Genomic DNA, 144,179 nt, shown 5'->3' with positions numbered 1-144,179 from the left:
CACCTCACCTCACCTCAGCTCACTTCTTGCTTGCTTTCTGCAATTATTGAACTGGCCCTCATGTAAAAGTACTCTTCTCTAATAAGCGTCACAGCAATGATGACAGCAGGGCAACAAAGGTACAACAAAGTGGTCTAATTACTGCTAATCACTACCTCAGGCATTACCTAACAACTGTCAGCGCGTGCCTTAATTGGCAACAGACAAGGGGCAGTTCCTAATCTTTGGGACTGGTTGGGAGGAAAGTGGCCTATAGGCCAAGCCACAGACAGATGGGCTGTTATGAAAGAAGACAGACTGAGCCATCCCTGAGCTCTCTTTTGCAGCGGTCGCCCTGGCATGGTCCGTCCTGTACAGTGGCTTCCTTTGAGCTGGCCCCGGGCTATGCAGTAGTTAGCCAGCCTGTGGCGACTATGGGATTAGATTAGCTAACCGGGCAGAGTCACTGTCATCTGACTGCCAATGACCAGTTTGACCAAAGGAGAGGAGAGGAGAGGAGTATTGGAGAAAGGAGGTGAGGTCCTGGAGCAGAGGAAAGGAAAGCAAAGCAGAACATATAGACTAGAGGAAAGGAAAACAAAAAAAGAGAAGTGGAAAGACAATATGAATTCTAAAAATATACAGTGTATGGTATGTATACAGGCATGTGATGAATTAAAGGGAAAACCTGAATAAATGAGTAGAGAAACAAATACAGATGCTTCCATACAAGTTTACTGCTTGATACAATTAATCAATTAACATCTTATCATACTGTGTGCTTTATTTGTATAGCACATTTCAACAAGACAATGCATGAACCACTCATTACAAAGGTGAATGCACATTTGAGAGTCTGGTGATGAAACCATTGGCATCAGTCAACAGAAAGGTGGAAAAAAGTGATATGGTCAAAGTGGTGTACACAATAGAAGGTACAGGCCTGAATGCTTGGCACTGACAGTGAGGATGGCTCGGTTAAGTTGGGGGGGGGGGGCATAATTCTAGCATGGTTTGGTTCCACTTCCCTTAGAAGGAAGGTTTACTGCGAATCAATAAAAAGCTATTCTGAGGGATCACCTTTATTAGTCTATCCTGATGGGAGTGGTCTCTTCCAGGACGACAATGTCCGCATCCATAAGGCACAAGGGGTCACTGAATGGTTTGATGAGTAGAAACGGCATGTGAATCATACTAAAGCCTTCACAGACCTCCAACCAATTGAACATCTATCGATTTTAGACCAACATTTTAAAACGGCACTCTCCACCACCATCATCGAAACACCAAATGAGGGAATATATTTTGTTAGAATGGTGTTCCATCCCTCCAGTAGAGTTCTAGAGACAATTTATGCCATGGTGCATTGAAACTGTTCTGGTGCGTTGTGTTACTTGGCCTGGCCCAACACCTTACTAAAACAATTCATGTTGATTTTTAAAATCTTAATCGTAGCTCTGTTCTTGTACCTACAGTATATGTATCCTGTGATTCATGCTTGTTGCTGTGCTGCTACGACACCTGAATTTCCCCACTGGGAGGGATGGATGGAGGGTTAGATAGGTCTCTCTCTCTCTCTCTCTCTCTCTCTCTCTCTCTCTCTCTGAGATGAGCACATATGTACGTACGCATGCACACACACACACACACACACACGCGCGCGCGCGCACCAACATAAAAGTGGACAACATTGTGTTGATCCCCCTCCCCACTCCTCAACAGATGGTCATAATGTTGCGAAGGACAACGGATTATCCCTTATTGTTCTGAATATTTTGATTATCGTCCTGGTGATCATTTGAACATCATATAAGAATGACCTCCTAACCTTTTTTTGAGCTTATGCCCTCACTGCTCCTCTAAGGCTAATATGTTTGGCTCATGGCCCAAAGCCGTATAACAGAGGGAGACGTTCCATAAGCTTCTCATTTCAGAAATTGATGGTCAGATCTGCTGTATTTAGAGAGCATAACAAGAGGCTTGAGAGGGATTTGTAGAAGGTGTTTACAACTGCTGGACCATACTGTTGTATTATTGACAGAGCTGGCAGCGCTTTATTGTCTTATATTTATGTGCATAATCATATATTTTTTGTTTAGTTTTTTTCTTGTATGCTTATGACTATATCTAATACTTCTTTCTCATGTGACTGGTTTTCTCCTTATATCAACTCAATTAAGTGTTTCTCCCGTTAGTTTTTACTTTTCAATTGAAAACATATTACCTAAGCACGTCCCGCCTTATTCATATATATTTATTTATTTGTGTATTCATTTATTTATTTATTTACTTATTTTCAGTGATAATCAACAGAGACAACGATGATGATGATGATGGTGATATTGGTTGTGGCCTGATGCCAAGTATTGATCCGAGGATTGTGCGTTTTTGTCCTGCAGTATGCATGAAGCCTCAGGGACAGTTAAAGACCAGCAGGATTAAGACAATTAGGGGGTTGATTAAATGGGGAGAATTAGGTCAGAGTGACGATGGCCTGAGGAAGGGGGGAGGTAGATGGAGGATGGAAGTGAAGGAGGGAGGAGGGAGCATTTGGGTCAGAGAAACTGATCGCCATAACATTGAAGAACGGCCAAGTACTTGGGAGAGCGAGGGAGGGAGGGAGGGAGAGAGAGAGAGAGAGAGAGAGAGGGAGGGAGGGAGGGAGGGAAAGAAGGTGAGAGGAAGGGAAAAGACTATTGGATTTGTGCTCAAGAGTGAGGTGACATCATACTCTACTTCACCTACTTTCTTCTGTGGGAATGTCTGTACTGCGGATTTCCTTCATTTGTTTAGACCGATGATCTGTTGGGGCGGCCATAGCTGAATGGTTAGTGAGCCCGCCTAGAACTCTGGAAATCCCAGGTACGATTCCAGCTCTCAGCAAGTCACGTTTCCCTGTGCAAGACACTTAACCCCTAACTGCTCCCCCCTTCTTGCTCCTCTGTGGGCAGCACTCAGCTGGGTGAAGCTGAAAACTGTTCCCCAGTGGGTTATAATCAAAATCTCAAGGTACACTTGTAGAGTATTCATTGGGAAAATAGCCGATCTACAAGCACAAAACGTCATATTTTTTTTATAAGCTATACACCTATAATGAACATGCCCAAAACAGGGATGCAAGGTTGAAAGTGGTTCAAATGTATTTCTTTAGGTTATGGAATGCACAACATACATATAGCCTACCGTAGTATAGTAAAAAATCCTAACTTTTTGTATAGTTCAAGGCAAACCTGGACTTGTCTCACGGAACACCAGTGTGCCTTGGCACACCGTTTGGGAACCACTGACAGACCTTTGAATCAGCATTGGTACACAGTTTTTTCTCTTCTTCCTTGTACGTGTAACCACCCTGGATTGTGATCCACGTCTCCCATATGGGAATCCAAACGACTACAGTACCACTCATCCAAAGTCAAATCTTCCCCTTGGCCAAGGGAAATATTAGACTTCTGGGCTACAAGCAGGGCTACTCTGCTACATACAGTGCGGTGAGTGCGCCCATACACACACTCCCGATTCTTGTCCCCAAACCCCCCCCCCCCCCCCCCCACCCTCCGACTGCCTAATTGGCAGACACTTATTGATCCGTTGGATTTGGGGCTGAGCTCCTCTACTCTGTCTACCAGACAGATCTGTGCTTAAGTCTTCTTCTATCTGGTGGCCTTTGGGGTTTTTGAGGGCTTGTGGATTGTGACCGTGTGTATGCGGAAAGGGGGCGGGGACGGTAGTAGCAGACAAACCCACCTGTTGACCCCGAGCACATGGCCGGCAGAAGTTGCTACAGCCTTGCGTTGCTTGCCCTCATCTCCCCCCTCTTATTCTCCACCCCCCTCTCTCTGTCCACCATTTCATACTGTGCGCATGGGGTATTTAATTGTTGAGGCACGCGTGGGTGGCACGCAGTTGAAGCCTGCAGGTTATTAATTGTACGTATGTGTTGTGGAGGGGGGTGTACTGGAGTTGGCTGGCAGTAATTAGGGTTTTAGCCTTGTAGAGGCCAATTAATTTGGAAAGTGTGGGATGAGATAAACATCCCCTGGTAACTGAGGGGTTTAGACAGATTATGTAAGCATTAGGAATCGCAAATTAGCCAACACGCTCTGGCTAACCGCACAGCATCTGTTGGTGTTTACTGTTGCAAACAACAAATCCCACACACTATCTAATTTGCAATGATATATTTATTGCGATGTTTTGCTGTTAGACCTTCATCAGGCAAATAGTTTGTGACAATGAGAAGCCATTTTAAATGAGCGTTGGCTGGAAGCTTGCAATTATTTGCAATCCCCATGTGCAATAAAGGCATGAATACATTATACTGTACACAGAGCTACACAAGTGAGAAAAGTAAAACACTGCCTAGTGACAATCATAAACGTACTCGAGCAAAAACTTGCATTAAATGGGTATCAAATATCCATTCCCAAATATTTTAGGTTATTCATCCTCATGTAGGCATGGGTCATTTCCAGTATAGTCATTTTTCAGCTTTTTACAGATTGTGAAAATACAGATTTCAAATTATTCATAAATTTAAATATGAAAAATATTTGGATGATGTCAATCCTCAAACCAAGACTGAGAAACATTCAAGTAGTCTAGTAAAAAAACAGAAAAAAAAACAATGATGCAATTAAAAGAAAAAACAACATCTAAGGCACTCTGATTATTATAAAATACAAACCTTTATTAAATCATGGATTCACATAAAATTATCAAATTTACCTCTACCCTATCAAAACCTCAAAGCAATAAATGTAGTTACGTAGGTAACTTGTATATAATATATAGGTCCTTATGAATCCAAACTGATCATACAGACCCAAGGGCTAAAAGAAAAGCACATATTTTGCATGTTAAATTTTTGGGTGAACACCAACAATCAACACCAACAATAGTGTAGGATAAGTAAACAACAAAAATAAATGTACTTAGAACCCTCCACTAAATATAATAAACTTAAATGCCAAGATGTTTCTGCATCAATGCATCAATGCATACATATAATGGATATAGTATCACAGTCAACATGTCACATGATTATATGACATAATATGTTTTTTAATATTTTTTTTATATACATTTGATGAGTTTATTTTCATAGATTAGTATAGTTTGACGCATGGAAGTCAGTAAGTAATTATTTAATAACAGATAAAAGGGGTGGGAGTTTATATGTTCTACTTCATCACTCTCCTTTTAAAGAATGAAAACAAGTAGTTAATCATTTATTCCAGGGGTGGGCAACTTTAATGATAGAGAGGGCCACTGAATTTCACCACAGCATACTGTAAACCCCATCACTCAAATAGCCCATTATAGTCACAAATGTAATAATAAAGGGATATAAAAAAGAATTATTCAGTGTATAATTTTTATTTGAATGCATTTAGTAATAACTATAATAATATAAACTTTATTAACTTTAATACAAATACATTGGGCATAAAACATACAATTCAATTCATTACAATTTAGTAATTAAAACGGGTTATGTAAACTGAAATCAATAATACATCAGAATTAGGAGCCAATTTTTGAAGAGTATGAATCCAGTATAGGCCTCACGCTGTTTGAGTAGTTTGTCATGGTCTCCACCGCTCTGTGACCGGGTGACCCGTTCGATACCACAGAAATGAGATGTGTGAGCATCATGGTATCATATTATAGATGATAGATCACATATGTGAATGCACACAGTGATGACACTGTTGGTTGGGAATGTTTTACCTGGTATTATTGCACCTTAGCACACACTTGTAGCTCAGCAGTAGCTGCCCTTGGGAAGAGGGTGCAAGTGTGTCTGTTTTAGTTGACTGGATCTCTTCTTCTAATCAAAATTGGCACAGAACAAGTGTTCCCTTACATTGTTCCCCGTTTTGTTTACAAACATTTATCCTGTAACCTGTATGAGTTCTCTCTTCTGAAACAAAAAACATATCACTTACACCCCATTTAGTTATGATTATTATATGCTTTGAAGAAACTCATTGCTCTATGAACCATATGCATGGTGAACAACCCAATGGTATGGGGGTATTACTGTAAGTATGTGGTTGTTGAAGCCTCTTCTTCTTACATCTACCACTCTCCTTCCTTCCTCTTTTGTGATGGCACGCAAGCAACCCAGAGGTGCGAAGATACAGCATGCACTGTGGTCTGTCACAGTCAGCCCCTCAAAAGTTTTATCATTCTGGTCGGTGAAGTGAGAGAGGGTGGTGAGAAAGTGTGAGTTCTCAGTTCTCACTCTTTCCGCCTCGCATATGATGGGAAGGAAAGCCACATGACAAACAACACGTGAGCTTGCGAATCGGCTATTTTAGGTGTAAAAATAAGTATAAATCAAGGCATTAGTCAGTGGAACTATGGCTAAAGAATGATGTAATATTGTTTCCAAACTTTTTAAGAGCAAGTCAAAATCTCAAGGCACACCCAGTATTCATATCCTAGCAAAATAGCCTCTGTAATATGTGTCATCAGTCTTATCACTCTCTAAACACAGTTTGATTTACTAATGCCAAATAAAACATTTAACCACTTATGCATTGTTAATGAACAAAAATAGCGCTTTTCTTTTGTATTATTATTAATAATACATTTTAATAATACATTTTTTTATTGATTTTTTTTTCTTCAAAATGTCCAAAATAGGTAGGTACGCCAGGTGGTTAAAATATATGTATATATTTGGGGTATAAAATTAGCCTCTGTATTGGGAAAACTTTTGTGCTCAAAGTACTGCTAAAGTAGGCTAAATTAAAAGATAATTCATAACTTGTTGTACAGTTTCATATTTTGTCCAATTTAGAAGGGCTCAGTGGTCTGGTCAATTGTAGGATATAATAATATGAAAATAACTTTACCTGGGCACAAAATAGACTACCCAAATACATTACTGGAGCACTCGAGTAAAAATTGTGTGGTTGTCACAAAATCCCAACGCACACCTGGACTTGGGAAACACTGCCTTACACCATTAAGCAGGCGCACAAACATTCAGAACAGTACACTCTCCACTCTCCAGGATAAAGAATATAATGCCTTTTGGCTGGCAGTAGTTTGACATGCCCTATATCCTAAAACTGAGGAGCATTTCCTGTGAAGGTAAAAGAAGGAGCAACACATAATGCCAATATAGGAACAGATGGAGAATGTCTAAGGCCATTTTTTTGTTTGTTTGTTTATTTGTTTTGTGTACAATGTCCAAAAGAAAGGGAACTGGACAAAACATCTTAGAACGCTGGAACAGTCTGCTTTTGTGGATTGAAAGGGATTATCAAGATTAAGATTATGTTTTTGTGTCTCAAATCTTACCTGGATTATAAGTGTTCATCATACTGACCAGTATATTGCATTTATAAATTAATTGCATATTATTATTTTATTATTTTGTTAATATGTAAATGATTTCCTCCATAAGCTCTGCAACAATACTCATGCGTTATCCATTTCTTTATGTAGCAGCTTTATTAGGCTTGTTCTAGTTGAGTTTTATCATTAACATTCGTAAGCCAAGTTGGGAAGTAAATCCCAATTTTTCCTTTTAAAAAACAACAACTGGCTTTGAAAATAAAGATGATGCAAAAATAACAAACCCCTAAACCTCAGCATTTCAATGATGAAACATAATAATGCAATCATACGTATTTATGGTTCTGCTGGGGGAGTGGAAGGGGTCTAATCTCCACATTTAAAGGGATCTGAGGGGAGCTCTAAGCTGGCCAGACTCGGTAAACAATTTAACGCGCGAAAATCACATCACCATGGTTGCTTCCTACAGGTCATCCACTTCCTGGTAAGATCCGTGGCGGTTGGGGCTGTTGCCAGGGAAGTACGAATGAGGGATTCCCCAACAACCGTAATGGCACAGTAACGATGCATAAACACAGAGATAATCCTCTTTGCCTCTAAAGAACTATCCCTCAGCTGTTTACTGTTTACTGTGGCACAGAGGGGAAAACAAGGCAGAACAAGCAAGGGAATGGTAGTCTAGGAGAGCAAGGAAAGGGGTGGGATGTGTGATTGGAAAACAGAAACTATATACTGTACAATGTGGGGGAAAAAATATTATCTCTACTGAGTCATTATTTGCAAGGAGTGGCTCTAATGAGGGGTAATATTTATAGGTGTGATCCTAAGTTGTTTTATCTCTGAACGAATGGAAAACATACACTGTCTGCATCACTGTCACATGACTCCTGCAGTGTTGTTACAAGTTTCTATATTTGTCTCAAGGTTCAAGGGTTCAAGGTGTTCTATATTGTTACGTAAGAGTACATTTATTTTGTTCTGGTTCCTCAGACATTGTAGCAGTATTATTATTAATGTAAATAATAGGCCTAATAATAATACTTCTACTACTAATAATAATAGTAAACCTTTACAACTGCTGTGCGTAAGGTTATAAATATCTATTATGCAGTTGTTTGTTTTTCATCCCTATTATTAATGATTGTTCATCTTTGTGTTTTGATTTGATCAATTTTTACTGTTGATTTTGTGCTTTAAAAAAAATCTCAAATGGGAACAAAGGATTGGCCTCTAAAGTAACCTGGAACTCTGTGGTTGTTGGCATAGTAATGTGTCTTTGCTGTAAAATTTACTCCAGAGGGAAACATTGTATTACTGTACCTCTTTTATTCAGTTGCTAGTAGTTCTCTGATCACGGTGGAAAGTAATTTCATACAGTATGTGGTGTTAGATATTGATTGCTTATCTCAAGAATCAAGTCCGTATTTAAACAGGAAACATTTATTAGGTTCTCTGGTCTAGTGCACACACTGCACTGGTTCTCTGCATACACATGTGGGATGGTTCATGTTGCTGTACATACTGTAGCTGTGGGTTGGTACAGTAGTTAGTACAAGGCCAGGTTAAGTACTCAGGTGTAAATTAACCGGGAGGCGGAAATAATTAATTGATAGATTTATTGATTTATTAATTCAACATTTTCAACATTCAACGTTTTTTCCTCCAGATATACGCCTTTAGTAAGGGTTCTTATAATGTAATATGTTATCAACAACTTGAGAAGGAAAAAACTAAGATACTGCTCGTGATTTATAGTAACTGTGACTCTAAATGAAAGAGAAATATCCCATTGGAAACTGAAAGTCCCCTGACTTAGCCTGTGAGCACTACTCCTGCTGAGTCACAGGGCAGGTGAGATAGTGCTTCACAGGAAGGATTAGCAGAGTAAATGAACAAGCATTAGGCCAGGTAGGCTGGGTATAGTAATAATATCACATGATAACCGCAGGGCCATATGACGCTTATTCAATTACTCACTAGTTAGTCTTAGTCCCAGAGTCATTTCTGAGAAAATGAGTTATCTATAGATATAACTGAAGATACAGATAAATACAAGTAAGTACACATCCACAAGTCTAATTTCACACTAAGAAGTTATACCTTATCACAGAAAGCGGTTTAAAAACATTTGCAAAACCTTGCAAGATTTAAACAAATATATCCTTTATTTGAGTAAATCGTGTAGTCTAAATGTAAAAAGAAGCATTCTCCATGCCATAATAATTGATTTTCTCTAGCGCTGTGTGTGTGTGTGTGTGTGTGTGTGTGTGTGTGTGTGTGTGTGTGTGTGTGTGTGTGTGTGTGTGTGTGTGTGTGTGTGTGTGTGTGTGTGTGTGTGTGTGTGTGTGTGTGTGTGTGTGTGTGTGTGTGTGTGTGTGTGTGTGTGTGTGTGTGTGTGCGCGCGCTCATTACTATTTTCAATCTGGTGTCATGCATTGCGAGTTTGTAGATTGGCTAGACTCGCTATTGAACGTATGTAGTGTTTTAATTTGGGGAACGGGGAAGTTGTGCACATACGTATGTGTGGGACCTGTGGCTTTGCTAATGCTGTCACCATGCAGCAAGTCTGTGTATATGTGTGGGGACCGGGCACGGGGCACAGTGGGCGTGAGGATACGGTGCAGTCAGGAATAGCTCTTCTTTTGTACAAATGTTTATTAGGGATTGAGGGGGCATCAGAGGTGCTGTTGACTGGGGATAAGTAGAATCCAGACAATGACAGTGGGTTACAAGTTGACGTAGAGGATTAGGGCTGGTGGAAGGGTGTCGGGGTATGAATTGATGGAAGGGCGGGGGTAGATTTATTTGGGTGCTGTAATTGAGTTGGTCGTTAGCAGTGGATAACCAGGATTAGTTACTAATTGCCCTCCTTTGCTTTTTGTGGAGCATACGGCGAGCAGATGTATTACATGCTAAGCCGTCCTATTAGCTCTTTGTTGTTGTCGCTATTGGCCAATTTGAATCAAGAGGAAGCACATAACAAACTTGATTTTAAATGCAGAAGGTTGACTTACTCAATTTATTGTGAGGCGGTCAGTACTGTTTTCAGCTTAAAGCTGTTTTGAACTTTGGTATAATCTTGGGCTACATACAGTATACTTATCGTTTCTTGATTCAGTATACATACATACTGTAAGTAGACTATACTGTATGTCCAAATATTGTAATTTGTATCTGTTGCTTCTGTGCTCCGTGGTCGAGGAACCAGAAATAGTGATTCACTCTCATTGTATCAGTAAACAGGTCTCAGCATCACACTTTTACAAATCTGCTAAACAGATTCTGCCGATATACAAAAGGACGGGTAACACAAGTGAAGATGCCACCGACGCCATTAGGGGAAATAGGCGAGAAACAAAATCAAGTAGGCCTACTAACACTTAATATAATGTCAGAATATGATTTGTTTGTGTTAGTTTATGTGTTATTTTGAGGTCTGTTTCGACATTCAATGAGAGAGAAAGGAATAACATGAATTCATGGAAGCACAGAAGCAACAGATAAAGATGATGGACATACGTATCATATCCATGTTTCAACCATGGTGTTCAGCATGTTCATCAATGGGTGGAGCAGATGGTGTCTTTCTCTGCACAGTGACTGCATAGAGCAGTGGGCCAGTGGTTTTCAAACTTTTTGTGCCCTAAGCACACCAAAGGGCAAGTCAAAATATCAAGACACACCTGTATTGATATCTGTGCAGAACAGACTGCAAAACCTGTTATCACTTTTATTACTCAGTAAAACGTTTTATTCTATTTATTTCCTACAGATTAAAATAAAATGCTGAAATAGCTTTTTTTTGCTAATTGTGTAGAAAATAAATAAATAAAATGAAAACTATTTAAAATGACGATTTTTCTATGACATGCCCAAAATAGGGGTACCAGATTGAAAGTGGTTAAATTATATTTGTTTATAGGCTATGTAGAATTTACATTTGCATTGGGAAATCATTGTGCACATTCATTTATAGATGTTTTAAAATTTGTATACAGTATATTGCAATAATAATATATTGTCACAAACTTACAAAATCGCAAGGCACATATTGTATGTGGTTGTCTCATGGCACACCAGTGTGCCGTTTGAGAACCACTACAGTAGGCTATGTTTAACAAACTGTTGCTTTTCTCTGGTCAAACCGTTAAATGACAACAGGTATTCATAGAGCAGACTGTGACAAAGTAACAGGTATAATCCACATGCTAACTGCCCTGTCTCGGGTCGCATCACTTTGTCAGCTTTTGTCTGGTCTCAGAAAGCTTCTTTATAGCTGACCTCAGTTCTTTTCTCCACTTATCCTTTTCGTGTCGTCTGGTGCCCCCCCTTTCTCTCCTCCCTTGTTTCTTCCCTCCCTCTCGCCCAGGCTGAAGAAGCCCCAATTCCCGTCGCAGAGTGTCCCTCCTTGGAGGAGTGTAAGTGGAGCAGTGTTTATATCCAGGACGACGTGGTGTGTGTCTGTGAGTCAGATCAGGTCTGCCTGCCTGCTTTTCTGGAGTCTTAGCCTCTTGAGCCCTGAGCCGAGGCCCAGACAGTCAAATTACAGAAATTAGCCCAGTCAGGCACGGGACAGTGAAAGAGCCAACAGAATCCAGAATCCTCAATCTACCCATCCCCCCCCCCCCTCCCCTCGCCCCCCCCGCCTTCCACCTCACAGACGCACACACACTCCTTCTGCCCCCCATTTAACCCCCCGTGCCACGCGCAGCAAGTAAGCAGTCTTGCCATATGGCAGGCATTTGACTGTTTCACTGTTAAGATGAGATGGGGGGGGGGGGGGGGGGGGGGGGGTGTATGTTTGAATTGAAAGTATGGTCTTTTAAATACACTTTTATGCCATAATGACTTGGAAACAAAGCAGCAATCTTTTGGGATTCCTCTTTTCTAAATCCTTTGCCTATATGAGATTACATCATAGTTCTGAGAGAACTGACAGAATAGAAATATCCATGTGTAGGATACTGTCTAGTCTAGACTTCTGTGTCTTCCTTCCTAGGCCCCAAAGTCATGAAACCAGGCTGTAGTGTAATGTTTTGGGGTTTGTTTTGGGTTTGTTTTGGGTCATTGTAAATATCATAATTAGGCTACAATGTTACCAAATGGGATCCTTAGACAAAGGATCGGTCTACTCTATACTATATAGACTGATATTCAAAACTTCCCCAGGTGTGCGTGTGTGTGTATGTATGTATGTGTGTGCGTTTGTTTTAGTAAAGGGGAAGCTTATCAGCCCAGTGTCAAAGAATCTCCTTTAGTCTCTCTGCTGGGAATTATATATCCTTACCGTACCTGTGAATCAGATCAGTATAGTTAAGTGTGTGTGTGTGTGTGTGTGTGTGTGTGTGTGTGTGTGTGTGTGTGGGTGTGGGTGTGTTTTATTGATATATGTTTTATTGACTGCTGTGCTGCTGTTGCATATGGCAAAGCATATCTTTGAAAATGCTTTGCTGATATTTCAGATTCTCAATTGCACTGCCTGATGACTCATTGTATATAATAGAGGTGGGGGTGCTTTGGGGGGGGGTCTTGGTCCAAGATGTTCTACATCTTGGGGATATAGGTCAAGGAGATACAGTGGCAGCAGATTGCTCATTAAGTGCCAAATGAAGCAAAAGTCTATCAGTGTGTTTTTCACTGGCAACAGGCCAGCCATCTGCTGTTCCTTTATTCATTCATTAAGACATCTTCTTACCAGCGCTGGCTTTTCCTTTGTGTGTGTGTGTGTGTGTGTGTATGTGTGTGTGTGCTCACGCGCACGTGCTTAAGGAGATACACCGCAACAGCCAGTTTTCGCCCAATGATGTTGTTGTTTAAAGCCAACAGTTGCGAGACAGTAATCTCCATGGGTCACATGGGCAGTGGTGGCTGGTGATTGGACAGCGCTCTGGGCTAAAAACACACAGGCCCAACACTGGCTCAGGAGTTCTGGTGGAAGCAAAGTGGACACAATACCGTAACACACACTATAAGAAGAGAACGCGATTCCTCAAGACATACAAAGATAGAAAAAGAGGGATGAAGGGATGACCTAGCCAAAGAAATGAGGATCCTACAGCTGAATGAATGTTTCAGAGTAAGTAAACTATCGCTTGTAGTGATTAACTTGATGTTTTTGAATGAGAAATGGATCATACTTAGAGAGCTGTCCACTTGGTACCTTGAATAAATTAACTGAATGCTGAAGAGCAGTTATGAATGAACACGGCTTCGTGTATTGGACCGGTAGTCACTGGCTATAAGTGGGCTATAGGAAGTTAGTTGGAATATTTGATTGTTCTTCAAGTCATGGATGAGATTGTTTACTTTGGATTTAGGATTGGATGACGTTGCTTCAGACACTAGGTCCAGTCTATGTTGTGATGTTGTGATAATGATGATTAAGCTGTTCTCTGACAAACTGAAGGTTAACTTATTGTTGAGAAGGAATAAGAAGGCTGTTTCTTATGCGATATTGCAGCAATCCATATTTTGTGTTTTAACCCTTTGGGTCAACTTACCATACATACAATGAATACTGAATGAATTATATTTGAAAGTGACAGATGTTGGAGTGAATGGTGCTGCAAAGTTTGTCTAGCTTTGACTGAAACAAGGTGAATGTGGACCTTGGCTGCTGAATAAATTCATTGCTTCAAATTATTATGCTGCCAAAAAATATATATTTTATTTTACATTAAATATTTTTTTATTGTTTTACTTTGTTATTATGACACTAAATCCCTCTTTTTACTGCCTCTTCCCTCCTACAGATCTTGAGCTTTAACCAACGTACCTAAGACAAGGGACCCGTCCCGACAGAACCAAAGTACTTCCATACCAAAGCGATCCAAACAAAACCAAACCACACCAAGACTGAAGCCACAAAGATACAGTATAGTCAAGATGAAGCTAGAGATGGCGACAGGAGACATGAGCGAGTGGAGAGAGGCGGACTTTGCCCTCAACTGTACGTACATTGTTCCCGACCAAGTGTCCGACCCCAGCTTCAGGCTGCCCAAAGCCATGACCTCCATCCCGCGCAACCTCACCTTTGAATACAGTGCTGACAACGAGGTAAGACTGAACAAACATGCACTAATGCTATTAAGCACGTACAAATGATTTATAACTAAATGGACAATTCTTGTACATAATTATTTTCTTCTCTTAGAAGAATCTCTTGATCTCAGATGAATGCAATCTCAGATTAATGCAAGTAATATATAAATTAATGTACATTTGGTGTTTTGATTGATTGAATACTTGATTGAAGACTGTTAGTCAGAAATGTAAACAGCATGTGGTACATGCAAGTCATTAAGGCTAATAGGATAACACAAAAAAGTCCTGGGGACTTGTTTCCATTGTGGTCCTATGTATTCAATTAATCAACATAGCATTGAAAATGTACACAATTATACATTTCAGAACCTCAGTACTTACATCATATTCTATCGGACCTTATAGAGTATATTGCACCAATACAGTGCTTAGAGTATATAAGCACTGTATTGGTGAATATAGTGCTTATAGAGTATGAAATGAAAATAAAATAATAGATTTGCTGACTAATGAGTGATCCACATGCAGCACAGTGTGGCTGTGAATGAATGTAGGACAGTGGACAAGGACAGCTTGAAGTCAGGGGTCATTACATCAGACATTAAACCAGAATAGACCAGAATTAGACCAGAATAGACCAGAATTAGACCAGAATAGACCAGAATTAGACCAGAATAGACCAGAATAGACCAGAATTAGACCAGAATTAGACCAGAATAGATGACAATCTATTCTGGTCCCGTTGACTCACTGTGCCGCAAAGGCTGCCTCAAGTTAGTACCTGTAAGCCTCTAATGTATGTCCCTGGGTCAATGTTACACAATAATACACAGGACACACATGCATGCAGGAAGTGCACGTACCCACGCTCATGCACACATGTACGCATGCACACACGCACACACGCACAAATATATACCTTACCTATTATACTTGTGAGGACATCTACATTTTGTGAGGACATCAATTTTATCACTGCTATATATGCATATATATATGCTATATAGCATAAAACGCGCACTGGTGCCGCACACCAAAAATAATTGTAAGCCTAAACCACAAAACATCCATTTCTCTTCTGCGGACCAGGAAAAAAAAAATTATATAACTATATATATATATATATATATATATATATATATATATATATATATATATATATATAACTATACTTTTAGGGACATTTGGCCCTCACAAGTATAGTAGTAATACAAATACACACACACACGTGTGTGTGTGTGTGTGTGTGTGTGTGTGTGTGTGTGTGTGTGTGTGCGACTGCATGTGTACTACTGTATGCCAGTAAATCAGCTGGTTGCTTCCGCACTCACAACCCACAGCAGAGTCAAATCCAGACATCTGCCCAGACATGCAGCCTACTACTCAATGTTCCGTAAAATTTGAAGTCATACTTTTGAACTTGTGTCTTGTGTGTCTCACTATGTGATGTGGGTACCATGAGGTAGAGTGGCTGTCTTGGAATCTGAAGGTTCCCGGCTCCATCCCCTGGTCCTCTTGGCTGTGTGCCCTTGTGCAAGACACTTAAACCCTAACTGCTCTCAGTGAGCAGGTTGGTGCCTTGCAGGGTTTCCTCTGCTGTCAATGGGTGATGCACTTTGTAAAGAGCTTTGATTAAAGGCCTTATATAAATGCACCATTTACCATTTTTACTATGAGGAAGCGACCATCTCAAAAGAGAAAGTGACAGAGAGAGAGAGAGAGAGATGGGAAGGACAGTATTGCAGTTCTCTCGTGCTCACTTCTCTAATCATGTTTCTTATCATTAGCATTTTATTCTGTGGTTGACTTCTTCCTCTTTTTCCTCTCTTCACTGCAAACCTCTCTCATCTCGAAATGCTCCCCCACTCTCTCTCTCTTCCTCTCTGCTACATTCACTCGCCTGGGACTGAGAAAGGTGTGAAAACTGTGGTCGTGCGTTCACATCGAGCGTTTCATTTTAAATATCATTCTATCATCGTCCAGCCGACAACACGGCAATAACCTTAAGATACCTCGACCTGTTTCCTTGTTGCAACAGCAGCAATGGTTTTGTGCGTGTGTGCATGGGCCTGTGAGTCATCAATTGTACAATTTAGTTTCACTTTCACCCCAAGTGTGATATTGCTTTTCATGCTGAATAAAGACCACTAAAAGGAGAGCAGCTTGTGTGTGTGTGTGTGTGTGTGTGTGTGTGTGTGTGTGTGTGTGTGTGTGTGTGTGTGTGTGTGTGTGTGTGTGTGTGTGTGTGTGTGTGTGTGTGTGTGTGTGTGTGTGTGTGTGTGTGTGTGTGTGTGTGTGTGTGTGTGTGTGTGTGTGTGCGTGCGTGTGCGTGCACGTGTGTGTGTGCGTTCATATGCATGTACACAGTATAACAAAAAGGAGACAGGGAGAAACAAAAAAAACATAGAGGAAAACGTGTGTGTGCACAAATTAACAAATTTGTATCTCCAAGAGTTTAAGTCTATACCCAGTGATTTTCCCTTCATGGCGTCTTGTGCGCAGGGTGGTTTCTCTTCCTCTTGACGATGTTACGTCTTTCTCCCTCCTCGATTGTTTTGTTTCGGCAGTAGGCTGGGAAGTCCGTTTCTTAAGGAGGTCGTGAGAGACTCTTTGTTCATGCGTGTGTGTGTGTGTGTGTGTGTGTGTGCAGCAGGCCAATGCGTCACTGCCAGTAAGATTGTGAGACGCAGGATTGTACACAGATGATTGACTGTGTGAATTTGTCTGCATATTGGTCCATTCATGCAATTATTTAGTCAGACACACTGTTATATGGTTTCATTTTATGAAACTACCCCTCTGGCAGCATTTACTGTAGTACCCATGTAATGATTATTATAAATGCCGCTAAGACCTTTTATTTCATTTTTGGCCGGAAGCAATGCTATTGCAAAGTTCCTATGAATCCTCAAAGACGCATTCTTGAACAATACACCCACTCAAGCCAGCAATTGCATCATTTGAGTCAATGTGTGGAGGGATTTGAATAGGTTACCCTATAATCCCGTCTTCGCCAGACCCTCTGGCCATGCATTCTCCGTCAACCTGAAGTGTGCCGGGGTGTGGGGGGGAAGGGGTGATGTGGGGGTCCAAGGGGGCAGATGGGGCACGTGGCAGATGGGGCGTCACAGGCAGGCGTTGGTGGCAGTACGTGCGGGGAGAAAGAGGGGAGGGAGTGCATAGGGTGGTGGTGGGTGGTGGTGGTGGGGGGGGGGCATCTAGGTTAAGCCCCCAACGATTAACTTTCGTTTGTGGCGAGCGGGCGACCATCGAGGCGGGAATCATGCCCTCGACCTGGTGTTGAGACCCAGGAGGTCGCCCCAAAAGGGAACGCCATGGTGAGAGGTGGAGGGATGGCAGTATAGGACAGGAGAAGGATGTTGGATGGAGGGAGGGACAGATGGATGGATGGATGGAGGGTGAGCCACAAGTAGGGCACCTTTGTCTTATTTTAAGAAGCGATTGTCTCTTTTTCTCCTTCCTTAACTCTTTCTCTCCCTTACATCCTCCGCTTCCTTCCTTTCTCCAGCCCCCCCCCACCCCCCACCCCTCACCCCCCTGTCGATTTGGCTACAAACGGAGCAGTTAAGCAGCCCAGCAGCAGCAGCAGCACGTCGCTTCGTTAGTCATGCAACGGCGGCAAAGCACAATGTCCCTGTCACACTTACTCCTTGTCCATTACAGCCCAAGCCCCCCCCCCCGCCCCCCTCCTCCTCCTCAACAGGTTCTCTTCTTCTTTGTCACTAACCCCCCATCTCTAACATATACAGTACATTTGTTGGGGAATTACTTTTTTCTGTAAATTATTTTCCCCACTTATTCATTTTACACACTTTATCTTCTAGCACACATAGAAAAAAGGCAGAAAAAAAGGGGGGGGGATAGGTGCAAAAACGTTAACATTTTATGATGCATTTTTTAAAGGTCCCTTGACCTCACTCACTTTGACGGACGGTTTGAATTCTACACCCTCATTTGCTGGAAGACTGTAGGGAGGGACAGGGCTAAGGTGGGTGGGGTGGGCTGAGCTGGGGGGTTGCTGGTTTAAGTTTTGGAAGACAAAGCTCCTTAAGACCCCCACGCTGGACCTGAGACCCACAGACGCTGCTGCGTGTGTGTGTGTGTGTGTGTGTGTGTGTGTGTGTGTGTGTGTGTGTGTGTGTGTGTGTGTGTGTGTGTGTGTGTGTGTGTGTGTGTGTGTGTGTGTGTGTGTGTGTGTGTGTGTGTGTGTGTGTGTGTGTGTGTGTGTGTGTGTGTGTGTGTGTGTGTGTGTGTGTGAGAGAGAGAAAGGGAGTGCCCTAAGCTCATGTCCTGGTGCACCTCAGTGGACTTTCTGCACTAGATTTATGGGAGAGCTGTTCCCAGCAATAGGGATGACTCTGACATAGATACAGCAGTCTGTAGTTTCCCTGTGCTGTCGCCTGTCGGTAACATATAGACCTTTCTTCCCTCTGTCGTGAATCACTCTGTTGCACTTTTCTTGTCATGTTTCTTCATCTGCTTTGCTAATAGGAAGTTCTTCCAGAGGAACTGTACATTCATGTATTGCTCATAGTGTATGTATGCTAGTACAATACGTACTTCCTGATAATCACCTGAACATTTACTGCATTGCCAAAGACTTGACTGGACATACTTACGTGCGTCATCCATCCAAGCTTTATGGTGGCCTCGCCGCATCAGAGGCATATCCGGATGTATGCACAAACTTTACATTTGGAACCATCAACTATGGAAGTGTAGACAGGCTGTCACAAATCAAGTCTCAGCATAGGTTATTATCAAACAGATGTCAACAAGTGCTTGAGGTTATGTCAGGTGACACCACATAACACCACATGCACCTCTCTCTCTTTCTCCCTCTCTCTATCTCTAGTGTTTATGAGGACAGCAGTTCACAGGTCAGTAGAGTAGGTCAGTGAAAGTGTACAGTAATTCCCGTCATTCGTTATCAAGTCATTAGCGTTCAAAGTGGGTCACCTTAGGTCCTTACAGCATATACAGTAGAAAGTCATTCTATTAAAGGCAAGCCCAGCCGTCAACCACATTAATCTGATAAATTCAAACCTTGAATTATTTGTCTATTCAAGTGTCTTATATCTAATTTATGTCCATTGCAAATAGCAGACCTACAAGCTCACAACGCATCACGTAAGCGACGTGTTGTGAGCTTCTAGGTTGGCTATTTTTGTCACACGGCGGTGGCGTGCGACATAGTTTTGGGCTTTAGGGTAGGAAGTGGCTGAAGGCTATCAGACGTGTTGTGGGCCAAAGCCTGTGAATCACCACCATGGGAACCGTCCCACATAACATACTGTACATGTAACATAACCACTTTTAGTTTTCTTTCCTCTGAAAACCAAGTCAGGTTCCTAGATAAGCATTTCCATTATCTTAATAGCACGTGGGTCTTGATAAAGTACTCTCTTAATGATGCTGAAAGCCAAGGAACTAGAGCAATAACAACACAGTCTCTACCGATGTTTAATACCGCTTATGTTAAATAGTCATTAATAATTTAAAATGATGCAGATAATATTATGTTAATAGGTTATTAATTGATGTTTTTGGTCTGTCTTCCAGGTGACAGGCGTGTTCAGCAAAGAGTACATTCCCCAGGGTACTCGCTTCGGCCCCCTGCAAGGGGATGTGTATGCCAAAGACAACGTCCCCAAGCAGGCCAACAGAAAATACTTCTGGAGGGTAAGGGTCACACACACACACACACACACACACGCACACACGCACGCACACACGCACAAAAAGTTTCACATCGGGTCCATACGTTAATAAGGAAACACAAAGACTGAACGCTAAGGGGTTTTGGTCAGAATTTTAGAGGAAGTAATGTAAACACTGAAACAAAATGAAACTATGGAGCCACTCTCGTGCAGTCATCGCAGCAGCCTTACTGGAACTCAACATGCACTGCGAAATCGTACATGTGAATTACCTTTCACTTCAATTTTGCAGTGCGGCTTGCCTTGCGCACACAAAGGAAGATGTGACACAACGCATCCTTTTGTTTCCCATCTTTCACCTCTCTCATCCCATTTTTCTTTCTGTGGAATATTTGGACATTTTTTGAAACATTCTAACAACACAAATCTGGTACGGGACTCCCTGGCACAAAAGATTTTCAGATGGGGTTAGGGACAAATACATATTCATTTGGGGGTCCATGACATGAAAGTATTTGAGAACCACTGGTTTGAATAATAATTTCAAAAAAAAATTAAGCAAGCCCAAATAAGCAACTACACTTTAGAAACAAGACACAAAAACCGCAACCCACAACTACCAATATTTACAAGCCACTTTACAGAAAAACAAGCCCAAAGTCGCTTATAATAAGCAGACATGGCAACACTGCTTGTGTCACCCAGGATTTTTTTTCTTCTAATATGTATTCTTTCTTGTTTTTTTTTTTTTTGCTGAGTTAATTCCCAGAAGGTGTTTCAGTTATCCAGTGGTTTCCTTCCGCTTGTATTTCCTGTAAGAAAAGAGCATAGGGGTGTTCCTGCCCCAGAAAGTGAAACAGTGAAAGTGTGACGTGCCCGTCAACACACTCTTGTCAGACAGGTGTTGTAGGGTGAGCAGGCTACTGTAGAAGCTGTGTCTGTGCGTGTTGCGTGCATTTATTTGGCTGTCTGCCACAGCCACCAATTGCAACATTTCCTATTTTAGCTTGTATTTTCATTTTGAAAAAACATGATGATGACAGGCCCTTCCAGTGCATGTCAGTCATGTTACAACATGTCATGAGAAAAAGAAGCACTCAGAGAGCGAGAGAGAGAGCGTGTGAGAGAGAGAGAGTCATACTTAGGCCCCGCCCCCCACTCGTGCTGATAAAAGTTAAAGCTCACATACAAAAGCAGTAAGTGCAAGTACAGCATATTACACACAAGGACACACAACCTATACTTGCTGTGCGCAGACCATACTGGCAAGAGGCACATAAAATAACATAAAATAACTGAAGAGGATTTGGTGAAGATAACTGTACATGGCAGAGGTGAATTATGATTAGTATTTTTGCATCTTTCTGGTTATCTTTTTCTTTATTTTGTTATTTTTCATTACTTTATTCATTTTTATTTGTATTTATTTAATACCCTTTTTGTGAGTGTCATCTCTGTGAAACGGTTAGTTTAGAAAACAGTCTGCTAAGGGTGTAATATGCTTAAAATATTTTTAAACATTTTCAGTAAAGATGAATATTGACCCTGTATCAAATTATGGATTGAGCAAAACTATGCAATAGCCAGTCATTTTCAATATTAAGGACTGCAACTTTACATTTTCTTACTTGTCCCGCATATTACACACCTACAGTATAAGCTGTTTGGTTTTTTTCCCAAGAGGTTTCATACAACTATATGTCAGAATATGTTTTAATCCTCCTGTCTCCTGTCCCCTGACAGATCTATAGAGGCGGGCAGCTCAACCACTTCATCGATGGCTATGATGTCCACAGGAGCAACTGGATGCGATACGTCAACCCGGCCCGCTCGCTGTCCGAACAGAACCTGGTGGCGTGCCAGAATGGCCGCGACGTCTACTTCTACACCATCCGACCTGTGGAGCCTAAAACAGAGCTGCTGGTCTGGTACAGCACAGAGTTTGCAAGAAGACTTTGCAGCCAGCAAGATGATGTCAGACAGAGTGAGTACTCTGGTAGAGACATTTTATCTATTGGTAGAGCATCATTTCATTATGACTTATCAGTACTTTTAAGGTCAAGTGTTTAGAAGATGTTATAACATGCACTACAACAGACAAACAACTGACTTTTGTTCAGATTTCTGAGTAATTTAAGTACTTTCTGAGACTCAGGTAGTGGTGTTGTTTTGTGGTGGACTACTGTATCTACTGGTTTACACGGAGGACCTAACATTACAGAACCGCCTGAATCACTGTGACAAATAGCAGAAGTACATACAACCAGCACATATGGTGTGTGTTCCATCATTGTTTTGACCTCACTCATGAGGTTTTAAGATATGATAAGATAAACCTTTATTGATCTCCAAATTCAGGTGTCATACTGTAGCAGCAATAGTAGTAAGAGTGAAACACACGATAGGGAGCGATAACAGCAGATAAGTAAAACCACAATAATAAGAAAGAAAACTTAACTAGACATGTGTGCACTGGCTTGGGTCGGAATGAGTTGCATTATGAACATTATATTCAATAAATATAAGTATACATTTAGACTATCATCAGACTTGGTTGGAGGGAAGCAGGGAGGCAGACAGCTGTTTCTGAAGGGAAAGAGAGGCGATAAAGTAGTAATTTATTTATTTATTTTATTGTACTTTCATCGCTACATCTAATAAAAGATATGTGGCAGTGAGGAAGAACAGCACACTGTCTAAACTGGAGGGTGACAGTAACCATTTATAACTGCATTTCTTACCATATAATATAGTAATATAATATAATATAATATAATATAATTTAATATCATTTAATATAATATAATATAATATAATATCATCTAATATTATATTATATAATATAATATATAATATATTTTTTTGCACTAACAAAATATACAAAATATTATGCTATAATTTACACAGAAAGAAATAGATATTGTTTTTGTTATAAGGGGAAAACAATGTGTTGCCACATACGTAGCTCATCAAGCTACTCATCCCCCCCCCACTGTCTTGCACACAAATTCAATCACGTAAGACGACTCTCAAAGGAAAGTACCACAATGGCTGGTCAAAGTACCTTCCTGTGAGTCAGTGAATGTCAGCTGTTATTAGAGTAGCCAGGTTTTTCTGTCATCCTACCGGATGGTCCAGCGCTGCCACAAGGTCGGTGATTCATTGCAGAATGGGTACACGCCTTTTCAACTATGTAAACCTATGTCATGGTGGCCTCTTTGTATTGTTTTGTTACCTGGCTTAGATGCTCTTGCACGTCACCTACAATGGACACTTGCAGCTGGTGACACACTGGTGACTAAGCAAATTGTTTAAATAGAGCATAAATTAGTCATAGAAAGAGAAACCTTTTTTTGTTATGTCACGGTGAGGAGGGGAAAGAGACTTTAAAACACGTACGGTAAAGCAGGTACAGAGAAAACCACTTCAAAAATGAAACTGAAGATATTTGCCACAGGGCTGTTCATACAGACGCCTACAACCCACACATTTTCCCACACAAAATCACTACGATCTCAGCAATGACTTACAGAAACTATATGTTCATACTCTCATCTAAAAACTGAAACTACTATCATTTACCATAAGTGTGTGCACGCGCATGTGTGCGTGTAACTGTATGTGTACTACGTGCGCGAGCGTGTGTGTGTGTGTGTGTGTCACTCATCACACATCACCTCACAGCTCAGAGGAAGTCCAAGATGTTTAATGTAGGGGTAGACAGTATGATGACTGAATGATAATGGGCCTCGCTACAAAGTTAAGGGTTTGCACAATCCAATAATAAAACCAAGTCTTGTTAGCAACTCTGGAAATTTACAGGTTTGCAAGTGCTTACACGTGTGGTTTAAATACCCTATCACAAACTACTATTGTTGACCTGTTTTGTTTTGTTTTCCTCTTTGTTCCTTCAAGAACACGTTAGTGCGGATGAAGACTCTGAGCCGGAAGGCGCCAAACAGCGCCTGCCTCAACAGACCTGGTTCCGGGAGAGGATGAGAGAAGATGTGAAAGCAGAGAGGCACGAGGACGCCGAGGAGAAGATTGATGTGGAGGCGTTGGAGCGAGACACGCCGCCGGATACGCCTGATGACCAGATCGTGGACTTCAGTGCCAAGATGGAAGAGGAGATGGAGGAGAAGGAGGACAGAGAATCGGACAACTACAAAACTGTCCCTTCCTCTCAGCCTGGCCTGTGCTCACCACACCCCTTCCTGCCCGAACACTGCCCTACGATCCCATCCCCGCACCGCAACCTCCCACTCCACCTCCACGGCCTCTATGGCAACAGGGAAGGCCTGGTGTCCTCCTACCCCACCATGTACCCTCAATCCAGACCCGTTCAACCCTCCTACCAGCTCCTACCCCCGTATAGCCCCCACTACCCTCGCCTCCTCTTGCCACAGTACTCCCCTCCCTTCCCCGGAATGTCGCCCTCCTGCGGGTCACTCAGGTACAGCAGCTACCTAGGTACCGATAGGCTCCCGTACCCCCCCATTGGCCAGCCGGGTCTGCTGCCCGTGTCCTTGCCCTACCCTCCACCTTCCCAGGGTGGGCTGAAGGAGCGGACCATCAATATGTCCCCTCCCTGTGGGGCCCCGGCCACCCCTGAGCTCTCCCCCATCCCCAAGACCGACAGCCAGAATCAGACCCCTCATCAGTCTCCCTCAGGCTGCGACGAGGCCATGAACCTTAGCCTGACCATGACCAAAGCCAACGCCGCACAACGCATTGGCCCCGGCTACAAGTCCCTGCCTTATCCCCTGAAGAAGCAGAACGGGAAGATCAAGTACGAGTGTAATGTCTGCCTCAAGACCTTCGGGCAGCTGTCCAACCTGAAGGTAAGGGTTTAGATTCTTTGTTTTGATAAGCGCTTTGTAAATAAAGTTGTTTATTATTATTATTATTTGTATTATTATTATTATCCATGTCTTTACAGAATTTATAATAAATTAATGTTGATTGCAATGACACCGGTAATCAAATGTAATAGCAATGATCGTTGTAATAACATTTCCTCTATCATTACAGTAGCTCTTCTCCTCAGTCATGTGGTGGCTCATCCTGTTTTCCTGTTTGTCGTGCGTAATTATAGGTTCACCTGCGAGTCCACAGCGGTGAGCGGCCTTTCCACTGTAACTTATGCAAGAAGAGCTTCACCCAGTTGGCACACCTCCAGAAACACCACCTGGTCCACACTGGGGAGAAGCCACATGAATGCCAGGTGAGATGAGAATAAGTTGACTGTTGAATTTTTTGCTAAATCTTTTGAAACGTTTTCACATGTTTTGAATTGTTTTTGAAAATGTTTGCTTATAAGGACGCCAGGGTTAATGTGGTTAAACATTATAGAGACATAGTGATATTTTGAAACAACAATAACGATGTAAGAGTTATTACACACATACAGTAACTGCACAAAGGGCTTTCCCTGTGCCTCTCCCCAAGCTGTGATGTATTGTAAAAAGAATCTTTGCACTTTTGTTTTCTTCACTCTCACTATGGGCGTGTTTTATACCTTAATGAAAGTCTTGAAATGCACCATGTACAAGAACCAGTTTGAGGTTAAATGGTGCTGACACTCAAACAGAGAATGGCAGCCCCTCCTGTTTGTTCTGGCAGAAATGACAAAACACCTCCGGATTGGAAGAGCTCAGCCAGAACAGATACTGACACTGTTATCGTAATGACGTCATGACGATCTGATAAGGATGGCACTCCCAATGCTCAAAGTCTCTAAACCAGTGGCTCCCAAACGGCATGCCGAGGCACACTGGCGTGCCGTGAGACAGGTCCACATGTGCCTTGGGATTTCATGACAACCACACATTATTAGTGCATCTATACAAAAAGTTATGAATTATTTCTAATGCACATTGTGCCAGCTCATTTTCCAATATGTCGGTAGCAAATTCTATGCCCTAACACAAAACATTTTAACCACGTTCAACCTGGTGTCATTAGATTGGGCATGTCATTATTGCTGAACAGGATTATGATTATTGTTATGATGTTATTATTAAGTGGTTACATTCATTTCATTTGGCATTAGTAAATAGAAATGCCCATTGACAGAGTGATAAGAGTGATAACACGTGATATAGAGGTGACTTGAGATTTGGACTCGCCCTTTGGTGTACTTTGGGAACAGATAACCACTGTCTAGAATCTAACCTCTCCTCTTCTCTGCCCGCTGTTCACTCAGGTGTGCCACAAGCGCTTCAGCAGCACCAGTAACCTGAAGACCCACCTGCGCCTCCACTCCGGAGAGAAGCCCTATGAGTGCAAGCTGTGCAGCACCAAGTTCACGCAGTACATCCACCTCAAGCTGCACCGCCGCCTCCACAGTGCCCGTGAGCGCGCCTACCGCTGCCAGCCCTGCGGCCAGACGTTCCTCCATCGCTTCTCTCTCCGCGTCCACCAGCGGAGCTGCTGCCCGGCCAATGCCAGCATGCACCTCGACGCGCGTGTGAAAGACACGGTGGAGCAGTTCGACGCCAGCCAGGAGGCCGACGCCCTCCCGGAGGCGGCCTCGCCAGCACAGGTGGAAGCGGCAGCCGAGCGCTGGCTGGCCAGGAGCCTGGAGGGCCGCGAGGGGAAGGAGGACCAGAGGGAGGCCACGTTGCTGCTGAAGGCCCTGGTGGCGGCTATCAACTCTCCGGCGGTGCCTGCCGGTTCACATTGCGGCCCACAGCCGGCACACCAGGAGAGGGCCAGCGTGGTGCATCTCTACAGCAGGCCAACCGTGAAGACGGAAGGACAGTGAGGAGGAAGTGAAAGGACAGGAGAGGGGGAGGGGCCGAGAAAGGAAAGGACATACATGTGAATTGTATACACAGAACATACGTAGCCATGCATGAAAAGAAAGAGAGACTTCGCCAAATAAATCTTTCTGTTTTGTCCAAATGGGACAAAGCAGGGAAGAGAGACAGTAAATATCCAATGAGCACAGCACCAAAAGAAGAGCATTCCAAAGACTGGGCTAGTGTATTGAGTGATTGCACTTCCACCTTTAACTCTACTCATTTCATGAAGAAAGAGAGAGAGGGTGTATTTTTTATTTTTTATAGTCTGTGAAATATCTTATTTTTTTACTCAGGTAGACAAGTGTTGTTTTTTGTGCTTTAACTTATTACGTGTTGTGACACCTTGCGTCGTCTATATTTATGTAACAACTCTGTACTTCTTTTGTTCTGTTTTATTTGTTTTTTCTCTCCCCACGTGTCCAAGGATTTGCTACAGTACAGGAACAAATACAAGGGATTCATTTGTGGATGAGTCTTCACTCATCTAGTGGCCATCTATTGTGTATTGTGCTACTTTGTGTGAGCACACACAAGTGTGTAAATAGGGGTATGAATGGGTGTATCAGAAGCAGTGCAGAATGATACCAATATCCTGAAGATGAGGACACTTTTGATGTTTTAACATTTGTGATGTAAAGAAAAAGGGAAATTTCAAGTATCTTGATTTCATGTAAGCATTTGCCAAAAAGAACACATCAGGAAATGAGGAAAACATGGACCAATTGACTATATGTAGCACGACTTGTTTGATCATTTGTTTACCAGTGTAATGTAACAAAGTTCAGAACGTGACTTTTCCAGAGCTTTATACACCTTTTGCTGCAATTACCCATTAACCTCTATACTAAGGACCTTTTAACTGCCATGAACTAGCTTTTCTTCTCTGCATTGTAATGTACTTGAAACTTGTGACAATATTTCAGTTGTTGTATTCAATGGTTTTGCTGCTGGCAAGCTTCACTGTTCATCCTCCAAACTGCTTTTAATTTAACCATAAGCTTCATCCAGATCTTGATCTAGTCTTTCAATGTACATCATTACTGTTTCACTGCTTCAAGTACTGCTGTACACTTCACACTTGGGTGACAATAGATTAGGTTGCTATAGATTTATTCTGTCCAGCTATAACCACAGGCATCAGTACTTCATATTCCAAGGTTAAAAAAGGGAGATAGACAGGCACATGTTTTTGTTAACCCTAAATTATTATTTTCTTGTTGAGTAGCACTGGAAAAAGCCAGAACTAGACCACTGAGTATTTCTTTCATCATGTTTGTAGTTTCTTATTTGTACAGTATGCTTGTCGATGTAGTTTATTTTTTGATACAGTCTATGAGATGTTGATAATTTATATGTGAGAGACTATTTTGATGATACTTTTATATTTACACTATGTAGCATATTAAAAATATTGTTTCTCTATATTGGAGTTTTTCAATATTTTCTTTGTTTCAATTCCTCTTTTCAAATCAGGTTAAGCAAAGGTGCAGGAGGATTAGAAAATCAAGACATAAAAGTTAACCTATTCCCAGTTAATCAATTTACAATTACAATTTAGGCATGGACAGCAGTTACCCAGGAGGTAAAGCCACTGTCTTAGAAGGTTCCTGGTTCGATCACTGTCCGGAGTGATTTACAAAGTGCAAGATCAGAGTGGCATATACACTAGTTGACAAACGACAGGGTAAATGGTTATGAATAGAGAAAAGAAAACAATTACCGTAGGCTATGTTACAAAAGGCTAGGATAACAGTTACATCACACCTAGCATCTGTCTAAACAACATTCTTAGCATTTGAGATCAAGCAAACAGTATATCTAAATAACATATGTGAACAACAACCAACGTCTGCATAATACAGGTACAATATACTGTAGCTATACTGTACTATCGTCTATCAAAGAATAGGTGACAATAATTTATACAAGGAATGAGGAGTGCTATAATGGGGTGAGGTAGAGTCTGAAGTGGTGAGTCTTCAGAATGTGGTGGAAAATGTGGAGTTAGTCTGCAGACCTAATTGGGGGGAGAAGGTCATTCTGTACGTTGGGAGCCAAGATGGAGAAGGTCTAGAACTGTGGTTCCCAAACTTTTTTGCTCGAAACCCAAAAGGGGAATTTGATGTCTCCCCGGGACCCATCTAGTGAAAATGACCCCAGGCTACAACACTGATGATACGTCCCAGGTGCATCTATGTGATGTTTTCTTTATAGTGTCCGCTACCCACAAATGAGTCCCGACCCGGTGTTTGGGAGACAGTAGTCTAGGACACTTGAGGAAGGGTCAGACAGACATCTTGTGTTAGCTGATGTAAGAATGTGTTAAGTGTGTGCTGTGCCCTTGAGTGCCTTGAAGGTCATCACCAGTGTTTTGAATTGGAGGTAGGCAACAACCTGGAAGCCAGTGAAGGGAACAGGGGGAGACATTAGTTTAGGAAGGATGGAGACCAGGTGTGCCACAGCATTCTGGATCAGTTGAAGGGGATAAGGAGCTGGGCAAACTCCTTGGTGAGGAAGGGTCTGATCCTCTGGATTTTGTAGAATGAAAACACACAGGGTTGAGCTGCCTGTAATGTCAGTATTCCTGACCTTGTATACTACCATTCTGTATGGAGGTATACAGTAAAGGACAAGTGAGTAGATGCCTGGTCAAAAGTATTGTAATCTGGGAATCTGGGAACCCATTTGGTTAAAAAGAAGGAACAAAATATGTAATGTTTACCCTTTGTTTTTGTCTCCTCCCCTTTCTTAGTCCACATCCTCCGGGGTGCTTCTGTGTTTATTCCTACTAACAACAACACTACATGTTTAAGGCAGTGTGCTGACAGATTCTGCTAACAGCAGAATCTGTCTTGAGAGATTAAACATATTGTGGACACAACCACACACACCCACACCCACCCACTGGTGATAACTAAACCCTAGAAAGTCCCTCACTTCAGTGCCTTCTGCAGAGTCCTTTACTTTCTTAGAGAATACAAGAACTGAAACTTCATCTTACTACTTTTTTATTATTTTTTTAAATGGAAGAAAGTAAGAGTAAGAACGTAAGAATTATGTCAGTAATTCTTCCCTTTTTGAGTCCTTAGAGGTTTCTGTTTCTATGAATATTAAGGAAGAGGGAAAAAAACTAAGACGTACAGTAAATGACATCAACATTGAAGCTTTTTTCATACGCACTTCAGGCATTTTCCTGTATTTCTTTTGTCAATGGCACAAACGACTGGGTAAATTCAGTGAATTTACGGGCAATAGCAACACACCTGTGTTAACGATCTGATTCATCTTATGAGCCTCCCCTTCCCTAGAAATTCTGCTTTCACAAAGTTACTGTAAATAATGTCTGTCAGAATGACAGCAAAGCCTTGTTGTCTCTCACTTTCTCTCTCTCTCTCTCTCTCTCTCTCTCTCTCTCTCTCTCAGACACACATGCATGCACGCGCGTGTGCACACACACACACACACACACACACACACACACACACACACACACAGACAGACAGACAGACAGACAGACAGACAGAAGCCCTCTTTCTTTCTCTTTCTGCAGCTATGACTACTCTCCTCTTCTGATGTCTGCTTTGGGGGAGGACCTCCGTGACATTCACCCAGTTACCTCTGACCAGAACAATTACACCTCAAACCAGAGCGAGAGCCGCTGGTTTCTTGGATCTCTTTTAGGTGCTCGTCTCAGTCGTCTGCCACTCTGCAAACAGGAAATCCATTCTCACAGGCTGCCAGCTACATCCGCTCACAAGTGTTAGACATTGTCTAAGATTAGACAACCACAGTAGCAAGTACTTGCAACTATTTATCAAAGTGCTACTCAGGAAACCTTTAAAAAAAATATATATATATATATTATCATTATTGCTGCTATTATTTGTAGTGGTGAGTACTAGAAGTAGCAGTAGGCCTAATAGCAGAATCTGGTTATTGCCTGGTGACATATTTAACAATTTGTGTCATACTGAGTTAGTCTACACACATCAGTGTAGATCAGTTCATTGATATAGAATACAATAGAATAGAAAACAGTTGCACTTGTTAATGTCAAACAGCTATACTGTACAACCACTGTGAAAGAAACACTGCTGGATGGTTGGTTGGTTGGTTTAAGAGGAAGGGGCAGACATCCTGTTTACAGAACACGTAATTCCGGTTTGATTTATCTTGAAACATGACTCGCTCTTTGAAAACCCACCACCGTACTTCCTGTTTGTACTATACCTGGACAGCTTCTGGTACCCAGAATCATGGCAGGAAATCCATTATTGGCTAAACTGGATGGATGACAAAGAGTCAAGACAGAAAGAGAAAACAAGGTTAGGAGTCAGCAGTGGTTTTAAGGGCGTGAAGAGTTACTTAAAAATATATATATATTAGTTTTTATTGTTTTTCATAAGACATAACAGACAGATACATCAACGAAACATAACAATAAGACAAAAAAACACCAGACTATAATGCATGATAAACGTGAGTAATTAACCTATAATAATGAGGTACAGGCAAAAGTTGGACACATTAACAATTGGGCCTGTACAAAGCAGAGCAGTCACACAGCAGAGTCAAGATGACCCGTGATAGGACCCCAGATGTACTTGAATGTTGCTAAACCCTTTTTGTTGCAACGCAGCCTCTCCAGATGTATCAGTGATACAAACTCACTAAGCCATCTAGTGAAACAAGGAACGACGGAAGTCTTCCACTCTGTTGAAATAATTATCTTTGTTCAATATGAAAAAGGTATACTCTGCTATACCAAGCAAAAATGTTTTGCCAGAATAAAACAATCCTTGGGCAAGACCAGAAAGTGTGACCCAACGTGCCCTTGGAGATGTTGCATCTGTCACAAGTATTGGAAACAGTTGGATACATTTGATTCATTTTAACCTTAAGAGTAATGTAATCTGTGCATAACTTTGTACTGGACAAGCTGCAATCTGGCATTGACTGAGCCCGAGTGAATCCTCTTCAAACCCTCGCTCCAGATCTCATCAGACAGACAGACAGGCGTAACACGGTAGAACACACCACTGCTTCTACTGTACATGGACTCTTCATTGGTACTTTCACTCTCACTTCAATTGTAAAACCAGTGTTGAATAGTTGTTTTCAGATACATCACTCTGTAAAGAGTCAAGGAAGTAGGTTTAGTTCTTTGGAAGCCTCCTAATGATGTACTCTAAGTGATACTTTTTTATTTTTTGTTTGTTTCATCATACCAGTAACACTTATTTATCCTATTGTCTGTTTACTAAAGAGCTGGAGGGATTAGTAGACCCCTAAAACTAAATCACGTATAACACCTTTAATATTGGCAACAACATACAGGACAGAATTATTTTTATTAGACAATTTTAAGAAATTGTAAAGTAGAGTAGCCCCGGTACATAGTGTCACATTAAACCTGGCCTCAATATAGTTTTCTTTTGGCCACTGCGGGGCTCTGTACCTAATGGCATCATGGGATGTGTAATATTAAAGACAGAACGGGGATGCCGATGGCCTCACTGACTGGTGGGATTTTAGCAAAAGGAAGATGATATCATTTCTTATGAAATTCACATGCAGGAATCCAGAGGGATACACGCACATCCCAACAAAATTCACAGGTACTGAACTAAAATACGTACATAAGAAGAGGAAGGGAGGTCGGCACACTCTTAGCTCCCAGTAGAAAATGTATTAGATTAGGTCCCTTCGACTCCCTTATCCAAAAAACAATTCTACTGGGAGCTATTATACAGTGTGTGGACTTCCCTTCCTCTTCTTATGTACGTATTTTAGTTCAGTACCTGTGAATTTTGTTGGGATGTGCGTGTATCCCTCTGGATTCCTGCATGTGAACTGAGTGAACTGAGTTTCTCTTGAAATAGTCATTGTTACATGTGTGTTTGTTTGTGTGTGCCCTCTCCGTCTCCCTCCCTCCCATTTCACCCTCCCTCTCTCCGTCTCTCCCTCACACAGCATTCTAGCCTGGCGCTCTCATGTAAAATTCATTAATTCGTTCTAGAATGGAGGAGGGGGTACAGATTGTATATTCTTTAAAGGATTATAAGGACTATATACAACAACAATTATTTGGCTACAAAGTGCTTTTAAAATACAAAGAAGTGGATATTTTAGCCTATGGGAGGCGCTAGAGGAAAGGCCATGGGGTCACCAAAACCAACATGGGTTCATCCTTCATTCTGCCTTATAGACTATGAGATATCTTGTATGTAAAGGTGACATTTGGGCTTGAGGAAAGGTCACTCAATGGTTAGAGTTAATCTTCCAAGGAGCATACTTGTTGTCAATTATTTGTACTTCTTGTTTTATTGGATCTTGTTTATTTGATACACTTATATGTTTTAACTCTTGCTCATTTGATTTTCCTATTTGTCTAAGAAAGTAGGTAGCTGATATATTGCACTTTTACCTTAGCGCTAGTTAGCTTGTTTTAGAAGAGAATGCACTTAAGACTTCTGGTGATTATTAGTTTTCTTGCCTACCTATGTTGAATGCACTTATTGTAAGTCGCTTTGGATAAAAGCGTCTGCTAAATGACTGTAATTTAATGTAATGTAATGAGCATGATTCATGGCAATCTGGTCATTATATTGAGATGTTGTGTGCTGGAAATTAGCTACCCAAAAATGGTCTACAGGTTCAAAGTGTTGGACCGACCGACCGACCGACCGACTTACGACCGACTTACGACCGACCGACATTACCAACATTTATTCTGTTTCCTCCCTCAAGTAATCCTATTCATTCATTAGAGACATTATTGTCTCTGCCAGGCCAGAGACATGTTTTCGCCCCTGTCCGTCCATCCGTGTGTGAACAAATAATCTCCGGCACCGATGGACCGATCGGCACGAAACCTTGCATGCACACTCCCAGAAGGCCAAGGAAGAACCTCTGCCCCAATTTTTTCAAATTAGCCTCATGGTGGCGCTATACTGGCCACGCCCATTTTCGCTGATAAGATCCGCCATTTTGCATTTTCTTCAAAAGACACGCCTGCAGATTTTGACGAATACTCACGCACATCGATACATATTATCTCTGTGGTGGTACCTGATCAAGACTTATCTATCCGATTTTTCAGATTCCATTCCGATTGGCTACGATTGGCTTTCAAAGTTTGCGGAAGGGGTCCCTTTTGCACAAAATGCCACAAATCATGAACGCTGCGTCCGATTGCTGTGAACCTTTGCACGCACACTCCCAGTAGGCCAAGGAGGAACCTCCACTCCTCAAAATTCACATGCAGGAATGCACTGCCAAATTATCAATTTCCTTGGCAGAGTGAACTTGAGTCCAGAGGGAAGCACGCACACAACAAAAATTCACAGGTACTGAACTAAAATACGTACATAAGAAGAGGAAGGGAGGTCCGCACACTGTTGGCTCCCAGTAGAAGAAGTATTAGATTAGGTACCTAATCTAAAAAGAATTCTGCTGGGAGCTATTATACAGTATGCAGACATCCCTTCCGCTTCTTAAGAGTGAACTGAATTTCTCTTGAAATAGTCATTGTAACATGTGTGTTTGTTTGTGTGTGTGTGCCCTCTCATGAACGCTGCGTCCGATTGCTGTGAACCTTTGCACGCACACTCCCAGTAGGCAGAGGAAGAAGCTCCACTCCATTTTTTTAATTGGCCTCATGGTGGTGCTATAACAGTCCACTTCCCGGCCTATAACAAAAACCTTTCTTCAAAACATAATTTTGCTATATTAACTATTACCTACAGATTGTGTCCAATACTCACGCACCCACATAATCGCTGGGGTCATGTGATAAAGATGTATCAGACAGATTTTTCAGATTCCATTCCAATGGGCTATGACTGCCTTCCAAATTTCATGGCCCTGGGTTGGCAACCTGCTTCCTCATGGTACTATAATACCACAAAGGCCTTAAAAACAAGGCTCCAGACATCCCAAAACAAACTGGTAAGGCTAGTTCTTGGCCTCACAACTCATTTAACCCCTGCTCACTTTGCTAGACTCGGATGGCTCAGGGTAGAGGACAGAGTACAGCAACTTGCAATGGGCCTGGTCTCCAAGATACACTACACCACAAAGCCACCCCATGTACCTGTCAAAGTACTTCAAAAACGTCAATCAAGTCCACAATCATAACACCAGAGGGAGCTCCACTAATCACATCCAACCCAGATTTGGCTCTAATAAGGGTTTAAATCCGTTCTCCTGCTATACCACAAAAGAAACGCCCTACCAACAGTCGTATAGGAGTGTGAATCCCTACTCTCCTTCAAAACCACTTTAAAAGAGCACTTACAGGTGGCTGCAATTCGAAACTGGACCCTGTAAAAGTCAAAGCCTAGCCCCCCCCCCACCCCCTCAAACTGTTTACTGTACATATTTTTGATTATTATTGATACATTTTTATATGATGTTTTGCATAGTAGTGTATATTTGTCTGTCATTAATGTTTTGATGAATTGAGTACAAGGACCCCAATGGAAACAAGCCATAGGCTTTCTTGGGTTTAAAATCCTCTTAGCAGACCTTGTACTGAACTGTACTTTCCTGTGCTTTTTTTGCAAACTGTTAATAAAGTATTCAATCAATCAATCAGGCCAAGGAAGAACTGCCAACCCACATCGGCCTCATGGTGGCGCTACAACATCCCTCGCACACACAAACACACCCACAACCCTCTTCCCACACACACACACACACACACACACACACACACACACACACACACACACACACACACACACACACACACACACACACACACACACACACACACACACACACACACACACACACACACACACACTCTCTCTCTCTCTCTCTCTCTCTCTCATCATGGTCAGTATCATGTCAGTATCATGTCAGTATGGTCAGTATCGTGTCAATTGCGTTCCATTTCAAACATTCCACATACAAAAATATTACTTTCCACTTCAAAGATGTATCGTTCCACGTAGAACATGTTGTGTTCATGTTGCGTTCCACTTAAAAAATGTTGTGTTCCACTTCAAAAACTGTTACGTTCTCGTTTGCCGTGGCGACCCCCCAGGCCGAAAACGGGAGGGGCCTGTTTTGCACAAAATGTCACAAATAATGTCCGATTGCCGTAAAGCTTTGAGCACACACTCCCAGTAGGCCAAAGAAGAACCTCCATCCCAAATCGATCAAATTGGCCTCATGGTAGTGCTAACAGACCGCTTCACATTTTTGGCCTATAATTCTTAAACCGTACAGTGTATGTCGTAAAATCAAAATGATCTTGGATTCCTTGGATCATGAGCAACTCATAACACCGGCCAGGTCCATTTACGCCTGACATGATCTTCCGCCATTTTGTTTTCTTCAAAACACAGTTTTTACTACTACTGTCTTCTACAGATTTTTCCAAAACTCACAAATTGGTACAAATTATCTGGGGTCATTTGATCAAGATGTATCACTCAGATTGCATTTCAGTTGGCTAGGACTGCCTTCCAAGTTTGCGGGACCTGGGTAGGCAACCCGGCCTGGCGGAGACCTGCGCTCCAAGGAACGTACGTTTCTAGTTGCACATGAAATCACTATAATGTAGCCAGACTAGCCACGCTATAGCATCTCTGGCAGATTTTCATCATTCATTACTATTTTTATTTTTTCTTTATGACTAGCCGACTATGGTCAAATAAAATGTATGTTTTTGTTTTGTTTTCCTATTTGGGAACTCCTTGCAATAGCTCTGCAATGGACCACTGGTTGAAGATGTCACTATGTTTTGGGAGTGTATGAGTGGGAGTAATGCCTCTTACAGTCTCATTTCAATGTAGTTTCATATTTACTGTTTACCTCAACTGCAGTTGTTACGAGTGTGATCTAGTGTTTGCTTTTCCATAGCTGTCATCCTTAGTCACATAGACAGGCCTAGAAAGGGAGTGGGCCATATAATAATAAACGCAAGGCGTGGTTGATGTAATATCGAAACCCATTTATGGATTATTGTTTATAGACACAACTTGCAGAAAAGAAATGACGCCATTTCAATCTTACATCACCTACAGTATATTATCCAAATAATAGGCCCCCCTAATACCCAAATGCATGTCTTAATTGATCAGAAACACTAATAGCCTATTATATCATTACATACTAATAATATTAATAATAATTATTATTGTTATTAATACAATAAATAAGCAATGTCTGACCACTGTAAGTGTAAGTCATTGCGTCCAATAATTCCTTCACTTTGTTGTTGCAGATACATTTTCAGATAATTTGTTTGTGGTTATCCATAAGAATCTTAAAATCTTTCTCTTGTCCCACATTGTGTTGTATTATTATTTTATAATTTTTTTGTCGACTGTTTGCCTTTGACTGGACGCCAGGGTTCATTGTATCACATGTACAACCACTGCAAGTGTTCCACTGCCTTTATCCGCTGCGCTTTTACCCCCTCTGGTGTCCATTCTGATTATTCACAAGGTTGAATAAGGTCCACCAGATGTCATCCTTGACTCAGATAGTACAGGGAGGAAGGCCTACCTTTGTGTTAACCTCCTGCCAGTGGTGGACAGTAATGAAATACACTTACTTGAGTACTGTACTAAGGACTTTTTTTTTTTTGTATAGTGCTTTACTTGAGTATTTGTATTACTTTTATGACTTTTCACTCCACTACATTCCGAAGACACAATATTGTACTTTTGAGTTAACCACTTAAAACTTATATACAATTGGGGTGTTTGCATTTTGTGTACCTGCTCTTGTATTGAGACATTTAGATTGTGTCAAAGGTCATGTCTCACCTAAGACACAGGTCAGGATCTGACACAAAGTTTGACCTGATGGTCAAGATTCAATTTATCCCCTGAGCAAGCAGGCAGGCTCTACTTAGCTCAATGGTAAACATTTCAGCAGGCAGAAGAGGAAAGTTACATAGTGCAGCTTTAAGCCCCATTTCATAGAGTGAAAATAGCTGATAGCTGAATAGCTTATTTTAACAAAATATATCACTTTACAGCACCTTTTAAATATGATGGAAGTTGTATTATTATTAAAGTGTTTTTATTAGATTTTACATTTATGGTATTGGATTTTGAAATGATAGATGGCCAAGGTTCATTTGCAATGTGTTGATGATGCTCTTCAACAGGGGGGCGTGTCGCTCGTCTGCCACACCTGTGCAGTGTGCACTCTGTGAGTGTGCAGAGAGCAGCTGGCTGCTGTCAAGTCAACTAATCCAGTGTTTTCGCCTCTATTAGGTTTTGCTGACAAGATTTATCAGCTCGTCGGTCCAACAATAGACCTCTCTCAACGTTTTAGTGGTGTGTGAAATAATTTTAATTGGAGCCATGGCGAAAAAGAACAATCCCAGAAAGGCTCTGAAAAACTTGTTCTCCAAGAGCGAGCTTAACTTAAAGGAGTCTGGTGTTGAGATGGATGATAAAAACAGCAACGGAGGAGGAGAGAAGAAGAAGTTCAAATTCTTCAAATTCAAGTTAAAGTCGAAAACCCCCGCCGACCCTGAGAAGCCAGCTGATGACAACCAGAAGGTGGCCAGGTATGCATGCTTGAGTCTAGCCCTGATACATGACTGACAGTCATGGATGATCTTCAAAATAATGTTTGCACTTTCTCCCTTTCTGATCCGTACATCTACATAAACGTTCAGATTTTAAATATAAAGTACTGACCCTATGGCCACGGATGTTAAAATTGTGTACGGCCCCTCAGAAAAGTACCCGTATTCCGTATTCAATAAAAAGCATTTTAATCGGATCGGTGGCCATTTTCCGTTTTCTCCATACGCTTTCAACGACGTGACCCTATCGGAAGGGAGGTGTATTGCACTCTGATACATTACAACTCTATGAGAAAATGGCCACCTATCGGATTAAAATGCTTTTTATTGAACAATAGGGAAGATACAGGTACTTCTGAGGGCCCGTACATAATTTTAACATCCGTGGCGATGGGGTAAGCACTTTATATTTGAAATCTGAACGTTTATGTAGATGTACGGGTCAAAAAGGGAGAAAGTGCAAACCTTATGTTGAAGTTCATCCATGACGGTCATGACAGATTAACGTCTCGGCGTCTTGTGATCCATACTCTGGTCCATAACGCTAAGGAGTGGACCAGAGCTAAGTGCAAGTTGTGCAACCTACACTAGCCTAATGTCTGCAAAATGCACATCTACTGTAGGTCCTTATACGTCATGGCTTTTGTTGCTTGGTTTTTAAATTAGTGTCTTGTTTTTGTTGTAGTCTACTAGTCTTGTTGTCTTCTGTTCTGACCTGAAAATATATGCACTCATGTGTAAGTGTAATATATTGCCCCCCCCCCCCCCCGAAAATATAATTTCTTAAACTCGTGTGAACTTAAGACGTTTAGCCCTGTATAGAGGTTATAGCATGAGAGTGATGTTGGTTACCTTCCTCATTTCATTTTTAATCTCTGACTGGGACCCCACTCTACAAAGTAAAACCTTCAGTGTTCATTTAACTGTGACAAATGGAACCAAATGGACTCATATTGTTGCATTTAGCTGGAGACCAGTCCAGCCCCCCTCCCTCCTCCTCCAAAGACCCCTGTGGGTCCGCAGAACCCATGTTGAGAACCACTGGGTTACAGCATGAGGCTGTGATGTTGTAGGGGTCTTCTCAGTCATACAGGTTTAAAATACAACATCTGAGGACTAGATGCTCATGGGATCCTCAGATCCCATTCCCATGCAGAGACAACACTAGACTAGGCTAACAGTGTGGTTTGAGTAGGCTGTGGCTCCACATTATCTAGATTTAAGTAGTTGATGATGATTAACCACTTCTATATACTTATTTATTTGACCGGGGTCCCCCACGGCCCAAGTTTGCATCTTTTCCCCCTCCATATCAAATCTCGTCGCCACAATTTAGCAGATCTACAAGCTCATAATGCCTCGTGTTGTGACACGTTGTCGTTGTGAGCTTGTAGATCTGCTATTTTCTCCGAATTTTTACCCAAAAGATGGGGACGCCAGGGTTTACATGGTTAAAGGTGCCCTTTTAAGATTCAATGTATAAGCTCAAAATCGTATAAAGAATTGCTGTAACTGGTAGTGGAGGATTGTGGACGTTTTAAGCCAAGATCTACATTACATCAAATATTTTGCCACTTGAATCTTTTAAGCACAGAGGGCTATTTTGAGTGCTACATTATTGTCTAAAAATTGAAATGAAGTGGCTGAATTGAAGACAAACGGAGGAGCAAAGCTCATTCCTAAATGGCAACGTACACAGACATTGCCATGTCCTGAAACATCTTAACCACATGAACCCTAGGCATCCCTAAACTGGTGGTGAACATTTTTCGAAATGTTTGTGTTGTGAGCTTGTAGATCGTCTATTTTCAGTGAGTAGATTTGGTATAGAGTGAAAAAAGTAGCAGACAAAGTGTAGAGCCCTAGGGGACCCCTGTCAACTATGTATAGGGTTCAAGTGGCTAAGACATGTCTCTTAAGTATGCTTACAATCTCTATATAATTTTTAACAGGATCTATCTATCAGGACTTGACTGTATGTGGAGTAATATGTCAAGATATGCAGACTCCTGTGTATACATTTCTAATTAAAAAAACTATGTCACCTGCAGGTGAAGGCAGTTTGACCAGCTGTCAGTGTTATGTAATGTAGGCTAGTTGATGCGATCAGTGTTTAGAAGACGGGTGTGATGATAATGTATCACTATCAACCTCTATTTATCCTTAATGGGTACAGGTAAAACAGGATGAAAACACAGTTGTATCTGCGTTTGTAGTTTATTTTTACCTTTGTATGTGTCATCATGAATATAAATAATGTGTGTGTGGGTGTGGGTGAGTGGTGTGCATGTGTTGGGCGTGTAGCCTCATGTAGTGTTATTAAAGAAAATATCAACATTTTTCCTACTTTTGCCAAAGGGTTCTGTTGCAAAACATCATCTGTGGAGTCTGTGAGAGAATGGCATTTTGTTAAAGACGGCTGTTCATCAACTGTAAATTTGGTTTGTCCTGACCTGTCCTTGTGAATTATCCCAAACTTGTCAGTTAGCCGTTTCTCTTTGAAGGCAGTTCCTGTCTGCTGCCCCTCCAGAGAGCCATGAGACTTGAAGCCATAAAGTTATGAGAGATGGCTTACCATTAGTACCAGAGTGACCAAATAAAAAGGCTGATACTCTTGCCACTACAGCCACAACAAAGTCATTATTACAACCTCTTTGTAAAACATAGTAACACATCGGTGGCCTTTCATAAAGACACTTTGATACAAATAGTTTATTGTCTCCGCCAAGCCGAAGGTTGCAGAGACTATGTTTTGTACCCTGTCCATCCGTGTGTGTGTGTGTGCGCGTGTGTGTGTCCATTTATTTTTATTTTATAATTGACTAAATTGATTAGTATAATTAACCACTTTAACCCTTTTATTATACTCTCTTACTATACTGTACATTGTACAATGGTGGCGTACCACAGTCTCACAACGCTTTGCATAAGCGAGCATGTAGATCGGCTATTTTCACGTAAAAATAATTGTAATGATTCAATGTAATCAAGGCAAAAGTTTGAAATAATCGTGATATTGATTTGAAGACATATCACCCAGCCCTAACTGAAAGTTCAATTTTCGATTTACCAGAATTGCTTGTCGTAACAGGGGCATTTGCTGAGTGCAGCTAGCGATCATTTTATGGCATTTCTGATTCATTGATTGATTGATAGCTTACAGCTTGTTTCCACTGCGGCCCTTAAAGCGCCATTCACACTGAGCACTAATAACTATAACGGTAACTAACTATTTAGTTCACCATTGTATTTTTTATAGTTGGTGTGAACTCAGCCATCCACTTGACTTAGAACGATTTTTAAAACTATATTTGTATAGTTATAGTGATCAGTGTGAATGGCCCTTTAGACTGTAGTCTCAGATGTTTTATTCAGTATTGTTTGCAACACAGAATTATACAAAACAGAGAAAGGGATAAACCTACTCATAGTCTCATACACACTACAACACCACCATGAGGTAGTGAGCTAATAGTCACATGACCGGGCAATCAAATCCTGTGGATCCTGTGGTTACAGACATCATTTGACACCTGTCGTTCGTTGCCTCAGAAAAGAACAAACATTAAAGTTCAACGCACCTCTGTGGTTAGTTAAACAAAGTAGTGGTACATGAACCTGTAGTACTGCAAGCACCTTCTGGCATGCATCTTAACACTAGTTCTACTGTGGGCCAGTTATCCAAATTGACAATAGCAAGAAATGATTACAGTATTTATTTTGCACTATTGCCTACCACTGACATAGGATATTCACAATCTTTCAAATGATCACTATTGGAGTGAAATTGTGTTTAGTTGGCATGGATGATTCTCCTTCCCTCTAAAGAGACGATTCCGCCTGAAATATAACTTAAATCCAGTACCAAGACCACATGTGATTTTGTTTGTAGTAAAATCCTTTTAATCCTTGTCTGGAATTTTATCAGTTAAGGGCTTGCTTTGTTTTCAATGTCTGGGGAAACAAGTCCATTGCTCCACCCAGTCCATTGCTCCATCTGCTTTTTTATACTCCAGGTTAAGGTCAGTGTGTCTGTTTACCTTTCACATGCTGTCAGCAAGAATGTCTTATCTGTCATCACAAGATCTCGCTGTGCTTCCACACAAGTTTAAACACTGTTCTATGCTATCCGCAGTAGTTATCCCTTATTTAACCACTTTAACTCTGGCATCCCAATTTTCGGCATGCCGTGGAGACTGGGGTTTGATTCCTCCACGGTGCCCCTGGCTTGGACGAACACAATTGGCAATGTTTGCAGGGAAGCCAGCAAGGGGAGGCCATTAACGGTTGCTGCGCTAGCAACTTCTGCAAGCTGCCTGTTAAGCAGGGAGTGGAACTGGGGTCGATAGCGTGTTCTTCTGCACGTGTTGTGCCCTCCCGGTGAAACTCCACACTGACAGGTGAAAATAAGTGGCTGATAAGGTCATGTGTATTGGAGAAGACGTGGTTGCCTACACCCTCCCCAGACCAACATTAGGGCTTGTTAGCGACAGGGATTATACTGCACACATGGGGGGAATTTGCATAACAACTAAATTGGGGAGAAAAAAAATACTTGAGCATATTTCTCTGGAATATAGTGCTTGCCAACGTGTCGTCACCACGGGGGGCGTGGCATAGTAGCTGCAGACATACTTGTGGGGGTCAATGTTAAGTCAACCTGTTTGTACCCCACAAAGATGTCCGCGCTACCAAATGACACTTGTTGACGCCCCCTTCAGGATTTTTTGGTACGCACTATATAAAAACAAATTTTTTAGTGCCTTTCTTTGAACCCTTTTGTTTAATTATTTCATTATGGATTACAGAAGAATACAAGACGGTTCATTTGAGGTAAAATGACAACAACAAAAAAAACATCAGTATCTTCTGAATTTTGCATACTAACGCCAGTGAGTGCATTATCATGAGTTCAACACAGGGCCCTGAAAAGAACCTGTTAATCTACAGTACATGCCTGTCCATATCGAAGCGATCAGTCAAATATGCCACACAGCTAATTGTACAACTGTTGTACATGCTGGCAGTATGTTAGAAGTCTCAGAAGTCAACAAGTCGGTGACACGTTAATCCATGTTTGTCTTCATCTCTGGAACAATGTGGCTCACAATGGGTCTTTGTCTGTGTGGGTAGACTGGGTACTATTAGTATGTTTTAACTGTAACTACATGAACAGAGCTTGCTACATAATCCATGCACTCTGACATCAACAGTCAAGAGCCTCAGAGATTGTCCTTGAGAATTCAAAGAGAAAGCACAAAGAATATGACCTGTATCGTCAAACGTTTTGAGGAAAATTATCTCATCATAAAAGTAAACTGATGTGGAGGATGCGTGGCTGGCTGTTAATGGACAAAATAAAATATCACTATTTTTGAGAAAATACCATTGATATTGTAAAGATATCAAATTATGTTGACGAGAATATGGAAAAAATTAAGCTTCAAAACATTTGCAGAAAAAGCTAAAATAGATGATCTGCAAGCTTACAACACGTCGTGATGGAACGCATTGTGAACTTATATATCTGCTATTTTTGCTATTTGGGAATACATTTTTGAAAGTATACTAATACTATATATAGTAAGTGATTAAAACAAGGAAAAGACAACACTTATGCCATATTAAAATCCCAGTCAATATATTGGACCCCAGGAAGAGTATCTGCTACTTTGGTGGCAGCTAATGGGGATCCGAATGAATAAAGTCTCATATCACTATATTATTATAATATTGATATTGCCCAGCCCTAGCTTAGACGGCTGTGTGACGGCCAGATACAGCTAAGGACTGTTGGGCACATAGTAAGTCATACATCTATCTTTAGATATACTAGTCTGTTTTTCATCCTTAGTTGCCAATTTGCTTCCCATTTTCTTTAGGCAAGTGCATACTTGGTCGTTGGTCGGCATAGGGAAAGGAAATATTATTAACCACATTAACCCTAGCTACTAGCATCCCTTTCCTGGGCATGTCATAATTGGTAAGCATTCAGTGAAAAATTTGCAACGTGAGCTTGTAGATGTTTGCTTTGCATGCCCTCGGGAGATTCTTAACCTAACATAACCTGCCTACGCCAACCAAACGGAACCAGTTGCATGTTATAACTATTTGATTGATTGGGGGCCAATCAATGTAGTCATTTAGCATTATGCTCATATCCAGAGTGACTTAAATTAAAGTTTGGAGGGATTTTTTATTGTCTCCGCCAGGCCGAAAGGCATGGCGAGAGTATGTTTTCGCCCCTGTCCGTCCGTCCGTGTGTCCGTGTGTGTCCGTCCGTCATTCTGTCATTTTGTGTACAGCTAATCTCTGGCACCGTTGGCTTGATCGCAGAGAAACTGTGCACACACACTCCCTGGATGCCAGAGCAGAACCTCTGCCCCAAATTTTTCACATGGGCCTGTTATAGCGCCACCAGGAGGCCGCTTTTTGCAAAACACATTTTTGGACAGTACTCCTACAGATTTTGGCCAAAAATCCCCCAAATCGGTACACAGTATCTCTATAGTCATTAAAAGAAACGGCTAATTTCAGATTTTTCATATTCCATCCTGATTGGCAAAAATTGGCTTTCAAAGTTTGCAGGAGTACTCCGTTTCGAACAAAATGCCTCAAATCATGAACACAGCATGCAATTTCCGTAAAATTTTGCTCACACATTCCCATTAGGCCGAGGAAGAAATGCCATTTGAAAATGTTCAAATCAGCCTCATGGTGGCACTGTAACAGGCCGATTCGTGTTTTTACCTATAACTACACCGATCAGTGTAAAACTTTGTATGCACACTCTCTAGAGGCCAAGGAAAAACCTTTGCCCTGCATTTTTAACATTTGCCTTTTATAGCGCCACCAGGAGGCAGACTTATGTGAAACACATTTTTTGATATTAAGCCTTCAGATTTGATCCAAATTTCACGCAAATAGGTACACATGATCTCTATAGTCATGTGATCAAGATCTGTTTGATTTTTCATATTCCATCCTGATTGGCTAACATTGACATGTAATGTTTGCAGGAGTGGCCCGTTTTGAACAAAATGCCGCAAATCATGAACGCAGCGTCCGATTGTGGTGAAACTTTGCATGCACATTTGCACTACGTTGAGGAACCTTTTAACATTGGCATGTTATAGCGCCACCAGCAGGTCAAAATTAGCAAAACACATTTTTAGAACAAAATGCCTCAAATCATGCATGCAGTGTCCGATTGCCGTGCACAGCCTAGGAATAAATGGCATCCTTTTCACATTGGCCTATTATAGCGCCACCAGGAGGCCATAATAACCTACCTGACCTGGCGGAGACTTGTTCTCCGAGGAGCACTTTTTCTAGTTTTATTTTTTTTTGTCAAAAACAGCGCGTCGCATCATTGTGAGCTTGTAGATTGGCTATTTTCACAATTTTTGTGCGATGCTGTTGTACAGTAGGACGAAGTATAAAATAAGGCTGAAAAAATAAGTTGTTAATCACTCTAATCGATTTAGTTGATTATAAAATATCTATTTAGAATGTTTTCACATTGATTCGTTGATAAATACAAAATAAAACAAATTATTAAAAAGATATGTGCTTCTCGATTATTTGATTAATCGAAAAAGTATCGTTAAGAAAATAACCTATTTTTCAGCCCTACACTGGACGTCACTCACCGAAAATAGACAATCTACAAGCTCACAAACGCAGTGTGACTCGTTGTGAGCTTGTAGATTGGCTATTTTTGGTGAGCGACGTGGCATGCAACCCGGGTTGGTATAACTCAGGCTTTAACATTGTCACAAGAAGTCTATTGCTGATGGGGTTTCTTAAATCCACACAAGCGTGTGTGTGTGCGCATGTGTGTGTGTGTGTGTGTGTGTGTGTGTGTGTGGTTCACATGAAAACATCAGCGAGTCATACAGATGCTTGCTCAACCTCTTCTCAGGCCAAGAAGCTGCATATTTGTCTTGTCTTGCGATGAGTGATGGCCTTGATATGGTGTCATTGCACATTCATAATACAGTAGTGTTAATTTAACCCTCTTTTGGTCCATTTTACACTCAAAGCTAAATGAATGCTGAGGAGTTTACTGTGTGTACTTGTATTGTGTGTTATTGTCCGCCTGTATGCATGCACATGGATAAATAAACCTGGCACGGTTTACAATGACAACATAAATCATGTTGTTTCTGGCGGTTTACATTTTATTATAATGATATATCACCCTCTCCCCTAAGGGTACAAACATGCCATTAAATCGTTCTCATCCGGCATGATGAGTCTCTCTGTGTAGTCTCCTCCGAGCTGCATGCAAAATAAAGTAGTAAAGTTCCACTCTGCATGCACATACAGTAGCAGAGAAGATGTCTGAATGGTCTATATATATATATATATATATATATATATAAATATAAATATGAACTTTCTGTGTATCTAAGTTACAGTATAACTTAAAATGAGTTTGTGTGAAGCATGTTCGCAACTTTGATGTTTAGGCACTTAAAGGAGAATTTTGGACTAAAGTTTTCTTACCTTTTCTATGACGTTATGATATCTTAGGATGAATGGTACAGTAGAAAAATCTCATAACTCCACCCCTGAGCCGCCACAGCTTAAAAGGTGCGCGGATAGGCCTTAGGTTAGATCACATATTTTAATAGCTTTTTTTTTTTTTTTTTTTTTAGATCTGACGTTCATAGTGACAGAACACTATGCAACCAAAAAAAATAAAAATAAATAAAACAGAAGTCTCGCTAGACGGGATTGAAATCTCGAGATTTCAATCTCGTCTAGTGAGACTTCTGTTTTTTTTTTTTTTTTGGGACAGTGTTCTGTCACTATGAACGTCAGATCTCACAAATAAAAAAAATGTCATACTTTGTCATACAATGGTGTCACGCAGCAAATGGCAGATCTACAAGCTCATAATGCATTGCACCGAATAGATTTGCTATTTGCGCTACTTTTTAAGTAAAAAAAAAGAATCTATATTAATGGCATGCCCACAATAGGGACGCCAGGCTGGAAGTGTTTAAAGTGAGAGATGCATGTTCAGTCCTACCCATGTTTGCGTGCCATTTAACTCGCAAAGTGAGACAACCTGTTTGTATCGAGCACCTTCGTGCCACTCCTTTGAATAGAATGGCAGGTCATCACTAATGAATGTGTGTATTTACTCTGCACATGACAGCGAAGCAAAGCCACTCATAAAAGTCAACTTATGCTATAAACTTACATGTGAGTTCTATTGTGCTCTTATGACAGTTTTTTCTTTGGTTAAAGATATTTTTGATTATTGGTTGTCCACAGCGAAGGTTGAATCATATAACCTTATTTATTTTCATTTAGCCCTCTAGCTGCAGTTTATTTGTTTCTGATAACATGCACGCTTTATACTTGAAAAGCTTTTTTTTATCAGGTTGTGTCCACTGTCCAGGCTCTTTTATTCAATTAGGTCTTGTGTATAGATGTTTTCTGTCAAGAACAGTAGCATGCTCTATTTATTGTGTTTTCACAAAGGTGCTACAGTATTTGCATTGGGCAAACACAGCACACGATGCATACAGAACTGTTATTCTCAAGAACACAATTGCTGCAATCAAACACTTCTGTTGCCAGCTGCAGTACAGTAACTGTAATGCCTACTTAGTACTTATACTCCTTCGAACGATAGTGTACCACGCTGAAAATAGCAGACCTCCAAGCATAAAACGTGGAGCGTCACAAACACGTTGTGAGCTTGTAGATCTGCTATTTTCGGCACAATACACTAATATACAGTATGATGAAGTATAAATCAGGCTTAAGGTCCTTACACACCGGGGCGATTTTTTTCATGCGAATAATACGTTTGTTGTTTAAACCTTATAAAGTCAATGCAAGCTTCCACACCAGTTTCGCGGAGCGAAAAAAGCGTCTTTTAATTATTCGGAACGAGTCCGAATTTTGCGTATATTCGCATATTCGCCGGTGTGTAACCGCCTTTAAGGATGGTGAAAGTCAGTGATGCAGAATTATATACAGTACTACTGACACTGCATGAGGTCACACAGAAATGTGTTTTTAAGTAGTAAGTGGAAAGAAGTAATTCTTTCCAGATAGTTTGACCAGCTTTATCTATACCCTCCATGATCATGTAACCGTGTCACTGTACAACATACTGTAACAAGGCCTCACTTTTCTTTTCAGGTTAATTCAGTCTTTTGCTGATGAATGTCTCTTTGTGCGTGTGCTTCCACAGTGCTGCAGGGACCAGTGGTGCTGCCAGAGATAGAGCGGCCTGGGATGACGTCCGCAGTCCTGACGGCAACAAGTCAACTCTGTACGCCACTGCCCCTAGGTCAAAGGTCAGTTGAAGCCAGCTAAACATTATTGACCCGTGTCAGTTCACAGGGAGAAGATAAAAAAACGAGGGTTTGTGTAATTTTTCAAACTGAGTGGGCTAGCCCCACACCCCGCTTAACCCTCCCCTTGTTTACTGACTTTATGACTGAAATATTTCACTTGCTGGAAAAGAGACACGTAGACACGTGATAGCGTGGCACAAACCGGCCTTGTTTGGATAAGCAGTGGAACACGTGAAGGGAGATGCTATAGTCAGTCACATATACAATACATAGCTGTGATTTGGTTGCAGGCAAAACCTGAAGCTGAGTGTCTTGGTTAATATGAAACTGGAACTCTGCGTCCAGTTCATCTTACTGTTATTGTTGATATCAGTAATGTAAACCCAAATATATTTAGACCTCCCCCCACCCCATCTCAGCTGCCTTCTAGAAAGTTTTCTCTGCCAAAGGGAGCCATTATTTTCTCATTGTACTCCCACGGTCTGAGTGTAAAGCTGTGTATGCATGGGGGTGAGGGCGTGCCGCGTACACGATGAGACCCTACACTCTCACAGCGCCTGAATGATTTTCACAATCATCAGCAAAAGCACACCTACCGACCCTTGTCGGTTCCCAGGGAGTAGGGCTGTCGCCATGAAAAGATCTTAGTTGACAATTAGTTGATGCTAGAAATATGGCATTTCTGTTCATTTCATCCAGATGTTTTTATACAGATCAATGGAAACAATTCTAATAAGTATGCAAAATAAATGCAATTACCTCTATTAATGGCAATCAGCAGGTGATTGGGTAATAATTGTAACAGGCCTACCAGGGGGATGAATAAAAGAAACACAAGAGTGCACAAAGTCAATTCTCTCCCCTTCCCCAGCATACCATCATGTACTGCACTCTACAGTACGCATTTCTTAGCTCAATGTTGCCTTGCCAGTTTGCTATAATCCCTTTTAGCTACATGCTGTGTGATTATGTACCTTGAAATACCATTATGTATTAAAGGTAGGGTAAGTGATATTCTTTGGTATTTTTAGTTATTTTGTTAAAAAGGTTAAAGTACTATATTCTGATAGTAATCATTGCTACAGAGCGTTTGTTCGGTCACAGGGGTCTCTCCAGCTCTTTAGTAAACGGAGTATAGTACATTTTCAGGTAGGTGACACATTTTAAGCCAATCAGGAGAGAGCACTGAAAATGCATTTTCTGTTTAATAAAGAGCTGGAGAGACATGGGAGACTCCTTTTACTGAACAAACACTCTATATGGTAGCAATGAGTACTATCAGAATATAGAGCTATTTAACACTAACACAAATCACTTACGCTACCTTTAACTATGGCTTCATCAGGATACAGCAAATCATATTTTGTGATAAATTGATAGATTTTATTTATTGACATTTTGTTTGTATTTATTTATTTATTGACTAATTAATGTCAGTTTTAGCCCCTTATAGTGATTTTTTTTCAGACAACCATTTAACCACATGCAACCTAGTATCCCTATTCTGGGGTAGCATTAGTCAAAAATAGCTCTACAAGCTCTACGCTTCCAGAGAATACAAAAAAAAACAGGACACTTTCATCTCTAAATCGGATCATGGATATTCTCTAAGTTAAATGCTGCTGTGCTGCTGTTAGCCCTGTTTATTTTATTGTCTTAACTGGTCTCTGCAGTAATGTGTGGTTCATTTCTTTTTTGTTTATATTTATTGATTGTGCTCTCCGCTCTGTCCACTAATGTGTATTTTGGTGATTTATTATTATATTGCATTGCTTTTATTTGCTTTGAACCTGAATGTTGATTTCTTTAATTGCCTGTCTTCCCTCTCCCTCAAGAGGCCTTTTGCACGGCCATAGTTGTAAATAAGAAACTGTTCTTAAATTGTCTGCCTGGTTAAATGCAAAACAAAAGTAATCTCCTAATCCAGTATTTTCACCCTACTCTGGTATGTTTCCATTGAAGTATCCTCATAAGCATTTGAAATTAGTTTTAACATGTAATGTATTCAACAAGGGCTTCATTCACTAAGCTTGGGCCCGCACATATTTTGTACTTGTGCGCATTTCCGCAACTTTCCACGTTCAGTCAAAGGGGCATCGCATTGTCCTCGTATCCTCATACCTAAACTACTTCTCCAGAAGTGAGTGACACCCACAGCCACAATACTAGAGGGAGTTTGGAGATAGATATGTTGCATAATTCATGAGCAAATAGATTTGATTTGAGCACTCGTAATCAGTGTTGGGCAAGTCACTTCTAAAAAGTAACTAGTTACGTATAGTTACTATTTACTGCTCCAAAAACGTAACTAGTTACTTTACTAGTTACTAAATTATGAAAGGAACTAGCATCTAATATTTCAATGAATTTGATGTAATTTGCATATAGATGTGGGTGGACTTAACTGACCAAACTTTTTTTATTTTAAAAGAAAAAACCTCTCACACTTATGCCAGTTTGCAAGTGCCAATGTCAACCTCACATGTGCCAATGTTGTGCCTAAGCTTGCCTACCCCTTTATTACACACACACACACACACACACACACACACACACACACACACACACACACACACACACACACACAGTTTTAGTGTTGCTCTGTGGCACAGTGAGAGAAAAGAACATTGTAGCAATTGTCATTATGAAATGTAGTGGAACAATTAAACATCTTTCTGCATTGTAGTGGCCCTGCTTTTACTGGTATTTTGCTTATTAGTTCTCTGAAGGCAACAGACTCAACTGCTGCGATGGGAAGCATGTCCTCAACAACATACCTGGCAATCAATCTGTTTAGTTGACTGGGTGACATGTTCTGGAGATTTTTGGCTGTTTAGATGGTGTAGATCCATCTGGGTCACTGTCGGTGGTTGAGACGGTGGGGTCTTTGGCGACTAGTTTTATACAGTAGCCCCATGTACTTTTGTTAGGTACTTCAGGAGATTAGCTTTGCTGTTACTCGATGTGGACAAGGTTTTCTGTCCTGCACACAGTTTACATTTGACCGCAATATTTTTAGCGTCCTTTATCCCCACAAATTCAAAATAATGGTTATATTTCCAAGCTGTAAAGCTGCTGCTGTTGCTGATACTTGCGCGCGCGTGTGTGTGTGTGTGTGGTGGTGAGCGTGTTGCTGTGTGTGTTAGCAAGTGTTTGTGTGTCTGTGTATTTTCCCCATAAGGCAAGACCCGCCCAACTCTGTCTCTGATTGGCTTAGCCTGAAATGTTGCGCTGTTAACTCCTCTCGGTCCACTTTCACTTTTTCGCCTGGATTCGGCTGTAAGTTGGATGACAGGCAGCTCCGCTGGCGGAAACAGTTCAGTTCGCATTTAAATCACAGTAACTATAACAGCGTTACTGAATGGGAAAAGGTAACTAGTTATTAGTTACCGCAAAAATAGTTGCGTTACAGTGACGCGTTACTTTGTAACACGTTAGTCCCAACACTGCTCGTAATATGCAATCCGAACAGTTGTAAATTGGAATTTGCAATCTGTAGTCTGTCATTCACCAATCTGGGAACCCAAAGCCAAATGAGAATGAAAAACAGCGCCCTCTGCTGTTTGTACTATCTCATCTAGGCTCTGGGACAATGGCAACGTGGCACCCGTGCGCAAAGGACACCAGGGTTTTGGTCTGCCTTCAGCTTTCACTTCCGGTGGTTGCCACTATGTTTTCATTCCCACTAACAATATTTCTACACGGAACACTAACACCAAATGTGGAATGCCCTGACAATGCAGGCCTGAAAATCCATCTATCAGGAGACCACAAGGGGAGGTAAACTACATTTTCCCATAGAAAGGAGGTGACATTCACTGCCAACATTTTCCCCTTTTTCTCCTTTGTACTGTATAGTGTATATATAGGACCACAATGGAAACAAGTCCCCAGGACTTTTTTGTGTTATCCTTTTAGCCTAAATGTCTGACTATACCTCGTGCTGTTTACATTTCATTTCTGACTAATCAATCAATCAGTCTGATTCAAACGATGTCAAGCGATCTATTGCTTGCATTTATCTAACCTACAATCCCGATTGTGGCTGAAGAAAGCAACGACCAAAAACCCACCAAAAAACCCGACCAAAAAACCCGCTGTTGCCAGATCGTGCGCGAGCAACAAGCAACCTAACACACAAAGCTGCCCACTGCGCATGCGTCGACGCACTTTCTCTAACCAATTTACACCCACTTCACGCTTACAAAACCTGGACATGGCAACGTCGCTCATCGTTCTGTGATTGACAGCAAAAGCTGGCCAATCAGGTGGCGAGTTCGAGTGAGCCCGAATGGCTCCGAGTGCAGCCGACAAAAGACGAACGCCAGCCATTGTTTTGTGCGAGTCAGGGTGCGAGTGCCTTCATTTCTTACTTTAGCTTATAAAACGCTCTCAAACTTCTTCTCTGAGGCACGGAATTTACTTATAACATATCGTTTGGATAGTATTTAGTTGTTTCACTTCATATGTGTGCTCAATTATTCATGACAGAGCCTATTTAAAAATAAAAAATTCAGAGAACCGGCGACAGAATTTTCGCTGACGGACAGAGAGAGAGAGAGAGAGAGAGAGAGAAGTGGCTGAAGAAAGCAACGACCAAAAAAACCCACCAAAAAACCCGACCAAAAAACCCGCTGTTGCCAGATCGTGCGCGAGCAACAAGCAACCTAACACACAAAGCTGCCCACTGCGCATGCGTCGACGCACTTTCTCTAACCCAATTTACACCCACTTCACGCTTACAAAACCTGGACAATGGCAACGTCGCTCATCGTTCTGTGATTGACAGCAAAAGCTGGCCAATCAGGTGGCGAGTTCGGAGTGAGCCCGAATGGCTCCGAGTGCAGCCGACAAAAGACGAACGCCAGCCATTGTTTTGTGCGAGTCAGGGTGCGAGTGCCTTCATTTCTTACTTTAGCTTATAAACGCCTCTCAAACTTCTTCTCTGAGGCACGGAATTTACTTATAACATATCGTTTGGATAGAATTTAGTTGTTTCACTTCATATGTGTGCTCAATTATTCATGACAGAGCCTATTTAAAAATAAAAATCAGAGAACCGGCGACAGAATTTTCGCAGAGAGAGAGAGAGAGAGAGAGAGAAGAGAGAGAGAGAGGAGAGAGAGAGGAAGAGAGAGAGAGAAGAGAGGAGAGAGAAGAGAGAGAGAGAGAGAGAGAGAGAGAGAGAGAGGAGAGAGAGAGAGAGAGAGAGAGAGAGGAGAGAGAGGAGAGAGAGAGAGAGAATGAGAGAGAGAGAGAGAGAGAGAGAGAGAGAGAGAGAGAGAGAGAGAGAGAGAGAGAGAGAGAGAGAGAGAGAGAGAGAGAGAGAGAGAGAGAGAGAGAAAGGACGGCAGGAGGCGATGCGCTGTTAAAAATTTTTTTGGGGGAAATTTTTCCATCCCACGATTTTTGAACCCCAAAATAAGCGAGCCCTTGCTTATTTTTGCGCGGACGTAATTGTTTGTCATTGTGGTGAATGTTTGTGTGTGCTGCTGATGTTTGTTGTGTGAAGCTTAATGTCAGAGTGTTGTGTTGGAGCGCCTCAGTGCGGCTGCAGAATTCATGTGCAACATCTTGCATGCGTGGCTGTGGCTTCACAGTTTTCCTTCGCAGTGTCTGTAGGTCACGGCCTGGAGACCCGGACCCCTAAGGGGGGGGGGGGGGGGTGAGACCCTCTGGGTTTTTTTTTTTTTTTTTTTATCCCATGATTTTGTACCCCCAAACGACATTTTCTTTGGGGGGGTAGGGGGGGGGGGACTAGAATTCTGCCCGCGTAGCGGGCAGAACTTCTAGTATGATACAAACTCAAACGATATAAGGATATGTTGTTAATCCAAAGGACAGATTATTATAAAGTCTTCTATGTGTGATCTGTTCCATAATCTATTGGATCTCGCCATTCCTGGATTCCAGTGTCATAATGTTACCTCTTTAATAGAGGTAACTTTATTTATTATACGTTTTATTAGCCTATTATTTGGTGGTGGGGTTAAACTTTGTCAACTTCTTATTCTCATTACACATGAGAGCATTACTTAATTAACGTTCAGTTGATCCATCGTACTATCAAGGGATTCGCTTCCAGACAGAACACATGTAGTCAAGGCTGTGTGACTCGCCATGTTGTGAGCTTGCAGATCTGTTTTTTTTTTTTTCCTCGTGGGTCATCATCAGGTGCCTTTTATGGTGTTAAATGGGCCGTGGAACAATGCAAATGATCTACACAGGAGCGCGCTCGTGACTAAAAACAAAAATTTGATAGACCTGTGATCCGCATAAATCACGGCTCTGCACCCACTTTCATGAATGACACGTCAGAATTAAATTTACGACCAGGATATACGCGTTATTTACGACAGGTTAGTGAATGGCTGAGGCCCCAAGTCTCTATAAGAGATGATAGGGTAAATTAAGGACACCTTCTTTAGCATCTGCTATTTTGGTGCCCTTGAGCAATGTACTTTGCAACCCCCACCTCAACCAGTAACTCGGGTTTGAATGTAACTACAGAATACATGAAATGAGTTACTTTACTTAAATATTACTCAAGTAAAAGTGGTAAATGGTGCATCTTTAAAATGTGTATTCCATTCACCCATTCACACACAACCATTCACACTGACGGGAGAGGAAACCATGGCACCAACTTGCTCATGGGGGGGCAGTTAGGGGTTCAGCGTCTTGCTCAAGGACACTTCGATACTAACCCAGTGGGAGCCGTGGACCGAACCAGGAACCTTCCAGAATGTGTAACATCATCATCCTCATCCTCATAATCATCATCTCTCTCTCTCTCGGTCCCTCTCTCAGGGCAGGCCGATGCTTTAGGTCAGGGAATAATTTGATAATATTGTGAATTTTACCAATTTACCAATATAACTTTATACATTATTTTATATCAGTGTAAGTGTCAAGTAGATAGTTATTTTTAATAAATTCTAAGGAAACTAATATTCTCTCAAGTTCTCGACACGTACCCCCTGAACGTATGCTTTGAACTGTGCACGTACATTTGAATGTTATGGTCATCATCTTATAATGATGATAATGGTAATAATAATGATACAAATGCGTATTGTAGAGCCTATCATACTGAAATGGTAATGTGAAAGTTGTAAAAGATGAAAAAGGTAGTGCACACACATCCATGGCCCAGGTGCAAGACAAACAAAGTATCATAAAAAATGAATAGAGTCTGCACACTGGTAATGCTGCAAAAAGCAGCGTTCGTCAACGTTTTGGCCTGTTCAGACTTTTATCAGGACATGTTCAGACCTTCATCAGGACATATAACTATATGTATATGTCCTGATGAAGGTCTGAACAGGCCGAAACGTTGACGAACGTAATAAATACAAAGCGGAGCTTTTTGCACCATTACCAATGTGCAGACTATTCCTTTTTTTATAAAGTAGTAAAAGATACCATTAATGGAGTGGATATGTACGGTATAGGGATGCCCTGAGCCCATAAAGTTTGAGAACCACTGCTTTTAGGTTTTCTTACCCTCAGTTCTTTAAAAGCTACTAGAGGCCTGTCAGAACAAGAATATTGCTTGCAGGAGATTTTAGTTAGGGAGATGATAAGAATATGGCCCTCTGTGACTGTCTGAGTTCGGTGTCATCCCCAACGGTTTTGCATTCCATCGTTGGTCTATACACACCTCTCCCTTAGGCTCCTGCTTGCATAACTAGGACCTTCCTTTATATCCATACCTACACACATGAGCACACATGTATCCGTATGCTATGTGTGATATGCACTCAAACATTCTCTTTTAATTCCTCAAAAACAGGCATCTGTTGTGGCTCAACACAGGATTTAAATCAGTTCACTCTATTGTAGATGATAGATGATGCAGATGGTTATTAACCACTTAAACCCTATATAGTTCGGCATATGGTGAATAGGAAAAATATTTTAGCATAAATATAAAGCTTGTAGATTGCATGTTTTTGCTATTTTTTACCATTTCAAAACCTCTGGAAAATGGTCACCTATACTGTAACATGCCCAAAGTCGGTATGCCATGTTGAATCTTTTCTAACACTAGAGGGTGCCAATTTACAGCAAATCACATGGAAACTTGAGCGCCTCACATTATATGACACCAGTGGAAGCTTGTGCCTTTTGCACCATCCAGGCATTAGAGTACTGAATTCTTGACGTCAAACTTCAAAGCCGCGCCACCTGGGTCATAAAGAATTAATTTTAACATCATGGCTCCTCAGAGGCGACTCAGGGAGCCGTCTAGAAGGTACTCAGTCAGTCTGACTACCTTCTGAGCACCAAATTTCTTGTGCACGCTGCCAGTTAGGCCACATAAGTACCTTGGTCAGTCGCCAATTGAAATAATCAATGTTGTATTTATTAATAACTAAGCCACAGTTTTACTTTATTTTATGTGTAACACCCGAGATTTGAACCCAGAGTTCCCACATGGGGCTGGAGTTAAAGCCAGTGTGTTCATTAATTAACCTATGGACACTTCTTTGAAAATCCTTATACCATCCCATATGAAGGACTGCCCTAAAGTCTTTGCATTGCTGCTATTTTTTTAAGTTTTCCCAATTGTTTCCACCCAGTTGTTAACCCATTCATTAAATGTAGATGTCACCAGACGTATCCGTACCAGAAGGCCAAGATCTCTGATTGTCTAGCTATGCAAGTCTGAGATCCACAACGTTCCCATGTGGATCACATGATTCGATTTTTTAAATCTCTTAATATAAGAACGTTTAAAAAAATAAAACGAGACTAGGCAAGCCTGGTTAAGCCAGACCTGCATAAATGCCAGTGGGGATGTGTTGATGAATCATGATTGATGTACACAACTATGTGTGCACCATTATGTCTAACACAGTGGTATCTGCATGCATTTTAGTTTACAACATCAATCTCTTTGAGTCTGAATAAATAGGAAAGAAAACTTTATGGGTTTCATTCAGGTGTTTCCCCTGTGACTGTTGGGCTTGGCCTGACGGATATTGATAACTGGCTAGATAATGTAAATGTACTTTAAATCTTATGTAAAAAATTGTGAAAATAGCCTACAAGCTCAAATAGTGAAAATTGCCTATAAGCAACAATGATTGTAGTTTAAAAACAAGGAGTAGTTATTTTTGTTGTGTGCCATTTATCTTGAAACGTTAACCTAGTTTGTGAGCATAGTAATAGGATGTAAAGGATTAATAAGATAAAGGTGAAATGATCCCAGGTATTTGTCCCACCAGTAGAGGGAGCCAGTGCATTTCTGCTGGGCATTGGGCTTGTTATGGATTGGATTCATCATGTTATGACAGCTTAATAGCTGTCATTTGTATAGCTGCCATGAAAAACATCATTACCTCTCTACGCTATTTATAAATTACTTTTCGCTAGAGAGAATTCGGAAGTACAGTAAGCTAAAGATGAGTCGGTATACAGTTTGTTTGTCTGTGTGGGTAGACTCGTGCAAGCACACATGAGCATGTACAATGCGTGGTGTGTACTGTTGTACATTGTGTGAAAGTATGCATGTGTTCATAGATAATAATGCCTGTGTATAGGGCGCCTTTGTTTACATTGTTTGCATATCTGTGAAGTTGTAAAGTCAGACGGCGAGGAAGGGTTGGACTTCAGTCAATAATTATCAATCATACACGACTGCTTACATAGTCCATGGCTACCTATCAGTAGTAAACCTTCTGGCTGGACTGAAAATCCAGTGCCCATCAAAATTCCTGTACAATGTTAGACCACAAACCCAACCCTCACCTACAGTGAACTCGGTAATTAACCTCATTGGAGATCTGATACTTATTCTATTATGACACGCCCTGTTCTGGGCGTGTCATAATAGGCAAACATTCGGCTATCTAGCAGATCAGTGTGTCACAATGCGACGCATTTTGAGCTTGAAATGTTGCTGGTACATTTCCACTATTTGACTTATAACAAATATAGGTTTTAAGTGGTTAAGAATAGATGATAGCTACCTGTGATCCAGGATGCTGAATCAATTGGATCAGATTGTAAATTCAAAACCAAAAACAAGTCAAACTGGCTGCTGAACATGAACTAATATGATGCACCAGTGCCTCTCTACTGTACAGTATCTATGTCTGTCCTTGCAGTGTCATGATTCCGTGTGTACGGGTTGGCAGAATGTGGCTTTCCAGAATTCACAGTTTGTATAAGACACAAAACGGAGTTACCCCCGTCCATCCACTGCCACCTCGACTTGAATTCCACCTCCATTGTTGTCTTACCTATTCATACTCTCTTAGCTCTACTAATAAAGGAGGAATTCCTACCTGACACACCCAGATGAAAGTCTCTCATCTGTTCAAACCAGCAGCCTTACGTGCCATTGTCTATTGTCATCACTATTTTTTTTACTATTGTCAAAACACATGCCATTCACCAGAATTCCATCACACTTATCTTTCTTATCGGTTACATGAACAATTTGCTTCATTAGGAAAAGCTGTGTAGCAAATGTTGTATTGTGTGAAACCTCATTCCATGGGCGACGGGCGTACTCTTAACCGTGTCTCCCTCTTACATCATCTCATTTTATCAGATTCAGACAGCATGCTTTTTATCTGTCATCAATGACCTGATTGCTTGTCAAATGCCAGTTGCTGGGCAGAAACAAACATCAATATAGATGAGAATCCGCAAAGGTATTATTTTGTATTGAAATGACCACCCAGGTGATGTTTAGAGCCTGGTAGCTCTTCTCCAGACTCCTCAGAATCTGAGGAAGACTCTTCTACCAGTTACCAGACTTCTCGGAGTCTGAGGTAGAGCTATCAGGCTCAAAATGACATTGTCCAAACTTTTTAAACTGGACATTGTCTCTCTGCTCTATATGTAAAGTGTCTTAAGACGATCTGTTATTTGACACTATAATAGGCCTGTCCCCGACTAAGGATTTCTATAGTTGAATCTGATTGGCCAAATGTTGCTTATAGTCGACTAATACTCGACTAATGCAACACCATTAAAAAAAATGCATGATTCGACTGAGATTGGCTGCCAATCTCTCAGTCGAATCATGCAAAAAATATGTTATGCAACAGAGGAACATTCCATTTGGGCTGTAGGGGTGCTTAGTGTCTGATTTAACATATACTTGCTTGGTTTCTCCCAATAAATCATGATGTATATCCTATTTTTGGCAAACTATTAGTTAATTAATATAACAAATTAGGCCAATCTCTTCGACTAAGAGATTGGCAGTCGACTCAGACTCCCCTCGACTGATTAGTCGACTATTAAAATAATCGAGGTCAGGCCTACACTATAATAGTGATAATTCAGTGATAATTTGTATAACTCCTCTTAATATCAGAAAAAAATAACTTTCAAAGCTGATAATGTTTTATGACAGATTCTTAGTAGTAGTGTTGAACTACAACTACGGTTGTATTGCCCATGAGAAAATGGACTATATTGTGTGTCTTGTTAATTTCTTTGGTTGGTGCTTACTTGAATTCATACTGTAGTCCACCCACTGCTGTATTCTGTGCTACTGGGCAAAAACATTTCACCCACAGCCACATATTTGGGTGGAGTCATTTCTGTTTGTTGAAATAAAAGCAGGGTGTCTCCCTGCTTCTATTCTACTCAGCTGTTTAAGGAAATGCTGACACACAAACACTTGTAGAATTTCCTACCTCACTGCATGTCCACAGTAAATTTGCGGTATAAAAATGCCTCAGATTTGGTTGTGTTGTTTCTCTCTAGTGGAAAGGTACAGTTTGTAGATTATCACACATTGCTTATAATAAGGTGGGGTTTTAGCATTTGTCAGTTTTTCAATGTTTGCATTATGATTAGGAGGAACATAGGATTCCGATTCAATTATTCATCATTCATTTCATGGTGAAATGACCAAAGGTCTGAAAAGTTTTGCATGATGCAATCCGTCTTCATTGTCTGTCTGTCTGTCTGTCACTCTCACTCTCACTCTCAGGGGAAAGGCTTCAGCTACTCAGAGTTGGACCTCAGAAAGCCAAAAACTTTTGGCACCTTCACCTTTGGTCTTAAAAAGAGGAAGAAGAAGACAGAAGATAACTTCTCCAAGAGCACCATTGGCCTTCACAGCCCTGCCACCAGAGAGCAAGACAAGGTTGAGTTTTAACAAGATGGAATTTACAGTTTGATATCATGATATAACATTTTTTGCAATCCTAAAACACTCTTTCTTAAAGTTTTTATTATCATATTTATTCCCAGTATGACTATTTTTAATCTCTGAACTAATAACTGTTTGCTTTATCCACATCTCTAACACGATCACAAGAAGAACCTGATTTCATATTTATAATAATCAATAACTGATCATTGTGATTTATTTCCTTAATTATTCATAATTATATAATTTTACAGGATGCTGTTGATCTCAGTCAATGGGAATTGGATCAAGCGCACGAGGTGTACACTAAATCTCAATCTGAGCTGGACACCATCGACACAATTTTTGACTCTCCATTTGACATCCCATCTCCTCCCCCCTTAGCCAATAATCGCGAACAACCATACATACCTCTGACCAGCCAGTGTGAATCACCTGTCATTCTAAACCACCGGCCAAAATACCAGGAACCCTTAGCTGACAGCTTTGATCCTTTTGATGTGGTTGGAGAAATGGGAAGAGCACCAATTGCTACCATTCCTGAGCTGGAATGGGATGAATCAGTGATACCATTTTCCTCAGAGACTGAGGAGTCCCATGTGGTCCAGCTGCTCCACAATGCCGACTCACCAACACAACAGATGGATGCCGAGCCTGCCGTGGATGTTCCTGCTATAACCGACGCTCTTCCTGTTCCACCTTCAGCAACGCCTGACGTCTCAGAACATGGGCCTGTAGCAACAATCAGTGTCTCAAACCCAACAACAGTACCAAACTCAGATCGCCCGAGTTTAGTCTCTGTAAAGCTGGCTGATGCTGTTGCCCCTGAGCAATCGGAGACCAAACCTGATGCGTCTGATAATGAACCCCCAAATATCACCCTCTCCATTACCCAGCCTCATGCCCTTCAGATAACACACAACACTTCTCCAAGTAATGACCCATGTCTGGTAACCTCTGACTCTGAAACTGACACCATTATTACTGAACCAGTCCCTGATGCTCACATGCACCCCTCTGATCTTAAAACAGAGACTAGCCATCTCCAAAACATCAGTGACAACTCAAATAATCACAAGGAAGCATCTGCTCTTGAAACCACTGTTGGTGTTAACAAAAATGGCACTGTTGTTACCGGTAGTGAAAATGGAGCTTCATATGAGTCCATTTTCAATCAGTCTTTTGCCACTGAGGTATTACATTCTGTTGCAAACCATGACCGTACTGAGAAGATTTGTCATGATCCAACTACTGCTAATTCAGACCATGCCCTTAATGAGGACCTGCAACTTATTCATTCCCATCATCAGGCTAATGCTGTTGCAACAGGAAGTGATCATGAGGGGGTTGAAGATGACTCAGGTCCCACAGAGACTATTAATAGTGATGCCAGTCTGTTAAATGAGACTCCATTACATTCTGCCCTTTCTGGTCACAGGACGGAGACAAGTGAAGCTGCGTGTACCAACATGGATGTCGATAACACCTGTACTGCTGAGGCCTCCAGTATTGATACTGGGTCTAAGGAACAAGAGCTTAATGTTCTCTATGGCTCTCTCTTCCCTCCAGGCTTTACTTTCCACCCGACTCCCTCTGAATCGGACTCAACTTCCCTCCATGCAACTCTGCCTTCCTCTTGTAATTTAGTTTCCAAAGGATTTGGTCAAGACATTGATCAAACTCATAACCTTTCGGTGATGACGCGCTCTCACACAGACAATCCAGACTCATTTAACTTTGTCCAAGGCACTGTTGCCTTAAAATCGGAGGTTCCCTATCCCTACTTTGTCCATCCCAATCCTGTCTATTTGAGCTCCCTAGAGACAAAATCTCACACCGCCCCGCTGAGCAATGATCCTGGCCGTCCCTCTCCAGCATTTGAAACAATGGCTGCTGCAAAGGGTCAAGAGACAGAAGTTGAGGCAATAGAAGGACAGGTGTGTGGCTACGGAGTGCATTGTAACCCAGTACTCCTTAGTGCTGGATCAGACAATAGCTCCGAGACAGAGGAAGGCAGCACCATGACAGAGGAAGGCAGCACCATGACAGAGGAAGGCAGTGCCATGGATGTCTACTACAGTGCTGTGGAGGACAACATTGAGGACAGCAGCGATGAAAACACAGTGGAGGATGAGAGAGTAGATGCATATGTGATGTTCAAGACGGATCATTTGGACACGTCGCTCACGGAGAGCACAGACGAAATGTGTACGACGTTGAATGAAACATGTTTGTACATGGGGTATGAGAATGATTCACAAGAAGAGGCTGGATTGGATGCGATGGTGGTGCAGCCGGAGAAGATGGAAGACATCTCTCAAACCAAGAGGGAAACGCCTGATTTGAGCTCTGAGATGGAAGTGAAGAACAAGAGAGGTGAAATATTGTGCGTGGATGAGCAGTCGGAACGGGAAGATCAAACCGAAAAGCAGGAAAAATACAGTTGTGAAAAGGCCATCTTTATCAAGGAGAATATTGCCACTTCTGTGTTTCCAGAAGACTGTGATGGAAGGAGGCAGGAAGGAGAGGGACAACAGAGAGAGCGACGGATGAAAGAGGAGGAATCAAAAGATGTTGGGGAAGAGGAGAGAAAGGAGGAGTTACCGGCCACACCGGTCCAGCAGGTGAACAACACACGGGTGGAATGCCAGTCGGTCCCGCCCTCCTCTCAGCCACATGGACGGGGGGAGGAGGAGGGTTCAGAGGGAAACCTGAGCATGGACACACAAACTCGCCTGGGAACACAGGCCTACCCCAGCATCCATACAGAGTTCCCAGGGCATGGGATACAGTGTCACCTATACAAAGACCTCAGTACTGGGAACATACACACTCCCTCCCCCGCTGTTAATGCGGAAAAGGAGGACACTCTCACTCACTCTCTCCCACCTTCAGATAGTGAGAAAATAGGCTTGCACACGCTCATAGAGACAGGAGGGCTTGGCACGGCCACTGCAGTGGGAGCGAGGGCAGGGTGCGTTCAAACAATCGGCCACTCTGCCGATAGTGTCACAGCAACGGTCCAAGCCTCAAACATTGAGGAGCACAACAAAAGCATGGGCACCACGGCAGGAAGTCCGATGTCGCCCACAGAGAGAGAAGATGGGGGTCAAGATCGGCCGATATGGTGTGTCGAGCTGCCTCCAGGCCTTGTAGATATTGAACACAACAGAGAGGCCCAGAGCTGTCAGTGGGCGGGCACTATGAGTCAGAGCGGAGACGGAGCGAGCACCGTGTCAGACCAGGTGGCAGACGAACGGGTGGCAGTCGACCTGTCAGTCACAACTGCAGGCACACACCAGCACAACGCTGAGCCTCCTGTCACACGCGTCGAGAGAGACGACCGTCTGCCAGCCTCGCTTCCCAGCCTGTCTCAGAGGTATGCCATGAAGTTTAATTTGATCAAATCCAATCCTAACATAAATTATGCAAAAAAAAATTTTTATGTTGCACATGGTAAAATAATTATGTTAAATCAGACTCAAAATCTGCGTGATAGCATATGACATGATGCAGGTCAACTCTGAGTGAGACTATGGCAATGCAGCTGTGAGAGGAAAAGTATTGCTCCAATTTAGGACTGCTTTTAAATATGGGTTATTAGAGCTGCTTTTGCTGGCCTCCATGGAGCAGTATGGAGCCGTAAGTGTACATTACAGTAGCTGTATACTACTAGCGGCTCTATTGTAGTTGCAAAGAGACATACAACCTAGAGTAGACTTAATGTTCTCGCTGCACACTTATCTGATGAAGCACTCGACTGTGTGAAAACTAAACAGTTTCTGACAGTAATCCTCAGGTCAGCATTGGGTCAGGTTTACCAACAGCACAGCACTGTGTACTCTACCAACCGGGTTGATGAATAAGCCTACATTCTACGACGTAACATCATAAATTATGCACTAGGACAGGTAATTGGTGTGTAACCTGGGGTCACTGCATTAGGTCGATCAGTGCCTGCTTACTGTTGCTCGTTTTCAAATACAAATTGTAGCCTCTCCTTCTCATATGTGTTTGAGAGATCTTTGTACATGCATTATTTGGAAGCGTGGAGTATCTGCTTTTCTAACACACACACTGTTGGGCGTCTTCATTCTATACAGTTACTGCAGAGCACATAATGGATGCTTCCATGGAATCAATGTTTTGTCAGACATGGTGGCGAGAACATGAGAGAAGTTCTCTCTTTTTATTTAGATCCAGGTGAATCCCCCCTCCTCTCATCAAACAGCCTAATGGTGATACAGCACACTAAACTTGTCTGTGCAGTACACCTCAGCTCTTTGACAAGAATTGTCAAATTGGTTTTCACTCCTGTACTGCTGTGTGTGTGTGTGTGTGTGTGTGTGTGTGTGTGTGTGTGTGTGTGTGTGTGTGTGTGTGTGTGTGTGTGTGTGAATCATAACTTTCCTTTGAATACAGTTTAATGTGAATCAACTTAATCTGAATACAATGTAATCCGCATACAATGTAATGGTATTTGGAGTATTGCTGTCTTTTAGCCCGTTTTCGATAGATTTGTATAAGATTTATGTAAATTATTGAGCAACTTACTGTATTAAATAAGGGAAACTGTTAGCTAACTATGTGACACTCATATAATATCAAAATTAGGGTGACCTATTGTTAAACCCCCAAACTGGGACCCTTAAGTACACTGCACTTGCATGCACGCACAAATGTATACGCTTATGCACGTACTGTATACCCTAGGTGTTTTCATCAAAGATGGGGGACAGTTATTTCAGTAGACCTACAGTACAGAGCACACCTTTCAACACTTTATAATATTGAAGAATAGCATTGTTGTAGCTTCAATAAACACATCGCAGAGGGAGCCAATTACAGAGGAAATCGTATAAGAGTTGATGCTGTACACTTTTTTTAATTAAATGTTTTTATCATTTGGGGTTGGGGAGAGTACCACGTCTTATGAACTGAAGTCATAAGACTTAAATCCAACATTATTTAAAAATATATATATCAGAGCTACTTTTGCTGGCCTCTATGGAGCAGCATGGAGCTGTACGTTTATTTTACAGTAGCTGTAAACCATGTCCAGTATTGCAGTTAAGTTACAATCATTTAATACCTACAATAGGAAGACCATATTTTCAAACTGGAACCCTTAAGTATACTCCACTTGCACGCACGCACACACACATGTATGCACTTATGCACGTACCTGTTTTTATAGCCATTTTAATCAAGGTGGTTGACAGTTATTTCAGCGCTTAGCACACCTACATTACCGAGCACACCTTTCAACACTTTATAATGTCGCAGATCAGCCTTATGATGAACACCCAGCCTTATTCAATAAACACATCGGAGAGGCTGTCATTTACAGAGGAAATGATCTAGTTACAAGCAGGAAATTTAAAAGTTGTCATAGGGACATTTTGATAGTAAATGTTGAAAACTGAGATGTTTTAGTGTTTTACAGATAATATTATATTATAATATATATATTTGTTGTGAGTCGGGACACTTGAAAGCTTGTGAATGGCACTACTGGGATGTCTGGTCACCCTAGTCACCCTAGTGAATACTATAACGATGTATAATTTTAGTGTGTATCGCTGTTGAACACTTTTCAATTATTTGTTCAAGTTTTCATGTAATGTATGTAATGTTGCTTTTTTGGATTGTTAGAATTGTTTATCCGGCTTGTTGAGCATCCATATGAATTATGAACACAATTGGCCGTGTTTGGGGGAGGGAAGCCACTTGGGGAGTAGGGATGGGTCAGAATTTAGAATATTGTATATATAAATATTATATATCGTATAAATATATCGTTTTTAGGATAAAAATCTAATATTAAAAAAAGATTACACTGTCCTGTGCTAGTACAACATTTTTTATCTTTTACATTTTTTGGTGTGGTCGAATAATCGTTATTAATAGAATTATGGTAATCGAATTTCATTTTGGTCACTTTTACACATCCCTAGTGGGGAGGGCAATCTTTGTCTCTGAGCTAGCGAACATAATAATTATTATTATTGGCCATTTGATTATTGATCCTAATTATAGCCCATTTTCCACCATGGGCCCACTCAGAAATAGGTAGCAGCAATGCTGGAGAAACTATTACGGGACTAAAAACACATTATGCAATGTCCACCTCTGGCTACACCACAATCAACAGTGTCTTCTGAATCTCTGTGTTGTTGCTGTGTTGCCTAGACCACTAGGTGGCAGCATAGGCTCACGGTCCCTTCACAGAGCGCTTCTGTTTAATGATTTAAACAGGTTTAAGGCAGCTGTTTAATCAAGAGCATTGCACTAATTTATTGTGAATGTGGGTTCTGTGGAGGTTATTACCAGTGATGAGCTGTGGATTTTTGAACTAGGGGGGCTATATTTTCTGACGTCACGTGCACGTGCACGCATGTGCACATAGCCAATCAGCTCAGTGCTAGTTGAAATACTGTATTCAACATGTGATTTTTAATGTAATTATATCTTATTATTTAGTTGCATTGTTAATTTGTTGTTTTTATTTTTGTTTCAATTAATTAATTATTTTATTTTCCTTTTAGTTTTATATAAAAGCCCTTTACATAGATTCACCCACACATAAGTACTTAAAATAATCAGACAACTTGTCTTTGTCTTGTCTCAGAGAACTGGGTCCTCTTAAGCGATCCCCTTCACACTCTGCAGTGCAGAGACTGTTGTCTCTCATTGTGAGAGGAATGTACACATTCAATTCAAGTCCATGGCTTTTCTCGATTAGCCTAATGTTATGCAAAGCAGCCAGGTAGACGCTATTGAGAACGGCTCGCCGCTGACGGTGCGAACCTTGAGAGGCTATTGTTTAAACTTTAAGGTGTTAAAGCCCGCACTGACGGTGCGTGCTCGCGCGTGCATGTGGAGCTCCCAGCCCCCATAGCGCCAGAAGAACTAAGGGGTCACCGACCCCCCATAGCACCCCCTACAGCTCATCCCTGGTTATTACAGGACATGTTATGTATATAAGTGCCAGTGTCCCTTGCTCAATATGCAGTGAAATACTCTTAATCAATAATGTGTAACTCTGAGAGTTTACACATTTTAAAAGTAACCAAATGGACCCTTCTTGGTTATACTTATACAGTATTTGTGCCCAGCAAATCAGTTGACCCTACAGTACCTGTCCCTGTAGAATAAAGTCAATACCTATAATAATCATTTAGTGTGGATTTTAGCCTTTTTTATAGGATGGCCAAAGACCAAGACATCTAAAACAGGGTGTGTTTGTATGTTTGGATGCATGTGCCCTCAAAAGTAAACCAATCACTGCTAATGCACGCATAACAAGACAAATCAGAACCGCTGCGGGACATAAACGAACACAGCATGAATTGGCTGCACAAACAGGAAATGCCTGCAGCAGTGAAAGTCAAACTGAAACTCGTGAAAGTGTGGATCACGGTTATCTATGCATATTTGGGCAAAATCCACCCACCTGCAGCATGTCCATATTTGGGCAATATCCCGACACAACTTTAACAATACCTAGTAGATTGGCACTGCTTTCGTGCAACACTGCTATACGATGAAGTAAAAAATTATCTGAATATGGCATTTTCATTTATGGAGGAAAAAATACATAAAAGATGAAATATGGAGATGCAGTACAAGGTTTCTGCCCGACAGCGACGATTTATGGAATAGCAAAATACCTTTTAACCTTGATTATTATTTATTTTTAGCTTTTTACCCCCTTTTCTCTCTAATTAAGTCGCTAATTAATTCCTCCCCGCACTCATTTGTGTGTTGTCACCAGGGCAAGCCACGAAGGCTATGGCCGTCGTTGCCCCTCAGTTTGGCTTTGTGCCCCTCAAAAAAACGGCAAGCCCTGAGGCCATAGTGGCCTTAATGCCTCAGCTGACTGTACCACTTTCTCCTCCGTTTCTTTCTTGTCAATATGTAGACCCCAGTGTCTCTTTCTTGTTATGTAGACACCAGTGTCTTTTGTTGAGATTCTGAATTTTTAACTCCCCAGAGTCCCCATCTTTAAACCAATCCAGTGACTTTGATTGGTGCAGGGCTGCTGAGCATGGATCAGATTGTAAATGCCATTATTTTATTTATTTCACTGCAGATAGTCCACATATTAAATCTAACCCTTAAAGGTAGGGTAAGTGATTTTCTTTGGTTAAAATAAGTGTTAAATAGCTCTATATTCTGATAGTACTCATTGCTATAGAGTGTTTGTTCAGTAAAAGGAGTCTTGTCTCTCCAGCTCTTTATAAAACAGAAAATGCATTTTCGTTTCAGTTTCAGTTTCATTTCCAATTTTATCCAATCAGGATAGAGAACTCAATCAGGATATAGATTAAACAAGTGAAATTGGAAGTGATGACACTAAGAAATGAGCAGGCAAAATTGGAACTGGAACACTATAAAAATGAAGCTTACATTTTTTTACTTTCTCCTGATTGGCTAAGATTTTGATACCTACCGGAAAATGAAATTTCTGTTTATTAAAGAGCTGGAGAGACGGGGAGACTCCTGTTACTGAACAAACACTCTATAGCAATGATTACTATCAGAATATAGTGCTTTAACCTTTAAACAAAATACTTGTTTTAACCCAAAAATATCACTTACCCTACCTTTAAATTCAATTAATTCTTCCACTGGACTAAAATCTTGTTTTATTTGATGGCCTTCCTGCCCTGGCATTTGGCCTTTGTGCCCTCAAGAAATTGACAACACCAAAGGCCAAGTGGCCTTGCCCCTAAAATGACGAAATTCCAGGCCTGGTTGTCACTGTTGTAGCCAACTGACTCGACTGCCAGTGAGGAGCCCCCACTAGGAGGACATGGAGCCCCCGTCCTACTCCTCCCTCCCAACACTCCCTGCTGACAGGTGCCGCCCCTGCTCGTAGGAGTGCAGTGACAAATAATCACCCTCCCCGCCTGGCATCTCTCCCCTGAACACGGGCCAATCGTGTTCATATATAGACGCTCGACAAAGCCGGATGCACCACGGTGGATTCGAACACCCAGCCTCTGTGGTGGTGGGTAGGCACTTTTACCACTGCGCCACCTGAGCGCCCCCACATCTTGATGGTTGATCATATATTCTGTTCTTCCATTTATCATTGCAACCGATTCCTTGGTAAAGCAATATCGTTAAAGAAATTAATTATCTTTATAAAACGCAAAGGGGTTAAGCCTTATATGCCACCTTAGAGAGACCACCTCAAGTGACAGTTAAGAATTAAGCCTTGATTATGGTTTAATGTCAGTCTGGAAGTTTGGTGCGGCCTGATTAAAATGAATCCCTGTTTAAAGTGAAATGTAAATCCAGGTTTCAATATTTTTTTTGTTAGAAGCTTAAATTGTTGTGCAACATGCTTAACAGGTAAACTGATATTTAAATAGGGTTAGGAGGACTTCATCTTTTTTGGAGCAATCTTGTTTTTTCCATGAGCCAAGAATAACGCAGAACCCAGACTCTTGACAACATAATTGTTTTTGTCTCAGTGGATCTCAATAAAAGAACGTCTTCCACCTACACCTACCACACTGTATCTGTGTGGGGATATCATTTAAAAGACCAGGATTTGGAGAGACCTGATACTACATGTCTTTACCAGTATATATGAGGATATAGCCAGTCTACATTTCCTACCGTCAACTATTTTCATGTCTCTTTAAAATGGCAACAAGCTATCTTTTGGTTTTTCATGACTTACAAGAAAAATCTAATTTCAATTGTGCCGTGCATGAGACAAATCCAGCCCCTCCTTGTACATGTCAGTCATGACATGTTTTGTCATTCATGGAGAGAAAAAAATCGCTTTTGTTCCAACCCCCATTTCTGACATGGTTTTCATGTCAAGTTTGTCACTGAACCTGTCAGCAGCTCTATAGTCAAGCAGTCGGCTTGTGACAGCAGTGGAATGAAAAAACTGTTCAGGATGACGCAAAAATTGTACCTCAAATCACACCTTAACTCCATGTGCGTCCACCATCCATGCAGCAGGGATAACCGGATGCATAATATCACACTAAACCAGTATAGGATACCAGTTCCATACTGTAGGCAGGGCCAGCATAATGCCTACAGAACATTACTCGGATTATTGACTTGCTCCTTAATCAGCATTAGTCCACCATAGAGGTTTCCTGTGTGACAAAGGCTAACAGGGCTTCTGTTTCTTTTATAGGCATTGTCCCATGCTTATAACTTATAACTTATTACGTAATAGAAAAATGTCTACAAATTTGTGCCAGTGTGTTTGAATCCTGTGCTAGTACACCATTGACATTTGCACTTAAAAGCCAGTATTGCATAAAGATGTGTTGAGTGTTCATAGGCTTTATGCACCACCAGGCCTGAAAAGAGTATTTGGGAGTGTATCTGGAGGAGGTGTTAAGCAGCACCTGACCCGATTAGACTCGGGTATTATGTTAAATTAAAGAAACACAGAATATACTAATGCTCAGGCTTGTTCTCATGACTGTACATGTAACTGCGGTGCACCCAGTCATTTATTCAAGTTGTCCATGTGCCAAGTACATACTCCATGTTCGTCAACATCGATATATATCATATATATGATTTGACTATAATTGACAGGTTGTGATATATTTACATAGGTTAAGCACAAGGTACTAAACCGGTTTGTAATATGCCAACATATGTAGCAATGTTTCATTGGCTGCTATCATCTCACATACAGTACTGAAACTAAAGCTAAACTACCTTTTTCTCTCAGTCATCATCTTCTGTCCAATAGAGGATACGATCCATGACTTGTTTTGTCTCTCTTTCACGCGCATGCACACACACACACACACACACACACACACACACACACACACACACACACACACACACACACACACACACACACACACACACACACACAGTAGTGTTCACGCTACTCACCTGGTCTGACCCTGTACTCCTTAGTTTTTCACTTTTGCATGCCATACTCATATCATATTGTATACAGTTCTTTCCTTATCTACTCTATGAAGCATATTTTCTTTTTTTGTCTGAGTCAAAGAGCATACTTGGTAAAAAAAGAAAAGATTCTGTTTCTGATCACTTTCGCAATTCCCTGCGAAGCAGAGTTGAGTCATAGAAATGCTTAAAGTGAACACCCTGCCCATTATTTAATTCAAATCATGCGTTCTTGCATCATCATTGGACTAAATCTAAACATATTTTTGTATAGCTAGCACAGGGTACTGTGAACTTTATAAAGTTGAGCCACCGTTAGTTAACTGTACCCTGCAGAATGGTCCATGTACGTACAGTATATGTCTACAGTTCACTGTTTATAATTGCCAAGATTGCCAAACCACAACAAACTAATTTGATGCTTTAGCATATTTTATAAGTTAATGCATATAACGCTTTTGAATAAGTGATGCATGATGTTGGAGTGAGCTTAGTAGCATCACTGCTCTGAGCAACTTGTTAACTGGACACTAATAAATATCTTAGGCATCCAGCTACAGCTACTGTAACAGGCCCTACATAAAGAAAAAGAGAATACAGTACATATAATACCATAATATACCATCTATTGCACTCATTATAAATGTATTTACTATTCATAATACCTTTTATACAAGATAGCTGTTGGGTGTCATCCAAAGTTATATGTGAGGTACTTGGCAGATAGCATGTGATACAAATTGTGCCGTTGAAAAATATAACTGTGGGAAGTTGAATTCCTTTGTTTGTGCTAAGCTCCCTATATTGCATCTCACTGCCTGCTCCAATGTCTTTGATATGTTGGGTTGGCATCTGTTCAAGAGAGACTGCATGTAGTCAGCTCATTGTGTGTAGCGTCTCTCCAGTTAGAGAGAGCTAGCGAGCAGACCTGTGTTTGTCTTGTATTCTAATTTACATGTTACAGTGATGTCTGGTTCAGTAGGAGCTACAGTAAACAAAGTGAAATCCTCAGTGTAAATGTAACTCTTTGAGTTAAATTTGCGATGCGGATTTTACTGTGGAATATGGGAGGCTTTACTTGTGCGTGCCATCTGGGTGTGGTGCTGAGGTTAAGTCGATGCTGAAAGAATTTAAGGATGAAAAGGCAATCAAAGTTGTCCAAGAACAAGAAACACTGGTCACATGATGCAAGAGTTGAGGTGAGAGGAGGGCCTGTATTTTGGCTATGAAAACACTGGTTGTGTTGAGATAATATCAGATAAGATAAACATTGACACCTTCAGGTGTCACAGCAGCAACAGCAGTGAAAGTGACATGAGAGGTACAGACACGTGTTAGAGTCAAGAACCCAACCAAGAGAAATAAGAATAAAAGTAAATCACTCAACGTCCTGCATATGTCAATTTTGAAAAACTTGGGCCACGCAGGACCTTAAGTGAAGGTCAATTGAACAATTAGAAAAATCATGGCTGAATGGAGTTTATTGACAAAAAGTTGTTCCTAAATTAATATGTCATTACCCAAGCCGTCGTGATTTTATCGGGTGAGTTTATCATAATTTAATAAAATCAGATAGGACTTTTCTGTTTCTTGAATGGGGCTGTCAATGGAGAGAATTGAAACTTAGAGGTTATGGATACCCTCTAGTACCGTAAGTTGCTTGCAGCTAGATGATTATGCACAATCCAGTCAAAGTTCTCCTTGTAGTATTTTAGTTTTGAGGAAGGAATGACACTTGGCCTCAGAATGAAAGAGTTTTACTGTTGGTCTCAAGTGTGGTTTGCTGGCTCAGATGAGCTCACAGCCCTGCCCATCGTTCTCGTTGATCTAGCCACATAGAAATTAACTTCTATGTTATTCCGAGTTGATAAACAAGTTTCTTTTTTCTTTCCCATGAGCCATTTGCATCTACATACAAAGTGAATCATTCTTTGTGGTCACTCTGAAGAGCACAGCGTGGATACTGTTAGCTTCGTTTCCCACCCATACAAATACTGTACTAGTGGCACTATGAAATCTAAGTGTGTTCACCAGAATTAATATTAGTATACAGTATAATATGGATACTGTGGATAACACTTGAATTTGAGGCCGGCTGATATAGAATTTTTCTGTCCGGCCCCATTTTGGAGAGTTCGGGACCACCAATTACTGATGTTTTTAACACATTTGTAAAATTTGTAATCCTATATTATTTGATTATATTATTAATATAAATTGTCTATTTTAGACATATTTGATATAATATGAGATATTTGACAAAATAAACATAACCTTTTGATAAAGATGATCCTATATTATATGCAAATAACATTCATTTCTAGTACCGGTACATGGCATGTTCAAACAGGATAACTATTCAAGTGGTTATTGTCTCCGCCAGGCCGAAAGGCATGGCGAGAGAGTATGAATGAATGAATGAATGAATGAATGAATGAATGAATGAATGACATTTTTATTTTCGTGTCATGCCACCATTTTGGCCCATCCCATATGGGATTATATGACACATTACACAAAAAGAAAACAAGACATTAACAGTCCATTAACAGTCCTTCCTGTTCATATTACGTCCTTCCTTATAACATACCACTTAAATAAAACATGCGTATAGTACTTATATGAACAAAATAAGAACAAAAAAAAGAAAATCCCATTTTACATATAAATGGCCCTCCTCCTCATTGACCAGGCCTTGTCAAGAAATGAAGCAAATGAAAAAATATCATGTTGAAAGAGACATTTCAGTTTCTCTGAATGAGTATGTTTTACCCCCTGTCTGTCCGTCCGTCCGTCCGTTCTTCCGTTCTTCCGTGTGTCCGTCTGTCCACAGCTAATCTCTGGCACCGTTGGCCCGGTCGCTGCGAAACTGTGCACACACACTCCCTGGATGCCAATTCAGAACCTCTGCCCCCAATTTTTCACATGGGCCTGTTATAGCGCCACCAGGAGGCCGATTTGTGCAAAACCAATTTCTTTATATTACTCCTACAGATTTTATCCAAACGTCATGCAAATCGGTATACAGTATCCAACTTCCCACTTTTTCTAGTTATTATTATTATTATTCCCATCCCAATTTCGTAAAAAAAAAAAAGTAACATAATAGTCGATATATCGGCCAAACCCATGTATCGGTCAGGCTCTAATTTGAATCCACAAGGACTCGAATCATGGATTCAAAGACAATGAGCCATCCTTTACTATCACAGTATTCAAATACACAGACAGTGTAGTTACAGTGTTGCCGTGGAGATTTGATCTTATTTAAACATCCCCACATATACTGTAGGCTAGATATCATACACTGTATAACTGCTCTGCTGTGTTTATATTCTTTAACATTGATCCATACATATTCCTTTTTCACCCTTTTTTAATGCTGTGTGTGTGTCACCCTTTTTTAATGCTGTGTGTGTGTGTGTGTGTGTGTGTGTGTGTGTGTGTGCGTGCGCGTGTGTGTGTGTGTGTGTGTGTGTGTGGCACAAAGTTACATTCAACAGCATACTGTAACAAATAATCAGGTGCCCAAGTAGTGTAGTGGAAAGAATCATGGGAACAAAGTTATAGCCAAACAAGAAAAGGTAAGATCCAGGCACTAAAACGACAACAGTAGCAAGAATGGAGGTACAAATATTTTTTTAAAGCCTTTATTGTAAGGTGGCTGCCTTGTTAAAAAGATGCCAACCTGGTTTGACTAGCATACCTGGTCAGGGCATGAATCATCAGGGCATGAATCATCATGCCACCTTACAATAAAGACTTTTAAAATATTAGTAGCAGGAAGGTCCTGCTACTAAAATTGAGCCTGTGAAGACTTGTTGAATACAAATATTCAGATTACTGCATACCCTGATACCGTGCATGATGTCTAATTATAATAACCTTGCATTGTACTGCTTTTTAATTTGTACCGTATTTGTTTTGATGCTTGTGCTGATCAATTTACTATTGAAACTTGGAATATAGCCATGAACCTTTTTTCCTGTACGTATTGTCCTGCCTTGTATACTGTATACTATATTTTTCTCTTACGGGCACCTGCATAACAGAATTTCCCTCTGTGGACCTATAAAGTACCTACCTACTTTTTATTTGACAGAATTGCTGTTACTGTACAGTCACAGAGTGACCCATTTTGAAACGAGGGCAGCCATATGGCACATCGCCTGTAATGAGACGAGCAATCAGTCTCATCCCTCTATGACGAATACTTCTGAAGTTCCATACTGTATGTCCAACAGTGTTATTTGACCCTCTTGACCTTTGACCATCAAATTGCACCATGTCGGATACTTGAGTTCGAGATTTAATACATGAAGTTTCATGGCCTTATGTTGTGATTTGATAAAGATACAGTGTAATGAGTAAAGATATTTTCACAGTCACTTTGCAACTCAACTAAAACAGGTTTCTCAACGGTTCACATTATGATTTTTTAATGGTATTTAAGAACGATCTACAGCAGAGGAGGCAATACTTCAATAGTTCATACAGAGGTTGTGGAAATGATGACAAATTCATACTGCTGTTAAACTTAAATATGATATACATCACTGTCTATTTCCTGGAAGGTATCCATGTTTTTCCAGAGATCAAAAGGAATTTCTGCCAAGTGCCATGTTGCCAACTATGTACAGTAGGCACACCACCTAAGTTTTCACCTGTGTAACTATTATACATAAAAACACGATTAACCTTTAAATGCTAAATGATTCATACATTTGGTATGGATTCACAATTACTGTTTAGCTTATGACTCATATGCAGTCAGTTAAATGTCAGAGACTGCAGTATTACTGTAATCTTTGTAAGAAATGTGTAACCAACAAACTGGTTGAATTGTTTGTGTGAAAAAGTCAGTTAGAATCAAGTCTTTGTTAACGCCTTTTGTGAGAAGTACTGTACTTAAGTGAAGGGTTGGGCAGTGTACAGCAGTATTTAAGAAGTGTTTTTGTAATTTTGAGTTGTGTCAGCAGTTGGTAATGCATGCTGTTTAATACAAAATATACATTCAGAAATGGTATTAGACAGTGTTGCTGCACATCTGTGTGAATGTCTAAGCATTGAATAAGTCCAGTTGACGTTCTTGCTGAGCGATTTGAAGTTGAATACTTGGATAATGGGTTATTATTTTCACTCCACTTCACTGTTTATTTTCACTTTCTGCGCAGAAAGTGAAAAAAAGTTTATAGGCCTTTTAACTCATAAACATTTCCTAGAAATAGCCAGCCACCTGTCAGACAGAACATGTGACAATGTTCTGTTTGAGTAGGGCCTCTGTAAACATTCCTCTGCAGTACACGCAAGGCATATCTGCAGGATGCTCAAGGTTTACCTGTGTCATTTGCATAGTTGGTACATGATCACCACACCTCAAAAGGACTGGTTTAAGTACAGTTCCTAAGGGTCTCTATTTCTCTCTGTGGTATTGCAATATTACAGGTTTTCAAGTTATTGTCTTTTACTGCCAAATGAAAATATGCTCAAAGATTGTAGGCCAAACCCATTGAGAAACTTTAAGAATCAGCCAACATCATTGTCTCTGACCCACACCATGTCCTGAACAGTGAGTGCAAGTTGTTACCATCCAACCAGAGATAGAGGGTTCGACTGTTATGTAGGGTTAGACTGAAGCACTCTTCTCTGCCCCAGTCAATCCTAAAATTAAATATAGAGCATGATCCCAGATCAAATTTACGTTGAAGGGCCTTGAATATTGTCTTATGTGATTGTTATGTTAAATGTATGCATTATTGTTTTGTATCTTAATTATGTTTATTTTTTTGTTCCGTCATGTTATAAATGGTGCTGCTGTGAGCAAGACCAATTTCAGACCAATCTAACTAATTATTATCAATCAATACATCTCTCTTTGTCTCTCTCTCTTTCTTTTTCTAGGTTTCTGACAGCCTCAGCCTCAGCTCTAGAAGTCCCTGTGTCAGGGATCCAGCAGGATAAACCTGACCCAGAATCTGCCAATGAGATGAATTCGGGCTACAGCACCCTGAGCACCGTCTTAACGCTTAAGCCCCCGTCTCCCCCACACGAGGGCAGGGATGAATCCAAGCAGCGCTTCCGCAAAGTGTCCCTGGTCAACAGCGATGCCGATCACTGCCCTGATACGGTGGACCGCTGTAGCACGAGCACCGCTGCAGCCGAGTCCTATGGGACCGATGTGGCCGAGTTCAATGGGGCCGATACGGCCTCGTCGGAACCTGAGTATAAGTGGAGAAACTGCTTTGAAGGGGTTATACAGTATAAACCTGACCCAACACTGGAGTCCTCTCTTTCAGTCTGTCTGGATTCCAGTGTGACAAACACCGCCCCTCGGTCCTCCTCCCCCCTCCCCGAGGCTCCAGTGTACATACGACACCTCACCACCTCCTCCTCCTCCCCCTCCTCCTCCACCCTTTCCCCAGAGACACCCAGTTCCCCCGGCAACAGGCTGAGTGACAGGAGCGACGTTTATCTGAGCTGTGAGAGCTCCGAGGCAGGAGAGGCAGCAAGAGGAGGAGCGGGAGGAGAGAACGAGTGGAGGAGGAGCGTCGGGAGCTGGGAGGCGCCTGCTGCACCTGCAGGTGATAGAGAGGGACAGAGAGAGAGAGAGGCCGTGCCAGAGAAGAAGATAAAGTCTAGCTGGGAGACGCAGCCGCTTTCGCTCTCCGGTTTCTCTCCGTCGCTTCCAACCAGTGGCAACGACACCGACGCCCACAGAGCAGAGGGCAGCAACGACGACGACGCAGTTTTCTCTGGAGTGTTCCAGGCCACGCGCGTGGAGCTGGGCCCCGACACCCCCGCCTCCCCGGACCTAGATTCCTCCTGTCAAAGTGAAATGGACAGCCTTGTGGACACCTTGAGGAGCATGGGACCCCTCCAGAGATCACGGGGTATGCGTGGGGTGCCACCGTCCCTTTTCAGCTCCCTGGCCCCTATCGTCGAGGACACCCCCAGCCATGCCAACCCCAACTCTGTCAAGTCCCCTCCGGCTCCAGGGGCCCCGGCGGAGGCCTCCAACATGGGGTTCAGATGGGCCACTCCGAAGGAGTCACTTAGCCCTATGGAAATGATGAAGCTGAAACAGCAGGTAAGGCATGTGTACACACAGATAATGCAAATGTTTGTTTTATTTGCTTTACTGCAGGGAATGGAATACGTTTACGTAATGTGGAATCTTTTAATTAATAATAATAAAAGTTAAAAACAAAGTATAAAGACATTGTGCACATGGTGTGCAGAGTGCAGACCTTACAAAGTACATGTTTTTAGAATGATATTATAATATAAAATAATGCTAATGATATCTGTGTTTTGCACAATGAGTTGCAGGGGCAGTCTGGGAGCAGAGGCCAGACGCTCCCCCTCAGAGCTTCTACTGCTAACAGCATTGTAATGAGGCAATCCTCGGAGACTGAAGCGCTTCTGAACGGGAGCAGCGGGCTTCAGATGCCCAACACCGGCTCCCGTCTGGACAACAGTGTCCTCTTCTCCAGCTACCGGTCATCATCTGTTGATCAGCCCCTGGAAAATGGCAAGGCAAACTCCCCGGCCCAACGCTCGCTCTTCCGCACCAGCTCGCTACCGGAAACGGGGTCAACCAATGACCGCATAAGCACGGGACCGAGGGAGCTCGGCGGACGACACAGCACTGGAAATGAGCAGATGGCGTCCCCGTCCCGCTACGAGAAGTTCTCCTTCCTCCTGAACTCCTCTTCTCCCATGTCTGGTGGTTCCTTGACGGGGGCTGAAGATCCCAACTCTCGTATGAGCAGACCCTCGCACCTCAATCTGGGCTCACCCAACAACAGCCCTGCACACCACCTCAGTCCCTCCGGCACCATGGAGCACCACAGGCACTTCAGTTCCCCAGACTCCCCCCTCTCTATGTTTGGCCAGACCCAGGGGATTGGTATGGGCTTAGGGCTGGGGATGGGTGTCGGTGCTGGAGCAGTGAGCACACAGGTCCTACAGAGGAGCTTCAGCAACGAGGGGATGCATCCGAATTCGCTCTTCGAGGGGTTTAATCCGACCCCGCTCTTCAACAGTGTCCATGGAGGGTCTCACTTCCAGAACCAAGAGCCTGAACCGGAGAAGGTTGTGGTGCCCAAATACAGAGCCTTCCCTGATGCTTATGTGAGTATAACTGCAGAACCGTTAGAAACTGAGTTTTTTGTTCCCATACAGTATAAGACACTGTGGCTCGGTGTCACAAGGTATTTGAGTAGGCCTCGGGGCAAGCAGGCCTATGAATAATTCATTTTGGATCGGGTCCCATGCAAAGATAGGTGCAAAAGTTCAGGATGTAGCGGATGATGTGGAAATGATGTATTGTAGGTATACATTAAAAAGTTTTAGTATGACTTAAGTTACCAATTAAGAAACTCAATTTTTTGGATTTATTAAGAAATGTCCAGCTTTGACAAAACAAAATCATTGCAGTGAGTGGGATGACTTGAGAGGCTTGAAATGGTATCCTGGTCTACAGTGACAAAACACAATAGATTCCTCTCCATATATCCTTCACAAAGCTGCACACAATGTGCATGTTCTCCTCTTATGTAGCCGGCTCAACACTGACCCATCCCGGGCCCCCCGCCCCCCCGCCCCCCCGCCCCCCCGCCCCCCCATTTTTGGCGCTGTCACAACAACACACATTCTTTTTACACTTTGCATTGGAGAGAAAGATGACGTCACACGTATTGTGTTGTCTCTCTGTGCACGTTTGTGGTCTGTGACGGTATGTTCATGAGTATGTGTGCATATGTTTTTTCATGTATGCATGTCTGCATGTGAGTTGGGACTCAGCCGGATCTGTAAAAAAAAGAGTTTTAGTCAATTTAGTAAATATGATATATAGTACACTACACATACACAGCAGCGCAAGAATTCTTAGACTTGTCTTTTGTTATGCCCAAGTCCGATTATATTTTGATGATATTGTGATATGCCTTTGATCGATGCATATTTAAATCTTATTGACTCGTTTATTGCAGTACAGTTATGGGCCCTACATATCAGCATGGTCATACTCTTGCCCCTGTTTCACTGTAACACTTGGCCTTCCTGTCTCCTATTTTGTAAAATATGTACAGTATGTCTGTCTGTCTGTCTAATCACTGGTCCATCATGTTTGATGCCACATTCCTATGCCTAACTCATAAATCACTCTTGCTTGTGAATCGTACCCATTTTACTGCCAAGTAGTTCTCTGACTCTTATACAGTGTACTGTAGCTGTTCCCCTAACCAGCACTATTGAGGCCTCCTTGTGTACAGTACTAGGTACAGAGCAAATGGTCTCTTTATTTCATTTTAAACTCTGTTGCTCCAGTAAAAACCTGAAGACCTCAGCCCTGACTAAAAAGGTCACCTGTGCCCTTAGGCGGGAGTGAGACAAGCTACAGAGACTGCTTAGCTACATACCAATTTCGAGGGCAAAATGTTTTAATTTGTAAATATTCCCATACTCCCTGAGTTAATGTTAGCAGCATCAGGGTCAGTTAACCCTGTTACTGCCTGTCCTGAACTAACTCCTGAGGTGTGTTGATTGGCAAGATTTCTCATCTCTCCTCATCTCATCTCATCTGCATGAGTCTAGTGTCTGTCTGTGTGAGTGCCCGGAGCTAATCTTGCAAACTGCACATACTGTATGTTTTTCTTTTTGAAATATTGAACTTTAATTTTATAATGGAGTCTTATCAGGCTTATTATCACCTTATTATCTTATTCTTCATCATCATAGCCACAAGTGAGACATTAAGTCTGAGATTCATATTGAGCAACGCCGTTGAGATCCACATGTTTGGAATGATGTATTTGGAAATGTGAATTGTGAACCTGTCTCTCTTCATCATCTGCTAGATAAAGTCTCACACATAAAGCCTACTACCTGCCCCTTAGACCTTGTTCCCTCGTGTCTCCTTAGAGAAGTGTTGGACAGTACTATAGGGCCTAGTATCATATCAATAATAAATAGCTGGCAGGGGTATCTGGTGGCTCAGCCAGGTAGTGCTCACACAATATGCTCTGAGGACCTTGGTTCAAATCCAACCTCAGTGTTGTCTCATGAGTCATGACTCTAATTTCTCTTTGTCGTTGGTGTTCTCTCAACATTGAACTATCTAAAATAATGCATAAAAATGCCACTCAAACCTTTTTTTATTTTGTATATATATTTTTTTTATAATTAACTACCTAGTAATGGCTTTGTTCCATCTTGTTTTAAACATACAGTGGTCCAACATGTTATTAATAATCCCAACACACATAGACCTAGCAGTTTTGGTCCTAAGGTACTGGAAATGTTTCCCCCAGCTTTTCCAGCTTTTGCCACACCATAGCCCTAAGTCAGCTCTCATTAAAGTGTATAATGAGTACCTCGAGGTTCTATTGTAGGTCCTATTATATTTTCTGTTTATATGCTCCCCCCAGGTTATTTTTTTCTGATGATGATGATACAGCTATACCTTACGCTGAAATCCAGTGATAATCACTCAAGTGTGTCCTTGATCGCCTCGAGGAAGGTTGGATGGCGAAAACCTTCCTCAAGCTTAATGAGAGAAGGATGGAGGTTATCATAATTGGTCCTCCTGACTCCACCAAAGGTTTAGCCACCAACCTAGGTCCTGTGTCCTCAAATCTACATACTCATGCAAATAAAGTCGTCGTCTTTGATTCCTAGAAATTTGACAAACAAATCAACTCTGTTGTGAGTGGGAGCTTCATCTACAGTAGCTTAGAACCATTGCTAAGGTCTAAGGATCTGAAGATTGTGTCACGAGATTGTGACATGCCTTCATTTCCTTCCGTTTCCTCTGCAGTTAGTTCAGAATGCAGCTGCTGGGCTTTATTTTGCATCTCATGTGTACTTTTTCTTTACTTAAGTGATTCATTGTACAGCACTTTGGACAACTTGTTCTTTATAAAATGAACATGACCTTGGATGTCAACTGCCTTCTGAGAACCTTTTCATGCCCTAATAGACACCATACAAAATTGACTAATGACTATTCCAGGCTGTCAGTGCAGTTTTCTAATGCTCCCATAAAGACGGTGCAACCACAAGACATGCAGGTGTGCCTTAGGGGAGATGGGTGGAGACGTCATGACATGTAATGAGGCCAGATCTCTATGTACTTTTTGTAAAGCAAGGAACATTAAATGTTCCCTGCATTATCTAGGGATATGATTGAATTCAACACACGCACGCACGCACGCACGCACGCACGCACGCACGCACGCACGCACGCACGCACGCACGCACGCATGCACGCACGCACACACACAGCGAGCACACTGCGAGCACAGAGTGTGCGTATGTACATACATACATACATACATACATACATACTATGTGCATGCGCACAGAATGTGTATGCATGTATAATATTTGCGTACATGTGGGCAAAGGTGTGTCCACTATTGAAACTGGTAAACCACATTTATATTGCTGTGATACAACATGTGTGTGTGCACAGTGTTGTTTGGTCAAGCTTTAACAAACTGCTGCCACATGAGGTATTTGCTGGCATCGGTCGCAGTCTGGCGGATATCCACTGGCCCAGATAGCAACTCCATTCAGGTCACAGCACACAGCTAGTCTTGGGCTCATGTTACTGACTGTGACTCATTGACACTGGTGCACTGTAAAATCCTCTGTGCTAATTTTACTCTGAGAGTGTACAAATGTAAGCGAATGAATGAACCCTTATGGGTCCATTTGCTTACATGTGTACACTCGCTGAGTTAAATGAACACTGCAGATGTTACAGTGTAGGAACCTCAACATCAGTCAGGACCCCTGGAAAGCAAGTGGATATATTATGCTCTATGTCTATGTTGCCTGTGGCCAGAATGTTTCAGTCTGGGTTAGATTTCTTTCAGGAAAAATTGTACAATGAACAATAGGGTTTGTGAGACCAACATCTTTCCTGAGTATTTATGTTGAATTGACCCCAGTCACCTAGTGCTCCACATAAGCATCTTCCAGCTTTAGCTCACAAGAGGTTGCTATCCATACATAAAGTAGATAGATTCTCTGATGTGAACCTGTTTAGAGTGGATTTTGCCACCACCCAATTATGATGTAAGAGCAAAATGGCCGCCGTGTGAATATGGTTAATGTCAAGTCCCCTATAGGAGGTGATGTGACATTTGCAATGATCAGGAATATGTCATCGGAGACTAGCGCTCCAACGTCAGGGCGCCTGTTCAGCAGGAATAACCAGGGAATCCGAACTAAGTCGGATTTGACTCATGTACTACTTACCGTTACTTGCTGTTATAGTAGGTGCTTGTACTCTCAAAATTAAAGCTTATTACACCATTGCACATAATTATGCACATGATTAGAAGGTCAGTTGGATGTCTAAAATACAAAAAATCCATTGTTGTAGCTTTAATATTGGCAGTGAAGTAGATATCTATTGACAGGACCTCTATTCGCCGGTAGAATGATATGAAGCCAGTGGGTCGTGGATCTTCAATATAGAGGTTTATATGTGCAGTTATAGGTTACAAGTAGCATGGCATAAGCAAGCGATGGTCGAATTCTCCAGATTACAACACACATCTTCTGTCAGTAGGCAATAGGTCTCGGCCACCCCGTCTTTTCATCTATTTCTTAATATTAGGCAAGATTAACCATCTTACTAGGCCATGTGGCTATGTTCATTGCAAATACGGTAGTTCATCTGTCTCTTGTGTACGATTAGTCTCTTATGATGGACGTCTCTTGGAACTTCCCAGAAGTTTTTTGTTAGTCTTTCTCAATAATACTTGGAACTCTTTCTCTAAGTATGTAAGCTAAATATCTTTACTCTAACTACTTTTTATTCTGTCTCAGAATGAGTCAACACTTTCTGTGGTTAAATACAGACAACCTCAGACTTACATACATATTGACATGTTTTCTTCAATTAATTTGTTTTATCCACAACAGTAGCTGTAGTAATCATAATATAAATATTTATAGTTACATTGACTGTATGTTAATACGTGTTAAAATGGTGTCGTGTTGAAAAGCTTTGTAACAATAATTAGAGAAAAACTTTATGCAAAGACTTTTTGTAAGTCATACTGTCTGTACACTTGCTTTACACTGCTATATGAAACCAGTGGAACTTTAAATTCAGACTTATATCCCAATGCCAAGGCATCAGAACACTTACCACAGTTTAAGCTTAGACTCAATGCTGTTTGCAGCTGAACTGCTGGCCTCTTATCTCTAAGAGTAAAGTATATTTGACTTTGTTATCACAATAGTCTTAGTTGGGTTGACTTTTATTGCTTTATCCTTCTTCCGCTTTGTCAGCAGAGAGGAAAGAAAAGTTAAAATAGAGGAGTCAGTTTTCAGATATGACATGAGAGAATAGAAGCAGAACATTTTGACAGGATGTTTAGTGTGTGTGTGTGTGTGTGTGTGTGTGTGTGTGTGTGTGTGCGTGTGCGTGCGTGCTCCCTTGTATACTCAATGGGACTTTACATTGCACCTCCTCTTCCCAAACTATTAGGAGGCGGATTAGCGCCTCGGCACACTAAAACCCTCCTGGCAAGCATTAGGAATCTATAAATCACAGCTTGACACTTTTTTTCTCCTCTGTTATTTTCTAAGTTTCTGTTGAGATCCCTGCCCATCCCAGCTATCTGTCTGGTCCTGCAGAGACAGAGAGAGACACGCCCCGCCTTTTGTATTTACCTTCACTTCCCTCCTGCTGTTCGTTTGATATTTGATGAGAACAACATCGACAGGGTGAATCGTGGGCAGGTTGAGGTTGAGGAGGTAATGATAATAACCCATTCAATCCGGGGACGCATCTCTGTCATTTTAGATTTCTTTGGGCTATTCAAAAATAGCAGCGGCACCAAGTGCTGCGCTATGAGCTTAGATAGATAGCGTAGATCTGCTATTTTTTTTTAAATGTGTGCAAATCTTTGAATATATATTTTTCTAAAGCGAACATTTTTAACTCTGTTACAACTTCTGGGGGTCCCTGGAACAACATATTTTGAGATGGGGGTCCGCGGCCAAAACATAATTATTTTTCAAAAAACTGTTAGGATTTAGAAGACATGTGTAGAATCCCCCCAGAGGCAAAGATTTGAGTTACAAATGTTCCCTTCAAACGATTTTCACACATTTTCAAAATTTTTCAAAAATAGCTGATCTACAAGCTCATAGCGCGGCACTCGGTGCGGCGCTATGAGCTTGTATATCTGCTATTTTTGAATAGCCCAAAGAAATCTAAAATGACACAGATGCGTCCCCGGATTGAATGGGATAAGAGAGGATGAAGAAAGAGATTAACTCTTCCTTTTCTCTGCCCCAGTGCCCCAGAGAGTCTCATTTTGGATCTCCCATCTGTCACCAACGTGTCGGTGCATATTTTGAATCAGAGATTTGCTGAGACTGCATGTTCTCTTAACTGCATGCACGAACAGCCTTATGAAGTGGCCAGCTGCAGCCTGCAGGGAGGGAAGGGATGTCAAAAATATGCTTTCATGTGGATTTGCATACAGTATATGTGTGTGAGCCTGCATGAGGTTTCATTGAATTCAACCATTTTCTATCAGAAATGAGGATGGATGGATGGATGGATGGATGGATGGATAGATGGATAGATAGATTGATTTAGTAAAGCAGGGAGTATGGGTGAGTATGGGTATTATTAGTAGTTCCTCAGGGACCAAAAGTGACATCAGAGAGGGGAAAGAAGAAAGAAGAAAAGTCATGAGCATGACAGTGCTTGAAGTAGAGAAATCAAATCAAACGGAGAAAGTGAATTGTGTAGCACATGGCTGAAGGGTAAAAGCTCATTTATACTTTGTGTGTCCCTTGGCAAAAATGTTGTTTTGTTCAAATGACTTTAGGCTAAATGTAAATTTGCCTAAAGACACAGTGAAGAAATCGATCCTCTTCAACAGCTGTTCAACATGTGTATAACACGTGTATACTGTAACATTGTTAGATATGACTAATTATGAAGAGTATCTCCACGTTGTATTTGTGTATTGATTTGCCCCTGGTAAGTTCTCTTTTATGACCCACTGATATAACACACATCCTAGCAACAGTGTTTTTTTCTCAATGTGGTCTTCTCTGCCAGCGTCTAATGGTCTGGATGTTCAGTAATTTAATCCACAGCACTTAAGACATGAACGTTGGATTGCAAAGATTATACTGTATGGAACCGGTTTCTCACAGTTCACTTGTAAGGACATGTGCTTGTTGGTGTTTTGATTTCACCCACAGCTTCTCTAATTATATTTATTTGCCGTTATCTCTGTCTCTGAAACAATACATTGGATTCAAGCTATATTCAGGCTGGCTTACCAGCCACACAACTCACACCAGTCAATGGCATCTTGGCAGGAGCTTGTGACTTTTACAGACAAATACCCATAATCCTCGCCTAGATTCAGTCAACTAGACACATTTACCATGGTTCTGAAAATGACCAGAAACAAAGAAAACTAGAAAAAGTGCTCCTCGGAGCACAAGTCTCCGCCAGGTCAAGTAGGTTATTGGTGCCTCCTGGTGGCGCTTTCTTCTTAGGCCTGGCACGGCAATTGGACACTGCATTCATGATTTGAGGCGTTCTGTTAAAAAAAAAAAGTTTGCTAAATTAGACTTGCTGGTGGCGCTATAACAGGCCAATGTTAAAAGGGTGGCATTTGTTCCTCAACATAGTGTGAATGTGCGTGCAAAGTTTGACCGCAATAGGACGCTGCGTTCATGATTTGCGGCATTGTGTTCAAAACAAGCCACTACTGCAAACTTTAGATGTCAATCTTAGCCAATCAGGATGGAATATGAAAAATCCGTATCCGTATTGTTCACATGACTATAGAGATCATGTGTACCGATTTGCTTGAAATTTGGATAAAATCGGAAAGAATGATATAAAAAGAATTGTTTTACATAAGTCGGCCTCCTGGTGGCGCTATAAAAGGCAGATGTTAAAAATGCAGGGCAAAGGTTTTTCCTTGACCTCTAGGGAATGTGCATACAAAGTTTTACACAGATCGGTGCAGTTATAGGTAAAAACACGAATCGGCCTGTTATAGCGCCACCATGAGGCTGATTCTAAAATATTCAAGTGGCATTTATTCCTCGGCATAGTGGAAATATGCGTGCAAAATTTCACTGGAATTGCATGCTGTGTTCATGATTTGAGGCATTTTGTTAAAAACGGAGCACTCCTGCAAACTTTGGAAGCCATTTTTAGCCAATCAAGATGGAAAATGGAAAATCAGACAGATCCGTGTTGATCACATGACTATAGAGATACTGTGTACCGATTTGCGTGATGTTTGGATAAAATCTGTATGAGTAATATCCAAAAATGTGTTTTGCACAAATCGGCCTCCTGGTGGCGCTATAACAGGCCCATGTGAAAAATGTGGGGCAGAGGTTCTGAATTGGCATCCAGGGAGTGTGTGTGCACAGTTTCGCAGAGAGCGGGCCAACGGTGCCGGAGATTAGCTGCTCGCAGACAGATGGACACACGGACACACGGACGGACGGACGGACAGGGGGTAAAACATACTCTCTCGCCATGCCTTTCGGCCTGGCGGAGACAACAAAGAAACAGTGTTGCAATCATGTGAGGACTGAGGACTATGCCGTGTCAGGATTCCTCTATTCTCTTTTTAGCGACTTGAATCAGGTTCTGCTGCCACAAACAAATGACAGATACCCGCAAAGGATGCTGAGCACCCAGTAATGTTGACTTTAGATCTCAGACGATGCAATAAAGTCATTGTTTAGTATTGGCAGTATTATCCGTGGTTAAGTGAGAAAGAAAAGCTGCATCCGCCCAAATAACAAGTCAAGTAGGAAGACTAACAATGTGTTGTAATAGTACTCCCAGCATGGTATATGATATATGGCCGATAGCTATGCAGCTCCATTGTGCAGGTATGCTGGCTTTGACGTGCTGCATTTTGTTGTTATTGCACATCTTAACCTGGTTATAGACTTTGATATTCATGGATAGTTTTGAGTGAATGACTTTCTCGAAAATGAACAAGAACAAAATAATCTTACTCTTATGTACTCATACACAAGTACAATTTTTTTAATTTTATTGAATCTTGAATCTTGCAGGGTGAAGTAGGATTTGTTTTTTTTCTAAACAACACTGAACTCAATTTGTTTAGTAAAATCGACCCATATGCATATAAATGATCGCAGACGAGATGCAAAAAGGAGAATTGCATGTGTTTTATTTAGGGGTAAATTTATGGATGTAATTGACTGTTCTCTATATACTGTAGGCCTATGTATATTTACATGTTGTTGTCCTGTGGTGGAAACGAAGCCTTTGAACCACAATGGCATTCTGTATATTCAGATATGCAAGCCAGTCAATGATACTGTTGTACGATGGGCTAAAGGAGGCCTATTCAACATCTCATCTCATTTTCCCAAAGAATGTGAAAAGGTGTTGTGTTGCTGTTTGGAAAGGTCAACACAATTTTTTCAGTGATCTGTAGTATCTTCACACATCGGCTCTCAGGAGTGTCTTGGCAAACTTTGAACGCTGTGATGCTATTTTGAACTACTAGATTAATAATAATAATACATTTCATTTGTGTTGCACTTTACATTTGAACAAACCTCAAGTGCTATAGTACAGAATAAAAACAATCTAGAAAAGGAGGAGGAAAAAAAACAAGCAAGGGGGGCAATTTCTGCAAATTGGTCTCTTTTAGAGTGTAGGGAAAGGTGATATGGAAGATAACCTGTTGACTAAAGAACTCCCAGAGATCAGAGCCTGGCTGATATCTGAGACCAATGAAACACACAGTCTCGTTTAAATCAGTACACTGGTCACAGGGTGCGGGCACATTCCAACTCACACAGGTAAACATCCGAAAATTCCAACCAATGTGTCATCAGACCCTCAGTGAGGTCTCTAACACACACACACACACACACACACACACACACACACACACACACACACACACACACACACAGACACAGACACACACACACACACTGAGTGACAGTAGATTGGATCAACTGTGTGCTCGATGTATTTGTCAAATTTCAACCACATTCTGTACCACAACGGTCTAATTAATTATTGAACCAACCTCAAGGATGAGCACACAGAAAGCCTGCTGACCTTTCCTGCTGTGCAACTCGGCTGACCTAACATAGTGATTATACCATGAAACACTGTCATAACACACGTGCATCAGCAGTAGTCAATATAGGCGGATAAAAAAAGCTAAAATTGCAGATCTACAAACTCACTATGCGACGTGTTGTGAGCTTGTAGATTGGCTATTTTTGCAGTGCGACACCATCCTATGACGAAGTATAAAACAGGGCTTAAGTTTAACAGGTTGAGCAGGTACGAGAAGCCATTGCTTCTGTTTAAAGAGATCGTTGTTAGGTCAAAATGGATGAGTTTCTCTCTCCTCCCCTCACTTGTGTCTCCAGAACCCGTCGAGCAGCGTGACTTAATTACATCCAATGTTCAGACAGTTTGTGATTCCCTGTCATCTTCAATCATATCTTCTTCAGTCTGAAATAAGTTGATAAATGTAATATTTGTTGATTTGATGAGACATTAGTGTAGTAAGGTGTCTTGACCCCAAAGCTGTGTATATTTTAGTTTCTCTTGTTTGATAATGATTTATCATTCACAACCTTTTGCTTCACTTCTTCAATTTTCAAACTAGAACATGCATTAAATATTTATCGCTTGCTTAGTTTGGTGACATTTTCCTTTCTTTTCTGTGTGTAGCTCACCAAGGAGAAGGAACATGGAAAACTCAACCCTCGCCCTGGAAAGGTGAGTCTAAACACAAAACATCCAACAACACTTTTCACTGAACCTCACACATGTTACAAAAATGGTCTGAATTTCTATAGCGCCTTTATCCAAAGTGCTTTACAAGGCATCACCCATTCACACACACCAACGGTGGAGGCAATCATGCAAGGAGCCACCTCATCAGGAGCAGTTCAGCATTCAATGTCTTACTCAAGAGCACTCCGACACGAAGTGAACCAACACAGACCCAACAAAACAATTAAACAAGCAAAGTGTGGAATAACTTGGTGACACATTGCAGCTTCAAGTTTCTTACCATCATGAACCTAACAGTAACAAAACAAAACAAAAGCTGATGATGATGTAGGCTACTGCGCATTAAAACTATAAACGAGGTGTAATGATCAGTTGGTGTAATGATCAGTTCATTGCACATGCACGTAACTGCAAACAGTTTATTATATAATATGGCGATTCATTTATCATCTGTCCGGAAAAATAGAATCTTGCTGGTCACAGTGGCCGGCCAAATAATTGCTTAGCGGAAACACCGCTGGTTACTCAATCTAATCATTTGGATGTTACCTGACTCATGACAACATGAGGCCAAATCTTGACAGGGACTGTGATGTCAAACCTCCATCCAGCCAATTTATTGTCTCTTTATTTTATTTACCCAATTAATCGAAACCTCTCAAAGAACTAAAAAGGTGTGCTTAGTAGAGTACAAATCCCTGACAAGACGAGGCAAGTCTGTCTGTCTGTCCATCACACCCAAATTGAGGAATGCTGAGCAAATTACCACTTTGAGTCATTTGTTTTTTTTATATGGACATATTTGAGTGGCTTAATAAAGGTCATGAAAACAACTATTAACACATTTTACTGCATCTGTCACTGAGGGGTTGTATGGGCATGAAAGCAATCCTTTGCAACTAGTGCCTTGAACTAGTAGAACAACTATATTCCTTTGGGTCCAATTGGCATAGCAAATTTTCGGCCACTTTGTGAAAAATACATCATAGTATTGTTGCCGACATTATGCCAGCAGAATTCCTTCCAGGATCAACACTCCTTTTTCCCTACAGTATAAACTTTGTTGTTTATTGTTCATTGTCAAGTAGCAAAAATACAAGCTCTACAATCTACAAGCTCACAACACGTTGCAACCTGTAGGTCTGCTGAATGTTTGCCTATTATGACATGCCCAGACTAGGGACACTATTGTTAACGTTTTGTTTGTCACCAACACATTGTTTGCGTGGTGTGAAAGACTTTTGATGGTCTGACATGATGTGGGTTTTGTGGATTTTTTAAGCTGGTTTGACGGAGATCCTGTGTTGAGTGTTGACGGAGGACTTTACTTTATGCCGTAGGCTGTCTGCAGTGGTGGCTGGTGGATTTTTCCCCTGGTAGTGCTACACCAAAAATTAAGCCAACAATAACATGTACTATTATCTGTTATCACACTAGTTTCTTTTGATGGGCCCTGCTCTAGCAGTAGTCATTCATTTGTGAAAGACAGACATAATTAATAGCATGAGCAAACATTTAGATTAAGTACTACACCTTTTTGGCTAATAATAAAATACTGTTGTATTATATGATTCATATCCATTCACAGTGATAACAACAGACAAAAGGTTGTTTTGTTTTAAACCGTGTGTAAATTGGTTGAGAACTCAGCGAGTTGTGGTGATTTTCATGCCTCAATAAGCTCAGTTTACACTTGTATCGTGCGTCGGAAATCGCCGATCCACAAACACACAACAAGTTGCCTCTGCGACGCGTTGTGGGCTTGTACATCGACGATACTGGCGTGCGTCGAGGCATAACTCAGTCAGCATAGACACAACAGGCATAGAAAGTGAAGCTTACCAGTTGGATTGAGCTGCAGCAGTCAGTGCAGATCTATGTGTATAGATATCTATGCGCTAGTGTGCGCTGCAAACCTGCGCACACGGCGGCCCCGTTCACTTGCATTGAAGAGTGAACAACGCATGTGCGAAACTTAAAATTGCGAGTCAATGGTAAAGATTTTTGCCCACACAGCTAGGAACAGGTTTTTATCTTCATTTTATGGCAGATTATACATTTCACTCACTAGTCATTAAAGGTAGTGTAAGTGATTTGCAAAGTTTCAAATAATTGCAAAATGGGTCTATGTTCTGATAGTGCTCGTTACTATAGAGTGTCCTGTCCATATAAAGAGTCTCCATGTCTCTCCAGCTCTTTATAAAACAGAAAATGTATTTTGTAGTTTTTTTTGTTTGTTTCATTTCCAATTTTATCCAACCAGGACAGAGAACTCAATCAGGATATAGATTAAACAAGTGAAATTGGAAGTGATGACACTAAGAAATGAGCAGACAACATTTTAACTGGAACACTATACAAATTAAGCTTAAAAATGGGTACTTTCTCCGAAAAATGTATTTTCTGTTTATTAAAGAGCTGGAGAGACAGGGAGACATCTGTTACTGAACAAACACTCTATAGCAATGATTACTATCAGAATATACTGTAGTATTTTAACCTTTTAACAAAATACTTTTTGTTTTAACCAAAAAATATCACTTACCCTACCTTTAACTATATAATATTTACCTTTGTTTGATATTTAAGATATATACCGGTGTATATATATAGAATATATTTTAAAGTCATATTTATTCAAGGAAGATCTAGGTTTGGGAGAGATGGTGCGGCGCCACGGTCTGTTTGATAGCTGTCAGCTTCACGTCAGTCAGTGGAATGGTCCTGGGTGGGAGGGGCCGCACCAACACGCTCTTTCATCATTCTCACACACACACACACACACACACACACACACTCACTCACTCACTCACTCACTCACTCACTCACTCACTCACTCACTCACATAGTAATACAAGTATACACACAAATGCTGCTATACTTGTGGGCACATTTGGCCCTCACAAGCACTGTAATACAAGTATACACACTGAGAGAGAGAGTTGGCAGGCAGACACTCAAAGCAGAGTTTTCAACCCATTATTATGTGTACTATATAATTTTGTTCGTTTCGTGCCGACGTCAGATGTAACATCTGACGTCGGCTGGGCAAATTTGCATGTCTGTGATTGGCAAATTCCTGTACATCCCATAAGCCGGAGGGACAGAAGTGTTGTAGTTTACTTTACTAGCAGAACTTCTAACCCATAGCCTAGAGGGATGATTGCACCACGATTTATAAATTCAAACAAATGACATGGTCGTCGCTGATCGATTCGAAAAATATTGAGAATTGAGTTCCTTGACTCTGAATTCGCTGTGTGACCCTGATCGACCTATTATTGTGCAAGATTAGCTGCGGACAGAGACAGACAGACGGGGTGAAGATAATTACCAAAGAATGTCAGCTGTGACTGCTATACAATGCCTGCTGTATTTACCTGTGAGAACATGGACAGACGGTTTATTTTAAAGGTCAGACCTGCTCCTGCATGCAACGAAGCATCCATGGAGGCTAAGAGGATCAACATTGGACCCTCCCCTGTGTGTCATATTCCATGCCTCAGGGCAGTATAGCTGAAACTGATTTAATACAGTTCAAGATTTAAATTACGTGGGTGGCACTACACTCAAATCCAGACACGACTTTCACTACGTCCCTGCAGGTAGAGTTGGCATTTAGGTCAGATATCTCCCTGTAGAGTACTATTCCATGCTTCGGGGTCCTTCGCATGAATTAAGTTACTTTTGATTACAGTACTTTCCACACCTTTTAGAATGATTATGAAACAGGCCAACGAAAGGATAGCCATGACCTGACGCCGACTGCGATTTCCTCCATTATTATCTCCAGATGCAATTGATTTCATTCACCTCTTTTCCACCCGTTACCAATGTTGGGAATCTTAACCAATTGAACCCTCTATTCTCAGTAAAACTGAGTCCGTCAAAGTCCCACACACCCGCTTGAAGGTAAAAGGTGACCGTGCCTTTTCGGTCGCTGCTCCAAAATTGTGGAACAGCCTACCTCTACCGATTAGGTCTGCAGCCTCCTTGGATATTTTTAAAAACAGACTCTGTTTTCCCTGGCCTTTTAAAAAGCTCCTGCCTTCATGGAGACATGGTTGGACACTTTTTCATGTGGTCCCACTTTTTAATTCTAAATTTTTATCCCACGATTTTGTAACCCTATTTTTTACACCCAGTGCCAATTGTCTATGTAATCCTGGGCACTACCTTCCCTCTGCCAACCTAGGGAGGCCAGGGCCGAGCTCATGCCTCCTTCAATGCATGAGAGCCAACTGACCTTCTTGTCACCTGACAGGGGAGAGTTTCCCTGGTTGGACGTAGCGCGTGGAAGGAACACGTTATTCCAACCAGTTTCTTGTCTAATTCTCCGTAACATACTCACTATGGGATATCAGCGCCCCCTGGCGATGATGCAGAGCTACCTACCATAAACTCCCGGGCCATTCATTGGCTGAGAAGGGTATATCACGTGTCCGGTAGACCGGAAGAGGTATAAAACCTCTTGCGTGACGTGGCTCATCCTCTTTCGCTTCTCTGCATGGCAGATGCAACAGCACAAGACATACCTTAATAATAACAAACGTAACTTTGATCAGGACAGAAACCAGCTTTAGCCCACTCGGTGGTACTTGTACTAACCAACGGGTTTTCCTCCTATTAAAAAAAAAAAAAAAGGTTTTATTATTTCCGCTCCCGCGGCTATCTTCTGTTTCTTTCTTTTACTGCTAAAAGCAAGTTTTCCTCCTTTGAGTTTTCCGCGCTCTTAGCCTTGCGGCTGAAAGCTAACAGGTTAGCTCGAGATGGAGGTTCCACGTCCCTGCGTATTGCTGCTCTGCCGCTTGATGATCGCCGGGGATGACCCTCATGGTTTCTGCATCTCGTGCCTCGGTCTCTACAGGGCCGAGGCATTTCCAAGATGCACCGGGATGCTGCGAGGACTGCGCTCTGTTCTCCACGCTGCACCTCGATAGCCGCTTAGCCAGGGCAGCGCCCTGGCTGCGGGAAGCAGCGACGTCTCGTCCCCGGTCGTCGCGGATCCAGCAACACCCCGCATGGACACCGGCCCAGGGAACGTGGGTGGTGGGGCCCACCATGTGCGCTCACAGTCCACAATGGGCCCTCCGGCAGTCCCGGCTGCGAGCAGCGTTAGCCACCGCTCGCAGCACCTCCAGGCTGCTACACAAGCCGTGCTACGCAGCACTGCAGCAGCCGCTAGCACCGTGTCTGGGGGAACCACCCAGGTGCAACTACCTAGCGGCACTTCCTCCCCCTCTTCCCAGCCGTCTACTCCGCTGCCACAGCAAGCGTACCGGGCCAGCGGGGCGTCGCCAGGAGACAACGAAGGGGCTCCGGCGACGGCAGCATGGGCGAGGGGAGAACGAGGCAGAAGCTCGTGAGTGAGTTAGCCCAGACTAGCTACGTTAGCTGCTTCGCTAGGTTAACGTCGCCGTAGTCAGGCAGTGTTTTTGTTGGCTTAACACCCATGCAACAGGTTATTAACAGCGTTGTCCTAGCTTAGCTTGCCTCGCTAGGATAACACCAGCTTGTTAGCCTTCTCACTCTGTGTATCGAGCAAACCTCGGGGGCTTCTGAAGACCTTGGACAGGCTCATCGGGTGCCATTGGGACACATGTTGTTTTTGTCATAAGAATATGTTAAAACGTTCATGCTGTTTACTGTTTCTGTGCCTGCTCTTGTTTCATACTCATGTTCCAAGTACATAAAGCACATTAGCACATTAGCAGACTCTCACCGGTGCACAGACCGGTTCAGCCCCCCCCTCCCCCCCGGCCGTGCTGGGGAAGAGGACCGTGGCTTTACAGGCCTCGATGGACAAGATGGACGGCTCCTCGACTGCCAAAAGGCCATGTTTAATGAAAACGAATGTATGTTTAAAAGTACAATTTTTTTTCTGCCAAAGAAATAAATGTGTTACATGTTACAAACGATCTCGTTCTTTCACGTGGCTTGAGAGCAGCGGAGCAGTGGAGTCCCCTACCGCGGGCTTCTCTGCTCCAATGCTCTCTGTATATAAGCCCATAATGTCTGTGATGCCCGAACTCCGGTATCCCAGACATTGATGGGATAATATCTGTGCATGTAATATAAATGTATCAACGTTCTCAATTACATAAGCCCACACTGTCTAGAACACCCGAGTCCCGATGTTCTAGACATTGTTGGATAACATCTGTGCATGTTTTTGGATCATATGGAGGTAATATAAAAACCCACATCACCCCTGTCCGCCAGAGGGCGCAAATGCGCCAGTGGAATGGGGTCACGCCGGTTTTTGCCTTCCGTCCCACAGGAAGTGCCCACGCACCACTGTGAACCGGAAGTACTTCGGTCAGACATGACCCCTTGGCCGTACCGCCTCACGTTCGCCGCTGGAGGGCGACAAAGCACCTCCTAGAGGAGGAAGACTTTGTCGACACTCCGTGCAGAGCCTTTGGGCTCAGACAAGATGGCGGCGGCCAGAGTAAGTTAGGAAGAGAGTAATGACAGTAGCGTCGATCCCATTGTGAGAATGGAAGGCGGAAGTGCTCTGTCTACGTCAATGAGATAGTTCCAATGTTGGAACTATAGCCCATAGAGGCCCGCTTTGCGGCGAGATCAAAGCGTGACGTTACTCTCTTTTCTACACTCTGGCGACGGCCAAGGTAGGATTACTCATAGATATATATATCCAGTGGTGTGATCTAGTTTTCACTGTATATATCTATGGGCTTAATTCTGACGCCGGGGTTTTTTCCCGTGGCCAATCACGTGACTCCTCCGAGTCCTCCGTTGGCCAGGGCTTACCAGCGCTACTAAACGAGGGCCACACACACGGCCCCGTCTGTCCAGCGTCGCGTCTGTCCAAGTAGCAGTGCTGTTGGTTCCCATGGGAACGAACAAGCTGCGGTGACGGACAAACCGGATGCTGACGTCAGGCAAGGTCCCCGTGGCTAGTCACGTAGACCCCGCGGGGTCCTTGGGACAGACCGTTAGTACCTCTACTGCCTCGAGCGGTCACCTCAGGGTTAGCACCGCCGGCGGCAGTGGCAGCGTCACTGGTCCCCATGGCAACGGTCCCCATGGCAACGCTCCCACTCTCCGAGCGGCCGATGACGTCATCATCCAATCCACTCGCTCGGTGTGTGAAGCAATGGAAGGTTTGCAAGTCGAATCCTTAGGTATTGCTCACAATACTAAAGGGTTTCAGGCTGCAATTCTCCACAAAAACCCCCCATGACAGAAAAGTATTGTTTTCCCATGCAAAGGGTCTAGCAGCCGTCACTCTGAGGGGGGAAGTCTCCTTCCTCTTGAGCAAGGGCGCTATTAAAGAATGACTTCCGATACTTCTGTTTACTATCCCAGTACATCAGCGTTACACTGTGTGTGTACGGGGTTTTTCAGTACAGCAGTGACACACTGTGTTTGTATTGGTCAGCTCCCCTGATCCGCAACAACACATTGTGGTTGTATTGGTGTGTTTTCCACGTGCTCTTATGCATAAAATCTCCTATATCAGACACGGTGTTGTTCCTCTCATGCAGAGGATAAGGCAACCATGTCTCTGAGAGAGGGGGTTCTCTCTCTCTCCATAGTGAGTATGTTACGAAGGATTTGTCAAGAAACTCGAGGTTACGTTGTAACCCCGGTTTCCTTAGAATTCAGAGTAACATAGTCAGAGAACTATCTATGAATCGGAACCAACTGGTTTTCTATTCGTAATATTTTCTGGTGGAAAAGAAGGGGGGGGGGGGTACGACCCATTCTGAATCTGAAGGGTCTCAATGAATACTTGGGTCAAAGGGCGGACCTCTGTCTCCGCCTTTTTGGAGGGACAGATGCCCCCTTTGCCGTACCGCCTCACGGACTACAGGCCTCGTTCGCCACTAACGAGCGACAAAGCACTCCCTACGGGGAGAACGACTTTGTCGACGCTCCGTCCGGAGCCTTTGGGCTCAGACGAGAGGGCGACGGCCAAGGTAGGCTTGTTTTGGCCGGCCCCGTTTGTCAGTGACAGCGCCGTTGGTTTCCATGGAAACAGACAGGCTGCGCTGGCGGACAAACCGGATGCTGACGTCAGGCAAGGTCCCCGTGACCAGTCACGTGACCCCGCCGGGTCCTCGGGCCGGACCGTTAGTACCTCTACTGCCTCGAGCGGTCACCTCAGGGTTAGCACCGCTGGCCGCTGTGGCAGCGTCACTGGTCCCCATGGCAACGCACACAGGGTTAGCGCTGCTAGCACCAGTAGTAGCGTCTTTGGTCCCCATGGCAACACACACACAAAAAAACGGTTCCCTTGGAAACGGATCTCAACGTTTCTTGGCTCATGGTGATTTAGCCTTGACTAGCTTGTTAGCTGCTAGGTTTGCATAACCTCCAGTCAGGCTGCTGTTGCTTCGATTCGCGGCTAACTGGCCTCACTAACAACAACACATTGCAGTGTTGTTTTTTGGTGCAGCGCATAGCCAGCCCCGCTAAAGCAACACCACGGTGGCCACCTACCACCGCTACCCTTCCACGGTCTCTAACGGCCCGCATGTGCGGGTCCGCTGGATCACGTGGCGACATCACCGGTCCAGTTGGAAACGTGTGCGTTGTCCGCACTGGGTGACATCAGAGCCCCTACTAACTCGCTTGCTGAGGCAGCTTGTTGGAGAGTTTGCAGTCCGGAACTGTTTACTATCCCGGTACTTCAGTGGTACACTGTGTGTGTAGGGGTTTTTCAGTACATCAGTGACACACTGTGGTTGTACTGGTCAGCTCCCCTGATCAACAACAACACACTGTGGTTGTACTGGTGTGTGACCCTCTTTGCGGACGGTGCGTTAAGGAGATGGGTGGACCAGCATTGTTTCAATGCTTGTTTCCACGTTCCTTTCTATCCACCATGGTCAGGAGGTGGCGCGGCACACCGACGTGACCGTTTCCCCACTTGACGTCGCGGGGTTTTTTCACCGTCACCGTCCGTCGAGCGTCTTGGTCCCGTCTCAGCGGACCACCTTCATAGGGGATCTCGCTGGGCTAGACCAGGCTCACGGCGCGTCTGTCCCGGGCGGGATAGACAGCTTTTCGGCCTATGGTCTTCTCGCGTGAGGCGACAAGTCACATACAGGCTATGCGTGCAGGCGACGGGTCTCATGACTTCGGCCTTAAACCTGTTTCGTTTGGACAAGCCCCACATGTGACCTTTTTTCCCCGGAGGTGGATGTGGGCTCTTGGAGCCCCGTCCACCTGAGGTTATCGGAAGGTCCGGGTATCCCCACGGTGCGTGGACACGCTTAGATCGTGGTCAGATGCAGCCTTTCTGTCCAAGGGGTCAGAATGGGGGCTGTGGTCTCGCGGAAGGTCATTACCACGGACGCCAGCCTCACAGGAGGGGTGCCGTCCACGAGAGCCGCTCGGCCAGGGGGGTGTGGGGTCCCAGTCTACAGACGGCCCACATCAACTACCTGGAGCTGATGACGGTCTTCTTCTGACGGTCAGACTTTGCAAGGCTCGGGTTTCGAGGTTGTCATGTCCTGGTCAGAACCGACAACACCGCGACCGTGTGCTATGCCAAAAAGCAGGGAGGCCTGGCCTCTCCAGTGTTGGACAGGCTAGCTGGCGATCTGACGCTGTGGTGCGACGCGTGCCTTACGTCAACCAGAGCCTCACAGGTACCGGGCCTCCTGAACAGCGGAGCGACTCTGTTGTCCAGGGGCATTTTTTGGTACGCAGATTGGCCTCTCCTCCGGAGATAACAAGCCAGATCTGGGCCAGGTTGGCCGACTGAACTGCTTTATGCATCCCCGTCACTGGAGTTGGTCCTCTCAACCTGGAGAGGGTCAGACTCCATGGACTGTCAGTGCCACTGGTGGCACTGGCGTGGGGCGCGTGGAGGTTAGGAATAATCCTCTCCTCTACAACGAGCCCTGGGCCCTCCCCCCGATCAGAGATCTGCTACGGCAGGCAGGGGTCGGGATTTTCCACAAGCAACCTCAGGACCTAGACCGGTGGGCTTGGCCCGTGAGGGGGAGACCTTGGCTTCTTATGGCCTGCCCCCTGAGGTGGTAGCTACCATCCAGGGGGCGAGGGCCCTTTCCACGAGGTCTGCGTACGACGACAGGTGGAACCTGTTCGTGTCATGGTGTCTGAGTCAGTCACCGCCGGTTGAGGCCTTCCGGGCCTCGGTACGCAGCATCCTCATGTTCTTGCAGGACAAATTGAACCAAGGTCTGGTTTTCTCGACGGTTAAGGTGTACCAGGCGGCCATTTCCGCTTGTCACGTGGGTTTCGATGACATGACGGTTGGCCGACATCCGCTGGTGCGTAGTTTTATGAACGGTGCCAGGCGGGCCAGGCCGGTCTCTAGGCCTCTGTTCCCGGCCTGGGACCTGGCGGTGGTGCTGGGGGCGCTTTGCCTCCCACCGTTCGAGCCTTTTCATCTGGAGATTGTTAGTCTCGAAACGGTTCTTGTGGTTGTTTTCACTACAGCTACACGGGTCAGCGACATACATGCGCTCTCAGTAAGTTCGGAGTGCATGAGGTTCTTGGGAGACGACAGCAGGGTTTGGTTAAGCCCAACATGGCGTTTGTTCCCAAGAACGGAATGGTGACCCAGACACCGGTTGAGCTGATGTTTTTCATCCGCCTCCTTTCGCTTCTGCAGAGGATAGGCGGCTGCACTGTCTCTGCCCAGTGAGGGCGTTGAAGCTCTACTGCCAGAGGACGGCGGTCGGCCGGTCGTCGTCGCAACTTTTTGTCTCCTTCGGCCCAGATGGTCGGAGGAAGGCAGTGACTAAAGCGACGCTTTCTAGATGGAGTTTGGATGCCATTAGGCTGGCCTACGTCAGTAGTGGCGCTCCAGTTCCAGAAGGACTGAAGGCTCACTCTACTAGAGGCGTGGCTACTTCCTGGGCCCTCTCCAGGGAAATGTCGGTCCAGGAGGTGTGCGCGGCCGCAAACTGGTCGTCTCCATCGACTTTTGCGGCCTTCTACAGCCTGGATGTGGCAGCGGCGTCAGTGGCGCACGCTGTACTGGACATAGCGGCTGTCTCTAGTTAGGGTAGGGGAGGTTAGGCAGGTTTTTTGTGTAACCCGCCTTTTTTCCCCTTCTCTACCTTCCTTCTCTTGAGTCCCCTCGGAACCACCGTTGGTAGGTTTCCAGGGGAGGAGGCCCTGTTTCCTTGTTTTCACTTATGGGTCAGACTTGTGTCTGTTCATTAGATGAATAGGCAGACTTGGTCTGTCAGGGTCCTTTTCTTTCAATTATATACAGCACCCCGGCCCGGAGGGCTGGGGCGCCCGTGAGGCCGAAGGTCACGTCCATGGGGACGGGGCCTTATGGCTAGGGGGCGTGCGGACCTGAGATTCGGTATGGCTATAAGCCCCAGGGGGGTTTATGTATCCCATAGTGAGTATGTTACGGAGAATTAGACAAGAAACTCAGGGTTACGGATGTAACCCCGGTTTCTTTAGAATTCAGAGTAACATACTCACCTAACACCCCTGTTTGTGTGCATCTGCATGCAGAGAGCGGTTGTTAAAGAGGATGAGCCACGTCACGCAAGAGGTTTTATACCTCTTCCGGTCTACCGGACACGTGACATACCCTTCTCAGCCAATGAATGGCCTGGGAGTTTATGCTATTTAGCTCTGCATCACCGCCAGGGGGCGCTGATATCCCATAGTGAGTATGTTACTCCGAATTCTAAAGAAACCGGGGTTACATCCGTAACCCTGAGTTCCTTTCCCCTCCATCAGGCGCCCCGGCTGGCCAGGGGGAGGCAGTATAGTGACCAGGATTACTGCATGTTTTTGTGAGGGTACCTACCCTAGGAGACACGGGGAGAACATGCAAACTCCACACAGAAAGGTGGTCCCACTTTTTAACCTCAGCTATTTGTGTTCCTGTTTTGAATTCTGTTTCTGTATTTGATGCTTTTTGTGTTTTAACTTTGAGGTCTTGTGTGTTGTAATTTTCATGCTGTGCAGCACTTTGGTCGGCCTTTGGTTGTTTTTAGGTGGCCTTTGTTCCGTCTGCACCAAATCTCTTTCCCCAGATGCAAATGTTTCCCCAGAATAGGCATACTGGGATTCAAGTGGTTAAAGGACGGCTTCACCCATTTTCAACCTATCTTCATATAATTGGTCCTCACTAATGCTCATGATAAAATGGTACCATTTTTGTCTACTCACTCTGTGTCTCAGAGGAGGGCTGTGGCCAGTTCAGAAACCGGCCTACCAGTTACATCATTAGGCAGGGTTTTTATTTTCCAAACAAGATTTCACATATTTTATTTTATTTTGTATTAATGCGAGAACAATGGCTTCTATTATAGCATGCTAACTTTCCAGGAATAGAAAGCTTGAAGTTTCTATTAGCTTGGATTCCCCATCGATGATGTCACTGGTAGCCGGGTTTCTGAACTGTCCACAGCCTTCCTCTCAGACACAGACTGCAGACAAACATTTTACCATATTATAATGAGCATTAGTGATATGAAGATAGGTTGAAAATGGGTGACGTCGTCGTATAAGATAACATACAGTACAGTGTACATGATTTGCATTAGGCTCGCCCTGCAGCCAAAACATGCTGAAACTGGAACTTTGTCCTCTGTGTAAATCAGTGTCAGAGTTTCATGCGTAGACGTGAAACTTGCTTTCTTCCCCGATAGAGAAAATGATTAAGATGAGTCAGGGTGAAGTAATCCTTTATTCAAGACTTGTTACACTCTTTAGCCTCTGGACGTATTTTCATGTAGATTTTCAACAACTGTGCTGTTGTTATATACTAGTGATTCTCAACCTTTTTCATTTCAGTTCCAGTTTGCATTATTAGGCCACGGACCCCTATATGATACAATTTGCACCTCTGGGACCCAAATCCACACAGTAAAAATCCTGTGTCAATTTAACTCTGACAGTGTACAAATGGAACCAATTTTAAGGGTCCATTTGGTTCCATTTGTACACTCTCTGAGTTAAAGGCCCACAAGGGGTCCATTTGGTTCATTACTATCATTAATTTAGCTTGGGACCCCTGGAACCCCCTTAAGGACCCCTGGGGATCCCCGGACCCCATGCTGAGACCAGCATGGCCTACACTACAGAATGCTATATTCTAGATGTAAGGCATACAGACCTGAGGCTGTGACTAATATTTATCTTAGTGGCTTACAGTATGCTTCGGGCGATGGTGCTCTGGTAGTTTTGATAACTTTTTCCTTCAGTACTGGTTCACTTCTTACATTCGCTTATCATTGTTATTGTCATTACTGTACCCTTACCTGTGACCTTAAAGGGGGTGTACGTGATATTTCTAGCTCTGCATTAGATAGATATTACTGTAGATATCTTTTGGGGGTTATGTCTCCTCATTGGATAACATTGGTATCCCGACCTGAAAATACATTTTCTGTTCAAGAGCTGAGAAACAGGGAGACCCTGTTACTAAACAAACACTCTTGAGTCTATAGCAATGATTACTATTGGAATATAGAGCCATTACATTTTAACTAAAACATATCACTTACACTACCTTTAGCCTGCCTTTTTAAATTCTATGTACACTCAATATATTGTCATACTGTTCCACTTCTATTCCTGTACATGAACTTATAATGAAAGCTTCATGGAGGTGCCAAGTAGCTTTCATGAGTTAATGTGTCTGCCTCATCCTGCATAATTTCTCATTGTTCAACTCCACCCAGAGAACTTGCAATAAAATATTCTGTTGTATCTACCCTTTGGTTGTACCACCTGCATTTTCCATCTTCATTGTGACCTGACCTTGTATGCCCTCCCCATGTATAGATGTATATCTTTGACCGGCCAGGAATGCATGGAGAGAGGTACGAGGTACGCAGTGATGTGGTCGACGCCACTCCTTGGGAACTGCAGGAGACCATCTCCATCAGGGTCATCAGAGGAGGGTGAGACCATACACACGCACACACACACCAGGGTACCGATTACATTCATTCCAGAGTGCTGTATAAATGACTTACTGTATTTATTTTTAAGATGCAATTTAGCTATGTTTTCCTCCAATTATCATAATATAATATGCAAATAATGTATTTCGCACACTAACATGCAATAGCACCAGGACCAAATGTGTTTATCTAACGCAAAATACAACCTTTATTGTAACAAAAACAACAGGAGAGCCACTGATGCACAATGATACTACGAGAATGAGCCCTGATATGTTATCAAATCTATAATTATGTTGATTTCATGGATGTGTCATATTCTAGCTTTTTCCCACGGCCACAGTCAAACAAACACCACAAACTTTACTTTGCCTTTGCCGCTGTTAATTTACTTATTTGAAACTGTTTTGTTAACAAGAAGGGAGTGCGTTCCTGTAGAGGTACATTTTGTGATGCAACCATCAAACTTTATTTATTTTGAATTGGCACCCTTATAACCCAGATATCACTAAATAGCTGTGTTTGTCTGACATCTCAAATTTGAGCCCTCACTCCAGATTGTCTAAGTACTCCTGTATAAAAAAACATGTGGCATAAAGCACCATACCGGTGGTCTGGCATGTTAGTCCACTGACTATGACTCAAGGTATACTAGAAATTACTGCCGTCTATTTTCCAAAGCATACTGTACCGTACATAGTTTGTTTGACTTTCTAGGTAGCCATTGGATTCCATTCATTCCAGCTGTGGTATGAAAATTAACGCCCAAATACATGAAACTTGCTTTAGGCTAAATAGTTAACACGACACACAACATTTTATTGCATGTTTTAAAAAAAAGACATGAGTTGAATGATTATGAAGAAAAACATGAACAAAATATAAAGCCATTAACAGAAAAATGGTCAATACATATAATGTGCCTAATACAGTAAGCTGAATAGACAATAGACAATGACATTCACAGCTTAGTCACTCTCTTGCCCGCTCTTTCTAACACATGTACAGCATACTTTATCTATATACTGTACACACACACACACACACACACACACACACACACACACACACACACACACACACACACACACACACACACACACACACACACACAATCGTTGCGTGCTCTATTTTACAAAGATGTTTATACAGTGATATTTATCCAACACATAATTACACCACTAAGCATACAGTATAATCCTGCAACTACAGAGCTTCTAAGTACCACATGTATCCCTGTATCGCCTCCCTCTGTAGCTGTGATCTGCATTCATTCATCATGAACATCCAGGCCAGAGTTGTGATTCAAGAGGGTTTATCACTCAATTCACAGAAGTGCAAACAGCAAAATGTTGGTGTGGCATGCTCTGCACACTGTGCTAACAATAACTATATACCATATAACAAGATTGTGATTAAAGGCAGTGATATTTGTGATATGTTTGGGTTAAAATAAGAAGTTCTTTGTTAAGGTTAACATTAAAGCTCTATATCTTCTGATAGTAATCATTGCTTTTTTCCCCTCTACACCAAATCTCTTTAAAACTCTGCAAATGTTCGCTTATTTTCGCTGATTGTTCACCTACAGTACTATGATATGCACAGTATAGAGCGTCGCAGTTCCCGACCACTTCCTGTTTTTTTTGGTGCCGGAAGAAAAAACTCAATGCATTTTTCCATTGACATTTCCAAAAATATTTATATCTATTAATTTAAGCCTTGAATCAAGCCATCACGAGATGACATGAATCATGACCATAAAACGTTTTTTTCTGTGATTTTTTTTAATTATATGATATACTATATTTAATAAATACCCTTTGTTTTGCCGTTTTCAACAAAAAAAAAATCACAGAATCAAACGTTTATGGTCATGATTCATGTCATGTCATGATGGCTTGATTCGAGGCTTAAATTAATAGATATAAATATTTTTGGAAATGTCAATGGAAAAATGCATTGAGTTTTTTCTTCCGGCACCAAAAAAAACAGGAAGTGGGCGGGAACTGCGACGCTCTATAGGGATGTTAGGGTTCATGTGCTTAACTAAGATGTACTCTAGAGCTACTATACTGTGTATTAGTATTTACTTTGCATGCTGTTTAAATATAGACAGTATAAACATATACAGTGTGTGTATGTATGTATGTGTGTATATATATGTAGACTTAAAATGCAGATCTGTTTCACTGTATGGTTCTAACTTACACAGATATCTGTCATATACTGCTAAACAGCTCTCTTGCCAACGATTGAAGTGATTATTCTTTTTTTTACAGACATTGTGCATTACACAATCATGTAAACAAAGCTAGTGGAGCTACTATATTTACACGTGACAGGACGCTCCAATCATGCTACAATCATGGCCTTTGTTCTCGTCTTGTCACTGCGCTCATGTCTGTCATTTGTCATCTGTCATCGTTTTGGTCTGGATTGTCAGTTATGTTATTGATTCTTTACATGTGGACACACCCTACCTCTGAAACCTACCAAACTCGATAGTACTTCTACTCCTATCCCTGTGCTCTCCATAACATAGATAAGAATCTATGCTGTACCCCCCGCAGGGTGCCGCGTTAGGCATGTGAAAAACGATTATGGTGTTGGTCTTGATTTTGTAACACCGATGGTTTCCCACCAAAGTTGAAAAGGACATAACGTTCTTAGCAGGGAGTAATTTGGTGGCTGTTCTGCCGAATTCTGGTCTCTATATTAAAAGACAAATTTATACACGTTGAATTAGCAGTTTAAGGAATGTAATGCGTAGAGTTAGAACTCTGGTTGGTTCTGATCTGACATTAATCATTGGTACGGCTGGGCAATTAACCGAAAATATATCGAAACTGAAATCTAGAACCTCTAACCGACTTAATCTTGCTCTTGTAGGTTAATCGAGAAGCAGGGCTTTTTGTGATAATTTATTTTACATTTCTTATGTATATCCACGTATCGACACAAAAAGATTTGAATAGATTTTTTATAATCGACTAATTTGATTAGTCTGATTAACCACTTTGGCATGCAAACATTGTGGAAAAAGCCGATCTACAAGCTCACAACGCGTCGCAATGCACTGTGTTGTGAGCTTGTAAATCTGCTATTTTTCTTTTTTATCATTAATCGTAATCGAGGCGAAAGTTTGAAATTATCGTAATATTGATTTGAAGTCATATCGCCAAACTCTAGATCATTGTATTAATTACGGTTGTACTTCTCTGCGTTCTTCTGCAGTTGGGTGTTGTATGAGAAACCTGACTTCAAAGGCGAGAAGATCGCTCTGGATGAAGGAGATATAGAGCTCACCAACCCCTTCAGGCCTCCCGAAGAGGACCAACAGCAGCTGCTCAATGGAAAGAAGGAGAACGGGGGAGAGGGTGGAGAACAGAAAGCGAACGGGCAGCAGAATGGAGAACAGAATGCTGAGAAAACGGACGAGAGCGTACCAGCCAGAAAGTTCATCATTGGATCTATCCGAAGAGCTGTCAGGGTAAGAGAAGGGTTTGGCATAATTTGCTTCTTAGTGGGGGAGAGTTCTTAATTATGCACCGGTAATACCTGCTAGTGTGTATGGTAACATCAAGCAAGTCAAATGCAGAGCAAGAACTGAAAATGATGCTGGTCAAAATGACATCTTTCTTTGCTGTGCTGTACAGGTATTTTGACTTTTGAATGTGTGACACTGCCCTCTAGTGTCTGAAATGAAAGGGAACACCCATTTTGTCTGATTCCAATTTGCCTGAACAAATACTGTTTACTCCATTGATCTAATGCTCTCTCTCTCTCTCTGTCCGTCTGTCCGTCCGTCTCTCTGTGTGTGTGTGTGTGTGTGTGTGTGTGTGTGTGTCTGTCTCTCTCTCCCTCCCTCCCCAGGACTACAGTGTGCCAGAGATCAGTCTTTTCCCAGACGAAAATGCTGAGGGGAAGAAGGTCATCTTCAGAGACACCTCGGAGGACGCCCGGATCTTTGGTTTCCCCATTAAAGCCAACTCCATTATCATCAACGCTGGGCTGTGAGTGTTAACGAACTGTAAAAACTGCTGTGCAGTACTTTTATACACCAAACTACTCTCAGTTTTAATTAGCACGGAGGATTATACTGTGAAACATTCCCCTATTATTATATTATATGATATTGTAGGAGAATATCATAAAAGATGTGTTTTTGCAGGTGGCTGGTGTACGCTGAGCCCTTCTTCCAGGGCTTACCACGTGTCCTGGAGGTAGGGGGTTACTCCAACCCTGCAGCCTGGGGAGTGGAGCAGCCCTATGTGGCCTCAGTTCACCCACTCAAAATAGTAAGCCTCATTTTGTCCTGTACTACCAAAGTATAACTAAGCCCCTCACTGCATGCCAGAATAATATTTTATGAAATACAATACTGATGAAGTGTTTGAACTAAATGCATTGCTTTTTTTTTATTACAGGGTGAACCAAGAGTAGAAAAGCCAAGTGAACCAAAGGTAAGAAAAATATATGGTTGCTATTAATAGTACTAGTGCTGCTACTACTAGTATTAAAGCTATTACAATTACTGCAATTACTGAAACTACAACTTCAACTAATATGGGGTCCCATACTATTACAATTAGTAATGGGTGGTGAAGTGGTTAGTTTCCTCACACCAAGACGGTCCTCAGTTCAATCACCGGCATTGTTTTGTTGTTCTCCTTGTATTATTTGTGTGGGTTTCCTCCAGGTACTCTGGTTTCCTCCCACACTGACAGACATGCTTACTAGGCTTAACTCCTGCCATTGTCCTTGACCAAGATGGTTGGTCCCCAGGCTCTGCACTGTGGCGACTCACTCATCCTAAGTAGTCAGGTGGTTGGGTCAAATGCAAAGGACACATTTCTCCAAGGCCGGGAATAATAAAGTTTACTGAATTTTTTTTTCAGATTTTAATAGAAGGCCCTTTAAGATTGTACTCCAATCAAGAATGTGCTGCTTTTAAGACTGTGCCGTATTCCTATTAAGACTGTACCCCATGCTGAGCAAGATTCAAAATGGCTTTATTTGTCTCTTTTTTTTCTTCTGCAAACAGCTTCAGAAACAAATCGAGATTATGTTTCCCCCAAAAGACAGCAACATTTCATGACAGAATAAATGAATTCATGACATTAAAAAAATGCACAGCCAGATAAAAGCAGTATAAAAACTCATTTCAACTGCTTTTCAGAAATTCATGGAGTTCATGGAGTCATCTAATGCTTAGGAATGCACACCTCAAGTTCATATACTACCTAGTGGGGGGATTACTGAGAGACGGCAGGATTTTTCTTATTTGAGTTCAAGAGTCAGACACTGATGCTCCTGTATCGTTTCCCCGACCGCAGAAGGGAGAACAGGCTGTGAGAGAGATGGTGCACGGGTCGAATCCTCTGGTGCATCCGGCTTGGTCGGGCACGGCAACAAACACAATTTGCCGTGTTCAAGGGTGGGAAGCCGACAGGGGAGGGCAGTTTATGTCTCTGCACTAGCGATTCGTCAGGGCACCTGTTCAGCAGGGACAAGAGCTAGGTTGGATAGCATGTTTTTAAACTTGCCAAACGTATACATCTCTGTTGTTTCCAGATGATCATCTACGACAAGCCTTACTTCACTGGTAAATCCAGGACCATCTACAACACCATGAAGGACTTCATGACAAGGATGGACAGACAGCAGACAGCCTTTATGTACAACGTTGGCTCACTCAAAGTTCTTGGAGGAATGTGAGTTGTGTACTATTTAATTGGGTGGGGAGTTGGAATGCAGGTAGCAAAGAAATACTGACAGGACATTGCTGTCAATGTGTTCTCCCCAGCAGTATTCCTTTGTGTTTTTTTATCTATCGTGAGGATCAGTGCGTTCTATTGTCCCATGCACAAAAATACAGCACTAGCAACATTGCTGGCACGTGAAATCCTCCAAAGTTAGTTAAAAACATACATTCATAAATAAGGCCAGAGGGAATACGAATACGTAAAACATTTAGTCTGAATACAAATAATTATGGACAAAACATACAGAGCACACTGAATCTGTTCAATGTATCAGTATAATGTAACTACAGTGTACATAAATAGTGCAGGAAAATGAAGTGGTGCAATATTGGAGAATTGGAAGTATGCACTATTCTGTGAGTGTGTGTGTGTGTGTGTCTTGAGTCAATACTGCATGTTTGGTTTACAACGCCTCTCTCTCTCTCCTCAGGTGGGTGGGCTATGAGAAGGATGGTTTCCGAGGCCACCAGTACGTGTTAGAAGAAGGAGAGTACCATGACTGGAGAGTGTGGGGAGGCTGTGATGCTGAAATGCGTTCTGTCAGGGTCATACGAGCGGTAAGGACTGTTTAACAACAGCGCCTATGTTGTTGTTGAGATGAGACGTCAACTCGACTGGCATTCTTAATCCTGTGATGAGTGACAGGACAGCCCTCCACCCTGTACATACTATAGAACAGTAGTTCCTAAATGGTGTGCCATGAGTCCAAGTATGCATTGACATTTTCTGAAAACCTCACATTAGTATTGAAATATGTACAACTGTGCAAAAAGGTATTCATTTGTTAATTTACTATATCCGTATTTTTTGTGCATTCATTTCCCAATACAAGGCAAATTCTATACCTGGAAAATAGATTTATTTTTTACCACATTCAACCTGGCGTCCCTATTTTGGGCATTATAGGCAAAATAATTAAATGTACGTATTTATTTATTTTCAAAAATAGCAGCTCTCACGGCATCACATCGCTACACGTGAGCTTGTAGTTTGGCTGTTTTTGCTATGATTACAGGTCTGTCTTGAGATTTCGACTTGCCCATTGGTGTGCCTTGGGCACAAAAAGTTTGAAAACCACTTCTATAGAACATGGGGTTGTTATTAGTCTGGGCTCAAAACTCATCAACAGCATACTTCTCTTATTATTATTATTATTATTATTATTATTATTATTTTTAATATATATAATTGGGTTTTTCTGCCTTTATTCATAATACAGTGGATACTGGCAGGAAACGGGGAAAGAGTTGGGGGGGGGGGGGGGTGGGGGTAAAACAGGAATCGAACCCAGGACTTGTTGTCAGGCTGCATCAGAGCCAATATATTGTACACGCCTTAACCACTCGGCCATCTGTGCGTCATTGTAATTGCTCTTGAAGCATCTCAGTGTACAGTGAATAGTGACTGACATTGTGCAATTGACAATTTGACGTGAACTGAATTGATGTTTTACTCTCAGCTAACTGTTAATGTCATTGTGAGTGGAGTTCCAAATGAAGAGTAACCACGGAGCCATGAATAAAACCACAACGGATGAGAACGTCATTGTGGTTTGGTTTGTTTTGCTCTAAACTCTGGCCGGCCCTGTCTCCATGACCTTCTGTAGGACCTGACAGACCCCATGCTGGTGATGTATGAGCAGCCAGAGGAGGAGAGGGAGGGCGAGGAACAGGAGGAGAACACCTTTGAGGTGACGGAAGCCATTCCTGACGTGGAGCTGTTTGGCTACAAGACCAACACGCGCTCCATTCATGTGCTCAGTGGCGCGTAAGTTGATACACAGCCAATCCATTCTCAAGATATTTGTTTCCCTTCATGAAAGAGAGACTTGAAGAGAGTGAATTAATGGCTGCTGCATTGTCATGTGCAGCATTTCTCCTTGTTTTCTTTCTACTATTCCTTGTTTTTCTTTTTATGTTCACTCTTTTCGACTTTCCTGAAAACTTGTACGACAAAGAACCCACTTGTAAAACTTTGATGTGACAACGAAGTTGAATAATTGTGTTTTATACCACGTATACCAAATATACCGTATTTTGGGAATGTTATAATAGGTGAACATTCGGTGTAAATAGGCGTACATTTGGCAAAAATAGCTACAGGCTACAAGTTGTGAGCTACTTGTAGATCGGCCATTTTCTGTGAAGATATTTAGTGTAGAGGGAAAAAAAGGAGGGGGCTATATACAGACACCTGGGGTCCCCAGTCAACAAAGTATACTGTAGGATTTAATTGGTTAACGTGTTCTTGTCCGCTGTTCTTTGGCTTTTGTAGAGGTACAATACATTATGGAGGAGTTGTTTGGTGTGTTAATGAGTGGTTGACATGATAACAATTGCTTAATGTGTTGTCTTACTCTCCAGGTGGATAGCCTACTCTCATGTGGACTTCTCTGGTAACCAGTACATCTTAGAGAGAGGTTTCTATAGTAACTCTGCCGACTGGGGCGCTCAGGGCAACCAGATCTGCTCCATCCAGCCCATCCTACTGGTGAGGAGCACAGAGAAGATTCAGAGAGTAACCCATTGTTGGAATGTCAAACTAATATTTGAGTTAATTTTCCGTCTGTCTGTTTGCCTTTAGGCTCCAACTGAGAACTCCAAAGCCAGGAATGAGGTGAGATACTGTCATTTTACTGTCAATATTGAATATTGAACCAGTCTGTTGTATCTATTCTAACTATAATTTTATGTACACCTCAGGTGCTGTTGTACCCTGAGCAAGACTACCAGGGAGAGTGTCGTGTCTGCAGCACCAACCAGGAGGCCCTGTCTCTGCTGGCCAAGTCCTGCAAAGTAGTTGGGGGAAGGTGAGCTATTTATAATGCATTATGACCAGCGCTTATAAATTATATTATTATAAGTTATAATACTTCTAAGTTGTTATGCATAATTATAAACATTTTTAACAAGTGTTATAATGCCTTAAAAGTGCATTATAATGCATTATGAATGTGGTTACAACGCATTATAGACCCGACCTCGATATAAAGTCTTACCAAAATGAGCTTTATGGCTGCATTACAGCTGGGTGATCTATGAGAATAAGCAGTACGCTGGGAGCCAGTATGTCCTGTCAGAGGGGGACTATCCCAACTTCACCAGCATGGGCTGTCCCAACAGCTTCACCATCCGCTCAGTCAAAGCTGTGCCATTGGTGAGAGAGAACATCTGAAGTCTGCTTTGTACTGCCTGAAACTACACTCTGACACTTGTTTCTATGAACCCAGCACTAACAGCACCAATTAAACCCTATATTGTTGTTGTCCGGCAGAATCCTCTTATCTCAATATTCTAACTTTTTGTGTTTATTCGTCAATGAATTCCCTACTTGATCATACTACAGCGTCACATTAAAGCATCACAAGCTTGAAAATCCACAAGCTTGTCGATCTGCTACTTTTGCTGTTTTTGAATATTAAAAGTAACCGTTTTGGTCATAATGAGGTTTCCGCCAGACAGCGTCCCCCAGTCGTCTATACTTGGCCACCTCCTTATTTCCCTCTACACCAAATGTCTTTGCCGAAAATAGCTGATCCATAAGCTCGCAACGCATCTGCATGCGCTGTGAGCTTGTAGATCTGCTATTGTCACAGAACGTTCACCTATTTTCAATGAATGTTCTCCTACAGTGACATGCCCAGAATATGGACACTACGGTTCATGTGGTTAACCCATTGATACCTGGAACGCATCTGTGTCACTTTAGATTTCTTTAGGCTATTCAAAAATAGCAGATATACAAGCTCATAGCGCGGCACCGAGTGCCGCGCTATGAACTTGTAGATCTGCTATTTTTGAAAAATCGAGGAAAAAAAAAAATTGGGTTTTTTTTCTCAATTTTTTTTTAGGATTTAGAAATTTTAGAAGACATTTCTAGAATCTTCTCAGGTCTTAATGGGTTAAACTAACTCACTTTATTTCTTTCATGCTTTCCGTACTTCCTTCCACTCGTTTGTGCCATTCATTTAGTTTTACTTCCTCTGATATACTCTGTTTTCCCCTCCTCAGTTGTTCAGCATTCCTTCCATCTCGTTGTTTGGCGGGGATTGTCTGGAGGGTCGAGAAATCACAGCAGATGTGGAAATCATCAGCCTGTTGGAAGAGGGCTTCAACAACCACATCCTCTCTCTCAGGGTCAACAGCGGCTGGTAAGAGTGTCTGTCTGTGTGTCTCTCTCTCTGTCAGTGGTTGTGTTATCTTCGATCTGTGTTTACCTTGGCATTTGACTGAGAGTAGGGTGTCTGTTATAAAATTGAGCCTTATGTTTTTGTTATAAAATTGAGCCTTATGTTTTTGTGTTAACGTGTGATTCTAAGCACCAAAGAACCTGCTAATTTCTGCTCCTTTGCCTCTCTGCAGCTGGGTGATATGTGAACACAGTAACTATAGGGGGCGACAGTTCCTACTGGAGCCCATTGAAATCACCAACTGGCCCAAGTTCAGCACGCTACAGACGATTGGCTCTATATACCCAGTCAGACAGGTACGACCACCTGTTCCCTTCGTTGCCTCCAATTTTAACACTGCCTTCAGCATACATTTTTCAAGACTCACTTTTTATTAAAAGTGTTTTAGCCTCACTTCAAGATATATGTATAAAATCAATTTTGGAATGTAGCAGATTTTTTTATTTTATGGTCCCATCCCTGGTTGTTCTTCTGACCTTGGACAGTTGAGTTTAAGTTTGTCCACACTATCATCCTATATAGAGCTATCATAGATCATCCTACACAGCATGCTATACATAGAGCATCCTACATGAGCAGTAGAGCACATGAGTGTAGACTTGACTTTCTGAGTCTGCATTTTGTGTTTGATTCTTACATCATTTTGGCAAATCGTTTATTTCCTGCAGAAGCGGCAGTTTTTCCGCATCAAGAACAAAGAGCGAGGTCACTACCTGTCCATCCAGGGCGGGGTGGAGGAGATGAAGACAGGACGGGTTGTGGTGACGCCGGAGGTGGAGGCCATGAGTGACATCTGGTTCTACCAAGACGGGCTGATCAAGAGCAAGGTAACGAAAGTTCAGTAAACTAAGTGTTCGGGGTCAACATATGGCTCTTTTCCACAATGAAGGCTAATATAACTCAGAACCTTCCATAATCTGAAACCTTTCAGAACCTGTGAAGTTCTGGAATTGTCTTTTTTTGTTTACGTTTCCATGCGCAGTTGTGATGCTATTTTAGCTTTTTTAGAACAATTAAAAAAAAATAAGTGTTCTGTGTTCTGCTGGTTTCCCACTATGTCCGGAGCAGGGCCCAAAGTAAGTTCTGAGAATCTTATCTGAAACACAGTATGGAAACAAACTCAGAACCCGTGAAATAGGTTTCACGGCCCGGCACAGTTCACTTAGAGTCAATAGTGTTGGGAGCATCTCGTTAAGCTGGCGAATGTTTTGAGATTATGTAAAATGCTAAAATAGTAGTTACATTTGAAGTAAATAAATACATTGAAATATCCTATAGCAGTACATTTGGTTAACAATGCATATCTCCTTCTGCTATAGCTATCCCCCACTATGAGCCTCCAGGTGATGGGTAACATGGAGCCAGGAGCAAAGGTGCTTTTGTGGTCAGAGAGCCGTCAGCCCATCCAGACCTGGACAACTAAGATGAGTGGCTTGATCACCAGCCTTATTTTCCCTGGCATGGTTCTGGATATGAAAGGTAGGAACTATTCAGGGTAGACATTAAGTACAGCTTCAGGCATGTTGCCATTGGGGTTTAAGATATTTAAAGATTGTTTATTACATTAACTTTCCTCTGTGGTTTTAAAAAGATGTGATTCTGAAGTTATCTTCAGTAAATGGGCCACAAATGTGAGCATTATTTATTCGTTTTTCTCCAAGATAAAGTAGCATCTGAATTCATAGCTAACATGTGCAAACATGGTTTATTAAAAATCAAGGTTTATCTAAACGGCATAATTTAAAGTGTTGAAAAATGTAACGCCCTCAAATGCTGTACAGATATTACAAGTACAGTTTCAAAACAGTTACCTCTCACTGTCACTGGAGACCGCCAAAGTGTGTAAAACAAAGTGTGTAAAAAAGTGTGCCGACTTAAGAGGACACAATTAGAATCTTAACCAAGCTGGTTTTCTTTCCTCTCCAGGTGGTAAAACCTATGACAAGGATCACGTGGTGCTTATGCCAGAGAGTGAGGAGAGAGCCAGCCAACAGTGGGAGCTAGAGATACTGTAACCCACACATCAACATTCCCTCAACGTCGTCATCTTAAGGACAGTTGTTTTTTCTCTGAGATTGGACTCTGTACCATCCATGAAGACATTTGGCTTTTAGAATTGTGGATTCCTACACTCCAGGACTTCACAACAGCTAAAGACGCTACAGTATGAAAGCTTTGTGCCTTGAGCCCCAGTGCCTTAAAGGGGATCTTCTGAAGAGAATGGGAAGTTAAAAAAAAGGACCAGTTTAACCACTTAAACCCTATGGACTAGAGTCCCCCAGGGCTCCCCCAGGGCTCTATACTAGTTCCTCTAGTATTCCTATCTACATCATATCTCTTCGCTGAAAACAACCGATCTAGAAGCTCAACTGTTGATCGGTGAGCTTGTAGATCTGCTATTTTCTGCAAATATTCGTCCCAGAAAAGCGATGGTAGGGTTCAAGTGGTTAACTTTTATTCTGAACGGTTACTGATAAATCCAAGTCGTAGAGTTTCTTTGGGTTTGATTCGGGTTTGAAAGGAGATTCCTGTATTGAATGACCCTTGTTTGTTTTATTCCAGGGAGATGCAAATTCTGTGTCAAGAAGCACTTGCAGGTGATACTTACACAACTTTGTTTACAGTGGAAGAAATAGAGTTTGAACTACTTCTCTCGATTGCAAGCACATTATGGCATATCCTGTTTGGCTAGTGTGAACATTCTGCATGGCTAGGAGTATATTTAATATAGAGGTATGGATGAATGAAGCCAAAAAGAATGTGTACGATGAATTGTGTGTGTGTGAGAATCAGTATTTTATAAAGTCTTGTTTTTTATCTGTGTGTAATTTTGGTCAATGTATTTGTGTTTTTGGATGGGAAATGTTGCTGTTCTAATATGCTGTATACCACGTTGTATAGTATGGACTCTGTTAAATGTTATGCTGTTCCTATCAGAGGCTATTTTCTTAAAGGCGCTTTCTGTTTCTTGAGGCATTTTATAGGTGTGAGACCCATATTGACATTCAAATGTACACTACTCACTTCATATAATTTGATACTAAAAATTATAATGTGAAATGTATTATAAACGGGAGTGGTTTTAGAATACTAAATAAAAAGTGATACCAAAAATGGTTTGTTAATTATGAAGGTGTTATACACAAAATACCCTGATACAGTATGTATTAAAAATGACACAATAACAATGGGTGCATTTACAACAATTGTTGTAAATGTTTTGTATTGTTTTAGCTGTTCAATCTCTTACAACGATACAAATACTTAATCGTCAACTGCTGTTTTCCAATCCAAAATAAAGGCTATCATAGTCATCCCTGCAATGTCATGCAAAATACCAACACCAGTTAAAATTGTTTAAAATTACAAGAACCCACCATATTCCCTGTGCTCTGCAGGTGTGGGTTAGATAGCTGACAACATACCACAGGTTTAGCAGAAGGTATAATGAGGAAAATGTTATGAGGAAAGGTTTAACCGATAAGATCATCTAAGATGAGCTCAACTTTAACCACTTAAACCCTTCACTTTAAACCCTATACTTCATTGACCGGATCCCCCCAGGGGCCTATCCTTGGCCTTCTCTACACCAACTCTCACCAAAAAGGTAGATCAGGGATTTTCCCAAAATGTTTTTGACGAATGTTCACTTATTATGACATGCCCAGAAAAGAGGTTCATATGGGTAATTGATCTGGAAGGACATGTGTCATAGTAACTTGAACTATGATTAATTGGATATACAATTTATTTTGTTTGTACTAAAAAGTAATGTACTATGTCAGGGGTTTTCAACTGATTTTGACCCAGGGACCACCATCTGGACTAAGAGCAACCTGGGGACCACCACTATTGTGCGTGGTGGGTCCATCATAGACCCACCCCACACACTAGTGGTGGGGGGTTCATGCACCACAGGGAGCTGGAGAAAATAGCTATAATATCGATATAATATCTAATAAAATACAGTGATTTTGTTTGAATATGATTAAGGATTGCTGTGAGTATGGTAAGCTCACGTGTCATATCACACACAATACAGTAAGAACTCCTGTAAGTTATTAAAAGTTTTTTTTTTTTAATGCATGGCCAGGGACCTCCTGCAATACCACCGGTTGAAAACCCCTGTACTATGTAATTTATAGAATTTGTGAAGACAGAAATCTTCAATCATTTTTGTTTTGTTTTAACTATATAATAGTAGAATTACATTGTGTTGTTTTAATTGGATTGTGAAGTGTTAATGTTTGGACCTCAGTAAGAGTAGTCTTCACTGTGGTGAGGACTAATGGGGATCCGTAATAAACAAACAAATAGCAACAGCAGTAAGAGTGAAACAGGAGCGGTAAGGGTAAAGTAAAAACCATATTGTGTTGGTGTACGTTTTCATCTGTACAATCTACGGTGTACAGTTCCAGTCACAGTTGGATCAGATCCACCAAGTTACCACTGACCCCCACTGTGGATGAAAACTACAACAACTGAATTGTTTAGTGGACATCTGATCTTTATCTGGGCGTTCACAAATCTGTCTGTTGAAAAGCCTCTTTGTTGGGGATTATTTTGTCTTCACTGAAATCCACTTTTCAGGTTTCAGACATTCCATTTATTTTTAAAGTTAGGGCGTATTAAGGAGAGTTATTTTACCCTGAAACTATAAGATTGGCCCCTCGCATATTTGCAGGAGTGGGATGGCATGTTGCAAGGTGAGTATTATATCTTATCTTGATCTACAGAACTGTAAGTACCGTAACAGACACAAGCTGACTTAAAACTGTCAATACATTGATCAAACTTCAGGATGTTGAATACAGAATCAATACATAATTTTCTATTAGATGCAATATTTACATTTTACTGTCGTTTCAGAACAAGGTTTTTTTTTTTCACCTGTAAACAAAACCCGATTGTCTGGATTCTTCCTCTGCTTGGAATGTCAGATATTTTGCATGTCAGTTACCATAGTAATGGTAGAAGCCAATAGTAATGACATAGGTGGGCAGATACTGAGAACCGATTGGTCAGATGTTCGGATTGACACACAACGGTGGGTGTAGTGTAACAGGTGTGGTGTAGCAAAGGTGGGACACTAGATGCAAGGCTGATTAAAGGTTGACAGAAGCGACTCGCCTGTACGGAACTGCCACAAGACTCAGTTACAGGTAGGATTTACAGTATTATCACCGTTGTATTTCAGAGGGAATGGGAGCACTTAATGTACCTGATAGGGAATATGTTAAGAAATATAAGAATCTTGTTGGGTGTGTATTTTCTGAGTGTATCACCACAGCTGTTGTAAATACATTAATCAACAACTCATAACGAAGTAAGTCAATACTACTACTGGAATGGAATGGATTCAAACCAAATAGTTGCATGCAATCCACTCCTCCTGTGAGAGGGCACGTACACCAATGTGTGCATGTTATTACTTGATTCTGTTTGTGTTCATGTTTCTGCGTGTACTGTACAGTGTGTGGAATGTGTCTGTCACTTACACACCCATACTCACTATTGCAGGTTAAAAAAGGCCATGGATCCAGACTACTTCAAATCACATGTAAGTTAGTATCCTCTTTCCTCTGCATTCCTCTGTTTCCTATCACGTCTTTAGGTCTAAATGGACACGCTCTGTTCTTTGTTTCCTCTGATTCTTTACATTCCCTCTGTTGTTATCTCTACACCAAGCTTTTATAAACAGTACTTACAAGTCACAAAGGCGTGTGGTGTCAAATACTGCATGACTGATTGCCAAATAAGGAATGAATGAGTGCCAAATGAATGAGTGTCAAATACTGTATGAATGACTGGGAAACTGCTGATTACCAAATAATGTATGAGTGAGAAGACATATTGTATAATCATTGCAAGTCCATAATCAGTATTTTCACTTCAACAATTTATAAAGTTGACTCATGGTGAGGCTCTTGTTTAATGCTTAAAGGAGTAGTTCACCCAAAAAATTACTTATTTTCTATCAATTGCACACCCCATGAAGCCTTAAATCCATGGATTTATTTGTGTTTTTGTCGCATTCCTAATAAAGGAGACACAAAGTAGAGTATTTGTGTCTCCTACCGGAAATACACCCGGGCATCAAATTATTGCCTTAGGAATGCGACAAAAAACAAAATAAATCCATGTATTCAAGGCTTCATGGGATGTGCAATTGATAGAAAATATCATGCTGTAAAGGTGGACATGCTTTTCATTCTCTGAATTCATCTTGATGAAAAGTGATTGATATATCTTTGTTTCTTTGTGTGACACCGACCACAATGCAAGTCATCTAATCTCTGTCATCATCTTCCTCGTGCTATCTTGCAACACATTCCACCTGGTTCCTGTCATTGTTTTGTCAACATTCCACTTTATGGTATGCTTGCTTAGTACAGTATGCATGCATACACTATGCAATTTTCATACTGTACCTGCCCTGTATTGTCTATTCTTTTGTAGATTTAACAACGCCATGTAATTACATCCATATTTTGGGCATGTCATTGGCAAAAATGTTCACAGAATGAAAATGTTCACAAAGTGTTCACAGAGTGAAAACATGAATGAAGTGTTTTTAGATGTTTTTAAATACATCAAAATGTCAAAGTTTCACAAATACGCAAGCGCAAGCGAAAATAGCTTGTAGATCGGCTATTTTTGGTATTCATCGTACGACGAAGAATATAGGGCTTATGTGGATAACAAAGTCTCCCTCTTTCTCTCCCTCCCTCCCTCTCTCTCTCCATTAGGACATGTCGTGGGGTACCTTGGGCACGGTGCGTCCCTTCCCTAACTTCCACCCTGACAGGGATGCTCTGGAGATCCAGACTGCACTGGGGAAGAAAGGTACCTCCTTATAAGATGATAGACTTGGTGAGCAGGTACACCTGCTTTAGGAGTAGAAAGCTTACAGATACATTTTTACACTGAGTTAAATTAACACTCAGGATTTTGCCCTGTACAGCTACAATGGCATTTGAATGGTGGCGATGTTACCTCTTAATATGTCTTACCAAGACAGTCAACCAAAGATAAAGTAATAACTGAATTGCTTTAGAGCCGTTGCACAGTGGCTCAGTGTTGAGACAGATGCTATCATTGTAATCTGAACACTTCCTCTGGATCAGATACAGTGACTCTGGTGAGAATCCTGACCAACCGGAACAACCATCAGAGGCAGGTCATCACCCAGACCTACCAGGAAATAATAGAGAAGGTAAACTATTGCAGGATCTTCCCACTATTTTATGCCTATGAACTTCATTGTGTTGGTAATGGCTCTCATGCCAGTAGAAACAAGTGTATACTTTGTTCGACGACGTCACGTGCCAAAAGTAGCCACTCTACAAACCCACAACGCGTCACATTGCGACGCGTTCTGAGCTTGTAGATCTGCTATTGCTGTACTAGTTCAGGTGAATCTCATTGTGACTCTCTGGGACATTTGTTGACATTAACGTGTGTGATCCAGAATGTTGTTACTAAGTGTTTGCAGAGTAAACTGGTCTTACGCCTTGTCGGCCTTGAACACACCTTTATTTAAAGAGAAGGTAGCAACATCATGGGAAGTCTTTATAACCTAACAAAGAGTTAGGGATTGGGATAGGATGAGGACTAAAATGGTTTTGTTGGTAATATAAATATAATTTGGCTGTCATTTTTGGTCCATAAGCAAAACTTTATGACTAAGAGCATGGCAATTCCCACAATGTTGCAATTCTGGGAGTTAAATATAGGGAAATTCAGGCACCAGAGACAGTATACTGTAGCAGCACAAGTTACAGATAAGGACAAAGAATAATAGACTAATATGAAGAAACACTATTCAACCACTTAAATCCTATAGACTTTGGTCTACTCTACACCAAATCTCTTCGCAGGAAATACAAGCTCACAACGCGTCACAACGCTCCACGTTGTGAGCTTGTAGATCTGCTATTTTTGGATTAAAAATGGGTATGGAATATGGATGTTTGCTTGGGTTGGAGTGCGTTAATGTGATGGTGTGATGTGTTCCAGGACCTGCTGTCTGATTTGAAGAAGGCTCTGTCTGGAGAACTAGAGAATCTCATATTGGCTCTGATGATGAAACCAATACAGCACGAGGCTCATCGCCTACGACAGGCTATGGAGGTGTGTGTGTGTGTGTGTGTGTGTGTGTGTGTGTGTGTGTGTGTGTGTGTGTGTGTGTGTGTGTGTGTGTGTGTGTGTGTGTGTGTGTGTGTGTGTGTGTGTGTGTGTGTGTGTGTGTTGCACTGACGCACATGTTATTTCACGTATGCATGGCATCAAAAGAAGCTGTAAAAGGACAATATTTGGGCCCTAAATGTGGACTCAAGTAAAGGAATTAAAGTGCGTGTGTGCGTGTGTGTGTGATGTGTGTGTGTGTGTGTGCAAACAGGGTTTAGGTACTGATGAGGAGACCCTCTTGGAGATCCTCTGTACGATCCGGACAGCAACTCAAAGACACCTCTGCTGCCTACACAGAAAGTAATTCACAACATGCTTTTATTTACCTAATCATAGTCATTTTATTTACTCATGTCACAGTACTTTATTGGCCTCTGGTCTTATTTTACCAGCCTTTCCCAAAGTCTTGCTTAATTTTCCAATGCTCACAAGCCTTTATATTTGTTTCCAATAGCCAACTTGCAGAGCTACTGAATTAACTGTTATATTGTATGACTCAATTAATTGATTTAGTAGGTTTGAGTACCTCATGCGTGACCTTTTCCTGTTTCTTTCTGTGTTACAGTGTACAAGAAGGAGCTGGAGAAGGATCTGAAAGGAGAAACAAGTGGAGACTTTGCTAAGCTCATTGTGGCTTTGCTAAATGTAACAGTAAACCCCTTTTCTACCTACAGTATGACTAATGGTATCTCCCACCAGCTAAATGGAAGATCACTATGCAGTAAAATCCTCAGTGTGCAAATATAACCTAATGGACCCATAAGGGCCCAGATGCATAAATGAGCACTTTTCCCCCCCCTAAAACATAATTATCAGGTATTATGGTTATACTAGGAGGAAGATTTTTTTCAAAAAAGTGTACAGAAATTGTTAAAATTATGTTTTTATGTGGACACGCCTCCAGTTCATTAAGTATACCTGGTTCTCACCTTAGCACCTCCTCCACCACCTTAGCACCACCCATCTGTCCTAGTCCCTCCTCCTCCTCATGCACACACCTGTTGTGTTATGATAATGAGGGGGAGGGTATGTTTTTACTATGTCACTAAAGCACTGTTTTTCTATTGACACGTCTGACCCTCAAGGTTTCAACCTCCAGGTAGAAACTCAAAATAGTCAGAGAAGACATAAAACACCATAAAAACACCACCAGGGGGCTTAATGAAGTTTTATCAACCTCATAGACACATGAAAAACAGAAAAAGTGCAAAACCATGGCACGACCTCTTTAACGTAAATGATTATAATTTCCATTCCATGGGTTATGTTATGCTGTTGTTTATAAGGACATGTGAAACAGGCCGTCAGTATTCTTCTCTCCTCTCTCCCAACAGAAGGAAAATGTTGCTGGATGTGTTCAGACAGATACTGAGGTACAGTTTGAGATAATGCCTGTTAAATCACATTATTACACGGCTTGGTTGAATGCTTGATTCTGATTGGTCAATCATCTGTCATTATTTCTTGATAATGACCGATGAGCTCAGTACACAGCTGTGTACTCAGAGACTCAGAACACCTGCTCATGTCAACCTGCGCTGCTTGGTTTTATGCTTTATCCAACTTGACAGCCATGTAAACAAACAAACAATGTCATTTACAACAAAACATTGCTCTCAAGAATGTTTTTGAAAACATTTGAAGTGAGAAATAGACGATGCAATAACCAAAAAGTGTTTCTATTTGATCCACTGCACTTCCTTGTTTATTGTGGCGCATGTATCAACAGTTTCATTCTTTTGTTTTACTGCAATTGTTAGCTGATATTTTCCCACATGTGAAAAAATTTTCGAGATCCTGGAATTATATCATTAACGCTTTAACCACTCACACCCGGTACTTAGTTGACCGGGGACCCCCAGGGGTCTATAATAGGCGCCTTCCTTCCTTTTCCCTCTACACCAAATCTCTTTGCCGACAATAGCTGAGCAACAAGCTCACAACGTGTCGCATTGTGTTGTGAGCTTGTAGATTGGCTAATATCGGCCAATGTTCGCACCCAGAATAAGGACGCTAGATTTCATGTGGATAATTTATGAAAATGTAGGGAGAGTGCTATTTTGCTTTAAAAAGAGGGTATAATAATATTGTATGTCATATGTTTGTTTTTAATGTGTTTTGACTGTTTTGTGTGGTTCATGATTAAATATCAGACTTTGTCTGCATCACTGAATGGGAAGAAAGCTGAAGCTGGACCCTGGATTAATATACTGACCTCAAGAAACTCAGGCCATCTTAATAACGGTATGTCTGTGTAAGGATGTGTGTTTGTTGTGGTGTGTGTTTTTCTTTATCTCTGTGCTTGTGTGTGTGTGTGTGTGTGTGTGTGTGTGTGTGTGTGTGTGTGTGTGTGTGTGTGTGTGTGTGTGTGTGTGTGTGTGTGTGTGTGTGTGTGTGTGTGCGCGTGTGGGTGCGTGTGTATACGTGTGTGTACGTGTGTGTGTATGTGAAAAAAACAAAGTGGGTTATTCAACTTGTGTGATGTCAGTGAATTATTAACCCATAAACAAAGTATTCAAGGTTTACCATTCATAAGTTATACACTATTTGCTTATCTGTCCATCTGTCTTCATATATCTGATATATTTTCCTCTGTCATCCTAGCCTGCCTGAAAGCCTAATTACTATCTGTCTCCTGTCTTTGTGTCCTTGCACTGGGTTTATTAGAGCATGTTGACAGTGACACATATATTTGCTTACTATGTGCAGTGCTGATGAGACTGGAGCTGGAGCAGGGACAGACACTGGATCCCATCCTGGAAAAGCGATTCTCAGGAGACATTAGACGGGGTTTGAAAGTATTAGGTATGTAATGTACCATTGTGTGTGGTGCTGGGGGGTTGTAACCCTTAAAAATGTACATTCATGTTAACATAAGTTATGTTAAGGTTCAAGGTTAAGGTTAGAGTTCAGTCAGACAACTCTTGTATTGAATAAATATATCTATTAAGCATAAATGTAAAATACATGAATCATAAATGGCCGCGTTTCCCAAAGAGCTTCGTAGAGATGCTGCGTAGAGATGCTGCGCAGGTCCTACGACGGGTCTTACGTGCGTCCACACAGGCTGCGCAGTACCTTAGCAGGCACGTAGATTTCAGGTCATGCGTAGCCTACGCAGCTTGCGTAAGAGCCTCCTACACAGCTGGGACTCGGCGAAACCTACGCTCTACCCTCATTAGTAGCAGGTGGTTGTGCCCTACGCGCTATCTAAACTGGCTTCGGGAGACACCATCGTCGTAGGTTCTCAAGCGCACGGAGTTACGTGTCTGCTAAAACTACATTCGGGAAACAGCATGCACGTAGCCTACTCCCCGCCTACTCCTGGGAGAGGCGTAGCCCTGAGTGCTGTCCTACGCAGCAGTTTGTTACGATACCCATCGTAGCGAAATAGATCTATGAAAAGACCGACCACACACGCGCACACACACACACACACACACACACACACACACACACACACACACACACACACACACACACACACGTATATATATAAATTGTACTCTCACGGATGATCCGATCATCTGATAAAAATATTAAGCATATGCCAAGTTAACTAAAGGTATATAAATGATGCTGAGCTAAATATGTTTCCTTAATTTCGAAGTTTTATAGTTAAACGTTATGATGAAAGTCCCCAGTTCCTCTCACAAAGTGACAGCTGTGAATGGTTAAAAAATCTTTTGAAAATAGCAGATCTACAAGCTCAACGCCTCATAAGCTTGTAGATGTAATTTAATGCATAAATATATTATTCAAACGTTGTATTTAGAGTGGACTGCTTCAGGATATCTGACAGTTGGCTCCCTCTGTCACGACAGTATTTTTATCAGATGATCGGATCATGCTATAATTTATAAACGCCGGTTTCATGCATATGTAGTGGAAGCAGTGAGCTGGGATTGAACCCGAAACTCCCACTCGCCAGCCCGACGCGTTACCAGTCATGCCAATAAGCCTGAGCCCGATAGCCAGGTCTTTTGCACGCCACTTCTCGCTAATTTGAGTGTGGGGGCTACACATAGAACCAGCGCAGCAGTTCCTCCTAACAGCCGCTCGCCCTACCCAAAAGAACAGATCTGCAAGCTATCAACACGGCATGTCGCAGAGTGTTGATAGCTTGTATGTCTGTTGTTTTGGGGAGGCGTCGCCCGTTACGCACCGTAATATATATATATATATATATATATATATATATATATATATATATATATTATATAGGGTGTGTGTGTGTGTGTGTGTCGTGTGGTATTTTTATGATCCATTTCACTGTATATATTCGCAAAGGGTGTTTAAACTGCTGTGTAGCGTAGGACAGCACTACGTAGTTTACGTAGGCTTTACGTAGGCTTCGTCCAGGAGGTCTTACGTGCATGCTGTCTCCCGAATGTAGTTTTAGCACTCACGTAACGCTGTGCGCTTGAGAACCTACGACGATGGTGTCTCCCGAAGCCAGTTTAGATGGCACGTAGGGCACACACAGCTGCTACTAACGAAGATAGTGCGTAGCGGGGTTGCTACTGCGCAGCTGCGTGGAAGCTCTTATGCAGCTTCTAGGCTACGCACGAGCTGAAATTCGTTTGGGAAACCCGGCCAATATCTGTAGCATCGAGGCTCTGTCTCATTTCATTCACTCCCTGCAGGCATGAACATATTATAATAAACACATTATCTGCCTAATAGATATTATAGGGAATGAAATAGAGGGATTTGTACAGAAACAGAGCCCGCATGTGGATGCTGGGGTGGTGATGGGAGCGCAAAAAACTTCATGGAACTTGGCGCAGGGCAGCGGCAGGGTAGCAGCATAGCAGGGCAGCAAGATGGCAGAGCCGGAGCAAAAAGCACTTGCACTTTGTAAGTAACTCTGGATAAGAGCGTCTGCTAAATGACTCACTTGTAAATTCTCTGTCTGTAATTTCAGTGCAATGCATTCAAAATCCTTATCTGTACCTGGCACAAAGACTAGAGACCATGAAGGTAAGGTTCTGATCATCTTTCTAAAAATCCAATCTTGGGTGTGGATGGTTGAGCATTGTCACTGATAAATGTATTGTTTTATTCATTCAATCGTAAACACAAAAATCCCAAGTGTTCATGTATTTATTTATGAATGGGATCGCCTCTTGCGTTTCCTCAGTCGCAGAGCATAGACACATTAAGATGATGGACAATATTTAGACATAATCATGTTCAGATAGCTACACACCCCAAACATTGCAGTAGAGTATGTCGTTTGATTAGTAATCCCCTCATGTCCTATTGGCTCTCTTTTCTTTCAGCCTGCTGTAGTCCAAGGGATCCTGGTATCTCACTGTGAAGAAGATTTGCTGTGTGTCAGAGTGACCTACCTTCAACAGACAGGGACATCTCTGTACACAGCTCTACAGGTACTGTAGATCACGCACGCACGCACGCACGCACGCACGCACGCACGCACGCACGCACGCACGCACGCATGCACCAGGCACGCTCAAACACACACCACTACATCACTGTTTTATTCAAGTTTGAATAGGGAGGCATTAGACCCAAGTTATGTTCATACAGTACATGAGGCTGTACAAACTGTTCATCTAAAATAGATGCTAATACAGTTACATAGCTTGAAATTAGACACGAAATCATTAATGTCACATTATGTTTTGAATGAAGTACCATTACCCATACAAGAGAAGTTTGTTTTATTCTTTATTTTACAGTTTATCTATTATAATTTTTTCCACAGAAACCATTCAAAGGGGATAATCTACAGGCGCTCCTGGCTCTCTGTCGATCTGAAGACTGAAGTGCTCTGTCCAAAGTCTACAAATTACAAGCTCAAGAATATACAAATAAAAATATTCATTATAACTATTCACAGTATCTAAAACAGTATATGGAACCTTTCACCTCTACACATCAACTGAGACACTGTGCACAGATTTATTTTGAAGTTCCAAAAGTATCCAACTCAGTTGGCAAAAAATCCTTTAAGTTTAAAGCTCCCACTAACTGGAACAATCTACCTGTTCACATTCGGTCAATAACATCTTTTAAATTGTTTAAAACTGTGTTTTAAAGTGTTGTTGTCGTTGTGTTATTGTTGTATGTTTTGTTTTGCCCTTGTTTTGTTGATTTGTTGTTTGAACTGTCTGTGAAATGTTGTGTCTAAATGTATGAAAAATTTATGAATTTTGTAATCTGTGGACCCCTTTGACAACGTCTCAAGCGGTTATTCACAATAAAATAATTTCAATAATACACCACTGTGATTTAGAAATAATTACAATTTCTTTCCTGTTTCAGTATTTAAATAGTAAAAATAATCGGAGCACAGGTCTCCATCAGGTGAGGTAGGTTATTGTGACCTCCTGGTGGCGCTATAATAGGCCAATGTGAAAAGGGTGCCATTTCTTCTTAGGCCTTTCACGGCAATCGGACACTGTAATCATGATTTGAGGCATTTTGTTCCAAAAATGTGTTTTGCTAAATTAGACCTGCTGGTGGCGCTATAATAGGCCAATGTGAAAACGGTGGCATTTCTTCCTCGGCCTAGTGGGAATGTGCGTGCAAAATTTCACGGAAATTGCACGCTGTGTTGTGTGTTCATGATTTGAGAAGCCAGCAAACTTTGGAAGCCAATGTTAGCCAATTAGGATGGAATAGGAATTATTGGACACATTCGTCTTGATCACATGACTATAGAGATACTGTGTACCGATTTAGGTGATTTTTGGACAGAATCTGAAGGAGTAATATCAAACAATTTGTTTTACAAAAGTCAACCTCTTGGTGGAGCTCTAAAAGGCAGAGGTGAAAAATGAAGGGCAAAGGTTTTTCCTTGGCCTCTAGGGAGGATGCGTGCAAATTTTCACGCAGATCGGTGCAGTTATGGGTAAAAACGCGAATCGGCCTATTATAGCGCCACCATGAGGCTGATTTGAACATTTTCAAGTGGCACTTCCTCGGCCTAGTGGGAATGTGTGTGCAAAATTTCACGGAAATCGAATGCTGTGTTTATAATTTGAGGCATTTTGTTCAAAACGACCCAATCGTGCAAACTTTGGAAGCCAACATTAGCCAATCAGGATGGAATATAGAAAATCGGACAGATCCGTGTTGATTACATGACTATAGAGATACTGTGTACTGATTTGCGTGTTTTTTGGACAAAATTTGAAGGAGTAATATAAAAAAAAATGTTTTGCAAAAGTCGGCCTCATGGTGACACTATGACAGGCTGATCTGAAAAATGTGGGGCAGGTTCTGCTGTGGCATCCAGGGAGTGTGAGTGCGCAGTTTCACAGTGACCGGGCCAACGGTGGCGGAGATTAGCTGGTCGCAGACAGAAGGACGGACTGACGGACGGACGGACAGGGGGCAAAACATAGTCTCGGCCAATGCCTTTCGGCCTGGCGGTGACAATAAAGATGTCCACTGTATATCAGTCACACACGTTTCATAATGATTATTTTGTTTAAGAACATTCACTGCAGTGGTGTTATAATGTAATGAGTGGTGTGTTTCTGGTCCAAAGGAATAGGTCATGACAACACTTTTTATTTTATTTATTTTCACACTGAAATAACAGATCTTCTAGCTCAAGCTTGCAGATCGTCTATTCTATTTACGGTGCACAACTAAGTATACATCAACCTTTATGGTTTAGACTAGCTTCATGGTTCTGCAATTATAACATGTTCAAAGCACTGTGTGTTTCATGGTTTGGTTTTCTGAGGAGCTACCAGCTCCTTCAGAAGGTCAACTCAACACACCTGCACAGCCACACGTCTCTATCTAGCTACTCAGTGTGTCACAACATGCAGCAGCAACGGCGCCACAAAGCTCAACAGAGTCGCTTTAATTAAAGGACTTCCACTGTGTGTCGTATTAGTGGCCACAGTTGTAGTGTTGACGGCGGTGGTGAGTGCTGCAGTGGTGGGTGCGATCCACGACCACGAACACCACGACCACGACAACCACTTCATGGTGGTCGTGGATGTGGCGGTCGTGGTTGCTGCGGTCGTGGGTGCGGTGGTCGTGGATGTGGCGGTCGTGGTTGCTGCGGTCGTGGGTGCGGTGGTCGTGGATGTGGCGGTCGTGGTTGCTGCCGTCATGGGTGCGGTGGTTGTGGGTGCGGCGGTTGTGGTTGCTGCTGTCATGGGTGCGGTGGTCATGGATGTGGCGGTCGTGGTTGCTGCGGTCATGGGTGCGACGGTCATGGATGCTGCGGTCATGGGTGCGGTGGTCGTGGTTGCTGCTGTCATGGGTGTGGTGGTCATGGATGTGGCGGTCGTGGTTGCTGCGGTCATGGGTGCGACGGTCATGGGTGCGACGGTCATGGGTGCGACGGTCATGGACGCTGCGGTCATGGGTGCGGTGGTCGTGGTTGCTGCGTTGGTTTTGGAAGCCTAGGTGGAATTATGGATGAAGAGATATTAGTCAGTGTTTTGTAAAGTTATAGTGGTAGGCTATTAGTAGGACTATGTGTGCCATGCAAGAAATGCCTCTGCTAGGGTCAAGGGATATTATCAGAGAGAGAGGGCTGTTATGGTAGTCCAAATAAAAGGATGACAGACCTACAAAACAGACTTTTTATCATAATTTTTTACACATCTTATGTGGCAGATTATAGGATAAGATAAATGACTTGTAGAAGTCCAAACAAGACTGGTCAATTACAGCTGAGATTGAGCTCTGTTACAACATCACTTACTTACATTTAGCATGGAAATGGAATTAATACTTATACAGGAATAAGACCAAAGCAAAACTTTACTTGCTTGTAAATCTGCTACTTTTGCTATTTTTTATTTGAATTCTGAAAAGTAACAATTTTTGACATATGAGGTTTCCACCCGACAGAGACGATATACAGTATAACTACATGTATAGCTATGTATCTAGAGTTACAACAGAAAGAGGACTGTGGCCCTATTGTACACTGTCACCTGTCCCGAATCATTAGTAGATCTGTTACTCTTAGCTAATTCTTATAACCACTTAAGCCCTATATACTGCAGCACACAATGAATAGCTAAAATAGCCAATCTACAAGCTCACAACGCGCTCACAGCGCAATGCGATGTGTTGTAGATCTGCTGTTTTTGCTATTTTTGCAAATTAAAATATATTTTTTAATGTGTTTGAAGATGTTCGCCTACATGACCAAAATAGGGACACCTGGTTTAAAGTGGCCTTATGTCATCATGACTGATTGATGACCATTACAGCCTGAAAAAACAAACCACTACAACTAATACCAAGCATTGGTGAGATAATTTGAAGAACAGTTATGTCATGAACAACAAGTGAGATGCAGAACAAGAATATATACAGTAGTTGAATAATTACCTGCGCTGCAACTGAAGCTAGAAGAGTCAGCGCACACAGTCCCAGAGCCAGAATCTTCATGGTGTCAAGAAGTGTGAAGATGTATCACTGGAAATGTTATAACAATGTTCAAAGTCTTTATAATGTGGTTTCTTTTCGGGTGATACCGTGGGATAAACCTCAATGAAAATGTCGCAGCACAGAAGGAACGAGATCCGATGGATATTATTCTCCAAGTCTTTTATTTGATCAACTTCAGGAGTATTCACAAAAAGTGGCAACTGAGTGGGTCAAAATACAGTGCCCTGAGATCACACAAGTACACACTTTTATATAGTATTCAAGACACGCGCTAGCTTCGCAGTCCCTCCTCCTCCTCCTTCTCTCAGCCAATCGGGAGCTGATCCGCTCCGGCCGAGCGCACAGCGAGTCTTGCTAGGCTTATCACACACATTTGCATCAAGGTAACTTCTGACAATACAGTTTATGTTCCTGTGGCCAAACTATAACCTAAAATGGAATATTCTTTAATAATTTGTGTTCAGTATGTCCTGAGCTTTAAAAGGAGTGTAAAAATGCATACATTTATATAAATATACAACAGTTAACAAACAAGAATTTTAAGGAACAACATAATCTCTTCAATCGGACTGTTTTCTATCTAAAGAGGCTTCCTCTTTGATCAAACGGATCCCAAGACCTAATCACTGAGAACCTGTTTTATCTTAACTACTGTAAACATCTTTACCAGGATGTTTATACTATAAAGGAAAATAGCTCTGTGTTCAAATCTAATGATTAGATACGTTCGTGGCCTACAGTAACTTATGCTACGAACATCAGATTTCATCACAGCTGTTGAGTGTTTAACTTTGTCCATTGTCTATCTAATCCTGAGATGTTTTGGAAGAATGTGTCTTAGTGAAGAAAGTACTTCAATTCAGAGAAACAGTTGCTGGTTAAGTTCCAGGCCAATCACTTCGGATGCTGTTATTCTGAATGAAATGACTCTGCTATGTAAAAGCCCATGTATATCAATTTTAGCATATATGATGATCTGGGAGATACTTCAATAACCTCACAAAGAGTTAGGGATTGGGATAGGATGAGGACTAAAATGGTTTCGTTGGTAATATAAATGTAATTTAGCTGTCATTTTTGGTCAAATAAATGTCAATTTGCAAAACCTAATATCTACAGAAAAATACAATAGAAGCCCCTCCAGCCTCATCTTGGCTTGAATTGTAGATCACATTACAGTCACAACAGGCAGGTGCACATTTACTATGTTCAAGGCCTAATTTTATTTGTATTTTTGAATATTTGTATTGAGCTTCTTCTTTTTTTCCCCGCCAAAATCCATGTGACACATTTCAACCCCAATGTCCCCCAACCCAGCCCAGCAAAAAAAGAAAAAACACAATAAAGCTGCTGCTAATATATTCAAGGCGTAAATTGTCCATTACCATAGCATGCAACCATACTCAGGCCACTGTTTGTTTATTCCTTTCTATCTCAGTGTGGAGTGATGTTTTACTGACAATTCAAGTAATTTGAATACAATAGTGGTCAACTTTTTCCTATAGCACATTTGACACATATACTAGTGTGCAATATTACTATAAATTCTCACACAAGCAGCACGAATAGACAAATATGAATAAATACTATTCAACCACTTAAATCCTATAGACTTCCTTGACCGGTGTCCCCCAGGGATCTGTATTCCGGCCCCCTCCTTTTTTCATTCTACACCAGATTCCTTTTCCCGAAAAAAGCTGATCTACAAGATCACAGCGAGCTTGTAGAGCTACCATTTTCACAGAATGTTTCCCTATTATTTATGACATATGGTTCAATTGGTTAGAATAGGATAATATAAAGAATGATGTAGTTGATCAGGTAAACCCTCTGGACTAGTAAACTGGACCTGAGTTGGCTCTGTATTTTGTTATCCGTCTACTCTACACCAAATCTCTTCACCAGAAATAGCCAATCGACAAGCTCGCAACGCGTCACAACGCTCCACGTTGTGAGCTTGTTGATATGCTATTTTTGGCTAATGTTCCCCCCAGAATATGGATGTTTGCTTGAGTTCGAGTGGTTTAATGTGATGATAGGTGTGATGTGTTTCAGGACATGCTGTCTGATTTGAAGAAGGCTCTGTCTGGAGACCTAGAGAATCTCATATTGGCTCTGATGATGAAACCAATACAGCACGAGGCTCATCGCGCCTACGACAGGCTATGGAGGTGTGTGTCTGTCTGTCTGTCTGTCTGTCTGTCTGTCTGTCTGTCTGTCTGTGCATAAATGGTTGGAAAAGGCAGTATTAGGCTCTGGCTCTCTGCAAAACTGTAGTCACAGTTTTCAGAAGGCGGCACACCTGTTTCCTGTTCTAGTTCATTTTCCCATAGCTAATAGCTTTATTTGATTGGTTCAGTAGCAGAACTGGAAACACACATGACCATAGACATATAAAGGTAGACGCCTCCTTCGGCTCTGAGGCATCTGTATCTCGAGCGCCATTTTAGAGGAGGCAAGCTTCCGTGTGTGTCACAGAAGGGGGCGTTCGGTGGGCCAATCAGAGGCAGGTGGGGGTGGGTTTTTTCGTAACCCAGCCCTTAACCCTTTAAGAGGCAGCCGCGCAGCAACTAGTCAGTTAGACGCGCTGTGATTGGCCAGTGGTCAACGTGCTGTGATTGGCCAGTAGTCAACGTGCTGTGATTGGCCACTATGGCCAGTAGTCACTTTGAATGGTAGCGCGCCTCCTCTAAAATGGTGGCTGCGATACAGGTCGCTCCGAAGAACTGCAGAGGCCAATGATCTATCTAGGTTTCTATATCTATGCACATGACACCTTCACATGTGTCTCCAGTTCAAATCAGCTGCTGAGCCAATCAGTTGAAGCGATTTGAAAACACAGGTGTGCCACCGAAAACTGGGACTACAGTTATGCACATGAGCCTATTAGTGTGCTTGTATTGTATCCACCTGTTTCCGCGGGAATTTACTGGGGCACAGGCCCCATGCACAGGCCTGGTGGGGGACATATCCGGCGGAGGCACTGCATATGTATAGCCTACAACCGGAACTGACGCCCATACTCCGCTGGAAACTTGTGGATAGATTTAGCAGGCTCTAAGGAGGCAGGCTCTAAGGATGCCAGTCAGTTAGTCTCTCCTTCCATCACTTTTATCTCAAAGAAGATATCACTAAAAGCTACTGGCTGTATTGCCATGGAATTTGTTGTGCTCTCTGGTAGATGGACCATTCTGATTTTGGTGATCCCATTGGTGATCCTCTAGTGCCACCCTTAGGCATAAATGTCCACTTGCACACAAGATATCTCAAAATGTAGGCTAATGGGAGGATTGCCGTCAAGCAGCACACCATCAAGAGGCCACTACCAGGGCTTTTACAATTTGAGGCCTGTTGTTTGAGGTAAAGTTAATTATCTGCAGTGCAGTTGGTGTTTGGAAGTTGGAAAAACATCCTTGAAATCGGTACAGCTGGTGCGAACAGACTAAAAAGATGGACAACCCATCACAACATGTAAACATGAAGGAATACTGGAGTAGCTTATTGGACACATTTTTGCCTCTTTATTGCAGGTGCTACACCAGACAGTCTAATGTTTCGATATACTGTACTGTAAGTACATATACTTCAGAGTCATGCTAGATGTATTGCATTTTACATTACCATTTTATTTTTGGTCCATGTGCCCTATCCTAACCACATACTGTACAGTTTGTGGTTTTCCAAATAAATGGGAAGTTAGATAAGGCTGTCATTAAACACATGTACATTGTGAGAGGAATATTGCTGACCCAGCCACATCAGTAACATCACATCCATGGTGACAGCGTAGGCTCACAATACTTGAGAATCTTGGTGCTGACTGGATATTAATCTTAGCACCTGGGGGGGTCTTGCAGAAAACACTTTGCTGGGTAGTTATTAGTCACTCTACCACGCTCAAACTGTGTGTGACTGTGTGTGTGTGTGTGTGTGTGTGTGTGTGTGTGTGTGTGTGTGTGTGTGTGTGTGTGTGTGTGTGTGTGTGTGTGTGTGTGTGTGTGTGTGTGTGTGTGTGTGTGTGTGCAAACAGGGTTTAGGTACTGATGAGGAGACCCTCTTGGAGATCCTCTGTATGAGATCCGGACAGCAACTCAAAGACACCTCTGCTGCCTACACAGAAAGTAATTCACAGCATGCTTTTATTTACCTGTTGATCATAGTCATTTTATTTACTCACGTCACAGTACTTTATTACGGGGCCAGAGCTCAGCTCTGGACCTGTTTTAATGTTCCCCTCTTTTTTCTTCTCCCACTTTTGGCAGTTCTGGCTGAACCGTGCATACGCTTTTTACGAAACTTGGCCATATGGTAGATGGTCATGAAAAACTATCAAGAAATAATTCTCACAATCTTTCGTCAAAAGGTGGCGCTATAGCAAAATGCCAACTTTGAACAGGTACAACTCATGCCCTGTTTGACCTACAGCCATGAAACTTCAATATACATATGCGTCTACTCATGATCAACAACTTTCACACTCTGACTTTTGACCTCTGACCTTTAGATCTCCCACCATTTTGAATTATATGAAAAACAGTTAAAACCTATCTCCTCCTGGGATTTTTGAGTAATCTGCACGAAACGTTTTACACATGAACTTTGGACCTATGCCGACAAACTGATGCAAAAGATTTTCCATAAGTGAAAAAATGAAGCTTTAATGAGCCAATGAATATTGCAGTTTTATGACAATTATTCATCTGCCCCTAACACATACATGCAGACTCACATTTCTTTGAAATTTTGCGGTAATGTTGAGGGTCATTCCAAATATCACTGAAACCAATCTTACTCCAATTGGTCAAAGGGGGGCGCTATAGCGATTTTTTGAAAATGCAAACTTTAAACAGGCAAAAGTCATGCCTCGTTTGGCCGACAGCCATTAAACCTGCTTAAACATGTTCCTTGACTCATGAGGAACACATGTATCACGTTGACCAGTAAGCTCCGCCCTTAGATTGTCCGCAATTTTGAGCAGTTTGAAAAACACTTAAACCCAGGATTTTTCAGCTATTTGCTTGAAACTGTATCATCTGAGTTATCTCCTTTTTCACAGGTTCTTGTCTGTTGGTCCAATGGCTTCTCCCTTAAATGTGTGCCTCACAACCTGAAGGTTGCCAGTTCAAGCCTCAATTGATGCAGATTCATTTGAGTTGAATTGCAAAAAACATGACTGTATCAATGTGCAAACGGTAAAGATAACATGAAATGCTTATTTGAGAGTATGTTTTTTCAATGTATGACGTACTTCATTGTGAAAATAGCCGATCTACAATCTCACAACTTTTCAGATAGCAGCGTTTTGTGAGCTTGTAGATCGGCTGCTTTCACTGGTTTCGGTTTCGAGGAGACATACAATTTCTCTATTGGTAAATGGTTTGTGAACGAGTGATCTTAGTGTTAGTGTTAGTGTGAATTCTTTTTACTCTGGTTCTGGTCCAATGGCGTGTCGCTTCAGCATCAGCCTCTGGATCCAAGGTCGCCAGTTCAAGCTTCAACTCTTGCTGGCTACTTTTCAATTGTATCGCACAAAACATGACTGTATCAATTAATGCATGCGCAACTGTTAAAGGTAACATGAAATGCTTCTTGGAGAGAGTATTTTTTGCAATATATGACAAAATTGTGAAAATAGCCGATCTACAATCTCAACTTTTCAGATAGCAACGTGTTTCTGAGCTTGTAGATCGGCTGCTGTGTTATCTCTTTTTTCACAGGTCTTGTCTGTTGGTCCAATGGCTTCTCCCTTAAGTGAGTGCCTCATGACTGCAAGGTTGCCGGTTCAAGCCTCACTTGATGCAGACTCATTTAAGTTGAATTGCAAAAAACATGAATGTATCAATGAATACATGTGCAAAGGGTAAAGATAACATGAAATGCTTATTTGAGAGTGTATCTTTTTGCAATGTATGACATACTTCATTCTGAAAATAGCCGATCTACAATCTCAAAACTTTTCAGATAGCAACGTGTTTCTGAGCTTGTAGATCGGCTGCTTTCACTGGTTCACTTTTATCTTCAACAGACAACCTCAGCCTGGACAAAGCTATAGCACTGTAGGTAGTGTTGCAGCCTGTCAATCCGAAGGTTGAGGGTTTGATTCCTATTAATGGCAATAGGTTGAGATGTCCAATCAATCCATTCTGCTTCCATCTCTCTCTCTCTTCAATCTATTCAGTATCCATGTCTCTCACTCCGCCCTTAGATTGTCCGCAATTTTAAGCAGTTTGAAAAACACTTAAACCCAGGATTTTTCAGCTATTTGCGTGAAACTGTATCATCTGTCTGATCTCTTTTTTCACAGATTTTATCTGTTGGTCCAATGGCTTCTCCCTTAAGTGAGTGCCACATGACCGCAAGGTTACCGGTTCAAGCCTCACTTGATGTAGACCCATTTAAGTTGAATTGCAAAAAATATGACTGTATCAATGAATACATGTGCAAATGGTAAAGATTACATGAAATGCTTATTTAAGAGTATGTTTTTTCAATGTATGACGTAATTCATTGTGAAAATAGCCGATCTACAATATCACAACTTTTCAGATAGCAACGTTTTGTGAGCTTGTAGATCGGCTGCTTTCACTGGTTTCGGTTTTGAGGAGACATACAATTTCTCTATTGGTAAATGGTTTGTGAACGGGTGATCTTAGTGTTAGTGTTAGTGTGAATTATTTTGTCACTGGTTCTGGTCTGTTGGTCCAATGGCGTTTCGCTTCAGCATCAGCCTCTGGATCGCGAGGTCGCCGGTTCAAGCATCACCTCTTGCTGGCTACTTTTCATGACTGTATCAATTAATGCATGTACAACTGTTAAAGGTAACATGAAATGCTTCTTGGAGAGAGTATGTTTTTACAATGTATGACAAACTTCATTGTGAAAATAGCCGATCTACAATCTCACAACTTTTCAGATAGCAACGTGTTTCTGAGCTTGTAGATTGGCTGCTTTCACTGGTTCACTTTTATCTTCAACAGACAACCTCAGCCTGGACAACGCTATAGCACTATAGGTAGTGTTGCAGCCTGTCAATCCAAAGGTTGAGTGTTCGATTCCTGTTAATTGCAATAGGTTGAGATGTCCAATCAATCCATTCTGCTTCCATCTGTCTCTCTTCAATCTATTATGTTTACTTGTCTCTCTCTCTCTCTCTCTCTCTCTCTCTCTCTCTCTCTCTCTCTCTCTCTCTATTCCGTTTCCATGTCTCTCTCTCTCTTTCTCTTCGATCTATTCCGTTTCCATGTCTCTCTCTCTCTTTCTCTTCGATCTATTCCGTTTCCATGTCTCTCTCTCTCTTTCTCTTCAATCTATTCCGTTTCCATGTCTCTCTCTCTCTTTCTCTTCAATCTATTCCGTTTCCATGTCTCTCTCTCTCTTTCTCTTCAATCTATTCCGTTTCCATGTCTCTCTCTCTCTTTCTCTTCAATCTATTCCGTTTCCATGTCTCTCTCTCTCTTTCTCTTCAATCTATTCCGTTTCCATGTCTCTCTCTCTCTTTCTCTTCAATCTATTCCGTTTCCATGTCTCTCTCTCTCTTTCTCTTCAATCTATTCCGTTTCCATGTCTCTCTCTCTCTTTCTCTTCAATCTATTCCGTTTCCATCTCTCTCTCTCTCTCTCTCTCTCTCTCTCTCTCTCTCTCTCTCTCTCTCTCTCTCTCTCTCTCTCTCTCTCTCTCTCTCTTCTCACTGGCCCCGTATTATCGCTGCTTGCAGCTATATTTGGTCTTATTTTACCAGGCTTTCCCAAAGTCTTGCTTCATCTTCCAATGCTCACAAGCCTTTATATTTGTATCCAATGGCCAACTTGAAGAGCTACTGAACTACTCAGCTACTGCATATATTGTACCGCTCAATTAATTGATTTACTGTAGTGTCTGTGAAATTCTAAAGCTCTGTCTAAATGTATGAAAAATGTATGAATTTTGTAATCTGTGGACCCCCTTGAAAACTAGATGGTACATCTCAAGGGGTTATTCCCAATAAAATAATTTCAATAATACACCACTGTGATTTAGAAATAATTACAATGTCTTTCCTGTTTCAGTATTTAAATAGTAAAAAGAAATAAAGGTGTCCACTGTATATCAGTCACACATGTTTCATAATGATATGTTTAAGAACATGCACTGCAGTGGTGTTATAATGTAATGAGCGGTGGGTTTATGTTCCAAAGAAATAGGTCATGACAACACTTTTTATTACTTTACTTTATTGTGGCAGTATACATTTTTTATTTCTTAAATGTCAAAGATGATTGATGGTTTTAATAGGGTCCGTCATAGTCGCTATTGTTGTCACACTGAAATAGCAGATCTTCAAGCTCAACCTTGTAGATCGTCTATTCTATTTACGGTGCGCAACTAAGTATACATCAACCTGTATGGTTTAGACTGGCTTCATGGTTCTGCAATTATTACATGTTCAAAGCACTGTGTGTTTCATGGTTTGGTTTTCTGTGGAGCTACCAGCTCCTTCAGAATGTCAACTCAACACACCTGCACAGCCACACATGTCTCTATCTAGCTACTCAGTGTGTCACAACATACAGCAGCAACGGCGCCACAAAGCTCAACAGAGTCGCTTTAATTAAAGGGCTTCCACTGTGTGTCGTATTAGTGGCCACAGTTGTTGTGTTGACGGCGGAGGTCTCTGCCATGGTGGGCGCTGCGGTGGTGGGCGCTGCGGTCGTGGGTGCGGCAGTGGTGGGTGCTGTGGTCGTGGGTGCGGCGGTCGTGGGTGCGGCGGTCGTGGGTGCGGCGGTCGTGGGTGCTGCGGTCGTGGGTGCTGCGGTCGTGGGTGCAGCGGTCGTGTTGGTTGGAACCGGGGTTGTTGCGTCCTGGAGAGGAAGAGATATTAGTTAGTGTTTTGTAAAGTTATAGTGGTAGGCTATTAGGGTCGTGGGTGCTGCGGTCGTGGGTGCGGTGGTTGTTACCTCCTAGAGAGGAAGATATATTAGTAAGTGTTTTGTAAAGTTATAGTGGTATTAGGGACACCTGATTGAAAGTGGCTTTATGTCAGGCAATTAGTAGGACTATGTGTGCCATGCAATAAATGCCTCTGTTAGGGTCAAGGGCTATTATCAGAGAGAGAGGGCCGTTATGGTAGTCCAAATAAAAGGATGACAGTACAGACCTACAAAACACCCCACTATAATATATATTTATATATTATAGTTTTTTATTATAGTTTTTACACATCTTATGTGGCAGATTATAGGGTAAGATACAGTAAATGACTTGTAAAAGTCCAAACAAGACTGGTCAATTACAGTTGAGATTGAGCTCTGGCACAACTTCACTTACTTACAATTAGCATGGAAATGGAATTAATACAGGAATAAGACCAAAGCAAAACTTTACTTGGTTGTAGATCTGCTGTTTTTGCTATTTTTACAAATTCAAATATTTTGTATTTATTTTTTAAATGTTCGCCTACATGACCAAAATAGGGACACCTGGTTGAAAATGGCCTTATGTCATCATGACTTATGACCATTATGCCCCCAAAACACAAACCACTACAACTTATCTCACCAAGCATTGGTGAGATAATTTGAGGAACAGTTATGTCGTGAACAATATGTCAAGTGAGATGCAGAACAAGAATACGTAATATAGTTGAATAATTACCTGCGCTGCAACTGAAGCTAGAAGAGTCAGCGCACACAGTCCCAGAGCCAGAATCTTCATGGTGTCAAGAAGTGTGCAGATGTATCACTGGAAATGTTATAACAATGTTCAAACTACAGACATATGGTCAAAGTATTGCTGACGTTGTTCAAGCCTTTAATGTGTCCGTCTGTCCACACGTAGTTGAATCTCATTGTGACTGTCTGGGACATTTGTTGACATTAGCGTGTGTGATCCAGAATGTTGTCACTAAGTGTTTGCAGAGTAAACTGGTCTTACGCCTTGTCGGGTTTCAACACACCTTTATTTAAAGAGAAGGTAGCAACATCATGGAAAGTCTTTATAATAACCAAGAGTTAGGGATTGGGATAGGATGAGGACTAAAATGGTTTAGTTGGTAATATAAATATCATTTAGCTGTCATTTTTGGTCAAATACATGTCAATATGCAAAACTTGATGACTAGGAGCATGGCAATTGCCACAATGTTGCAGTTCTGGGGAATTTCTTATTATTACAGAATATTTTTGATAATATAGGGAAATTCAGGCACCAGAGACAGTAGGCTATAGCAGTTACAGATGAGGAAAAAGAAATACAATAGCTACAGAAAATGTTCTCAAATAAAAAGAAGTTTAAAAAATGATAATACAAAAGAAAATACAATAGAAGGTGCACATTTACTATCTTCAAGGCCTAATCTTTTATTTATTTTTTGAAATATTTTTATTTAGCTTTTTAAATGTTTTTTTACATTGTCAAACTGTTTACATAAAAATCCATGTGACACATTTCAACCCCAATGTCCCCTCTCCCCAGCCCAGCTCATAAAAAAACAGGAAAAGGAAAAAGAAAGAAAAAGACACACCAAAAACTAAAAAAAACACAGTAAAGCTGCTGCTAATATATTCAAGGCCTAAATTGTCCATTACCATAGCATGCAACCATACTCAGGCCACTGTTTTTTTGTTCGTTTATTCCTATCCATCTCAGTGTTAATGTTTTACTGACAATTCAAGTAATTTAAATACAATAGTGGTCAACTTTTTCCTTTCCCCCCTGTAAACATTCCTGTTAAGATTAGGATCAAACTTTTAGAGGTTAGGTGTAGGGGTTGGAATTAGAGTTAAACAGCATGATTTACGCTTAGATCTGTAAGCTTGTTGTGAGCTTGTGGATCTGCTATTTTTCAGCTTTGAGCTCACGGTTAAAAATGCCAAAAAATAGCAAAAGTGGTATTGTATAGTCATACGTGTGTGTGTGTGTGTGTGTGTGTGTGTGTGTGTGTGTGTGTGTGTGTGTGTGTGTGTGTGTGTGTGTGTGTGTGTGTGTGTGTGTGTGTGTGTGTGTGTGTGCGTGCGTGCGTGCGTGCGTGCGTGCGTGCGTGCGTGCGTGCGTGCGTGCGTGCGTGCGTGCGTGCGTGCGTGCGTGCGTGCGTGCGTGCGTGCGTGCGTGCGTGCGTGCGTGCGTGCGTGCGTGCGTGCGTGCGTGCGTGCGTGCGTGCGTGCGTGCGTATACGTGTGTGTGTGTGTGTGTACGTGTGTGTATGTGAAAAAAACAAAGTGGGTTAGTGTGCCACTCATGTGATGTCAGTGAATTATTAACCCATAAACAAAGTATTCAAGGTTTACCATTCATTACACTCTTTGCTTATCTGTCCCTCTGTTTTTATTATCTGATATATTTTCCTCCGTCATCCTAGCCTGCCTGAAAGCCTACTATCTGTCTCATGTCTTTGTGTCCTTGCACTGCGTTTATTGGAGCATATTGACAAATATACTATGTGCAGGGCTGATGAGACTGGAGCTGGAGCAGGGACAGACACTGGATCTGACCCTGGAAAAGCGATTCTCAGGAGACATTAGACAGGGTTTGAAAAGGGTTATGTGTGGTGGGGGGGGGGGGGTTGTAATCCTAAAAAATCTTGCTTTTTAGGGTTACGTTGTTAACATGTTGGCATCGAGGCTTTGTCTCATTTCATTCATTTCCTGTAAGCATGAACATGAACATATGATAATAAATAAATGACGGGGAATGAAATGGAGGCGATTTAACAGAAACAGAGCCCAAATGTGGATGCTGGGGTGGTGGTGGGAGCGCAAAAAACTTCATGGAACTTGGCACAGGGCAGCGGCAGGGTAGCAGCATAGCAGAGCAGAGCAGCAAGATGGCAGAGCAGCAGCAAAAAGAATGGGCAGCAAGCAGGGAGGTTTAAATGGCCCCAATCATATGGAGTGAGCATGTGACTGATCTCCTGATCAGGAGTTGATGCTGCTCTGAGTTGTCTGCCTGAGCTAGCTCCGCAGGCTTCACATCATATGTAGTGGTGATGGTTACGTAATGTTGTCAATGTGAATCAGTCCAAGGTCCTCCTCATGACTATAGTAGTACCATTTTGTGTGTGTGTGTGTGTGTGTGTGTGTGTGTGTGTGTGTGTGTGTGTGTGTGTGTGTGTGTGTGTGTGTGTGTGTGTGTGTGTGTGTGTGTGTGTGTGTGTGTGTGTGTGTGTGTGTGTGTGTGTGTGTGTGTGTGTGTGTGTGTGTGTGTGAG

At 42.0% G+C, this 144,179-nt stretch overlaps 4 protein-coding genes across 7 annotated transcripts; 3 read left to right on the top strand and 1 right to left on the bottom strand.

Moving 5' to 3' along the window:
- The first annotated feature begins 21,226 nt into the window (after positions 1–21,226).
- Positions 21,227–28,243, top strand: prdm1b (PR domain containing 1b, with ZNF domain). Its single transcript, XM_080442801.1, has 5 exons — positions 21,227–21,349; positions 21,759–21,999; positions 23,931–24,856; positions 25,111–25,239; positions 26,221–28,243. Exons 1-5 carry the CDS (start codon positions 21,341–21,343, stop codon positions 26,779–26,781), a joined length of 1,866 nt encoding a protein of 621 aa, XP_080298927.1. The 5' UTR covers positions 21,227–21,340; the 3' UTR covers positions 26,782–28,243.
- A 9,827-nt stretch (positions 28,244–38,070) lies between these two features.
- On the top strand, positions 38,071–117,524 carry crybg2 (crystallin beta-gamma domain containing 2). 4 transcript variants are annotated; one of them, XM_080442865.1, is made up of 24 exons: positions 38,071–38,360; positions 48,601–48,706; positions 60,669–60,824; positions 61,085–64,209; positions 77,646–78,831; positions 79,080–79,877; positions 90,505–90,552; positions 104,335–104,453; positions 107,691–107,946; positions 108,330–108,469; positions 108,628–108,754; positions 108,884–108,919; positions 110,031–110,170; positions 110,652–110,778; positions 111,828–111,988; positions 112,585–112,711; positions 112,805–112,837; positions 112,924–113,030; positions 113,248–113,377; positions 114,232–114,371; positions 114,583–114,706; positions 115,079–115,237; positions 115,730–115,889; positions 116,337–117,524. In XM_080442865.1, exons 1-24 carry the CDS (start codon positions 38,152–38,154, stop codon positions 116,423–116,425), a joined length of 7,803 nt encoding a protein of 2,600 aa, XP_080298991.1. In that variant the 5' UTR covers positions 38,071–38,151; the 3' UTR covers positions 116,426–117,524. The 4 variants fall into 4 exon arrangements, with proteins under 4 accessions (XP_080298991.1, XP_080298988.1, XP_080298989.1 ...); XM_080442862.1 differs by having other exon boundaries at positions 79,068–79,877; XM_080442863.1 differs by having other exon boundaries at positions 77,646–78,840.
- Positions 117,525–119,460: 1,936 nt separating this feature from the next.
- On the top strand, positions 119,461–128,669 carry anxa14 (annexin A14). Its single transcript, XM_080442082.1, is given in 14 exon segments — positions 119,461–119,572; positions 119,931–119,970; positions 121,160–121,256; positions 121,538–121,626; positions 122,430–122,543; positions 122,812–122,846; positions 122,848–122,900; positions 123,166–123,245; positions 123,935–123,973; positions 124,754–124,844; positions 125,310–125,405; positions 127,528–127,583; positions 127,886–127,993; positions 128,332–128,669. Coding segments are annotated over 13 exon segments (945 nt in total). The 5' UTR covers positions 119,461–119,572; positions 119,931–119,943; the 3' UTR covers positions 128,392–128,669.
- Positions 128,670–140,527: 11,858 nt separating this feature from the next.
- LOC308095749 (uncharacterized protein) lies at positions 140,528–141,770 on the bottom strand (the record flags this gene model as incomplete). Its single annotated transcript, XM_080442790.1, has 2 exons — positions 141,630–141,770; positions 140,528–140,836 (listed from the first exon to the last, which is right to left on the bottom strand). The coding sequence occupies exons 1-2, from the start codon at positions 141,687–141,689 to the stop codon at positions 140,528–140,530; spliced, it is 369 nt and encodes a 122-aa protein (XP_080298916.1). The 5' UTR covers positions 141,690–141,770.
- Positions 141,771–144,179: the final 2,409 nt, after the last annotated feature.

Source organism: Gymnoscopelus braueri (assembly GCF_963280865.1).
Source record: "Gymnoscopelus braueri genome assembly, chromosome: 11".
Taxonomy (NCBI): Eukaryota; Metazoa; Chordata; class Actinopteri; order Myctophiformes; family Myctophidae; genus Gymnoscopelus; species Gymnoscopelus braueri.
The sequence above is the reverse complement of the archived record's forward strand: the minus strand, read 5'-3'. Positions and strand labels throughout refer to the sequence as shown.

Excerpts from the sequence above, each read along its gene's own strand:
- prdm1b (XM_080442801.1), top strand. Across the intron at positions 24,857-25,110 it reads GGCAGCTGTCCAACCTGAAG|GTTCACCTGCGAGTCCACAG; the intron begins GTAAGGGTTTAG and ends GCGTAATTATAG. Across the intron at positions 25,240-26,220 it reads AGAAGCCACATGAATGCCAG|GTGTGCCACAAGCGCTTCAG; the intron begins GTGAGATGAGAA and ends CTGTTCACTCAG.
- crybg2 (XM_080442862.1), top strand. The coding sequence starts at position 38,152 with ATGGCGAAAAAGAACAATCCCAGAAAGGCTCTGAAAAACTTGTTCTCC. Across the intron at positions 108,755-108,883 it reads CAGTTCACCCACTCAAAATA|GGTGAACCAAGAGTAGAAAA; the intron begins GTAAGCCTCATT and ends TTTTTATTACAG. Across the intron at positions 115,238-115,729 it reads ACGGGCTGATCAAGAGCAAG|CTATCCCCCACTATGAGCCT; the intron begins GTAACGAAAGTT and ends CTTCTGCTATAG.